Source organism: Phacochoerus africanus, chromosome 12, assembly GCF_016906955.1.
Source record: "Phacochoerus africanus isolate WHEZ1 chromosome 12, ROS_Pafr_v1, whole genome shotgun sequence".
Taxonomy (NCBI): domain Eukaryota; kingdom Metazoa; phylum Chordata; class Mammalia; order Artiodactyla; family Suidae; genus Phacochoerus; species Phacochoerus africanus.
The window spans coordinates 70891866-71033915 of NC_062555.1; the positions used below are offsets into that span (position 1 = coordinate 70891866).

The 142050-nt window shown below is 44.6% G+C and overlaps 7 protein-coding genes across 16 annotated transcripts in view; 6 read left to right on the forward strand and 1 right to left on the reverse strand.

Moving 5' to 3' along the window:
• LOC125112809 (prostaglandin F synthase 1) overlaps positions 1-8499 on the forward strand; it is a 14296-nt gene extending 5797 nt beyond the window's left edge. Inside the window, exons 6-9 of the mRNA XM_047755230.1 lie at positions 3293-3402; positions 4302-4467; positions 6326-6408; positions 8198-8499. Of these exons, the coding sequence (XP_047611186.1) occupies positions 3293-3402; positions 4302-4467; positions 6326-6408; positions 8198-8228 (390 nt within the window). The 3' untranslated portion in view covers positions 8229-8499. The remainder of the gene's footprint in view (positions 1-3292; positions 3403-4301; positions 4468-6325; positions 6409-8197) is intronic.
• Positions 8500-29479: 20980 nt separating this feature from the next.
• LOC125112810 (dihydrodiol dehydrogenase 3-like) lies at positions 29480-30532 on the forward strand. Its single transcript, XM_047755231.1, has 2 exons — positions 29480-29760; positions 30186-30532. Exons 1-2 carry the CDS (start codon positions 29752-29754, stop codon positions 30456-30458), a joined length of 282 nt encoding a protein of 93 aa, XP_047611187.1. The 5' UTR covers positions 29480-29751; the 3' UTR covers positions 30459-30532.
• On the forward strand, positions 30200-57018 carry LOC125112808 (prostaglandin F synthase 1-like). Of its 2 annotated transcripts, none has more exons than XM_047755229.1 (10): positions 30200-30308; positions 42828-42993; positions 45023-45190; positions 46547-46663; positions 48247-48324; positions 48752-48874; positions 50695-50804; positions 52430-52595; positions 55030-55112; positions 55603-57018. In XM_047755229.1, the coding sequence occupies exons 2-10, from the start codon at positions 42910-42912 to the stop codon at positions 55643-55645; spliced, it is 972 nt and encodes a 323-aa protein (XP_047611185.1). In that variant the 5' UTR covers positions 30200-30308; positions 42828-42909; the 3' UTR covers positions 55646-57018. The 2 variants fall into 2 exon arrangements, with proteins under 2 accessions (XP_047611185.1, XP_047611184.1); XM_047755228.1 differs by lacking the exon at positions 30200-30308 and adding an exon at positions 32891-33353.
• Positions 57019-61648: 4630 nt separating this feature from the next.
• On the forward strand, positions 61649-90527 carry LOC125112880 (dihydrodiol dehydrogenase 3-like). Of its 7 annotated transcripts, none has more exons than XM_047755346.1 (11): positions 63276-63432; positions 73076-73277; positions 74965-75107; positions 77273-77440; positions 79024-79140; positions 79999-80076; positions 81006-81128; positions 84926-85035; positions 85968-86133; positions 86716-86795; positions 90292-90527. In XM_047755346.1, exons 3-11 carry the CDS (start codon positions 75018-75020, stop codon positions 90332-90334), a joined length of 975 nt encoding a protein of 324 aa, XP_047611302.1. In that variant the 5' UTR covers positions 63276-63432; positions 73076-73277; positions 74965-75017; the 3' UTR covers positions 90335-90527. The 7 variants fall into 7 exon arrangements, 6 of the variants coding, with proteins under 6 accessions (XP_047611300.1, XP_047611302.1, XP_047611298.1 ...); XM_047755342.1 differs by having other exon boundaries at positions 63279-63439; XM_047755344.1 differs by lacking the exons at positions 63276-63432; positions 73076-73277 and adding an exon at positions 61649-62206.
• Positions 90528-92568: 2041 nt separating this feature from the next.
• AKR1E2 (aldo-keto reductase family 1 member E2) lies at positions 92569-105884 on the reverse strand. 3 transcript variants are annotated; one of them, XR_007131246.1, is made up of 10 exons: positions 105741-105884; positions 102942-103109; positions 101351-101467; positions 100631-100708; positions 98724-98846; positions 96830-96927; positions 94691-94763; positions 94321-94404; positions 93175-93349; positions 92569-93000 (listed from the first exon to the last, which is right to left on the reverse strand). XR_007131246.1 is itself a non-coding variant. In XM_047755178.1 (10 exons), the coding sequence occupies exons 1-10, from the start codon at positions 105777-105779 to the stop codon at positions 92958-92960; spliced, it is 906 nt and encodes a 301-aa protein (XP_047611134.1). In that variant the 5' UTR covers positions 105780-105883; the 3' UTR covers positions 92569-92957. The 3 variants fall into 3 exon arrangements, 1 of the variants encoding a protein (XP_047611134.1); XR_007131245.1 differs by having other exon boundaries at positions 93120-93349; XM_047755178.1 differs by having other exon boundaries at positions 93267-93349; positions 105741-105883.
• A 114-nt stretch (positions 105885-105998) lies between these two features.
• Positions 105999-111117, forward strand: LOC125112799 (uncharacterized). The gene is made up of 2 exons (XM_047755218.1): positions 105999-106211; positions 108137-111117. Exon 2 carries the CDS (start codon positions 109278-109280, stop codon positions 110118-110120), a length of 843 nt encoding a protein of 280 aa, XP_047611174.1. The 5' UTR covers positions 105999-106211; positions 108137-109277; the 3' UTR covers positions 110121-111117.
• A 6231-nt stretch (positions 111118-117348) lies between these two features.
• On the forward strand, positions 117349-118135 carry LOC125112875 (malignant T-cell-amplified sequence 1). The gene has a single exon (XM_047755329.1). The coding sequence runs from the start codon at positions 117452-117454 to the stop codon at positions 117995-117997; it is 546 nt and encodes a 181-aa protein (XP_047611285.1). The 5' UTR covers positions 117349-117451; the 3' UTR covers positions 117998-118135.
• The last annotated feature ends 23915 nt before the right edge of the window (positions 118136-142050 follow it).

Below are 142050 nucleotides of genomic sequence, written 5' to 3' on the forward strand. Positions count from 1 at the left end.
AATCCTCAGTCTTGGCATCTCTGTTTTTGGGAGTCTTCAATAGGAAGCCTAGTACAGAAAAATTTGCTAGAAACTGTGAATGGTGTTCACTTGTGGGATGAAGTTAAAAGCTCCTAGTGATGCTAACAGTACATGTGTCAGGAGCATAACAGCAGTAGTTCAGGAACATTTACCGAAAGGTAGAGCAGACCCTGTGATTTATTCAGACTTAGTCTGGTTCTCTCGTCGATTTCCAGCATATTATTAATTGTTTAAATACATTTTCTGTGCCTGTTTCTGGGCTCTTACATTTCTGTTCTATTTTTACTTTATTGTGGTGAGACCCCTTAACATGAGATCTATCTACTTAAACAAAAATTTCAGTATCCCATCCAGTCTAAGTCCACACTATAGGTATGGTGATGCAGAGCTAATCTCTCGAATTTATTCACGTTGTATAATTGAGACTTTACACTCATGACTAGCAACTCCTGATTTGCCCTCCTTCCTGCCCCTGGCAAGCACCACTCTGGTGTTTGGGTCTATGAGTCTGACCAATTTATATATGTCCTATAATGGATGCTATGTAATATTTGTCCTTTTGGGAAGGTCTTACTTCACATGACATAGTGTCTTCAGGGTACAACTTGGAGCCATGGAGAAAGAATCTTTTATAGAAAGTTTAGTTTAGGTGTTCTTGCCGTGGTGCACTGGGTTAAAAATCTGACTGCAGCAGCTCAGGTCTGTGCAGTGGTGCAAGTTTGATCCCTGGCCCGGCACAGTGGATTAAAGGGTCCAGCATTGCTGCAGCTGCTTTTTAGGTAATAGCTGTGGCTTGCATTCAGTCCCTAGCCTGGGAACTTCTACATGCTGGGGATGCAGCCATAAAAAAAATATATATATATGAAATATATATAATATTATATATAGTATGTATAATATAAATAATATATCATATGTATAATATATAATCTGTGTAATATTTTCAATTATAAAAGTTAAGAAATTAACATGATTCTGCATTACTTTTGGCACAACATTTTTATTGTGAAAAATATCAGATACTAGAACTTTTAAGAATGAACAGAGAACACTTACATTTTACCTCTTATGTGTAAAATTTTTCACACTTTGCCATGTTGCTATATACATACATGTATGCATATATATGTGTTACATGTATATTTGTGTATTATGTTTATATGTGTAATGAATGTGTGTGTGTTGTATATTTGTATTATTTTGCTGACCTGGATCTAATTGTATTCATATGTCATGGTGAGCCAGGTTTCTCAAGCTCTTTTCTTCCTTTTTTTAGAACCCCATACACTGCAGGAATTCCCATGGCATGTGGAGGTTCCCAGGGTAGGGGTCGAACTGGAACTGCAGCTGCCAGCCTACACCACAGCCACAGCAACATTAGATCTGAGCCACATCTGTGACCTATGATCCACAGGTCATAGCAACGCAGGATCCTTAACCCACCGAGCAAGGCCAGGGATTGAACCTGTGTCCTCATGGATACTAGTTGGGTTCACAACCCCTTAAGCCACAGGGGGAAACTCCTCTCAAGCTCTTTTACCATAGAATGTTTGCTGAACCGTTATTTTCCCCTGATATCCAGACAAGTTTATTACCAATACACTGGCTTTATCCGATTGTCACTGTGTGATGTTAATTAACTTGTTTCTCCGTCCCAGGTGATGTGAATTAGTAGTTAGAGCTAGAGTCCTTCCACGTTAAGGTTAAACGTTCTGACAAGAAAATACCCTTTCCAGGCTTCACCCCCCAAATGACACTCCAGTGGGAAGCACGTAATGACAAGCTGTCCTGTGATGCGTGATGTTACTTTCGTTCCTCTGGATCAACTGGTGGTGGCCAGATTTTTCTTTTGGAAATGTGTGTTTTCCCTGTTGAAATTAGTTATCTGTTGGGTGGTTACTGTGGTCAGGGGAGGTCAGATTCTCCCCAAGTTTTCACATAATGGTTGACAATCCATCAATGATTTTTACCTGAATTACTTATTTCATTGGGAAGCTTTTCATTGATTTTCAATTTTATTTTTTTATCTTTTGTCTTTTTAGGGCCACACCCATGGCATATGGAGGGTCCCAGGCTAGGGGTCGAATCAGAGTTGTAGCTGCTGGCCTGCACCACAGCCACAGCAATGCGGGATCCGAGCCACGTCTGCGACCTACACCACAGCTCATGGCAATGGCGGGTCCTTAACCCACTGAGTGAGGTCAGGGATTGAACCTGTAACCTCATGGTTACTAGTCAGGTTTGTTAACCACTGAACCACAACAGGAACTCTGATTCTCAATTTTAAACACTCTTAAATCTTCTTACCTGATACTTTAATGTAAAAATAAAATTCCCTGGTTAAGTCAGGATAAAATACAATTATTCCTATAAGAGGATAAAATCTAAACTCCTTCCCTTTAATCATCAGTTTCCAAGAAAGGATTTGTTGTAATCACCACCACCAGCGGAGGCAGATATGTTTGTTCTTTCTCTCTCTCTTCGCTAGAGACTTGAAGATCTTTATTTACTCTGTATATTGCATTTGCCTTTACTCACTGTTCCCTTCGATGCTCAAATCTACCCGAATGTCACCAGTGGGATCCCCATCCAGCTGGTTCTTTTGTCCTGTAAACATCCCTTCATGATTCTTGGTGAAATTTCTTGCTTTCTGGGACAGTTTGATGCCCAAGTCTCTCGGTTGCTTTCCTGTTCCAGATCTGGAATTGGGCCAGTCCCCTGGTCGTGTTCAGCAGTATTGAGTGACCAGGATGTGGTCCTGAGAGATGCTTGTTCTCAGGAACGTCATGAATTTTTACCTTTCAGGGGACAGAGATATAAAATTTATATTTTAAAAGAAATGATTGCTCATGTTGATGTTGGCAGTTGTGATATTTGATGTGATACAGTTTTTTCTTTATATATATATATATATATATATATATATATATATAGTGAGAGTCCTTTGCTGCACCCACGGCATATGGAGATTCCCAGGCTAGGTATCAAATTGGAGCTGCAGCTACCAGCCTACGATGCTATAACCACAGCAATACCAGATACCAGCCACATCTGCGACCTACACCACAGCTCATGGCAATGCCACATCCTTAACCCACTGATCAGGGCCAGGATTTGAACCCATGTCCTCATGGATACTAGTCAAGTTCATTACCACTGAACCACGACGGGAACTCCAACCTACATATTTTTAAAACTTTTAGCCTTTCTTCATCATATTAATATGGTCTTTTGATATGATCTGACACTTTTCTGTGTTGGCATTCTACAGGTGGAATGTCATCCTTACCTCAACCAGAGAAAGCTGTTGGATTTCTGCAAGTCAAAAGATATCATTCTAGTTGCCTACTCTGCTCTGGGATCCCAAAGAGTAAAAGGATGGTAATAAACTTGAACGAAGACAACGGGGAGCTTAGCTTAAACTCAATTTTTATGAGATACTTTCTATCATACTGTATTCAGTACTCTGGAGATAACTCTCAAGTGGTTTGGGGGAGGTGGGTGGAAAGAATCCTTCTCTTTGGTCTTCCCATCATCCAGCCAATTTTTTACATCGTATATGTCTTCAGGTATATAAATTTTAATGCAAGTGTCTGCATTAAAATCTACACATCGTCCCCTAGTTGAGAACAAAGACGTAAGCATAAGTCATGGTTTACTTATTTATTAACTAATAAACACATTTCTAAAAAGAGACTCTCCCAGCCTCATTAGCTTAGATCTAAAATCATGATAATAATACGTAACTCCCAGGTCTATCACAACTGAAAAAAATGACAATTTGAACCATTTAAAAATATCTATCAAAGTAGTGCATGTTGTAAGTAATGATGAAACAGATACTTCTCATTTGAGGATTTCATGAGAAAATACCTGAGAAAATGTTAAAATTAAAAAAAAAAAATCCCCAGTCTTTTCCTTCTCTTTCTCCTTTCATGCACTTGTCCTTACTTTGGGGCTATGACTGGAGAAGAGAAAAGACAGAAAACCATGACTGTGGAAGCACTGGACTCAACCAAAGCTGCATCCAAATGGCCTGGGGAGCTTGGGCAACACAGACTGTGAGAGGCCACACCTGTGTTTCTGATTTACTTTGTCTTTAGTTCAGCCATGGAGTTAGCATTTCTAACAAGGTCCAAGATGACATGGAGGCTGCTGGTCCATGAGAGATAATTTGGGAAGCATTGGTCTAGAGTGGACCTGCTTGTTCTATTTGGGGAGCCTCCTAGCAAACTGAACACTCAGTTTTGGGTCTTCACCATTCCTGAATTTCCTTCCAGGATGAACCTAAACCACCCAATTCTCTTGGAAGACCCAGTTCTTGGTGCCATTGCCAAAAAGCACAAGCAAACCCCAGCCCTGATTGCCCTTCGTTACCAGCTGCAGCGTGGAGTTGTGGTCCTGGCCAAGAGTTACAATAAGAAGCGGATCAAAGAAAACCTGCAGGTGACGAGTGGGGCTGGGAGAACAGGGCTCTTAAGTACTATCCTTCATGGGAGTCCTTCTTTGCACAGCAGCTCTCAGAATTGTCTTTGGTCCAAGATGAGTTATCTGTTATTTCCCATGCACGTATGCCTTGTGTATACTCCTAATGGTTTTCTCCTCCTACTGTGGCATCAGGAGAGGCAGCATGGCTGGATAGGATTAAGATTGGACAGAAAATAGAGCTTTTAATTCCAGCATTACACTTGCCATTTATTCTGTCACCCTGGGCAAATGGCATCCCATTTTCTTCATTCTCAAATGAGGAAATTGGTTTATGTGATTTTGTTAGTCTGTTTTGGCTGCTATAAAAAACCCCCACCACAGATTGGGTGGCTTAGAGACACCTGAGAGGTATTCCTCACACTTCTAAAAGCTGGAAGTCTGACATCAGGCTGACTGACAAGGTGAGGGCTGTCTCCAAGCTCACAGACGTCTCCCCGTGTCTTAACATGGGAGAAGGGGCAACAGAACTCTCTCAAGTTTTTTCTGAATGTGGTATTGGTTCAGTCTCATTCATGAGAGCACCTCATCATGACCTAATCGCTGCTCAAAGGCTCAACTTTCTGTTCCCATAACAGTGGGGCCAGGTTTCCAACATGTGAGTTTTGGGGGCACACACATAAAAGGAGTGAGCTTAAACCTCCTAATTCTTTTTTTTGCATTTCCCTGAATAATAACATCATTTCATTTTCATACATTTAATCTCCTTGACTTCCTGCCCTTGTGAAGTCCATGTTCAAGTCTTTGCCACCTTTATTAGGCTGTCTGGCTTCTCAGTTATGCAGACCGTCATTATACTGTTAGGCAAGGCTGTACAGCAAACGCTCCCTAATAATGCAGGTTTAATCCAATGGTCTTTAATGTAGCTCATGATTCTGTGGTTTGACAATTAGCCTGCACTCCACTAAGCTGCTCTGTTCTTGGATGGATTTCAGGTATTGGCAGTTCCGAGCGGCAGGCAGTTCTGCTTTAGCAGGTGGATTAGACTGTTGTCAGAGGAGCCTACACTCTTTTCCATAGAGTTGTTCATATGTCATTGGCTGGTCTGTGGCAACTCACTTGGTCTTCATCTCAGCAGGTGGTATGATCCCAAGGCAGTGAGTGGGAAAAAAATTCTTTTCATGTCTAGACTCGGAACTGACTCAGCACTTCTGGCAAATTCATTGTCCAATGAACTGCAAATCCCTGAAACTAAGGATGTCTTGGCTGCTTTTGACTAGCAGTTCTTTTGTATAAAAATTTGTATCATTTTGTCAACTTCCAGAAAAGAATACATGTTTAAGTCTTTGGTTCATATTACAGGAAATACTAGGTCACTTTGGAGAAAACTGGTTTCTTTATACAACTGAGATTCCCATTCCATGATTATAATATGAATTTAAATTGTTTAGGTGTTCTTTACTATGTTAAACATGTTTTATAACTTTCTCCACAAAGGCGTGAAGGGGGTGGTGGGTAGGAAAAATCTGTCTAATGTTTGGTTAAACGCAGGTATTAAGTCCAGATTGTCCAACTGTCCCTTACATGGAAAAAAAGGATATTCCTGTTTTCTCTCTAAAGCAATTCCCTTAGAAAGCTTTGGGATTGATGCACAGTAAGTCTTTCTTTTGTGGCTTGGAGCAGAGAAGGAGAGAGTGTGGGAGAGGAGAGGTAGAGATCTCAGCAGAGGAGTTCCCAGGCTTATGCACCTGGACGCTGAGGACAAGCAAGGCTGCCCTGCGCCCTCTTCCTGCCCCCATCCACCTGGAAAGTCCCCCAGGTCCGGGGGTGGGGGCAGCTCCTTGGGGAGGGTTTAATATGATTCTTCCCTTCCTTCCAGGTTTTTGACTTTGAATTGCCTCCAGAAGATATGAAAACAATTGATGGCCTCAACCAAAATTCAAGATACTGTGATTTTTCATAGTAAGTGACTTGTCCATTGTTTCCCATGGTCGTTTCCCACAGCATGTAAGTCAGCAGAGGAGCTAGGCTTCCCTAACCAGGAAGGCAGTCCTGATCTGCAGTGTAGGCGTAAAGCAGGGGCTTCCTGCAGCCCTCAGACCAGAGGCTTCCTCCAGGGCTCAGTCTCTGACCCAACAGGATTGTGAGCAAGCCCAGGACAACCACAAGGGACTCACCAAAGTTCCCATCACGGTGAGGTCACTACTTTACACCCTCATCTCTGTGTCTGGTGTCCTTCCTGTCAGGGTCAACAGTCCCATTAGACACAGAAGGTGCAGAGCCTGCAGTCCACTGTTCTTTCGGGACCTATGAAAACGTTTCACTTTTAGTTCTTTTTAAAATCAGGAGAAAAAAAGGTCATATTGTTTGTGACTATATCATAATGGATCCAGCCTGGATTACATTCATTTTCATCCTAACTCAATGTAAAATGCAGCATCTGTGTTTTTCATGGAGGAGGGGTCCATGAAGGCCAATGAGCACGGGTGCTGTGAAGTCACAGGGTGGCCCTGCTTCCACCCCCTCCCCTCGTGAGTCTGGTGTCTTTTCTCCTTAATGGGCATTTCTTTTCTGAGACACCATCCATTTCTGCTGAGTTTATCTATTCATGCTCTTATTTCATTCTTACAAGGTAAGGATAATTTCCTTATACTTGTGATCTCAGCAAACCAGATTATAACCGACTGTCCAGGGAGTGACTGCCGTGTGCTCAGCAGGGCACACCCAGATACGGTTCTCCGGATCTCTGGTTTCTCGAGTCAAGACATACCCCTGTGTTCCCTTTGTCCATCAGGAGATCCTGCCTCTTTGACGCTGACGTCCTCCCAAACCTTGTATTCCATGTCCAGTTATTGCAGGCGATGTCATTCCTGAAAAGAAAGAACACTAACCAAACTGAGAGAAGTCTGGAAGGGAGTTTAGAGTGAAGGGAACACAAGTTAGTACTAAATGAAGAGTTAATTTTGACTGAAAGCTCTTACAACTCTCCTTCTTGTTTGTAAAGCTGCATCATGATTCTGAGAAAAGACATGATAAATGGAAAAAAGGGAGAGCTTCTTCTCCTTTCTTAATGAAGTTATGTTCTCCTTCACTAGGCTGTGAGAGCCTAGACTTACCTTTGTGAGCTGATGCCAACAGCCCAGCACTTGGCATATGGAACAGCTCAGAACAGCACTCTTTAATGGATTGAATGGAAAAGGACAAATTTAGAAAGAAAAATAAGAACATGGAAGAAAAAAGAAAACAACATTAATATGAATTCATGAATAACACGGGTTACCATAAGTTATAAATGAAGAAAACGGTCCCCACATTTTGTAGGTGTACATGATCTCTCCACTGTAGACCAGAAGTCCCTTCACAGAGACACTCTGTAGTTTTCCTTGAACAGATACATGAAAAAGCAGGCACTCCCTTAATCGTGGTCACTCTCATCCTTTAGGCTCCAAAGTTCCAGTTGGGGCTGGAATGACCTCCAGCTTTAGCCACAGCTATTGCACCCTCTTATAAATTGTAGTATGAGTCAAAGGACCTGCTGCTGTGGAGTTCCTGTTGCACATGCCTGCAGGAATTAAGCATGCGGGTGCAGTTTGCACTGCAGCAGGTGACTGCATGTATGCATATTCGGACAAAAGGAGGGGTGTGTTTGTCAGTTCAGAGTTTTAGCCCATCCTGACTGCATCCACAGGGTAATGTTCATTTTGGCAATGTAACAGACTTCATACAATTCATATCCTTCCTTCTTTCCCAGTGCCATTGGCCACCCTGATTATCCATATTGACCCCGAGTTACTCATCATGCATTCTACCAGAACATCATGCTTCCAGGGCTGTGAAGAGGATTTCTGTACTTGATGGAGGTGTTTAAAAGAAGTGTCTGCACTTCTGAAAGCTTGCCTTTCCTTTAAAAAAAAATGTATGACATAGTAAAGGCTTCAGATAAGTATGCTTGTCTTTCCTGATAATACAAGAATACATACAAAGGACAAAAAAGTTTAGAGAATAAAAGGCAAAGAATAGAAAATAAAGCTAACCTATGATTAATCCCTTTAATAAAACTTGGCTTTAATGCATTTTCCCTTCTTGATGAAAAATTAACCGGTTGATCTATTAAAGAAATGGAAAATTTTACTCGAGAGAAAGTTGAAGATTATTACCCACAAAGAGCATCTCAGAAAGCTCTGAGAACTGTTTTGCCTGTTAGAAGTCAAGGCACATCTATATGTATTCTGAGACAGTCTGTACATACAATGTCATAGTATTGACAGTTTATATAATCCAGGTATAAAGAGGTAGGAGGAGAAGACTGCAAATTGACCATTGGATTTGCAAATAACCTTCACAAGGTCAAGGACCGTTTTGATAGTGGGGTGAAGGCAAAAGCCTGAATAGAGTGGGTTCAAGGAAGGGTGAGAAGAGGGGAATGGGAGGTAGAATGTACACAGCTTTCAGAGCCCTTGCTCTAATGAGGACCACAGAACTGGTCAGCCGTTGAAGAAGAAATTGGAATCGCGTGAAGCTGTTCTACGATGGGGGAAGTAAGAGCACGCTTCTGTGCTCTGAGGAACAGTCTAGCAGAGGGAGGAAAATCTGTGATGTAGGAGGCGGGAGGGGGAATGGCTGGAACCGCGTCCAGGTCCGTATTAGTTTCCTGCTGCTGCTACAACAAATTACCACAAACTTGGTGGCTTGAAACGACACAGATTTATCACCTTACACTCCTAGAAATCGGAAGTTCAAAGTCATGTTCAATGGGCTAAAATCAAAGTGCCCGCAGGTAGGCATTCCTCCTTGAGGTTGTAGGTCAAAATTCACTTCACTGCCTTTTCCAGCTTCTAGAGAACATCTTTCATTTTCATCTTGGGGACTCTCCTGCCATCTTCAAGTCCAGCTTGTGCCATCTTCATAGCTCTCATCTAAGATTCCTGTCTTCCCATGTCCTCTTTGACTGTAACCCTCTCAGGTCCCACTGGGAAGGATTTGTGATTGCATTAGCCCTACCCAGATAATCCAGGAAAACCCCCATCTCCCCTCTACAAAATCCCTTAGACCATGCAAACTGAATTCACAGATTTAGGAATGTGGGTGTGGAGATCTTGGGGACCATTATTCAGTCTGCTACACTGTCTTTGTGGTTAATTTGGGCAAGGAAGATCTAGGCCCCTCATTTTTCTTTGTTTCTTTTCTTTTCTTTTTTTTTTTTTGGTCGCACTCGTGGCATGTGGAAGTTCCCAAGCCAGCGGTTGAACACGAGCCACAGCAGTCACAGTCACAACGGGTCCTTAATCTGCGAGGCCACCAAGGAACTCCCCCTCATCTTTCTAACAGGAATAATTATATCACCAGGATCCAAGTCCTAAAATTCTAGACTTTCATCTCAGATATCAAGCGAAAGCCATATTAATAAGGAAAAATTCTTTTAAGTCTGATATTTTTGACTTTACTACGTTACTCTCTTTTTGGAACGCTCTCCTTATGCCCTCAGTTTATAACTCCTTCCCAAGACATGCTGACAGCAGCCTTGGTCATGGAGACAACCCAGGCACCTCAGTTTTTTTGAGGTTGTCAACTCCTGCGAGGTTCTTCTACCTGAACGAACCTAGGTACCGACTCCAGGTTTACCACTTACACGGCTTCATCTGTGAAATCCTAACTTGAACACATTCCACATTGAGTAATTCTCTTGCACTGAGGTTTCTGCTATACCTCGATTCATCAACTTCTGGATTCATCAAGAATTGGAGACAATGAGTCTCTCCTTTTTCCATCATCTAGGTTCCATAGACATTTCCACATTCGGATTAGGTTAAGTAGTAGGCTGAACTGACGTTTATCAGACTCCACTCATTCTCTCCACATTATTCCTTCAAACGGATTTGCTGGTGGTGAGGCCTCCTGGCTCTTGCACTTTTTAGTCTGCTCTTGTGCCCTCAAGCAGGACAAATGTCTCTGCCACCAAGACAATTGCTCTGCTTCTATGCGGTGGATCCTTTGATCTAAAGCTAGACCCCACACCACCAGAGACTCAGAGTCATGTGCTTTGTTGTAAAGCATCGTTAGCACCGTGTTTTCAAAGCTCATGAAGCGGTTTTAAGTGTGTCTGAGGTTGCGAACCTCTCATCTAAAGACCATGATGGTCTCACTATGGCTTCGGTGTCAAGGTGTTTGCCTTCCGGACACCTATTTTTCTCCCAATGATCTGTTTAGATTCTTCATGTGAATTCCATTTCTCTTGTCATGTAATTGCCTTGGGAAGTGGACTGTGTCCAGTCCTGGCCAGTGACCCTTGGAGGAACTGTGGTGGTGTGGTGGGGGTGTGGTTTTTTTTTTTTTGACCCCATTTTTTTATTACTCAAAAGAATTTATCACATCTGTAGTTATATAATGATCATAACAATCCAATTTTGTGGGATTTCCATCCCATAATTCAAGCACATCCCCCCACCCCCCAAACTGTCTCCTCTGGAGACCTTAAGTTTTTCAATGTCTGTGAGTCAGCATCTGTTCTGCAAAGAAGTTCCATCTGTCCTTTTTTCAAATTCCACATGTCAGTGAAAGCATTTGATGTTGGTGTCTCATTGTATGGCTGACTTCACTTAGTATAATTTCTAGGTCCATCTATGTTGCTAAAAATGCTGGCATTTCATTCATTTTAATGGCTGAGTAATATTCCATTGTGTACATGTACCACCTCTTCTTGATCCGCTCCTCCGTCGATGGACATTTAGGTTGTTTACATGTCTTGGCTATTGCGAATAGTGCTGCAATAAACATTGGAGTACATGTGTCTTTGCGAGTCGTGGTTTTCTCTGGATAGATGCTCAGAAGTGGGATTGCTGGATCGAATTATTTTTAGTTTTCTGAGGAATATCCATACTGCTTTTCCACAGTGGTTGCACTAATTTACAATCCCACCAACAGTGTAATAGGGTTCCTTTTTCTCCACACCCTCTCCAGCACTTATTGTTTGTAGACTTTTTGATGGTGGCCATTCTGGCTGGTGTCAGGTGATACCTCGTAGTGGTTTTGATGTGCATTTCTCTAATAATGAGTGGTGGTGAACATCTTTTCATGCGTTTTTTGGCCATCTGCATGTCTTTTTTGGAGAACTGTCTGTTTAGCTCTTCTGCCCATTTTTTGATGGGGTTGTTTGTTTTTTTTTGGTATGGAACTGCAGAAGGTGTTTATAAATTTTGGAGATGAATCCCTTGTCAGTTGATTCACTTGAGAAGATTTTCTCCCATTCTGTGAGTTGTCTTTTCATTTTGTTTAGGGTTTCCTTTGCTGTGCAGAAACTTTTAAGTTTTATTAGGTCCCATTTGTTTATTTTTGTTTTTATTGTCAATACTCTAAAAGGTTGATCTGAGAAGATGTTGCTGTTGTTTATGTCAGAGAGTATTTGGCCTATGTTTTCCAGTAAGAGTTTTATAGTGTCTGGTATTATATCTAGGTCTTTAATCCATTTGGAGTTTATTTTTGTGTATGGTGTTAGGGAGTGTTCTAATTTCATTCTTTTCCATGTGGCTGTCCGGTTTTCCCAGCACCACTTGTTGAGCAAGCTGTCCTTTCTCCATTGTATATTCTTGCCTCCTTTGTCATAGAAGAGTTGGCTGCAGGTGCACGGGTTGAATTCTGGGCTTTCTATCCTGTTCCACTGATCTAAATTTCTGTCTTTGTGCCAGGGCCATACGGTTTTGATGACTGTTGCTTTGTAGTATAGTCTGAAGTCCGGGAGCCTGATTCTTCCAGCTCCATTTTTCTTTTTCAGGATGTCTTTGGCTATTCTGGGTCTTTTGTGCCTCCAAACAAACTTTAAAACATTTTGTTCCAGTTCTGTGAAAAATGTCCTTGGTAATTTGATAGGGATTGCATTGAATCTGTAGATTGCCTTAGGTAGTATAGTCATTTTGATAATATTAACTCTTCCAATCCATGAGCATAGTATATCTTTCCATCTATTTGTGTCATCTTTGATTTCTTTCATCAGTGTCTTATAGTTCTCAGAGTACAGGTCTTTTGTCTCTTTAGGTACGTTTACTCCTAGGTATTTTATTCTTTTGGATGCGATGGTAAATGGGATTGCTTCCCTAATCTTTTTCTGCTCTTTCATTGTTAGTGTATAGAAATGCTATCAATTTCTGTGTATTAATTTTGTATCCTGCAACTTTGCCAAATTCATGGATGAGCTCCAACAGTTTTCTGGTAGAGTCTTTAGGATTCTCTAGGTATAGTATCATGTCATCTGCAAATAGTGATAGTTTTACTTCTTCCTTTCCAGTTTGGATTCCTTTTATTTCTTTTACTTCTGATTGCCATGGCTAGGACCTCCAAAACTATGTTGAAGTGTAGTGGCAAGAGCGGACATCCTTGTCTTGTTCCTGATCTCAGCAGGAATTCTTTCAGCTTTTCACCATTGAGAATGATGTTCCCTGTGGGTTTGTCAAATATGGCCTTTATTATGTTGAGGTAGGTTCCCTCTATGCCCACTTTCTGAAGGGTTTTTATCAGAAATGGGTGTTGGATTTTGTCAAAGGCTTTTTCCTTGTCTATTGAGAGGATCATTTGGTTTTTATTCTTCAGTTTGTTAATGTGTTGTATTACACTGATGGATTTCCTGATATCAAAGAACACTTGCATCCCTGGAATAAATCTCACTTGATCATGATGTACAATCTTTTTAATGTATTGTTGGATGCGGTTTGCTAGTATTTTGTTGAGGATTTTTGCATTGATGTTCATCAATGAAATAGGCCTGTAGTCTTTTTTTTTTTTTTTTCTGGTATCTTTGTTTGGTTTTGGTATCAGGGTGAAGGTCGCCTCATAGAATGAGTTTGGGAGTATCCCTTCCTCTGCAATTTTTTGAAATAGTTTCAGAAGGAGAGGTGTTAGCTCTTCTCTAAATGTTTGATAGAATTCGCCTGTGAAGCCATCTGGTCCTGGACTTTTGTTTGTTAGAAATTTTTTAATCACAGTTTCAATTCAGTTCTTGTGATTGGTCAATTCATCTTTTCTATTTCATCTTGGTTTAGTCTTGGAAGATCGTACTTTTCTAAGAATTTGTCCATTTCTTTTGGGTTTTCTGTTTTATTGGTGTGTAGTTGCACATAGTAGTCTCTTACGATCCTTTGTATTTCTGTGATGTCTGTTGTTACTTCTCCTTTTTATTTCTAATTTTATTGATTTGAGTCCTCTCTCTTTTTTTCTTGATAAGTCTGGCTAAGGGTTTATCAATTTTGTTGATCTTTTCAAAGAACTAGCTTTTCATTTCATTGATCTTTTCTATGGGTTTCTTTGTTTCTATTTAATTGATTTCTGCTCTGATCTTTATGGTCTATTTCCTTCTACTCACTTTAGGTCTTGTCTGTTCTTCTCTCTTGAGCTGCTTTAGATGTAAATTTAGCTTGTTTATTTGCACTTTTTCTTATTTCCTGAGGTGGGCTTGTATTGCTATAAACTTTCCTCTTAGAACAACTTTTGCTGCATCCCATAGGTTTTGGAGTGTCATATCTTCATTGTCATTTGCTGCCAGGTATTTTTTAATTTCCTCTCTGATTTCTTCAGTGATCCATTGGTTGTTTAGTAGCATGTTGTTTAGTCCCCACGTGTTTGTGTTTTTTGCAGTTTTTTTTCTTGTTGTTGATTTCCAGTTGTACAGTGTTGTGGTTGGAAAAGATGCTTGATATGATTTCAATTTTCTTAAAGTTACTGAGGTTGGATTTGTACCCCGGGATGTTATCAGTCTTAGAGACTGTTCCATGTGCACTTGAGAAGAATGTGTACTCTGTTGCTTTTGCATGGAATGTCCTATAAATATCTATTAAGTCCATGTAGTTTAATGCATCATTCAGGGCCTGTGTTTCCTTATTGATTTTCTGTCTGGTTGATCTGTCCATTGCTGTAAGTGGGGTGTTAAAGTCCCCCACTATGATTGTGTTATTGTCGATTTCTCCTTTTAAGGTTGTAAGCAGTTGCCTTATATATTGTGGTAAACCTATGTTGGGTGCATAGATATTTAAATTTTTTTTATCTTCTTCTTGGATTGATCCTTTGATCATTATGTAATGACCTTCTTTGTCCCTTAAAATAGTCTTCATTTTAAAGTCTATTTTGTCTGATATGAGTATTGCTACTCCAGCTTTCTTTTGATCCCCATTTGCATGGAATATTTTCTTCCATTCTCTCACTTTCAATTTGTATGTGTCCCTAGAAGTGAAGTGGGTCTCTTGAAGACAGCATATATATGGGTCTTGTTTTTGTATCCATTCAGCCAGTCTATGTCTTTCTGGTTGGGGTGTTTAGTCGATTAACATTTAAGGTAATTATTGATATGTATGTTCTTATTGCCATTTTATTAATTGCTTTGGATTTGCTTTTGTTTTTCTTTTTTCTTTCCTTCTTCTCTTGTTCTTTTCTGCCTAGAGAAGTTCCTTTAGTATTTGTTGTAAGGCTGGTTTAGTGTTGCTGAATTCTCTCAGCTTTTGCTTATCTGTGGTTTTGATTTCTCCTTCAAATCTGACTGAGAGCCTTGCTGGGTAGAGTAATCTTGGTTGGAGGTTTTTTCCTTTCATCACGTGAAGTATATCATGCCACTCTCTTCTGGCCTGCAGAGTTTCTGCTGAAAAATCTGCCAATAACCTTATTGGGGTTCCCTTGTATGTTATTTGTTTCTTTTCCATAGCTGCTTTCAAGATTTTCTCTTTGTCTTTAATTTTGGTCAGTTTGATTAGTATGTGTCTCGGGGTGTTCCTCCTTGGGTTTATTTTATATGGTACTCGTGCTTCCTGGATTTGAGTGAGTGGTTCCTTTCCCATGTGAGGCAAGTTTTCGGCTATTATCTCTTGGAATATTTTTTCTGTCCCCTTCTCCCTCTCTTCTCCTTCTGGCACCCCTATAATATGGATGTTAGTGCATTTAACATTGTCCCAGAATTCTCTGAGACTCTCTTCATTTGTTTTCAATCTTTTTTCTCTTTTCAGTTCTGCATCCATAATTTCCACCAATCTGTCCTCCATCCCACTTATTTGTTCTTCTGCCTCCTGTATTCTGCTATTAGCTGCTTCTGGTGAATTTTTTATTTCAGTTATTGTATTTTGCATCTCTTCTTGTTTAAGTTTTATATCTTGTATCTCTTTGCTCAGTGTTTCCTGTAAGTTATCCATCTTTGCCTCCAGTTTATTTCCAATATCTTGCATTATCTTCAGCATCAACAGTCTAAAGTCCTTTTCCTGGAGGCTGAGAATCTCCTCATGGCTTAGCTGATTTTCTGGGGGTTTGTTGTTTCTCCCTCATCTGAGTTATAGTCCTCTGTCTTTTCATTATTGTAGGTTTTTGGTGTGGTGACCACCTTTTAAGAGATAATAGAATTGTAGCCTCTCTTACTTCTGGTGTATGCCCCCCATGTGGCTGAAGTCAGTATGGGGGCTTGCTGTAGGCTTCCTGATGGGAGGGGCTGATGCCTACCCACTGGTAGGTGGAGCTGATTCTAATCCCTCTGGTGGGTGGGGCTTAGTCTCTGGATGGGATTAGAGGCAGCTGTGTGCCTGAGGGGTCTTTAGGTAGCCTGTTTCCTGAGGGGCGGGGCTGTGATCCCACCTGGATTGTTGTTTGCCCTGGGGCTTCTTCAGCAGCTGACTGATGGGTGGGGCCAGATTTTCCCAAAAAGGCCACCTCCAGAGAAAGGCACAGCTGCTGAATATTCCCAAGAGCTTTGTCTTCAATGTCCTTCCCTCACAACAAGCCACATTCACCCCTGCTTTCCCAGGATGTCCTCCAAGAACTGCAGTCAGGTTTGACCCAGATGTCTATGGAGACTTTGCTTTGCCCTGTGACCCAGTGCATGTGTGCCTTTTAAGAATGGGGTCTCTGTTTCCCCCAGTCCCGTGGAACTCCTGCGCACAAGCCCCACTGGCCTTCAATGCCAGATGCTTCAGGGGCTCTTTCTCCCAGTGCTAGATCCCCACACGTGAGAGTTTGATGTGGGGGCTCAGAGCTCTCACTCCTGTAGGTGAGTCAAAGTTAATAATTGTCTCTTTATAACTCCCCTATGCTTTGCACCTAGCCAGTTAGTTTCCAGTCTGTAGAGCTTCCTACCCAGGAGGTATGGGGTTGTTTATATCGTGAAATCACCCCTCCTACCTCTTGATGTGTCCTCCTTTTTTTCTTCTGGAGTAGGGTATCTTTTTTAAGGTTTCTGGTCCATTTGGGTGAAGATTGCTCAGCCTTTAGTTGTGAATTTTGTTGTTCTCAGGAGAGAAGTTGAGCTCCAGTCCTTCTATCCCACCAGCTCAATCCCTTCTCCTGGGGGGTGTGGCTTTAAGAATGTTTTCCTCATGGCTTATTTCCCTCTCTTCTGCTTTCCCTCACTCATAAAGCAGGCGGCCCCTCTCCTTGGACTGACCCATGTGTAGCCGTGCGGTGTGTGATTGCTGTGCTATCACCACCCGCCCCAGGGATGATGCCAGTACACACAGAAGGAAGAGCAAGTGGTCAGAGGCGGTCTGGCGCCCCCTAGAGGTCGCCCAGGGCTTGCTTGACCTCTGGGCGTCAGGCTGCCTAGGTAACATTCCCGTGGGGATTAAGCCAGTTTTGAGATAGGTTTTCTCTACTTGGTTGTTTTTATTCCTCAACTTTAGAACTGAAACCACTGTCAAAGTTAATAATTGTCTCTTTATAACTCCCCTATGCTTTGCACCTAGCCAGGAGTTTCAAAATCTGAGAAAACAGCTGAGTCCCCCCTGAAATCATTACTCTGAGAGACTCTAAAGGATTGATGGTAGTATTGAGTGATGTGAAAGGAAAAAATGATGCAAAAAAAAAATCAGCAGCTTTCTCCTTCACTCTTCTTTAGGCCACATTGAAGACATCTTTTATTATTCAAAAGAACCCATTACATGCATGAGGGTAGTGGATTATACTTAAAATTCCATGGGTTGTAAGTTTCATTAAACGCTATAATTAAGTTTTGTTAATGCAGGCAGATAGCTAGATATGAGCAGAGAAAAGGGGGTTGCTGGGGCCTGGTGACAGGAAACCATACACTTTGTGGCAACAGAGGTCCTAGAGGTAGGCAGAAATAGGAGAGGAAAGGCAGGAATCTCTGGCATTTAAATGTAAGCTTTTGCTCATTATACCCTCTTTACAAGAAAATTAGCCTTGCAGATAAGCAATACCCATCATGTATTGACAGCACAACTCTTGTGATTAATGTTCAATCCCTCCTCCCCTTGGGAAGGTGGACTGGAATGAAAATCTGGGAGCATGACCCCCAAACCACTCCCTCCTCAGTGACTATCCGCCCGTTCATTTTCACACCGCATAAACCACCTTGCCAACGCAACTCAGACAGCTGTTCCCCAAGCCGCCCTGCTCCCTTCCGAGAGTGTACGTTCACTTACCAAGTCCTCCTTCCTTGTCTTGACCTCCCTGTCTTGACTCTGAATTCTTCGTGTGATGAAGCAAGAGCCTGCTCCCTGGGAACAACCTCATAAAGAGCTCTGTCCTTTGCCTCAACCTCCTCCCAGGGCAACAACACGGCCTCCTTTCCTCTCTATGCCCTACTCCCTTTCTCATCCCGCCCCCCAGGCAGCCCCACCTTCTCCTCCTCCTTCCAAAGCAAAGCCATCCTGACCACTGGTCAGCACTTCCCCCACCATAAACCTCTGCCAAGCTCAAGTGCAGTCTAGTCTTGTTTAGGCAGAACAGAGTGTCACCCCACTCCCACCAGGGAGAATTCACAAAGCAAAAAATGCCACTTCCCAGAGACAAATACTACTGCCCACAGAACTTTAGTTTATTTTTTAAAAAACCATGTCAAGGAGTTCCCTCTGTGGCTCAGCCAGGGACAAACCCAACACAGTGTCCTTGAGGTTTCGGGTTTTGATCCCTGGCCTTGCTCAGTGGGTTAATGACACAGCATTGCTCCAGGCTGTTCCATGTGTCCCAGATACAGCTCAGATCTGGTGCTTCTGTGGCTGTGGTGTAGGCTGGAAGCTGCAGCTCTGATTCGACCCCTAGCCTGGGAACTTCCACAGGCCTCAGGGGCGGCAGTTAAAAAACAAATAAACAAGAAATGTGTCAGGAGACATGTTTCTCCAATCTTTTCTTAGCCTCTCTGTTTCTATTTTCTTTGCTGAAACCTCCATCTTGTCCTGCTTTACTTTACCCCATATTCCTGCTTGAAAAACAGTTGCAGTGCTGGTAAATGACTTAAGCTTAAGAACAAAGAGCTAAAGGCATACGTTATTCACGTGGTCAGCTGAATGAGGACACAACGCATTGGTCTAGGCACGCCAGACCTGCGCAGATAGGCACGCCATTTGCACAGCATGATATGGCCTATGAAAATCAGAAGAAAAGGAGCCCCAAGGCCCCAGGGGGTTTATGAGGGGACATTAGCGGGATATGAATCAGCAAGCAGAACGAGGCGCAAACCTAGGCGTGCAGGGTTGCCGAGATAGGCACACTGTCTGCAGAAGCACAATGGTGATCCTCTAGCTGCTCTGCACAGACAGCTGACGCCAGGCTTCCTCAGTGCTAAGGACTGTTGCATGCCTAAAGGTCAGAGTAAATGCTTAACCAGCCGCCAGCTACGTGACTTGTGAAATAAGAAAAAAAAAAAAAAGAACTCTATCTTGCACCTACAACCCCATCCTCACTTGGTGTCATCCTAAAGAGCACAATAAAACCAGTGAGGTTTCTTGAGTCGGCGCACTTGGCCCATAAGACCTTCAGTCCCCTGGTTCCCACCTTTAAGATAGATGTCTCCGTGTCTTGCTTTATGTTCACCTTTTCTTAAGTTTCCCAGCACCCTTTCTTCAGCCCTCACCTGCTCACCTGGTCTTGGCACAAACAAACAGACAAAAAAACCGTATCAATACACCCCTGGCTGAACAAACATTTGTTGTTCTCTGTACATAGACAAGTCTCTTCCAGGAAACAAGTGAGGATAAATAAAAGCAACTTTTTATTTGTGAGAGAGAAGAATGTTCATTTGTAATTCCTCTCTCGCTTCCCTCCCTCTCACGCCCCCTTTGCACTCCTGAATTCTTACCGCCTCCCTTCTCTCTTCCCCACACACCTCTCTTTCTCCTTCGCCTGCAGGATTGGGAAATTCAGAGATCTCTTACGTAAGGTTTTCTTGTTCAGCCCGACTATAAGCCACTGGGGAAAGCTAGAATCCCTAACTCCATTAACTCAGGCTGGGCAAGAAAAAGCCGCTATGGACCAGCCAGTTTCCTTGCGAACCCTGGGAGGTGGAGGATACTAATAGGTCCCTGGATTAACGTGGAATGTCCAGGCTGGGCTCCATGGTACATATTCTACCCTGCACAACTGAGCCAGCCCCAGGGTCCCTGAAGGAGCAGCACACATGGGATTCAGGGCCCTGGAGCCTTCCCTCCAACTGTCTGGACCCAGTGAAGGCAGATGTTATTACGTTTCCCACACTTTTCCTTCATGCTTTGAATCTGCCAGAGGCACGCTCCTTACTCCATCCCTCAGAGCTTCCGAAAGTCCTCGATGTTCCTCCTGTTCCCTCTCTGCTCAAGCGGGACCAACATGTGGCTTGATGACTGATCACGTGGTCACAGTATATGGAAGGCAAGCTTCCAGACTGGAGACGAAATAGCAGGTGTGCATGTGACCAAGGCCCTGGCTTGCTGGAGGAGTCCTCAGCGGTGGTGAGCATGGTTCTCTCCTATCCCAGTAAACCTTCATCCGTCTCCTCCAGGTCAAGCCCACCCCGAGGTCAAATCCACAAATGGGTATTTTTACGAACAGGGAGCCATGGTCAACTCTCTCTTTGTTTTCTCCTAGGAGTCTGAATTTTTCTAGAAGGTTCAGAAGTGAGTTGAATGTGGCTGTTCAGCAGACTGGCCCTTAGGAAAACCCGCGTTTAAATAATGAGTAACGAATAACAGCTCACAGGCACATTTGACTACCATCATTTATCTTCCTCCTGAATTCAGATTGTTTTCTAACAGTCTTTGGATTTATGTCTGAACAAATACTAGTGTCTCCCAAGTGGCCCACACGGACATGGTAGAATGTGCCACAGTCTCTACGTGAACAGTCCACACATAGGAATGGAAATACATCCTTTAAAACATTACACCAAACTCTCTGGTGCTTTCTCTCTCCATCCGTCAGGAAGGACCCCTTCTGTTTCTTATGTTACTCCACGTTTCGGATGAGAACTCCATTGGTAAGTTTCCTAAGATCTCTCCTGCCTGATGAGTCATGTATCCTTCTCTGCTTTCAAGATGTCTCTTATCCTGTTTTGAACAATTTGAACACAGTGAATCCAAATGAGAATATCTTTGGCTTGATTCTACCTGTGGTTCTTTGGGTTTCTCGGATTTGTTGATGCATGTCTTATATACAGATCCTACGATCTTTTGGGGTCTGTTCATAAATGCTCATTTTTCTTCTTGTGCCTTAAGTGACAGTTTCTGTAAGTTTTGATATTATTATTTTATTCGTGTATCATTTACCTGCTCTCTTCTAATTCTTTGTCATACTTTTCCTTCAATAGCCTCGGCGCGTATGATACAGTTGTTTCAAGACGCTTTGTCTATCGAGTCCAACGCCTGCTCTTGTTTAGGAAAAGTTTTCTGCCAACTTTTTTCATCTTTTAATGGATAATGTTTCCCTTTTTTCTTTTTAAACCTTGTATGTGTGTGTATAATGGGCACTTGAAACAGCAGCTAACTAACACCAACCACTCTTTTCAGGCTTGTTCTGTGGAATTACCATCCTTCCCTGACTAGGTAGGCGTGCCCCTAGGCATGGGATCAGCCGAATATTAAAGATGTACTTAGTTATTTTCTGGGCGTGCACCTTCCCTGGCCTCTGTGTGGCGTTTTCATTCCTTAGGACACATGGATGCCTTCACACCCTCCCAGTACCCACCCCAGTTCTACTCGGGGTTTTATATGACCTATTCTATCTCTCAACCCTTAATCTCTTGTCCCTGGCATGTGTGCGTATATAGTGCCCCCGCAGCTGGCATGAGCCATTCCAGCTCATGGCTCAATACACATGCCCTTCAGCTGAAGCTTCGTGTTAGGTGAAACAGATGCCAGTCTTTTAGGCAGCCCCAAAATAGGCTGGAAGTTTTCCAGTTAGGTTTTTCTGTGGCTAATTTCATGTGAGGGAGGTAAAGGGGAGCTGGGATGATGTCCTTACAGATCAAGACTGCGTGCACCAGGCAGATGTAGGACGCTGGCGAGTAAAAACCCCAATGAAATTTCCTACCTGTCTGTTCTGGATTCTTCCTAATTGTGTGTTCACTTTGTGGCTGTAGATTTTTGTTTGACTGTTTGCCAGAGCACCGCTGAGGTTTTTCAGCTAGTTTTCTCCCCCTCATGTTTCTAAGGGAGAACTCAGCACTTCCTATGTCACCGCTTTGCTGACATCGGTCTACAGGTTAAATTTTAACTGGTTACATAATATTCCATCGTATTTATGCATCATAATTTCCCAAACTCTTCCCAAATTTATTGTAATTGAAGTTACTTAAAGGTTTTCTTTCATAAACAACTGTGAGAAATGTTCTAAAGAATTTAAAATATCATTGCGTGGTTTTGTTCGTAGTTACATCACGATAGCTTTCTAAAAGTTATATAACAGAGTGAAAGATAGATACTCTAAAATTCTGTTTGGATACTGCTTTTAATATCCAAAAGCTGTTACTAATTAATCCCCAACAAGCCCTTGACAGGATATCTTTTCTTGGTATACTTTTCTGAATTTCACCCTTCTCAGACCTGGATATTCTTATTAAAAAGCAAAAAAAGAAGAAATAAGATTTTTCACCGCTGAACATGTCAAAAGACAATTTTCTTCTGATCTGAAGTTTTAGTTCTTTATTAAAAGTTAACATTTTTGGAAGTTCTCTTTGTGGCTCAGTGGTAATGAGTCTGACTAGTATCCATGAAGACGTGGGTTCAATCCCTGGCCTCACTCAGTGGGTTAAGGACCCAGCATGGCTGTGAGCTGTGGTGTAGACTGGCAACTGTGGCTCTTGTTCATCCCCAACCTGGGAATTTCCATGTGCTGCAGGTGTGGCCCTAAAAAGAAAAGAAAAAAGAAAAAAAAGATAAAAGTTAACATTTTGAAAAATTCTCAATTGTCATTTCTCTAAAGCGTGTGTGGTTTTGTGTGTGTAGTGTAGTCAAAGATAGTTGTTTTTCAAATGATATATGATCAAGAATGGGATTCATGATTAGGAAAACAAAATCTAATATAGAGCACAAATGAATCTTTCCACAGAAAAGAAAATCATGGACTTGGAGAAGAGACTTGTGGTTGCTGGGGGTGGGGAGGGAGGGGAAGAGGGAGGGAGCAGGATGGATGGGGTGCTTTGGGTTAATAGATGCAGACAATGGCCTTTGGAATGGATTAGCAATGAGATTCTGCTGTGTAGCACTGGGATCTATGTCTGGTCACTTATGATGGAGCATGATAATGTGAGAAAAAAGAATGTATACATGTATGTGTAACTGGGTCACCATGTTGTAGAGTAGAAAATTGACAGAACATTGCAAACCAGCTATAATGAAAAAAATCATATATATATATATATATATATATATACACACACACACACACATATATGTATAGACATAGAGTGGCAGATTGGATTAAAAAAACAAGAGCCTACAATATGCTGTGTACAAGAGACTCAAATTAGAGCAAAGGACACATATAAATTGAAAGTCAGGGGATGGAAAAAGATACTTGATACCAATGGAAAAGACAGGAAAGCAGGAGTTGCAATACTCATATCAGACAAAGAGACTTTAAAACAAAGGCCACAAAGAAAGACAAATAAGGACACTATGAAATGATAAAAGGATCTATACAAGAAGAGGATGTTATAATCATCAATATATATGCCCCTGATATAGGAGCACCCAGATACATACAACAAATACTAACAGACATAAAGGAGAAATTGATGGAAATACAATAATGGTAGGAGACCTTAACACCCTACTCACATCGATGGACAGATCCTCTGGACAGAAAATGAATAAGGCAATAGAGACCCTAAATGATGCAGTAGAAAAGTTAGCTTAGTTGACATTTTTGGGACATTACATCCCAAAAAATCAGAATATACATTCTTTTCAAGTGCACATGGAACATTCTCAAGGATTGACCACATACTGGGGCACAAAAGTAACCTCAACAAATTTCAGAGTGTAGAAATTACTTCAAGTATCTTCACTGACCACAATGGCATGAAACTAGAAATCAACCACAGGAAAAGACATGAGAAAAAACTGACTACCTGGAGACAAAAAACATGATACTAAAAAGCCCAATAGGTCAATCCCAATAGGAAATCCAAAAGGAAATTAAAAAATACCTCGAGACAAGTGATAATGAAAACAACCATTCAAAATATATGGGATGCCGCAAAAGCAGTGCTTAGAAGGAAGCTCATAGTGACATAGGTCTTCTTTAAAAAAGAGGAACAATCTCAAATCAACAACTTAACTTACCACCTAAAAGAATTAGAAAAAGAAGAACAACAAACAAAGCCCAAAGTCAGCAGAAGGAAGGAAATCATAAGCTTCAGGGAGGAAATGAATAAAACAGAGGTTCAAAAAAAAAATAGAAAAAAAAATCAATAAAACCAAGAGCTGGTTCTTTGACAGGGTAAACAAAACAGACAAATATCTGGCCAGACTCACCAAGAAGAGGAGATGAAGAACTCAAATAAACAAAATAAGAAATGAAAAAGGAGAAATTTCAATGGATACTGCAGAAATACAAAAACAAAACAAAACCAGAAAAGAATATTATGAACAATTACACGCCAACAAATTTGACATTTTAGAAGAAATGGAAAACTTTCTAAGGCATTTAGCCCCCCCAAAATGAATCAAGAAGAAATAGATCATTTGAACAGACTGATCATTAGAAATGAAATTAAATATGTAACAGAAACTCTTCCTACAAAGAAAAGTCCAGGACCAGATGGCATCACAGGTGAATTCTACCAAACATACAAAGAGGAACTTATACCCATCCTTCTTAAACTTCTCCAAAATGCTGAAGAAGAAGAAATACTACCAAAGACATTCTATGAAGCCACAATCCCCTAGTACCAAACTAGACAAAGATACACCAAAAAAGGAAATTATAGGCCAATATCTTCCATGAATAGAGGTGCACAAATTCTCAACAAAAATTTAGTCAACTGAATCCAACAACATATAAAAAAGATCGTACACCACGATCGAGTGGGATTCATCCCAGTTCACAAGCATGCAACATACACAAATCAATCAACGTCATCCACCACATTAACATAAGAAAACTCAAAAACCACATGATCACCTCAATAGATGCAGAAAAAGCACTCGACAAAATCCAACATCTATTCATGATAAAAACTCTTACCAAAGTGGGTATTGAGGGAACATATCTTGACACAATAAAAGCCATTTACAACAAACCCACAGCCAATATATATATTCAATGGATAAAAGCTGAAAACTTTCCTGCTAAAATCTGGAACAAGACAAGGATGCCCACTCTTACTGCTTTTTTTCAAGATAGTATTGGAAGTCCTAACCACAGCAATCGAACAAACAAAAGAAATAAAAGGCATCCAAATTGGAAGAGAAGAACTAAAATTGTCACTCTCTGTAGATAACATGATGTCATATATTGAAAACCCTAAGGACTCCACACAAGAACTACTCACACTGATCAAAGAATCCAGCAAAGTAGCAAGATACAAGATTAACATTCAGAAATCAGTTGCATTTCTGTATACTAAAAATTAAGTATTAGAAAAGGAATATAAAAATACAATACCTTTTAAAATCACACCCCACAAAATTAAAAACCTGGGAATAAACCTAAGGAAGCGAAAGACTTATACAAAATATTTATCGAGGAAATTAAAGAGGATTCCAAGAAATGGGAAGATATCCCATGTTCCTGGATTGGAAGAATTAATATCATTAAAATGGCCATACTATCCAAAGCAATCTATAGATTCAATGCAATCCCTATCAAATGACCCATGACATTTTTCACAGAACTAGAACAAATAATCCAAAAATGTATGTGGATCCACAAAAGACAGAGAATTGCCAAAGAAATCCTGAGGAACAAAAACCAAGCAGGAGGCAAAACTCTCCCAGACTTCAGGCAATATGACAAAGCCACAGTCATCAAGACAGTGTGGTACTGGTACCAAAACAGACAGACAGACCAATGGAACAGAATAGAGAACAAGAAATAATCCCAGACACCCATGGTCAACTAATCTTTGACAAAGGAGGCAAGAATATAAAATGGGAAAAAGACAGTCTTTTCAGCAAGCGGTGCTGGGTAAAGTGGACAGCTGTATGTGAATCAATGAAACTAGAACACACCCTCATGCCATGCACAAAAACAAATTCAAAATGTCTTAAAGACTTAAATATAAGACAAGATACCCTCAAACTCCTAGAAGAGAACATAGGCAAAACCTTCTCTGACATCAACCGTACAAATGTTCTCTTAGGCCAATTCCCCAAGGGAACAGAAATAAAAACAAAAATAAACAAATGGGTTAGGGTTAGGGCCAATCCCCCAAGGCAACAGAAATAAAAACAAAAATAAACAAATGGGACCTAATCAAACTGAAAATCTTTTGCACAGCAAAGAAAACCATAAAAAAAAGCCAATGGGATAGGAGAAACTAGTTTCAAATGATGCAACTGACGAGGGCTTGATCTCTAAAATATACAAACAACCTATACAACACAACAACCCAATTGAAAAATGGGCAGAAGATGTGAATATACATTTCTCCAAAGAAAATATACAGATGGCCTATAGGCACATAGGCCAACTTTGACAATTATTTGAGAAATGCAAATCAAAGCTACATTGAGGAGTTCCCGTCGTGGCGCAGTGGTTAACGAATCCGACTAGGAACCATGAGGTTGCGGGTTCGGTCCCTGCCCTTGCTCAGTGGGTTAGGGATCCGGCGTTGCCGTGAGCTGTGGTGTAGGTTGCAGACGCAGCTCGGATCCCGCGTTGCTGTGGCTCTGGTGTAGGCCGGTGGCTACGGCTCCGATTCAACCCCTAGCCTGGGGACCTCCATATGCCGCGGGAGCAGCCCAAGAAATAGCAACAACAACAACAACAACAATAGCAACAACAAAAGACAAAAAAAAAAAAGCTGCATTGAGGTAACACCTCACACCAGTCAGAATGCCCATCATTAACAAGTCAACAAATAACAAATGATGGAGAAGGTGTGGAGAAAAGGGAACCCTCCTCCAGTGTTGGTGAGAATGTAAATTGGTACAACCATTATGGAAAACAGTTTGGAGGTACCTCAGAAAATGAAATATAAACTACCACACAACCCAGCAATCTCACTTCTGGGCATATAACTGTCCTTGAAAAAGGTACATGCACTCCTATGTTCACTGCAGCACTATTCACTATAGTCAAGACATGGAAACAACCTACATGTCCATCAACAGATGAATGAATTAAGAAGATGTGGTACATATACATGATGGAATACTACTCAGCCATAAAAAACAAAATAATTTCATTTGCAGCAACATGAATGGAACTAGAGACTCTCATACCAAGAGAAGTAATTCAGAAAGACAAATACTGTATGTAATGATATCACTTAAATTTTAAATGTGGATGTCAAGGGAGAGAGGGAGGGAGTGGGTTAGACAAGGAATTGGGGGTTAATGGATGCAAACTATTGCATTTGGAGTGGATAAGCAATGAGATCCTGCTGTATAGCATAGGGAACTATATCTAGTCACTTATGATGGAACATGATGGAGGATAATGTGAGAAAAAAATATGCATACATATATACATATACATATATGCATGACTGGGTTACTTTGCTGGACAGCAGAATTTGACAGGACAATCTAAATCACCTATGATGGAAAAAATAAAAACCTAAAAATTTAGTATGATGGATTTTTAATCATTGATTTGTTCAAATTTTACATTTATAGTAAATTTGCTTCACTCTTCTGAGATTCAGACTGGAGCACTGTGATTTAGCATAGACTAATAAATCAGACAGAACTGTGATCAGATTACGTTTCCTTATCATCTGTATGAGTTTCTAAAATTTGATCACATTCTGAATCTTAGTTCTAACTTCTGTCAGTAAGAGAGAGTAATAGGAGAAGCACTTTGTGTATTATACAAGATCTAGACAAAGTGATTTGAATTATTTTCTGCACATATTAGTATGTTCAAAACACTCTTCCTACAGTTATGTAAAGAAGTAGACAAAAATCATTCCTATAGGATTGGTTCTTTGATATCATTAGGTTATATTTGTAAAATAATTGTAAGTTCTATCAGGTATAACGTTGATGAGGTGCATGATAATTGTTTGACAATGCTTTTCATCTCTTGGGTCATTTCCTTCCATTGTGAATGATGCATTGATGATAAATTCAATCACATAATAAAGTTTTCATGGGTAGGTTAGATCAAAATTAAAAAAGGAAAGGAGTGCTTATCCCCCATGGTCATCAGTTTCTAACCAGTAAAATTGTCTAATTATTAGGTGAAACAAAAGAAACCAAACAGGGAATTTCCACTGTGACTCAGTGGGTTAAGAACTTGACTAGTACCTGTGAGGATGTGAGTTTGATCCCTGGCCTTTCTCAGTGGGTTAAGGAGCTGGCGTTGCCGTGAGCTGTGGTATAGGTTGCAGACACAGCTTGGATCCATGTTGCTGTGGTGTTGGCTCCAGTGACCCTGAGCCTGGGAAATTCCATATGCCATGAGTGTGACCCTAAAAAGGAAACAGAGAGAGAGAGAGAGAGAGAGAGAGAGGAGAGAGAGAGAGAGAGAGGGAAACAAAATTGATGAAAAGTACTAGTTAAACATACTTCCCTCTTTCTGCAGCTTTGGGCCCCTTTCCTTTGACCACGGTTGGTCCAACCAGCCTTGGAAAAGTCACTGAAGAATCTTCAACTGGACTATGTCGATCTCTGTATTATTCATTTTCCAGTGACTCTGAAGGTTGGCAATCCGTGTGATCCACACTTATTTTATTCTTGTGTCAGAACATCTGTCGACTGGGATGGATGTTTGAATTAACATTTTTTTAAAGAGGAATGTCAGGACATTTAGAGAAGAATCATCAAAATAATAATTTCTGGTATTCTTTTGATTGCGTTTTTGAATGTTTCTTTCCTTTCCATGACTCCTAGAAAAAGGTTCTACAATTCCACATTCTCTGCTCAAAAACTTGAGGCAATAACAACAGGCATGTTCAGCACGTGGTCCTGATTATGACGCCCGAAACTCTCGGTGTTTCACAAGCACAGACTTTGGTGCAGCCGTGCTGAGCAGTGAAACGGACATGGACCTGGCGTGTTCATCACAGTTGGTGGTGCCCTCTCTGGGTGGGCTAAGCCTAGCAGCCTTTACAGGGACTTGGGGCACACGGCCCACCCTGTTGGCTGGCTTCACAATGAGTTTTGTAGGCTACACTTGGGCATTAACAGCGGTGTTGTGTAGAACTCGTGATTTCAGGTCACAGAAATCTACTCAGGTTCTCCTATGCCAATAGCTCTTTGGATGATGTAAATAGGAATCCCAGCCATGGACAGATTTAAGGATTTGGAGTACTATGCAGAAAAATTTCCCTTTCCCCTACCCCTTATCATGACATTACTCTTGGCTTGCTTTATTTTTCTCTCCACATTTTCCTTTGGTGGCAAACATGGCCTTGGGCAGCTCAAGGTTCATGAATATTTGAGAGCACCTCTGGATTGTCCACATTCCATATTAACCTGAAGAAAGCCTTGCTAGTTCATATGTCTGCACTTGGGCTATCAGATCTTCCGAGGGAACAGGAACTCTGATTATCTAGCCAAGGTCAATATTTATGCCAGTAAGAAGTCATAACTTCCTGTTGTTCTTAGCAGCATAGAGGCATATTGCAAGAGGAAAATATATAGGGCAGAAAAAAATTTCACATGTGCCACTGACAGTCTCCATTAGGATGTATGAAGACTGTATTTATCAAAACACATAATAAATGTAAGAAATTAGAGGAAGCCTGACTCCTAAAGACATTCCTTACAACTCCACAGGCAATGTTGCAACACCTACATCATGGGGATTTCATGTGCTGTTTCCAGATGTGCCTGGTAACCTGGCTAAACATGGAGAAATTATTTTGTGATATCCCTAAAATGACTGCTACTCCTTCAGCCATGGAAGGAATTTTTTCCGACAGATGAAAACGGAAAAGCACTATTTCACACAGTGGATTTCTGTCACATGTGGGAGGTGAGTCCATGGAGGAGAGAGTCCGGGGGGAGCCAGGAGAGGGGGAAATCCTTCACTTCTTCCATCTTTGAGAATGGGCTATGGACTGTTGGATGCGGCAAGTCGTGAACTTCAGAAGGACTGTTACGCCGCAGTGGTGTGGAGGAAATGATTGCTGACATGTTTCTAGAGAAGAGCAGGGAAGAACTTGGGACAACGAAGATACACGTCTCTTTCCTTCCATGTGCTGAATCCTGTCGTGGGCTTTTCCAAGAAGACATTAATTCTCGTTCTCTTGTCATGACCTCCTTCTCCTGTTCGGGTTGTTATTTTTTTCTTTTTGATAATCAATGCTACTTCTCAACAGGTGACCCCTATTTCTCCCTGCGTTTATTTTTGGTCTATAGCCCATTACAAATGATTGATCAGCACACCTTCCTCCCCAGGCCTTGGAGAAGTGTAAGGACGCAGGACTGACCAAGTCCATCGGCGTGTCCAACTTTAACCACCAACAGCTGGAGAAGATCCTGAACAAGCCAGGGCTCAAGTACAAGCCCGTCTGCAACCAGGTGAGCAATCTCAGTCTCCTCCCCTCCCTGTTCTGCATGACCTTCTTCTCGAACTACAGCCAGACGTCTGTTTGTCCTCCCCACCCCTTCATCCCACCTTTGTGGGACGTGGGATTCTGGGGAGCAGAGTCTCGGTCTAGAAGGGTGTGAGCAGAACCCACGCTGGGATCTCTGCTGGATAAAGTCTTGGTGGAAAAGCTGGGGAGGCTTCCAGGTGCTGAACTGTGGGAATTTAGGGCAGGTCAAGGGGCTGCAGGAGGGTTTGAATAGCTCCCCAGCACTTAGAGCTGAGGAGGCATTTCCCTGAGCTGTAAAGGATGGCCAGAAATTAGATGGTGAAAGAGATTTGGGGGAACTGTGTACAGGAAGGAAGGTTATGAAAACATGGAGGGGGAAGTAAAGAGAGAGAAAAATTAGCTGATACAGGTGTTAAGGGTTTGTGTGGGTTTGGATGCCTGAATCCTCAGTCTTGGCATCTCTGTTTTGGGGGTGGTCTTCAATGGGAAACCTAGTACAGAAAAAAAATTCTGGAGCCTATGAAAGTCATCCAGGTGAGAGAAATGAACTTAATGCATTGTGGTGACATTAACATGGGATGAAATATTCACTCTGGAATGTTTAGCTGGAATTAGAGCAGACCTTGTGGTTTACTCAGTCTTGGTTTGGTTCTCCTATTGGCTTCTACCATTAATTTAACTGTTTAAACACACTTTTGTCTGTCTGGTTGTGCGCTGTTACATTTTTTGTTGTTGTTGCATTTTTACTTTATTGTGTTGAGAACGCTTAACATGGGATATATCCACTTGAGAACTTATAAAGTATACAATGCAATGCTGTATAATAAATAAATATTGTCAACTATTAAGAACAATGTTGTATAGCAGATATCTAGAATTTATTTATCTTGCATAATTGACACTTTACACTCGTGATAGCAACTCCTGATTTTTCTCTCCACCCAGCCCCTGGAAAGTACCTTTCCATTCTTTGATTCTATGAGTTTGACTAATTTAGTCAAATAGCTGGTGTCATGTAGTATATTTCCTTCTGCAACTATGTTTGTATAAAATAATGTCCTTAAGTTACATCTTGGAGTCAAGGAGAAAGAGCCTTTTATGTAAAAATGTAGCTTACAGGATTCAAGAATATTCATATTTTTTTCAATTATGAGTTGAAAATTAATGTGATTCTAGCATTAATTTTGCCCCTATGTTTTTATTGCGAGAAATTTCAGATATTAGAAACGTTAAGAGTATAAGAAAGAGCATCCGCCTTTCCCTCTTATTTGCAAAATTTTTCCAATTTTGCCACAATGTCACATGCATATGTCTGTATATATAAATGTAATAGTTTGCTGACCTGAATCTGATAGTGACTCACATTTTGCTTTGAGCCGCATAGCTTGGGCTCTTTTAATCTAGAATGTTCACGCAACCATTATTTCCCCACAATATCCAGACAGGCTTTTGACAAATGTACTGGATTTATGAGATTGTCATTGGGTGCTGTCAATTAACTTGTTTCTCTAGCCTCCATTTATGTAAATTAGTAGTTAGATCTGAATGCCTTCCACATTAAGCTTAAACATTTTGGCGAGGAAATGGTCTTTGCAGGCTGTGCCCCTTGAATTGCGCACCAGTAGGACACATGAAAAGACAGGTGGTCCAGCTGTGAGTGATGTTACTTTCAGTCCCCTGGTAAAGCTAGTGGTGGCCAGAGCTTTCCTTTGGAAACGTGTGTTTTCACTGTTGAAATTACCTGGTCATTTGTTGGGTGGTAATTGTCCAAGGGGGAAGTTAGAGTCTCCCCAAATTTTCACCTAGTGATTGAGAATCCATCAATGACTTTCACCTGAATTAGTTATTTCATTGGAAAGTTTTTCAATAATTTTCAATTTTAAACACGCTTAAATCTTCTTACCTGATACTTTAATGTAAAAATAAAATTCCCTGGTTAAGTCAGGATAAAATACAATTATTCCTATAAGAGGATAAAATCTAAACTCCTTCCCTTTAATCATCAGTTTCCAAGAAAGGATTTGTTGTAATCACCACCACCAGCGGAGGCAGATATGTTTGTTCTTTCTCTCTCTCTTCGCTAGAGACTTGAAGATCTTTATTTACTCTGTATATTGCATTTGCCTTTACTCACTGTTCCCTTCGATGCTCAAATCTACCTGAATGTCACCAGTGGGATCCCCATCCAGCTGGTTCTTTTGTCCTGTAAACATCCCTTCATGATTCTTGGTGAAATTTCTTGCTTTCTGGGACAGTTTGATACCCAAGTCTCTCGGTTGCTTTCCTGTTCCAGATCTGGAATTGGGCCAGTCCCCTGGTCGTGTTCAGCAGTATTGAGTGACCAGGATGTGGTCCTGAGAGATGCTTGTTCTCAGGAACGTCATGAATTTTTACCTTTCAGGGGACAGAGATATAAAATTTATATTTTAAAAGAAATGATTGCTCATGTTGATGTTGGCAGTTGTAATTTGATGTGACACAGTTTTCTCTTTAGCATATATATTTTAAAAACCTTTCAGCCTTTTTTCATCCTATTAATATTGCCTTTTCATACAATCGGACACTTTTCTGTGTTGGCATTCTACAGGTGGAATGTCATCCTTCCCTCCACCAGAGCAAGCGGCTGGATTTCTGAAAACTGAAATAAATGAGACTTGTTCTCCTTGCCTATTCTGCTCTGGGGTTTATGAGGGGTCATTAGCAGGATATGCATTAGCACGGAGAACCGAGGTGCAAACATCTTTAGTATAGAACATCTTTACTATACTATAGTAAATGTCTTTACTATAGAAGGACTTCATAATGTATACAAAACTGCTCAGATTCTCAAAAAAAGCATCCAAAGAGCTTTTTGTTTGTTTGTTTTTTGATTAATGTGCACTCCAACATCTGCTGGGTGTTCATGCAATCCGTCTTCAATGAGAACAACTTCCCCATATCCTGGAGCAAGTACACCTACTGTTGTCAGTCTGATAGCTGGAAAAATCTTCCCTATACAATGCACATGAATTTCCAACTACAAATTCAGGTGAGTAAGAAGAAAACACAGTTATTTGTTTTTCTTGGAATCAGTTTATTTGGAGTTATTTCAAATTTAACCTTTCTTGAAAAATGGTAGCCAAAGAGCCTACCCTATTTTAGATACCAAACCAGAACACTGGCGGTTCCTCTGATCCCCAGGGACTGATTCTTCAGAGACATCCATTGTCCCAAGACTTTGGTCCCTTTGGGTCCAGCTGATCTGCATGACTGTCAGCCAGAGGGAAAAGAGATGGCTACTGCCTCGAGATCTCAAAGTCTAAATGTCAATCAAGAAAGGAAATGAATGAAAAAGCCTTAGCATAGTCATCTGTAAGAGCAGATGGATGGATGACAGGTTGTACATGGGCTGGGAGAAGTGACCCTGCATCAGAAGATGTTTCTTATTCTCCAGACCATAGGGATTTTCTCTCAGACAGTATCTAAGGTCTCACATCATAGAACAATTCTGGCCTTCACAACAGGAAGAGATATCAAGGACTGCTGCTCAAAAGTACAGAAATTCAGTGTCATTTATCTTATTATTTGGTCACAAACTCTCAAAGTTTCTTCCAATCAAATCTTTGTTCATCACCTCTAAAAAATGTGATGTTTTTTCTGTCTTGGAAGAGCCATGACCTCAGGGACACTGTCTAAAGTACATAACAAGGCTAGTAAGATACAAGTGAGACAGGATACTCACTGTCCAGCCAACAGCAGATTTAATGTCACATCTTTGCAACATAATAATAAAAGAGGTGCCAGTTTCATGTACCCCAGAACTTATTTGGGACAGAAATAGAATGTTCTACCGAAAATAAGGAGAAAAAGAAACTTCAGTATTCTTTCTTTTCAGAAATTAATTAAAATAAAAACCATGGTCCCTTCCAAAGTATGGAAAACTGATTGGGCTTTGGTCTGCGAAGGAGTAGAGAACAAAATAGAAATAGTTTTAATCAGAGACACCCTTGAGGGGAAGTGTAGAGTTGGTAGTAGAAACAGCACCAATTCTACTAACCGATGTTCTGAGTGATTACCATTTACCAGGCAGCCCTCTCAATGAATTAATCATCTTATGAAGTATGTTTGACCATTAGCTCATTTTACAGATAAAGAAACCAACATAGGTCATTGACTTGTCCAAGGCCACATTGAAGTTAAGCAATTTTTTTTTTCATCTTCACTCATGGCATATGGAAGTTCCCAGGCCAGGGATCAAATCCGAGACACAGCTGCAACCTATACCACAGCTGCGGCAGTGCCAGCCCCTTATCCCACTGCACCACAGTGGAGCACCTTAAATGATTATTTTTAATTCTCATTTTGTAAAACTCAAGAGTAACTGTCTTACACAGGTGTTTGCACACTTTCCTCTCCTTTCCTACTTCCCTCTTCTGTCCTTGCTCTGACAATCGAGTGGGTAAGGTGGGTAATTTATTGGTGGCAAGGAGAACATTAGCAGAAATCTTATTGCATTACATTGGCACTTTATGGAAAATGGATAACTAACTGGAAGAAGGAAGACTGCCAGAGCTCTGACTTTCCAACTCTTCCCAAGGGCATCTCACGGGTAAGCTTTGCCCATCTGCTCCAGGAGCACACCTGGATTCACACTGCATGTGAGCAAGATATGCTTCATGTTTTACACATGTGCTGTCATGCCGTGTGTAGTGCCATTCTTTTCCCAATGGATTACCGGCGCCAACATGAAATGACTCTATTGAGAGACACCAGGCTAGAAGTTCTAAGGATAAGTCCATGGCCAGCAAGGAAGTTATCCAGAATTAGGTGGCTCCAGTGACAACTTCACACTGAGGACAGTCAGGATGTGCCCATATTATCAGTACAGAAGCCACAGATTGATGTAACGGAGATCAAGAATACTGGTTGATATGCCACAGTCTGACTTTACTTTGTGCTCTCTGATTATGGATGTTACTTGAATTTCACCTGATGACTTTTTCCCCTTGGTCAGCCCTCAATCCTTTGCCCTGTGCACCACTGAAATCACTCATTTGAATGGCAGGTGTTTGATCAGAATTTGGGGGAATTTTTATATCCAGACACTCAAGAACAATGACAGTGTTGTAGCAGTTTGGGGTTATCTAATTGTCTCTTTCTAAAGAATGTAACATCCCCTGATGTAATGGGCTGTTTTCTAAACTTTGCCCTGTTTTAACCATTGGCTCAGTCATAGTGCATTCTGTCAAGAATCATGAAGAATGTAAGATTTTTAACATGGAGTTCCCACTGTGGGTCAGTGGGTTAAGAATCCAACTGCACTAGCTTGGGTCACTGTGGAGGAATGGGTTCAGTCCCCAGCCTGGCACAGTGGGTTAAAGTATCTGATTGTTGCCATGGCTGCATCTTGGGTTGCAGCTGCAGCTGCAGCTCAGATTCAATTCCTGGTCCAGAAATTTCCATATGCTGCTGATGTGGCCATTTAAAAGAAAAAGATTTTTAATGTAATTTGTGAGCTAACCAGTTAGCTTGCTCTGGGTTCATGGAGGCTGGTATAGGAAGGACAGGTAATTACTCAGAACAATTGATGCAGGCAAAGTAAGTATTATCTTCACATTTGTTGACACATAACTGACATGTAACATTGTGTAGACTTAAGTTTTACAATGTGATGATTGATGTAGGTATATATTGTGAAAATGTTCACCACAAGATTCATAGTACTAGTGTCTTGAGTCCCCATTGCTAAAGACTGAGGTCCAGGGGCCCAGGTCATAGGTGAACATGCAGTGGGTTGTTACAGGAGAAAAACTTGAAGCTTTCGGACCCTGGATGAATTATAGAGCACGCTACACTTCCCTGCCCGCCCTTTCTCTGGCACTTCTCTCCTTCTCAGGTGTACAGCAATGCAAGAAAATGTGTAGAATTATCTCCCAAGAGGTGCTTAGCTACTTTTCACAGCTAAAAACTCCTGATTTTATTTAGAGACTTATCCTCCCCCAGACAGTAAACTCAAGACATTTTTTATTATAGTATAGTTGATTCACAATGTTTCAATTTCTGTTGCAAGCAAAATAATACAATCACACAGTTCCCTGTGCTATACAGTAGGGCCCCATTGCCCATCCATTCCAAATATAACAGTTTGCTTTCTTTGAAAAAGATTCTTTTCTTGTCTGCATTGTTTATTGATAAAACCATGCCTGGCACATAAAGGATTTTCGATTATGTTTTCCTGAATGAATCAATGAATGAATTGCAAAATATGCAAGAACAAATAAAAATGCCAAGACATAGCTTCAGAAATTAAATAAATTAATATGATGTACTACTTACAACAAGCAAAATGTAATACTGGATTTTTTAAAATAATATTTGATAACTTCAGAAAATACTTATATTAAATAAAAAAGAAAGTGTACAGTTTGTATATTGAAGATTACTTTGATTTGTAGGTAAACACACACATATTTCTTTGTATCACTGCGATTTTCAACATCAATTTCTTTTCCTTTTCAGAATACAGGTCTTTCATGTCTTTGGTTAAATTGATTCCTAGATATCTTGGGGATGCAGTGGTAAATGGGATAGTTTTCTTGAATTGTCTTTCAAGTCATTTATTGTTGGTGTATAGAAATGCAGCGGATTTAAGTAGATTAATTTTGTATCCTGCAACTTTGCTGAATTTCTTTATTTGTTCTAATAGTTTCTTGGTGGAGTCTTCAGTGATTTTTATGCATTGTATCATGTCCTTTGAAAATAGTGGCAGTTTTACGTCTTCCCTTCCTACTTGGGTGTCTTTCATTTCCCTTTATTACCTGATTACTGTGGCTAGGACTTCTAATACTCTGTTCAGTAGAACTGGTGAGAGTGGGCATCCTTGTCTTGTTCTTCATCTAAGAGAAAAAGCTTTCATTTTCACCTTGACGATGACGTTGGCCGTGGGTTTGTTGTAAATGGCCTTTATTATGTTAAGGAATACCAACTTTGTTGAGTTTTTTTTTTTGTCATGAACGCATGTTGAATTCATCCAATAGATTTTCTGCATCTATTGAGATGACTGCGATTTTTATCCTTCATTTTGTTAATACAGTGTATCACATTGATTGATTTGTGATATTGAACCATCTGCTCCCCTGGAAAAAGTCCCACTTGATTATGATGTATGATCCTTGTATGTGTTGTTGAACTTGGTTTGCTAATATTTTGTTGAAGGTTTTTCATGTACATTAATCAGGGATATTGGCCTGTAATTGTCTTTTTTTGGTAGTGTCTTTGTCTATTTTTGATATCATGGTAATGCTGAACTTGTAGAATAAGTTTAAAAGTGTTCTGCCTCTTCAATTTTTTAAAATAGTTTGAGAAGGATATGCATTATTTCTTGTTTGTATGCTTGGTAGAATTCCCCTGTAAAGCCAGTCCTGGACTTTTGTTTGCTGGAAGTTTTTGGTTACCAATTCAATTTCACTACCAGTGTTTGGTCTGTTTTCACATTGTCTACCTTCCTTATTCAGTCTTTGTAGTTTTAAAAAATATACTTCTAGAAATGTACGCATTTTCTCTAGGCTGTTCAGTTTGTTGGCATATTCATAGTGTGCCCTTATGATCTGTTCATAGTATTCCTTTATGATTTTTTTTCACTTGTCATTTCTCCTCTTTCATTTCTTATTTGTTTATTTGGGTTCTTTTTCTTTTTCTTTTCTTTTCTTTTTTTTTTTTTCTTAATAAGCCTGGCTAAAGACTTATCAATATTATTTACCTTAAAAAAGAGCTCTTGGTTTCATTGATAGTTTTCCTGTTGTTTTTTTCAGTTTCCATTTTATTTATTTCCACTCTAGTCTTTATTATTTCCTTCCTTCTGCTGCTTTGAGGTTTTGTTCTTTATTTCCTAATTCTTTTAAACAATAGATTATGTTGTTTATTTGAGATTTTTCTTGTTTCTTAAGGAGGAACTATATTGTAATAAACCTCCTTCTTAGAATTGCCTTTGCTGCATCCCCTAGATTTTGGAAAGTTGTGTTTCTAAGTTCATTTGTCTCAAGGTATTTTCTGATTGTCTTTTTGATTTCTTAATGGACCCATTGTTTTTTATTTAAAGTAACATATTATTTACATGTATGTGTAACTGGGTCACCATGCTGTATAGTATAAAACTGACAGAGCATTGTAAACCAGCTATAATGGAAAAAATCGTTATATAAAAATTAATTAAGACATAAAAAGGTAACATTATTGAATCTCCACAATTTGTGTTTTCCCCATTTTTGTTGCTGTAACTGACGTCTAGTTTCATACCATGGTTGTTGAAAAACTGCCTGATATAACTGCTATCCTATTAGATATGCTGCGACTTTTTTTGTCTGTGGCCTAGCATGTGATCTGTCCTGGATAATGGTCCATACGTCCTTGAAAAGAATATATAGGACTTCCGTTGTGGTGCACAACGTAACTACTCCCCATTACTTCTACAGTGGCTGCAGCTTGATCCCTAGCTCAGGAGCTTCCATATGCCACAGGTATGGCCACATGTTTGAAACAAACAAACAAAAAAACTTATTTGCTTAAGAGCACTCTCTCCATACTGATCGTCTGCCCAGATTTTGTGTCCATTGATGTTAAGTGGGATGTTAACGTCTCCTACTATTATTGTGTTATTGTTAATCTCACCCTTCATGTCTACTATTATCTGCTTTATGTATGTAGTTACTCTTATATTAGGGGCATACACGTTAACCAATGTTATTCCCTTTGTGTATTGACTCCTTTGTCATTACATATTGCGATATAATTGTTACAGAATTGTTTTAAAGTTTATTTTGTCTGATATGAGAATTTCTGTCCCCTTTTCCTGTCATTTCTATCTGCATGAAATATCTTTTCCATCCTTTCACTGTCAGTCTTTGTGCGTCTTTACCTCTGAAGTGAACTATTTGAAATTAGTCTTTTTTTTTTTTTTTATCTTGGATCTTTATACCATTGGCTTTTAAAGTGATTATTGCCAGGATTATACTAATTGCCATTTTGTTATTCATTGTTTCTCTCTTGATGCCTTTAAAATTCTCTAAGTTTTGCCATTTAAATTATGATGTGTCTTCGATTTTATCTTGTTTGGGAGTCTGTGCTTCCTGGACCTAAATATCCTTTCCCACCTTCAGATTCAGGAAATTTTTAGCTGTAATTTTATCAAATACATTTTCTGCCCTTTATTTTTTTATTCTCCTTCTAGGATGCTTATAACATGAGTATTAGTATGGCTGATATTGTCCCAGAGGACCAATGTACTTTTCTCCTTTAAAAAATGTGTTTTCCTTCTTCATTGTTCTCATAGGATGATTTCCACAATTGTATCTCCCAGATCACTTACACGTTCTTCGGCATCACCTAGTCTGCTGTTAATTCCTTGTAGTGTGTTTTTCATCCTAGTTATTGTATTCTTCAGTTCAGACTGATTTTTTAAAATATTTTCTGCTTAATTGTTAAAATTCTTCTACATGCATCTCTTCTTTTCCCTGATGCAGTTAGCATTCTTATTACTAATGCTTTGAACTCTATATCTGGTAAATTGTTTGCATCTGTATCTTCAGTTGTCATTTCAGGCAATTTTTCTTATTTTTTCATTTAAAACACATTCCTTTGTCTTCTCATTTTGCTTAGCTTTCTGTGTCTCTATGAAATTAGGTGAAAGTTACCTGTCCCCATCTTGAAGGGGCTTCCTTGTGTGGAAGCCCCTTCTATGCAGTCTGTGTGTTCCCAAGGGCTTTGGTGGGACAGATGGATCTGATGTGAGCATGGGTAATGTCTTTCCCCAGATAGTGTAGGCAGCCATCACCTTGTGGGAGATGGATCTAGGAGGGTAGAGCCAGGGCCAGCTACAAGCCAGGGCTTTGTCTATGCTCAGTGGCTGTCACCACCCTATTGGGGGTCAAGGAAGTTCTCAAGGTGCTGGAGCAGAAGCCCTGAAAGTTGGACTTAAACTAATCACGTTCCCTTTAATGGTGGCCCCTTCTCCCTACATCACTGGAACATTTGCCCAAGAGGGGAGCAGTGATGGAGGAAGATGTATTAGAGCAGGCACTCGGTGTGGGCTGAAGTGCACACTGGTGCAGTCCTGGCTTACCTGTCAGAGCTCCAGAACACTTGTGATCTGCCACTCCTACCAATGCCAGTAATGGCCTCCCTTGCTCTGTTCAGATGTTATGCTGGTCTGGACCGGCTCTGTCTCCACAACTGCTGCCTCTCCCCAGCACTGGCAGCCCTTGTCCTAGTAGGAGCTGCCCTGGAGCCATAGGCACCCAAGTGGGCATTTGGCCTGGGCTATCGTCCACTTTGGGGCTGTCACAAGAGAGTGACCAGAGTCCTGGGTGGTTTCAAGCTGCTTCCTCTACATTCTTCCTAGAGGTAAGCAAGCATGCACGTACTTCTCAAGAGCAGAGTCTATGTTTCTGAAACTTCTCTTCCACTGGTTTTCAAACCAGCTAGAGGACTTGACTTCCCAGTGTTGGATCCCAGGCTGGGGTGCCCAGAGTGTGGTTGATCTACTCCCTAAGATAATTTTTTTTTCAAATTCATTGTGTACTAAGTTTAATACCTGTGATTATTCAGTAAGAGTTTCTGCCAAGTTATTTCCTTCCTATCATGGACCAGGTTTTCTTTCTTTCTTTCTTTCTTTTTTTTCTTTCTTTTCTTTTCTTGTTTATGATGTGCTGTGTGTGTTTGTAACTGGACAAATACCCACTCTTTGCAGATGTGTCCCATGTCATGACTGTCCCTCAATAACTAGGTCAGCATGCTCCTAGTCTTGAGAGAGCCCACCATCAAAGCTAAAGGGCTACACAGTGGTTTTCTGAGCCTACATCTTAGCTGGCTTGTATGTGGCATTTTCATACTTCTGAATACATGGCTGTGTTTTGACTGTCTTAATATACCCCCAATCCATACGCCAGTTCTACTCAGGGTTGGTTTTTTTTTTTTGTCTTTTTCACCTTTTAGGGCTGCATCTGCACCATGTGGAGGTTTCCAGGCTAGGGATAATCAGAGCTGTAGCTGCCAGCCTACACCAGAGCCACAGCAATGCCAGATCAGAGCCAAGTCTGTGACTTACACCACAGCTCACGGCAATGCCGGATCCTCAACCTGCTGAGCAAGGCCAGGGGTGAAACCTGCAACCTCATGGTTCCTAGCTAGATTTGATTCCACTGCGCCATGTCAGGAAATCCTACTCAGGGTTTTATACCCTTAATCCCCTGACCCTGGCATGTGTGCATATATAGTCCCCCTGCACTTGTATTGAAACATTCCAGGCTCATGGCTCAATACAGCTGCCCTTCAGTTTAAGCTTAGAGTCAAGGAAAACGAACACAAGTTCAGACAGCTGCCGAGTAGGTTGGAACATTGCAAATAAGGTTTTCTGTGATCACCCTGATTTTAGGGAGGTAACTGGGAGTTGAGCTGCTGCCCCTTACAGATCAAGGTTGCTCTGCACCAGACAGGAGGAGGGTACAGGTGAGTAAAAGCACAGTGAAATGCCCTCCACTCTATTCTGGATTGTTCCTTACTGGATGTTCACTTGGTTGCTGTAGATTTTTTTGTTGTTGTTGTTGTCTTCCAAATCACCTATGAGATTTTTCAGCTGGTTACTCTTTTGGTTATTCTGGGAGAATTCAGCACTTCTTAGCTTACCATTTCACTGACTCAGTTTGCATGTTAAATTTTAATTGGCTTCACAATATTCCACTGTATCAATGTGCCATGATATCTCTAACTCCTCCCAAATTTATTATAATTTAACTTGTTTACAGGTTTTTCTTTCATGAATTATGTGGAACAAGATAAATTCTATAAAATATTTATCATTTACATCATGATAATTTTCATAGGACATATGACTATGTAAAATGTATAAAAATCTAAAAGTCTTTTTGCAAACTGCACTTGATATCCCAAAGCTGTTTTTAGTTAACCTCCAATAAGCACTTTGACAGAAGGCCTATATTTGATATAGTTTTCAGGATTTCACCCCTGTCAGGGTTGTAAACAAAATAATTTTGCTGATGGGAAAGATAAAAAGGGCAATTTATTTTTATTTGAAGGGTTAAATCTGTATCAAGTACTAACATATTGAAAAATGCTTATTCATCACTTGAAATTGTTTTGTGTGTTCATGTGCTGTAAAGCAGTTTTCAAGATTTTCAATTGACATTTGACCAAGATTGGGCTTCGTAACTAGAAAAACAAAAAAGAACAGTATGTGGAGGTTTCTAACCTAACATGATGGTCAATAATTGTTGAGCAAGTCTCATGCAATAACTCGTAAGTGGATACAGAATTGTCAGTTCACTTCTTAAACTATGAGGTAATATTTTGCAAGAAATTAACAATTGATTTATTATTACACAATACACAACGTTATTCCGATTAAAAAAACAAACAAATATGTTAATTGGCTTCACTTTTATCTTACTCCACGGGTACTGCCTGAACCTTGCTCCTCCTACACGATGTCTGCTAACATTGGACGGTGCAGTTGGGTGGTTCCCTTCCAACCATTTATAACCTGAAGGCAGAAGGAAAAAACAGAATGTGCTTCATCAGAGAAGCAACAAACAATGGATCCCAAAAGCCAGTGCCTGGAGCTTAATGACGGTCACCTCATTCCTGTACTGGGATTTGGCACGTATGCACCTGAAGAGGTAACGGTCATGGTCTTGGGGGTGAGGGCTCAGAAGTAAATGGATGTAACATGAGTGGCAGCTGAACGAGGCTGACAATTCAGTGAGGTCCTGTGTGACTGTGAGGAGGCCCACTTCGTTCTCATAACCAGGCTAGAACCATTCTCAGGACAGGGAGAACGATTTCAGTCTTCACTCTGCATAAGAGTCTGATCATACAGTTATCTGTAAGTTATTCTGGGCTCCCCTCCAGTTTACATGTCTTTCCCAGCTTGGCAGATCGGATGTAACTCAGCTGTCAAGAGCACCAACCAACTGTTGGCTGCTCTGCTTTGAGGGAGATGGCAATGGAGCGGTTTCTTTGTGAATATCAGCAATTCAAGGACTTTGTCTCCCTTCTCAAAAGGGAGACATGCCCCAGAGAAGCATTTGAGGTAAATGTTTCCGAAGATGAGTTGAATGACATCTCATAAATAATGGGAGAGAATTGCTTTTCTGCTGTGGGACACCTGCTGCGTGCCAGGCAAGGAACACCCCACCTGCGTTTTGCCTCACACTTCTGTTTCTGCTTGCAGACTCCTTCCCATATTAAATCATTTGTAGGGATAAGCTGCAATCTCACAGGGTAAGGTTTTGTTTCATTGGCTTTGTAATTTTTGTTTTCAAAGTATAGTCTTTGGTGCTTGGGCATAAGAGGGAGTAAAATGTACAAGTCTCTAGCCTGGAAGCTACAAAATTTGCTGTCCATCTCGTCTTTAGAGCATTCAATTGTATGACAAGGGACTGGTCCTTAAACTCTGAGTCTCCCTTTTCTCATATACAGAACAGAAGGAAATATTCAGAGACATTTTGGAGAGAGAAGACAGGGCTTGTTCACTTTGTAGAGCAGAGTTGGATTGAAGGGATGGAAAGGTCCAGAATATCACTGAAGCTCACGGGTATTCCTTCCTTGGGAGGCGTCCAAATGCCTGTACATTTAAGGGAAACCATGACTAGACCCAACAGAACAGTTAGACCAAGTATCTCCTTCCCTGAAAAAGAAAAGGCTCTGTATTCTCTAAAGTGGAGCATTTTAAGACATAAAAAATCAGTTAATCCTGCCATTTTCAACAACACAGAGGAAAATGGAGAACATTGAACTAAGGGAAATAAGCCAGACACAGAAGGACAAACACTGCATGATCTATTAATAGGCATAACCTAAAATATCAAACTCTTAGAGCGGAGAATGGAGACGTGGTAGTGAGAAACAGGAAAAGTTTGGGGAAAATGGAAAGATGTTGGTCAAGGGTACAAACCTGCAGTTATTAAGATAAGCTTTTGAGACCTAATATTCAGCATGATGACTAGAGTTAATAATACTGGGTGAATGCTGAGATTTGCTAAGAAAATTTTCTTAAGTGGGATTTGCCAAGAGAATAGACCTTAAGTGTTCTTGAGACTTGCCAAGAGAATAGACCTTAAGTGTTCTTGAGACTTGCCAAGAGAATAGATGTTGAGTGTTCTACCACCATCGGTAGCTATGAGAGGTGATGGGTGTACTGATAACCTTGATGGTGGGAAGCATTTCTCGGGGGAGACATAGAGGAAAACGTCACATGTAAACTGAACAGATGCAGTTTTATTTGGTGTAGTGTGTGTGACGACACTGGCAGAGAGCAGAATCTGAGATGCCTTCTTCTGATTCCTTGATGCTTTGGACTATGAACCTTAAGTTTTGTTTGTTTCCCTTCAAGTATCTCACACACCCATGACTACAACTTTATTTTGAGTCTTCTGGGTTCTTCCAGCAAAGCACTGCACCTAGAGGTGACCTTGGGTACCTCTGATGTCAGCAATCAACCAGTGATTTCTGGGGATGGATGGGGCTCTGGGATGGCCAACTTTAGTTACTTACCAGGAAAGACAGGGGAACCTTTTGTGAGTTTATCACCCACATGCAGAACTCACCTAAGGCATGAAGACCATCTGATTGAGAAAGATCAAAGTTGTGCCTTAGCAACCTCTTAATCATGTGGATATCCAACTACTACCTTTGTGGTTTATGTAGGTTCCTAAGAGTGAAGCTCTGGAGGCCACCAAATATGCCATAGAAGTTGGGTTCCGTCATATCGATGGTGCTTATTTATACAAAAATGAAGAGCAGGTTGGACAGGCCATTCGAAGCAAGATTGCAGATGGCACTGTGAAGAGAGAAGACATATTCTACACGTCAAAGGTGGGGGTGTGGGTGTGTGTGTGTGTGTGCACACGTGTGAAATGAGATTGTGAGCAGTTGACATGTAATAGGACCAGTAGACGATTAGTGGCCTGTACTTACCATTTAGTCACACATATTTTTATTGTAAGTTTAGTATTCTATTATCCCCCCAAAAACAGACGATGATAACTTTTTCTTTTTTGCTGCATCCAAATTTGATTGATGGATTGATTTTACATTTATTTATTTATTTTTATTGTTATGTCCCCAACACAATTTTTTTCCCCACTGTACAGCCTGGGGACCCAGTTACACATACATGTATACATACTTTTTTCTCCCACTTTCATGCTCCAATGTAAGTATGTAGACATATTTCTCAGTGCTACACAGCAGGATCTCATTGTTAATCCATTCCAAAAGCAATAGTTTGCATCCATTTATCCCAAGCTCCCAATCCATCCCACTCCCTCCCCCTCCCCCTGGGCAGAAGTGCAAATGAAAAATACCATGAGATACCACCTCACACCAGTCAGAATGGCAATCAGTAATAAGTCCACAAATAACAAGTGTTGGAGGGGATGTGGAAAAAAGGGAACCCTCCTGCACTGTTGGTGGAAATATAATCTGGTACAACCAATATGGAGAACAGTATGGAGGTGCCTTAGAAATCTAGACATAGAATTACCATATGACCCAGCAGTCCCACTCTTGGGCATATATCTGGACCAATTTTATTTTTAAATCCAGTCACTTTACTTCTCTGAGCCCAGAGCAGAACAATCTGACTTCGCATGGGTGAATGAATCCAACAGAACTAGGATCAGCTGATAGATTTCCTTTTCAACTGCGTAACTTTCTAAAATTTCTTCACCTTCTGAATCTCATTTATCACCTGCATCAGAAAGAGAGGGCACACTATGTGAGGCACTTTGTGTGTTACACAAGATCTAGACAAAACGTCTTGAATTATGCCCTGCGGGTATTAATAGGTTCAAAGCAAGTTTCCTACTGTTATGCAAAATGCTAATGAATCCTGAGGGCGCTGACTCTTCGACAGAAGTAGAGTGCGTTTGTGAGCTGCTTTTAAACCCTGTCCTACATGATGCAGATGATCGGCTTGGGAGTTATCCGGTAGCACTTTTTATCTCTGGGGTCGTGTGCTTCCATTGTGAATGAGGTACCCATGACGAATTCAATCAAAGAATAAAGTTCACACGGGTAGGTTCGATCCAAACAGGAGGAAAAGGAGTATTTTCTCTCCATGGTCATCCATTTCTAGCCAGTACACGTGTCTCATTACTAAGTGAGACAAGACAGACAGATTTCCCTGCAGTATTAACTTCACAGAGCTTCCCGTCTCAACCTCTGCAGCTTTGGGCCACTTTCCTTCGACCAGAGTTGGTCCGACCAGCCTTGGAAAAGTCCCTGAAGAATCTCCAACTGGACTATGTGGATCTCTACATCATTCATTTTCCAGTGGCTCTGAAGGTTGGCAATCCGTGTGACCACATCTGTCTTATTTCTCGTGTCAGAAAGTCTATCAGCTCGTGCGGATCATTGAAAGAAGAATTTCTTAGGAGGATTTGGGGATGATTGCACTAGAGGATAATTCTCAATGTGGTGATTTCTGATTATCTTTTCACTGAGGTTTTCTTTGAACGCCCAACTTCCTTTCCATGCCTCCAAGAGAAAAGATTTCAACCATCTTACACCCCCTGCCTCAAAAATTTAAGGAAATAAGAGTTGGCATGTTCAGCACACAGTCCTGATTACGACGCCTGAGTCTCTTGGTAACTTCCTAAACACAGTGTTTGTTGCAACAGTGGTGAACAGTGATACTGCCTTACACTTGAACATGATGAGTTTATCTCCTCTCTGACTCTTTCAAGTTGAGGTGCTCTGTCTAGGTGAATCTAAACCTAGCAGCCTTCACAGTGACCTGGGAGACCTTGCCTAGAAGTTTGGTACCTTCAAAATGCCATTTGTAGACTACACTTGGGCGTTAACAGCAGTGTTGTGTAGAACTCTTGATTTGAAATTATAGATATCTACTCAGGCTGTCCTTGCAAAAGAACTCCTTGGGTTATTTGAATAGGAAGTCCCAGTCATGGATCGTCCCTATTCCATATTAACCTGAAGAGTCCTGCTGCTTCATATGTCTGCCCCTGCCCTATCAGATGTTTGGAGGGAACAAGTGCTCTGATTATCTAGCTGAGGTCAAGACTGCAATTTTTATGCCAGGAATAAGTCATAACTTACTGCTACTCCTAGCGCAGTTGAGGTGTTTTGCAAGAGGAAAATTGTGTAGGGCAGAAAAACTCACATAAGCCACTGATAATGCCCTTTAGAATGTAGGAAAACTGCGTTTCTATTTCTTTTTTTAAAAATTATGTTTATTTTTACTTTATTTATTTATTTATTTATTTATTTATTTATTTATTTATCTTTATGCCTTTTCTAGGGCCGCTCCGGTGGCACATGGAGTTCCCAGGCTAGGGGTCTAATCGCTGTGGCCACCAGCCTATGCCAGAGCCACAGCAACGTGGGATACGAGCTGCGTATGTGACCTACACCACAGCTCGCGGCAATGCCGGATCCCCAACCACCTGAGCAAGGCCACGATCGAACCCGCAACCTCCTGGTTCCTACTCAGATTCGTTAACCACTGTGCCACAATGAGAACTCCGTGTTTCTTGAAATATATGATATGTGTTAGCAATGAGAGGACGTCCTCTGGAAATAAGTCCATGTAACTGATTGCCCTTCCCCATTCAATGGAGGCATTTCAAAAGAGGCAAATGTAGAGGACAGACCAAAATTTCACTGTTTGTTCCCTTTAGGATCTAGGAAAGTTCTACTTACTGAAACATAGAGTAAGTGTAAGAGATTAGAGGGCACAGAAATCCTAGCACATTCCTTACAATTCCACGTGCCAATCACTTTGCAAACCTCAGTATCAAGAATGTTGCAGTAGGAAGGTTTACTGTCCTTGTCTTGGAAGTGCCTGGCAGCCTGGCTAATTATAGAAAAGCTATTTTGTGACATCTCTAAATGGACTGCTTCTGTTGCAGCCAGGGGATGAGCTTCTTCCAAGAGATGAAAATGGAAAAATAATAATGGACACGGTGGATTTCTGCCATACGTGGGAGGTAAGTCCATGGAGGAGAGAGTACAGGAGAGGAGGTCAAGAGGGGGGAAATCCTTCATTTCTTCCATCTTTGAGAATGGGCTATAGACCAAGAGCAATTCACAAACTTCAGAGGGACTATCGTGCTGCAGTGGCGTGGAGGAAATCAGAACTGAAATGGCTATGGAGAGGAATGGAGGAGAATAATTTGGGACAATGAAGATAGGCATCTCCTCCCTTCGATGTGTTATATACTGTCTTGGGTTGTTCTACCGAGGGGACAGTGATACTTATTCTTGTGTGCTAACGTTCTTCCCCTGTTTGATTTATCACTATTTTCTTTTTGATAATCAATGCTACTTCTCAACAGGTGACCCCTATTTCTCCCTGCGTTTATTTTTGGTCTATAGCCCATTACAAATGATTGATCAGCACACCTTCCTCCCCAGGCCTTGGAGAAGTGTAAGGACGCAGGACTGACCAAGTCCATCGGCGTGTCCAACTTTAACCACCAACAGCTGGAGAAGATCCTGAACAAGCCAGGGCTCAAGTACAAGCCCGTCTGCAACCAGGTGAGCAATCTCAGTCTCCTCCCCTCCCTGTTCTGCATGACCTTCTTCTCGTACTACAGCCAGACGTCTGTTTGTCCTCCCCACCCCTTCATCCCACCTTTGTGGGACGTGGGATTCTGGGGAGCAGAGTCTCAGTCTAGAAGGGTGTGAGCAGAACCCACGCTGGGATCTCTGCTGGATAAAGTCTTGGTGGAAAAGCTGGGGAGGCTTCCAGGTGCTGAACTGTGTGTGGGAATTTAGGGCAGGTCAAGGGGCTGCAGGAGGGTTTGAATAGCTCCCCAGCACTTAGAGCTGAGGAGGCATTTCCCTGAGCTGTAAAGGATGGCCAGAAATTAGATGGTGAAAGAGATTTGGGAAAACTGTGTACAGGAAGGAAGGTTATGAAAACATGGAGGGGGAAGTAAAGAGAGAGAAAAATTAGCTGATACAGGTGTTAAGGGATTGTGTGGGTTTGGATGCCTGAATCCTCAGTCTTGGCATCTCTGTTTTTGGGAGTCTTCAATAGGAAGCCTAGTACAGAAAAATTTGCTAGAAACTGAATGGTGTTCACCTGTGGGATGAAGTTAACATCTTATGAGGATCCTAACAGTACCTGAAGCAGTAACTCTGGAACAGTTGGCTGAGATTAGAGCTGACCTTGTGATTTCCTCAGTCTTGGTCTGGACAAGTTGTCCAACTGCCAGTGACGTTACTTTTGTTCTCCTGATAAAGCTTGTGACAGCTAGATATTTGGTTTGGAAAGCTGTGTCTTCCATGTTGAAATTACCTACCCAACTTTGGATAGTAACTGTCATCAGGGTAATCAGGTTCTCCTCAAATTTTCACATAATGGTTGATGATCCATCAGTGACTTTCACCTGTGGTAGTTATTTCATTGGGATGTTTTTCAATGATACTCAAATTTTAATCTTCTTACCTGACACTTTATTTTAAAAGTAAAATCCCTTCATGAAGCCAGGGTAAAATAAACTATTCCCATGAGCCAGGGTAAAATCTTTACTCTTTCCCATTAATTGTCAGATTTTGAGAAGGAATTTATTGTAATAATTGCCACTAGCGGAGCTGATTTTTTAAAAATCTTTTCAGGGCTGCACCTGAGGCATATGGAGGTTCCCAGGCTAGGGGTCAAGTGGAGCTGTAGCTTCTGATCTACAGCACAGCTGCAGCAATGTAGGATCTGAGTCACATCTGCGACCTGCACCACAGCTCATGGCAATGCCGGGTTCTTAACCCACTTAACAGGTCCAAGGATCAAACCTGTGTCCACATGGATGCTAGTCAGATTCGTTTCTGTTGCGCCACAAGGGGAACTCTGAGGCAAATATTTTTATTCTTTCTACCTCATCACTATGGAGTCATGGGTTTTTATTTACTCTACGTGTTATAATCGCCTTAAGTCATTATTCCACTTGATGCTCAAATATACCAAAATGTCACCAACTGGATTCCCATCAAACTCGTTCTTTCAGTCCTCAGACATCTTTCCCCCATATTTCTGTGAGCAAAGTCTTGCTTTTTGCAAAATGTGATGTCCAAGACTCAAGCAGTTCTTTTCCTGCCCAGATCTGGAATTGGGCACAGCACCTAGCAATGAATTTAATAATCAAGATCTGGTTCCTAGAGTTGCCTGCTCTTTGGGATGTCATGATCTATATTTACCATTTCAGAAGAAATATAACATTTATGTTTAACCATTATGCAGAGTTGACATTTCCAATTCAAATTGAATGTTAAACATTTTTAAGCTTTCTTTTTATAATTTTTTTACCCATATTAATATTTTATATAATCTGACACTTTTCTCTGTTGGTATTCTACAGGTGGAATGTCATCCTTATTTCAACCAGAGCAAGCTGCTGGATTTCTGCAAGTCAAACGACATTGTTTTGGTTGCCTATGCTGCCCTGGGATCCCAGCGATTAAAAGGATGGTAATGAAATGGAAAGAAGACAACAAGGAGTTTACTTAATATTCATTTTTAAGCTAATTTTTAAATGAAATATTTTTTATCATACTATACTCAGGACCCCAGAGTTAACTCTCAACTGGGATGAGGGAAAGGGGGGAGGGGGTAGAATGGAAAGAATCCTTCTCCTTTATCTTCTCATCACCCGGATAATTTTTTTTATATTAGATGTGTCTTGTTGTAGGTTAACAACAAGTATCTGCATTAAAATTCTGTATATGATGCCCCGATCGAGACCAAAGACTTAAGCTCACATCCTGATTTACTTACCTATTAACCACTGAACACATTTCTGTAAATAGACTCACTAAGTGTCCCCTCCCTTATGTGTAAAATCAGGATGACAATGTGTAAGTCTCAGGTCTATCATGATAAAAAAAATTCAATTTGAATCATTTTTTTAAACATCTATAAAAGTATTATACACCATGAGTAATGATGAAATGAATAGTTCTCATTCTGAAACTACTCAGTTTTCATAAATACAAGGGAAAAGTTAAACTAAAAAAAAATCTCCGTCTGAATGTCAATTGGTACAACCACTCTAAAAAACAGTATGGAGGGCCCTCAGAAAACATAAAATAGAACTATTGTTATGATGCAGCCATCCCACCCCTGGGCACATATCCAGACAAAACTGCAATTCAAAAATATACGTGCACCCCTATGTTCATAGCAGCACTCTTTACACTGGCCAAGACATTGAAACAATGTAAATGTCCATTGACGGGTGAATGGAGTAAGAAGCTGTGGGCCATGTATGAAATGTAATGCTACTCAGCCATGCAAAACAACACAACAATGCCATTTGCAGCAACATGGAGGCAACTAGAGAAAGACATAGGGTATGATATCACTTATATGTCGAATCCAAAAACATAGCACAAAAGAACCTATTTCGAAAACAGAAACAGACTCATAGACATGGAGAACAGACTTGCAGTTGCCAAGGGGAAGGGAGAAGGGAGTGGGATGGACAGGGAGTTTGGGGTTAGTAGATGCCAACTATGACATGTAGAATGGACAAGAAAAGAGGTCGTGCTGTAGAGCACAGGGAACTATACACATCTCTTGGGACAGATAAGGATGGAAGATAATAATATGACAAAAAAAATGTCTCTCTCTCTGACTGGGTCACTTTGCTGTATAGCAGAACCTGGCACAGCACAATAAGTCAACTACACATTAATTTTACAAATCCCGGTCTTTTTCATCTCCTTCTCCTTTCATACTTTTATACTCACTTTGGGGCTGTGATTAGAGAAAAAAAAACATCCCCTGAGAAGCAAAAGTGAAATGGTGACTATGGAAGCACTGAACCAAGCTCAAGCTGCATCCAAATGGCCTGGGGAGCTTGGGAAACACAGATTGTGAGGTGCCACACCTGCATTTCTGATTCACTTTGTCTTCAGTTCAGCCATGGAATTAGCATTTCTAACAAGGTCCAAGATGACACTGAAGCTCCTGGACCATGGAAGATAATTTGAGAATGACTGGTCGAGAGTGGTCCGGCTTGATCCACTTGGGAAGCCTCCTAGCAAACTGGACACTCAGTCTCAGCTCTTCAGCATTTCTGCATTTCCTTCCAGGGTGAACCTAAACCACCCAGTTCTCTTGGAAGACCCAGTTCTTCATGCCATTGCCAAAAAGCACAAGCAAACCTCAGCCGTAATTGCTCTTCGCTACCAGCTGCAGCGTGGAGTTGTGGTCCTGGCCAAGAGTTACAATAAGAAGCGGATCAAAGAAAACCTGCAGGTGATGAGTGGGGCTGGGGGAACAGGGCTCTTAAGTACTATCCTTCATGGGAGTCCTTCTTTGCACAGCAGCTCTCAGCCCTGTCTATGGGCCAAGATGAGCTGCGTGTGATTTCCCATGCATGTATGCGCTATGTCCATTCCTAATGGTTTTCTGCCCCTCCTGGGGCAGCAGGAGAGACAGCATGGCTGGATAGGATCAAGCTTGGATGGAAAAGAGCTTTCAGTTCTATCGTTACAGTTGCAATTTTTTCTATCACCCTGGGCAAATGCCGTCTCGTTTTTCTTCATTCTCAATTGAAGACACTGGATTGTGGGATTTTCCTAGGCCATCTGGCTGCTATTAAAAAAAATCCAACATTTGGTGGATCAGATAAAAGTGAAATTTGTCTCTCACAGGTCTGCTATCGGGGTGAGTGTGTGGTTGGGTGAGGGCTCTCTTTCAGGTCCCAGACATCTATTTGAGTCTTAGCGGGGAGAAGGGGCAATGGAGCTCTCTCAAGTCTCTAACATGATGTATGATAGCCTTGCAATCTGACTCATGAAGGCACGACCCTCGGGACTTAATCACTGCTCAACGGCCCCACTTTCTAACCCCATCCCAAGAGGGGGTGAGGTTTTCAGCATGTGAGCTTTGAGGGCACATGCATTATAGCAGTGATGTTCATAAAACCATTGATCATGGTTTAATTGTCCTTTCCCCCGAATGCTTACAGCGTTTTATGTTCATACACCCAATCTCCTTGACGTTCTGCCCTTGCAAAGTTCCTGTTCAAGAGTTTGTCCACTCTTATTAGGTTGTCTGGCTTTTGATTTTTGTGTAGGAGACTGTTATTTTATTATTACAATGATTGGTGTCCCCAGTTTCAGGGTTTAATACAGAGATCACTACAATACAGGTAATGATTCTGTGGCTTGACAATTCGCCTGCCCTAAGCTAAGCTGGTCTGTTCTTGGCTGGGCTCTCATGTGTTTGCAGTTAACTGCAGAGCGGCAGGCAGCTCTGCTGTAGCAGGTGGATTAGGCTGTTGTCAGAGGAGCCTGCACTCTTTTCCCTAGAGTCGTTCATATGACACTGGCTAGACTGTGATAAGTCACCTGGTCTTTGTCTCAGCAGGTTGTATGAGCCCAAGGCAGTGAGTGGGAAAAATCCTCTTCATGTCTTGACTCAGAACTGCCTCACCACTTTTTGGCAAGTTTCATTGTTCAATGCAAGTTAAAGTTCAGTCCAACTCCAAGGGCAGAAAAGTATTACCCTGAAAAATCGTTTTTGTCTCTCCGTTCAAATCTGGGTCTGTAATCCACCTAGAATTCATAATATAGTATGACATGAAAATATATGTGTGTGTGTGTGTGTGTGTGTGTGTGTGTGTGCAAATTGACTTCTAAATGTCCGTATTTTCCCACAGACTGTCCTTGCCAGGTATGTCATACGTCAGAAGTCCGTAGGTACATCTGTGGCCTCTGTCTTCTATTTCACCATTTACTATCTGGACTGTTCTATTGCAGTGGAAAACAAGTCTTGCTGTCCAGAAGGGTAGGCTTTTCTTCTCTGAGGATGTCTTCGCATACCCTGGTTTCTCTCCAGATCATATAAGATGCCTTTGCTCCTCTTGACTAGCTGTTTTCTACATTAAATTTAGTTTCACTTTACCAAATTCAAGAAAAGAATAAATGTTTAAGTCTTTGCTCATATGGTATGGAATTGCTAGATCACTTTGGAGAAAACTAATTTCTTTATAAAATTGAAATTTCCATTCCGTGATGATGACATGAGCTTGTCATTATTTGGATGCTCTTTAAAATATTAAATATATTTCTTAACTTTCTACAGAAAGGCATTTTCATAAACGTCGTTGTTATATTTATATTTATTCAAAGATGATAGTAAGTCTGATGTCAGATTCTTATTTAGGCTTTCCTGGGGGTGGGGGAGTGGTTATCCTTCCAGCACTTGATAAGCTCAAAACTCTGTCATAATTTAGTGGGTGTTGGAAAAGGAAAAACACAGTCCAATGTTCGGGCAAGTGCATACTTGTTGTGCAGACTAGTCCAACTGTCACTTTGTTGGAAAAAGAGGATTGTTGTTTCTTTGTTTTCTGTCACATGAAATTCACTTGGAAAGTTTTGAGATTGATACTTTGCAAGGTGTGTGTGCGTGTGCGTGTGTGTGCGTGTGCGTGCATACTCGCATGTTTGTGTGCATGTGCGTGCATGTGTGTGTGTGTGACGTGGAGCAGAGAAGGAGAGGGTGTGGAAAGGAGAGTGTGGAATCCAGCAGAAGAGTTCCCAGGCTTATGCACCTGGACGCTGAGGACAGGCAAGGCTGCCCTGCACCCGCTTCCTGCCCCCATCCACCTGGAAAGTGTCCCAGGTCTGGGAACGGGGGAAGCTCCTTGGGGGAGAGTTTAATGTGTTTCTTCCCTTCCTTCCAGGTTTTTGACTTTGAATTGACCACAGAAGACATGAAAGCAATTGATGGCCTCAACAGAAATATGCGATATTATCTTGCACCCTAGTAAGTTACCTGTCCATTGTGTCTCGGGGGTTGGTTTCTGTAGCGCGCTGGTTAGCTGAGGAGCTAAGCTTCCCTGACCAGGAAGACAGTTGTGATTTCATGTTAGGGGTAAACCAGGGGCTGCCTGTAGACCTCAGACAACAGGGTTCCTCCAGGGCTTAGTCTCTAAACAAACAGAACTGTGAGTGGACCCAGGAGGGCCTATTAGGAAAATCACCAATGCGCACATCATGCTGAATTCACTACATTACACCTCAGCCAAGCGAAATATCATCGTGGTGTTTCTATTGCATGCGACTGTGGGAATTGGACATGAAGGGGCGGTTTGCACAGGGACTGGGGGCTGCCTACATGTGGGTCAGGCTAGAAGGTGAGACATGTCTGGACACTGAGAATTCTAGCCCATCCCATGGATTGCACCCACAGAGAAACTCGCTCTTGGACAGTGTGACGCAGAGTCATGAAATTAATATCTCCCCTTCTCTTTCAGTGGTGCTGATCACCCTGAGTATCCATTTACTGAAGAATTTTGACTGAGAACTATTCATCATGGTTCACCAATATCAGAATGTATTGATTCTAGGGGTGTGCAAAGAATTCCTGTACTTGATGGAGGTGATTCAAAGCAATGTCTCACATTTTAGGCTTCTTGCATTTCTTAAATGAAATAATAAAGACTTCAGAATTGGGATGGTTTGGAGGGGGATCAAAAGGCAGAGTAGGAGGACCTCGAACTCGTCTCCATTGGTAGGAACATTAAAAATACCTCTGCATGTAGAGAAGGTGCCACTGCAAACAACTGAAGAGTAGCTTCATGGCTCTTCCACAGCCAAGGCAATAAAGAAAGAACCTCACAGAGTCTCACAGGTGGCAGGAGAATGGATCTAGTCAGGACCCACTCCCCTTGCAGGTGACCTGACAAAGAGAAGTGTATACAAGCTCTGGGATCCCCCTCAATGAGCAAGGGGCTCAAGACCCATATTAGGCACCAGAGCTCTGGGCATCAGCCCTGGGCAGATGAGCCCCCTTGGCTGTTTTGAAAACTGGTGGGGCTTTAAGAATCCAAGGCTCCTGTCTTCAAGAGCACATGCAAGACTTGATTGCTCTTGGCCCCAACACAGAAGAAGTTGACTGAATACTGCTTGATGTTGTAGCCCACCGGCCAGGACCACCTCAGTGCCTTCCTGGGCCTGCACAAGGCTCCTGCTCCATCCCCTTCTGCTCTGGCCCTCATGCCCCACGAAGGTGTTAGACTGCCATCACACACACGGGGGAAAGTGGAGCCAACTCAGAAGTTTGTCTCTACTCCTAGGGCCCCAGCACAACTCCCCCACAGGGCAGCAATTGCCGTGATGCCTGGCAGAAGCCTCAGCCCACACCCGACCCTGGCCATAGTCCCTCTGACTCCAGCCCTATCTCCTTCCAAGTCTGTAGCTGCCAGCTCACCTGGGGAGAAGATGTGGCACATGATCACTTTAGATCCAGTTCTCCCAGCAAGGCCACAGGTCATAGGCAGCCCACACAGAGATGCTTCCACACAAGGACATAGGTACCTGTTTGCCTAATATCTTAGACCAAAATAACAGACCAAACAAATCAGAAGAAAAACACATGTGTTCCAAATGAAAAACAAGATAAAATGTCAAGGACAATCCCAATTAACCAGATAAATAACTTCCCTGATAAAGAACTCCAGCCAAGTAAGAAGTCTGCTCACTGAACGTGGGGAAAGAATAGAGGAGCACGGTGAGAGCTGCAAGTCCCAATCAGAGCTGAAATATACAGCAACTGTAATAAAAGTACACTGGAAGGACTGAACAAGAGGTTCGGTGATACAGAAGAATGCACGAGCAGCAGTGAAGACGGAGTAGTGGAATCGATCAGAAGAGAAATAAAGATTAATATATATATATATATATTTTTTGGAGTTCTTGTCGTGGCTCAGTGGTTTACAATTTGAGTAGCATCCATGAGGACGTGGGTTTAATCCCTTGACTCGCTAACTGGGTGAAGGATCTGGCATTGCTGTGAGCTGTCGTATAGGTCACAGACACGGCTCGGATCTGGCATTTCTATGGCTGTGGCGTGGGCCGATGGCTGCAGCTCCGATTCCACTCCTAGCCTGGGAACTTCCAGACCCTGAGGGCGCAACCTTTAAAAAAAATAGAAAGAAAATGGATAATTCTTTTTTTCATGAGAATAGTTTAAGGAACCTCTGGGATAACATCAAGTGCACTAACATTTGCATGATAAAGGTCCTAGGAAGAGAAGAAAGGGAGAAAGAGGCAGAAAAACTATTTGATGAAATTATGGTAGAAAACTTCCCACATTTGAGAAGGGAAAAGGTATCAAGGTGCAGGTAGCACTGAGGGTCCCAAACAAGATGACACCAAAGAAGCCCACACCAGGACTTAACATTAAATTGTCAGAAGTTAAAGATAAAGACAGAATTTCAAAAGCAGCAGAAGAAAAACAGAGTCACATACAAGGCGACCTCCACAGGCAACCAGCTGATATTCAGAAGAAATACTGAAGGCCAGAACGAGTGGCGTGATGTATTTAAAATGTCGAAAGGGACAACCTATGGCCCCCGACATTCTATGCAGCAAGACTTTCATTCAGAATTGAAGGGAAACTGAAGGGTTTCCCGGACAAGGAAAAACCGAGTTTCTCACCACTACGCTGACTTGCGAGAAATGTTTGTGTCTCCATGAAGTGAAAAAGAAAAAAGACGGTATCAAGAAATGAGAAAACACAGCAAGGAAATAATGGGACCCGTAAAGTCAACTACGCGGTGAAGGTGTTGCATCCACCACCCGAGTGAACCAGTAGGAATGTGAAAAGACTCGACGCAGTAGCTGAGGCATAGCCGTGACGATGCGAATGACGACATCTGACACGCAAACGGTTGGGAGTCAGCCTCTGCTCCTGTGATGCGATGGTCAGGTTTCCCTCTATGTCAGTTCCCGTTTGCGTTATAGATGTAGGTGCTCTGACGTCATGTGCATACATGTTCACCCATGTTCTGTCTTCCTCTAGTGTTGATCCCTTTGTGGTTATGTAATGCCCTACTTTATCTTTTGTCATGGGTTTTGTTTATGGGTATTGCTGACACGTGTCCAGCCAGCACCCTTTTCTTGTCCTTTCCACTTGCAATAAATATCTTTCTCCATCTCCCACTTTCAGGCGAAGTGTGTCTTTATCTATGAGGCGAGTCTGTCGTGACACAGCAAAAAGAGGGGTCTCTTTTCAAAAAAATCAAATGAGGCTCCCCATGCCTTTGGCTTGGCGCTTTTAATCCATGGGCATTTAAAGCATTGTTGGTAGGGATGTGCTTATTGCCATCTGGCTAGTGTTTTCTGGTTGTTTTGGTTGTTCTTCTCTGTTGCGTGCTTCGTTTGAAAGTTTCTGTCCTTGTGGTTTGATAATATTCTTTAGCATTATGGTTGTGTCTCTTTCTTTTTCTGGGCTAATTGTAGGTTTTTGATTTATGGTTCCTATGAGGTCCATATATGTTAACATATATCTACGTGTTTTGAACGGATAGTCATTTAGGTTCAAAACATTTTAAAAGATCTGCACGGTTATCACCCTCCCCCACGTTTTGTGTTTTTGATGTGATATTGTGTGTCTTCGTGTTTATCCCTCAAGTGTTCCTCACAGTTACAATTGCTTTTAGAAGATCTGTCTTTTTTTTTTTTATTTATTTTTTATTTATTTTTTTGTCTTTGTTGTTGTTGTTGCTATTTCTTGGGCCGCTCCCACGACATATGGAGGTTCCCAGGCTAGGGGTTGAATCGGAGCCGTAGCCACCGGCCTACACCAGAGCCACAGCAACGCGGGATCCAAGCCACGTCTGCAACCTACACCACAGCTCACGGCAACGCCGGATCCTTAACCCCCTGAGCGAAGGCAGGGACCGAACCCGCAACCTCATGGTTCCTAGTCGGATTCGTTAACCACTGCGCCACGACGGGAACTCCCAGAAGATCTGTCTTTTAATCTTCTTACTAGTCTAGGAAGTGGCAGATGCACAATTTTGACTATGTATCCAGTAATTTCCACTTCACTAGTGGGATTTTTTCTTTTCTATACATTCTTGCTTCTTCTTCTACTTGTTTTCAACTCATTTTCTCTCTTTCTTCTCCTTCAAGGACCCTTGTCGTGCAAATGTTCTTATGCTTGATGTTGTCTCAGGGGTCTATTCAACCATTTTTTCTTTTGTGTCTATTTTTGCTGATATGCTTGGGAGAGTGTTGTCATTCTGTCCTCCAGATTGCTGATGCATTCTTTATCACCCAGTGTGCTGTACATTTCTCCTGGTGTGCTTTTCGTTCCCATTACTTCATTCTTCAGATTTGACTGGTTATCAAAGAAATCTTTTCTAGTTCACTGTTTAAACACATCCATGTATTTATTCTTTTCACCAGTTCAGTTTGCATTCTTATTACTTAGGCTTTGAATTCTCTATCTGGTAAATTCATTTTCTCCATTTCATTAGCTGGTTTCAGCATCTTTTTTTTTCTTGTTCTTTCGTTTGGAGCAAATTCATCTAGGTCTCATTTTGCTGAACTTTCTCTGTCTCTGCGAAATTAGGTGAAACCCATATGTATACACTCATATTTCTGAATGTGGCAAAGTGTCTGTTTTTGGCTCTTTGTGTAATTTTTTGTTATTTATAATTCAGAGAAAGATAATACTTGTCCTTGAAATTTGACTTAAAATAAGCTTTCAATGAAATATTTTGGAAGAATCGTATCAATGATACATATTGACACATAATTCTGGAAACTTGGATATTTTATATTCAGAAGGAAACAGGAGTTTAGGATATCAGAAAAAGACCAAACAATTTCAGGGCATACATGAACCCAAGATACTTCCGGAAAAGTGAAAACAAGGGAATTAAAATTGTCTAAGTGTATAAAATGCCCAATTGTGGTGTCTCAATAATGCTTAAAGCAAAATTAAATTTGAAATTCTATGTGTGATTTTTAAATGAATCATTCATAGTTTGTGTGGTTAAACAAGATTATGAAATTTTTTCCGTCAGACAGAGAAGTCTGTTGTGGCAAGAATTTGTATGTAATAAAGTCATGATCCACAAAAAAAAAAAAAAAGAGAGAGAGAGAGAAAGAGAAAGAAATTAGGTGAGAGAGTTAACTCTCCTTTTCTTGAAGGGGTGTCCTTGTGTGGGAGTGTCCCTGTGCATTTTGGGTGTGCCCAGTCATCTCGCTGGGAGAGCTGGATCTCATGTGAGCATGGATCACACATCATTCCCCAAGATGTGCTGGCAGCTGTTACCTAGGTGGGGAATGTGGCTGGAGAAGGAGCCAAAGCCAAGTGTGAGCCCGAGCAGTCACTATGCTCAGTAGCCATCACCGTTCTCGTGGGGGTGGGGATGGGGTAGGGGTGGGTCCCAAGGTGCTCGAGCAGAAGTCCTGAGGTTCTGGTCCAAGCTGGTTCTGTACCCTCTAAGATTGCAGTCACCCTTGTCCTGGCATTGGTGCCTTCACCCCAGAGGGGAGCAGTGCTGGAGCAAGAGGAGCCAGAGTGGGCACCTGACGCAGGTGGGGCACACTCCGTGGTGGTGCTGGCACACCATTCATTGCCCCAACCCACTGCTCATCTGTTGCCTCCACAAGCACCCGTACTGGCTCAGAGGCAGTGATGACTCTGTCCCCACAGGTGCACACTCTGCTCAGCAATGGCAGCCCTTGCCCTAGGGGGAGCTGAGCCAGACCTAGAGATACCAGAGCAGACACACGGCATGGGCCAGAGTTGGCTGGGGTGGCCAACAGGAAGCAGGCCGGAGTTCTGGGTGGTTTCAATCTGTCTCCTCCACCTTGTTCCCTGGAGGAAGCAGGCATGTGCATGGTCTTCAAGAGCAGAGTCTAGGATTTCACAGCCCTCCTTCCAGTCCCACTGGCTTTCACACCAGCTACCACCTCGACTTCCCAGGGTTGGGCCCCAGGCTGGGGTGCCCAGTATGTGCTTGGAACCGCTCAGGGTCCACGGAGGATCTCCAAGCTCCTAGAATCCCCCCTCTTCTGTGTCCACCCTAGAGGGGCAGGCCGTGATCCGTTTGCTCCTCTTCCCTTCCCACCCAGTCTGTGTGGACACTTCTTAACAGGCCTGGCTGTTAGGAACCTTCCTGCTAGTTGCCAGTGTGTTTTCAGTGATAATTGCTTCACAGGCAGATGTAATGTTGATGTGTTTTTGGGGGGATGAGTTCAGCATCCTCTTACTTTGCCATTTTCATCTTCTCCCTAAGACAGCTGGCGTCAGACTCATTGTGTCCTCAGTTTGTACCTCTGTTTATTCAGGAACTGCTTCTGCCAGTTAATGTTCTTCCTTTTATGGAGCACATTTTCCTCTCCTTCCCTCCCTCCCTCCTTCTTCCCTCTCTCCTTCCCTTCCTCCCTACCTCCCTCTCTTGTTCTTTCTCTCATCCTCCCTTCCTCCCTTTCTCTCTCTCTCTTTCTGCCTCTCTTTCTCTCTTCCCTTCTTCCCTTCTGTCTTTCTTTCTTTCCACAATTCTATGTGTGTTTGTAACTGGGCGAATACCCACCTTTACAGACTTGTCCCATGTCATGACTGTCCCTCAATATCTAGGTCAGCATGCTCCTAGTCTTGGGAGAACCCACCATGCAAGCTAAAGGGCTATGCAGTGGTTTTCTGAGTCTACATCTTGCCTGGCCTGTGTGTGGCATTTTCATACTTCTGAATCCATGGCTGCTTTTTGAATGCCTTAATATGCCCCTAATCCATACCCCAGCCCTACTCAGGGCTTTACATAATCTATTCTATGTCTCTACCTTTAAACCCTTGACCCTGGCGTGTGTGCATGTATAGTCCCTTTGTATCGAAACATTCCAGCTCATGGCTCAATTCAGCTGCCCTTCTCTTGAAGCTTAGAGTTAAGAAGAACAAACACCGGTTCAGACGGTGGCCAGTTAAAAAGAACAAACACCAGTTGCAACATTGCAAATAAGATTTTCTGTGATCACCCCGATTTTAGGGAGGTACCGGGAGCTGAGCTGCTGCCCCTTACAGATCAAGGCTTCGCTGCACCCAGTGGGAGGAGGCTGTGGGTGAGTAAAAGCACAGTGAAATGTCCTCCACTCTGTTCTGGATTTTTCCTTATTGCGTGTTCACCTGGTTGCTCTAGATTTTTGTTCAGCTGTCTTCCAAATTACCTATGAGGTTTTTCACCCCATTACTGTTGTTTTTTCCTCTTCTGTGTCCACGGGAGACACAGAAGAGGAAAAAAACTTGCTAGCTCACCATTTCACTGCTGACTTTACAAGTTAAATTATAATTGGCTTCACAACATTGCATTGTATCACTGTGCCATGATTTCCCCGTTCCTCCCAAACTTATTATAATTTAACTAGTTTACAGATTTTTCTTTTATGCACAATGCTGAGAAAGATAATAAATTATGCAAAATACTTCTCATTTGGGGTTTTATATAATGAGATTTTTCTAAAAATTATATACTGGTCAAAGAGTATAAATACTCTAACATTCTGTTTGCAAATTGCACATGATATCCAGAAACTATTTTTAATTAATTTTCAGTAAGCACTTTGACAGAATTTTTTTTTTTTTATTATTACCCTTTTCAGGCTTATACCCCTGTCAGGATATTTATGCCAAAGGAAAAGTTAAAAAGGCAAATTTTCTTTCAATTTGAAATATTTCTTTATTAAAGTTTAACAATTTGAAAATTGCTAATTAATCTTTCATTTAAATTGTGCATTTGTTTGTGTGTGTGGTATAATATAGCTAAATGTTTCCAAGTCCCTTGATCAAGAAGAAAAAAACAAAAAAGATTGGAAATGGAAATGGAAAAAAACAAAAAAGATTAGTATGTGCAGTTTTCTAGTCTCATAAATGGTCAACATTCTCTTGTAATAATTTATTTAATGTTGAGTGGATCCAAACTTTAAAATTTATTCATTAAAAATGTGAGTTAAACTTTTGCAAGGGATTAATGATTTATTTGTATTATATAACAATTTACTTAGGACTACGCTGATAAAAGTACAAACAAGTTAATTGGTTTCAGTTATATTTTTACTCCATGGAAGCTGCTTTAACCTTTTGCCTCCTATAACCCATTTTCTATGAGCTGTACAGTGCAGTTGGGGTATTAACTTCCTACCATTTATAACCTTTAAAGGCAAAAGGAAAATATACAGAGTCTGCTTCCTCAGAGGAGCAACAGTCCATGGATCCCCAAAGCCAGTGTCTGGAGCTTAATGATGGTCACCTCCTTCCTGTACCATGATTTAGCACCTTTGTACCTGAAGAGGTAACAGGTGTGGTCTTGGGGTTGAGGGTTCAGAAGCAAATGGATGTAACATGAGTGGAAGCCCACTTGGGTTGTCAATTCATTGAATTCCTGTGTGACTCTGGGAGGTGCTCTTGTTTCTCGTAACCAGGAGGAACCATTCCTCATGATGGAGGTGGGAGTTGGGTGGGAAGTATTCAGTACTCAGCCTTTACTCTGCACTGGGGTCTGATCACGTAGTTACCTTCAGGTTATTCTGGGCTGCCCCCAGTTTCTATCACTTTCCCAGCTTGGCAGAAAAGATGAAGCTCGGCTACCAAGAGCGCCGACTGTCAGCCGCTTTGCTTTTTTTTTTTTTTTGGCCTTTTAGGGGCCACATTGGAGGCTCCTGGGCTAGGGGTCAATGGGTGCTGCAGCTGCCAGCCTACACCACAGCCACAGCAATGCTGCAACCAAGACCCACACCACGGTCCACAGCAATGCTGGATCCTTAACCCACTGAGCGAGGCCAGGGATAGAACCCACATCCTCGTGGGTACTAGTCAGGTTCATTTCTGCTGAGCCCCAAAGGGAACTCCCACTATGTGTGCAATTTACCTGTCAATTCAATACTATTCTAAAAATAATCTGTTATTTAAAATAAACAATGCATAGTTAGATTTTATTACTTCTCAGCTTATTACCTTTAATTTCCAAAAACAAAAAACAAAAAAAAAATCATTTTTTGGAGCATCTGCTAAAAGTCAGATTTTATGACTATCTCATGATACCACCCTTAAAGGATTTGATACTCTTGCAGCCAAGATGTCAGTGTGTCTTTTTTCTTTTTCTTTTTTTGGGCCATGCCAACAGCATGCAGAGGCTCCTGGGTCAGGGATCTAACCCCCACCATAGCAGTGATCTGAGCCACTGCAGTGACAAAGCTGGATCTTTAAGCCACTGCTCCACAAGAGAACTCCCAAGATGACAGGGAGACGTAATAGTTCTCAGGTCTGTGGAGGTGAACTGGCATGGAGTAGAAGGCCAAATTCTGGTAATCCCTACATCTTATGCATTCTGGTGAATTCATTGTAGCAGAATTGTATGGTAGTTTTATTCCTAATTTTTTTGAGCAGTTTCCACACTATTTTCGATAGTGGCTGCACCAATTTGCATTCTCATCAATGGTGTACGTATCCCCTTTTCTCCACATCCTCACAAATACTTGTTCTTTCTTGCCTTTTGATAATAGCCATTCTAATAGGTGTGACGTGATCTCTCATTGTAGTCTTGACTTTCATTTCCCTAATAATTAGTGATGCTGAACATCTTTTCATGTGCTTGTTGGCCGTTTGTATGTCTTCTTTGGAAAAATGCCTATTCAGATCCCCATTTTTAAATTTTGGTGGAGTCTTTGGGCTTCTTTATACGCAAAATTATGTCATCCACAAAGAGTAGTGTTTTGTTATTGTTGTTGAGTTGTATGAGTTCATATATTTTCTTCTCAGAATGATGACTTCCAAATATCTTCTAATATTCCATATCTTACCTTTTCATTTTGTTGGTAGTTGCCTTTGCTATGCAGAAGCTTTTCGTTTTGATGGAGTCCTATTTGTGTATTGTTGGTTTTGTTTCCCTTGCCTGAGGAGACAGATCCAGAAAAATACGGCTAAGATTGATGTCAAAGACCATGCTGCTTATGTTTTCTTCTGGGAATTTTATGGTTCCAAGTTTAATGTTCAAGTCTTTAATTCATCTTGAGTTGATTTTTGTGTATGGTGCGCAATAATATCTAGTTTCATCTTTATTTTCCTTGCATGTGGCTGTCCAGTTTTCTCAGAACCATTTATTGAACAAACTGTCCCTTCTCCATTGTATGTTCTTTGCTCCTTTGTTGTACATTGATTACGTGTGGGTTTATATCTGGGCTATCAATTCTGTTTCACTGATCTATATGAATGTTTTTCTGTCAATACTATGCTGTTCTGATTACTATAGCATTACAATATAGTTTTAAATCAGGGAGTGTGAGACCTCCAGCTTTGTTCTTTTTTCCTCAGAATTGCTTTGGCTAGTTGAGGTCTTTTGTAATCCCACATGCATTTAAGAATTGGTTGTTCTATTTCTGTGAAAAATGTCCCTGGGTGTTTTGATAGTGATTTCATTGACTCTCTAGATTGCTGTAAGTAATATGGACATTTTAATGATGTTAATTCTTCTGACTCATGAGCATTAAATATCTTTCCACTTATTTGTGTCTTCTTCATTTCTTTCAATTTCCAATTATTTCTCATAGTTTTCAGTGTACAAGTATTTCATCTTCTTGGTTAAGTTTGTCCCTAGGTATGTAATTCTTTATTGTTGCAATTGTAAATAACGATTTACTTAATTTATCTTTCTTCTACCTCATTTGTAGCATGTTAGATTTTCGTATGTTGATTTCATACCTGACAATTTCACTGTATTTGCTTATCATTTCTAATAGTTTTTGGTGGAGTCTTTGGGCTTCTTTACATGTAAAATTATGTCATCCACAAATAGTAATGGTTTTACTTCTTCCTTTGCAGTGAAATGCCTTTTGCTTCTTTTCCTTGCCTAATAGATGTGATTAGGACTTTCAATATGATGTTGAATGAAAGTGGTAAAAATGGGCATCCTTGCCTTTTTCCTAATTTTAGAGGGATAGCCTTCATTTTTTTCACCATTGAGTATGTTTTTTTGCTGTGGGTTTGTCACATATGGCCTTTACTATGTTCAAGTACATTCCTTTTATACCCATTTTATTGAGAGTTTTTACTATAAATCAGTTTTGAATCTTGTCCCATGCTTATTCTGCATGGAGTGAGATGATCGTATGGTTTTTATCATTCATATCACACAGTGAATCACATTGTTTGATTTGAAAATACTGAATCATCTTTGCATCCTTGGAGTAAATCTCACTTGATCATGGTATATGATCCTCTTAATGAATTGTATTCAGTTTGCTAATATTCTGCAGAGGATTTTTTTCATCTATGTTCAACAAAGATATTGGCCTGTATTCTGTGTGTGTGTGTGTTTGTCTGGTTTGGTATCAGGATAATTTTGGCCTCATAAAATTAGTTAGGAACTGTTCCCTCCTCCTCAATTTTTTAGTAAGATTTTGAGAAAGATAGATTTTAATATTCTTTATATGTTTAGTAGATTTCACTTTTATTTCATGGGAAGTTTTGATTACTATTTCAGTCTCTTTACTAGTGATCGGTTTATTTAGATTTTCTATTTCTCCATGAGTCATTCATGGAAGGATGCATGATTCTAAGAATTTGTCCATCTCGGAGTTCCTGTCATGGAGCAGTAGTTAATGAATCCGACTGGGAGCCATGGGGTTGTGGGTTCGGTCCCTGGCCTTGCTCAGTGGGTTGGGGATCCATCATTGCCGTGAGCCATGGTGTGGGTCACAGACTGTGTTGCGTGGCTGTGTTGATGCGGCTCTGGTGTAGGCCGGCAGCTACAGCTCTGATTAGACCACTGGCCTGGGAACCGCCATATGCCGTGGGAAGTGGCCCTAGAAAAAGGCAAAAAGACAAAAAGACAAACAAACAAACAAAAAAAAGAATTTGTCCATCTCTTTTAGGTTGTCCAATTTGTGGGCATATCTGCTCATGATATTCTCTTATAATCCTTTATTTTTCTGTTATCTATTGTTATTTTTCATCTTATTTCCCTGATTTGATTTATCAGAGACTTACCTCTTTTTTTCTTAGTCTAGTTAAAGTTTTGCCAATTTAGTTTATCTTTGAAAAGAACTAGCTCTTAGTTATTGATGTTTTTATTGCCTGTATTTTTGTCTATATTTTTTATATTTTGTATTTTATAAATATATTTTATATTTTTATTGTTTATATTTCATTTATGTCAGCTCCGGTTTTTATTTTCTTCCTTTTTCTGACTTTGGGCCTCATTTATCCTTGTTTTTTAGTTCCTTTCAGTGTAAGTTTAGATTGTTTATTTAAGATAGTTTTTTTGTTTCTTGAGGTAGATCTGCATTGCCATAAACTCCCCTCCTAGTACCACTTTGCACATCCCATATATTGTGGTACATTGCATTTTTATTTTCCTTTGTCTTTAGGTAATTTTTTTGGTCTTTTTTTGCCTTTTCTAGGGCTCCTCCCACAACATACGGGGGTTCCCAGGCTAGTGGTCTAATCAGAGCTGTAGCCACCAGACTATGCCAGAGCCACAGCAACGCAGGACCCAAGCTGTGTCTGTGACCTACACCACAGCTCATGGCAATGCCGGATCCTTAACCTGAGCGAGGCCAGGTATGAACCCTCAACCTCATGGTTCCCAGTTGGATTTGTTAACCACTGAGCCACAACAGGAACTCCTTCAGGTAATTTTTAATTTCCCCTTTGGTTTCTTCATTGAACCAGTAGTTGTTTGGTAGCACATTGTTCAGTCTCCACATATATGTGAGTTTTCTAGCTTTCTCATTGTAGTTGATTTCTAGTTTCAAGCCATTGTCATCAGAAAAGATGCTTGATATGATTTCAGCCTTCTTAAATTTATTGAAACTTGTTTTGTGTCCCAACATATGATCTGTCTTTGAGAAAGTTCCATGTGCACTTGAGAAGAATGTGTATTCTGCAGCATTTGGATGGAATGTTCTGTACAAATATATCAAATCCATCTGATCTTATATTTCATAGAAGGCCTTTGTTTCCAGGTTGACTTCCACCAAGATGATCCATTGACATAAGCTAGGTGTTAAAGTCTCCTACTATCATTGTGTTGCTCTCAATTCCTCCTTTTAGGTATGTTAATAATTACCTTATCTATTTTGGTGCTCCTATGTTGGGTATCTGGCTCTATTTGCTTAGAGTATCATCTTTCATCCCTTCACTTTTAGCCTTTTTTTATTTTTAGAGCTGTGGTGAGTCTCCTTAAGGCAGCGTACAGCCATCCAGCCACTCTGCGTCTTTCTTTTGGTAAATTCAATTCATTTACATTTAGAGTGATTATTGATAGATGAGGACTTATTATTGTTATTTTGTCTTCTGTTTTGCTGTTATTGTTGGTGGTGTTGCTCTGTATCTCCATTATTTCTTTTTCCTGTGTTTCTGTCTGCCATTCTGGTTTGGTGGTTTTATATAGTGTTTTTCTCAGTTTCCTTTTTTAATGTTTCACGTTATCTGCTCTTGGTTTATGTTTTGTGGTTGACATGAGTTGTATATAGAATATCTCATAGATAAAATAGGCCTTTTTCTGCTGGTAGCATCTTATTTTCATTTGCCTATATGAGTTCTGTTACTTTCCTCTTCCCTTTTATGATTTTTGTTGCCTCAAATTATCCCTTTTTATGTTGTGAGTTTGTTACCAAATAGAAGTAGCTGTAGTTATTTTTTTCTGCTTTTTTCTTTTTAACCTTCATGCTACAATATTTTTGTTTGTTTTTATTTTATTTATTTGTTTACTTACTTATTTATTTATTTTTGCTTGTTAGGGCTGCACCCATGGCATATGGATTTTCCCAAGCCAGGATGTAGAATCAGAGCTACAGCTGTTAGCCTACACCACAGTTCATGGCAACACTGGATCTCCAAGCCTCTGAGTGAGGCTGGGAATCGAACCTGCATCCTCATGGATGCTAGTCAGATTTGTTTCTGCTGCACCACAAGCAGAATGCCAAGTGGTTTTTTTTTTTTTAACTTATTCTGATATAGAATTTCAACTTTCTGATTCTGTATTTATCATCTTACTCAAAATTTTGACTTTGTGTTTCTGGTAGGAGAGCTCCTTTTGACATTTCTTATAAGCAAGGTCTAATGTTGATGAATTTCCTCAGCTATTGTTTGTCTGGGAAACTATTTGTCTTCAGATATAAATAACAACTTTGTTGGGTAAAGTTTCTTTTTGGTGGGTGGGGGAGTCACATCTGCAGTATATGGAAGTTTCCAGGCTAGGGGTCAAATCAGAGCCACGGCTGCTGGCCACGGCCACAGCAACACAAGATCTGAGTCATGTCTGTGACCTACACCAGAGCTCACGGCAATGCCAGATCCCAGACCCACTGAGGGAGGCCAGGGATCAAACTCACATCCTCATGGATTCTAATTGGATTTGTTTCTGCTGCACCACAGTAGGAACTCCCTGGGTAGAGTATTCTTGACTGACAGTGTTTGTCTTTCAGCATTTTGAGAATGTCATTCCACTCTGCCTTCCCCCATCCCCAACCTATTGAGTTTCTTCTGAGAAATGATAGCCTAATGGGGGTTCCTTTGTAGGTTTCTATCCATTGTTTCCTAGCTGTTTAAAAAAATTCATTTTTTGTCACAGACTTCTGACAGCTTTAATATAATGTGTTTTGGAGAAGGTCTTTTTCAAATATAGTATGGACTGATTCATTGGTTTCCCAACTTATCTTCCTGGCATCTCAGTGAGTCCAACAGCCCTACATTCCAAGCTACCACATACACTGTCAGGTATGCAGAGGGAAGGAAGAAGAGTGAAGATGGGAGGGATTTTCAGAGGACTTGCTCCCCTTAGTGGTTGAGGATGAAAATTTAACAAATGAGGTAACATTTTTCTCACTGTTCCCACACTTGATTCATATCATGGTATCTATAGTTTTAATTCTGTAAATGACAGCCTAAATTTATCCATCTTAAGAGAGTCAATATTCTCCAACAGAATATTTTATCTGGGTAAACTCTGCATTTCAAGATCAGACTCAGATCTGTTCCTGAAAGAGATTCATAGCTGAGTTTTCACATTTTGAGAAGGGTTAGTGTTTGCCATGAGGAACATCAGAGATAATTTCATTTCCTTTCTCTGTATTTAAAAATGTATTGACCATTTCCTCTTTGATCATAATACATAATTTTGTGTATGACTTTCATTGTGGCATAGGAGAGAGGTTTAAAAACAAGATGCAGGAGTTCTTATTGTGGCTCAGCAGTAAGGAGCCTGACTAGTAACCATGAGGATGAGGGTTCAATCCCTTGCCACACTTACTGGGTTAAGGATCTGGTGTTGCCATGGGCTGGGTTGCAGACATGGCTTGGATCCATTGTTGCTGCGGCTGTGGCTGTGGCCGTGGCCAGCAGCTCCAGCTCTGATTAGACACCCAGACTGGGAACTTCCATATGCCACACCTGCCATCCTTAAAACAGAAAGATGTAGTGCCAATCAGCACTGACTTGTAAGTTTTACAAACAAAAATCAAGGGCAAATGAGCATATAAATATCCTCCCAGTGTCCACTGGGCAACTGCCTCAGCTTTTACCTCTGCTTTTTCACCTAAGAAGTTGCTTATCCCAGATATCCACTTAAGAGATAATCACCAAAGTCTTTACATGGAGAAAATAATTCTCCGATGTCAGGAATTCTCCCTTTCTTGGTTTGGGGCCATTCCAAGTAACTCAGTACATACTTCATGGTCTTTTAAGTGATTATATTGAGTGTTTTATCCTTTGCTGTCTCTTAACTTGATATTACTTACCAAATTAATTTTATTTGCATAAATAAAATGATAAATAATTTGTAATAAATACATAAATTATCATGCATTTGCTTTTTTGTTGAATTTTTTTCTTTTTGCTTAGATCCCCATGCTCTTCTCCCCCTTCACTCACTTCAGCAACACTTCACAATAATGGATGTTAATGGCTTAATGTGTACTTCCTGTATTTTCTCCAAGCTTGTAGAATATATTCCTATGCATAAATGTATGTGTGTTATATACACATTATATAGCATATGGAAAGTATTTGTCATGTTTTCACAAAATTTTATCCTGTATTCAGCACCTGGAAATTCCCCCAAGTGCATCAGCATGGCAAATACCACATAGAGTGAAGTCACTATAATTATTCACTGATTTTCTTTTTCTTTTTTTTTTTTTTTAGGGCTGCACCTGCAGCATATGGAGGTTCTCAGGCTAGGAGTCCAATCAGAGCTGTAGCTGCTGGCCACGCCACAGCCACAGCAACGCAGGATCCGAGCCGCATTTGCAACCTACACCACAGCTCACAGCAATGCCGGATCCTCAACCCACTGAGCAAGGCCAGGGATCGAACCTGCGTCCTAATGGATGCCAGTCGGGGTCGTTAACCACTGAGCCACTACGGGAACTCCTATTCACTGATTTTCTTATGGGTGAATGTTCCATTGGTTCTTGGTGTTGCCACTAAATTATGTAAAATATCCTTATACATGTGCATTACACAGGAACTTTTGTTTCTGGGAATGAGGATTATGAGTTAAAAGGTATATGTCATTTTAGTTCCAAGAGTTGTTGTCAAGGCACTTTTCAAATTTAATTTCATCTATCTACCTACAGTACATAAAATCACTTTCTTTCTTTCTTTCTTTCTTTTTCCTTTTAGGTCCGCACCCATGGCATATGGAGGTTCCCAGGCTAGAAGTCGAATTGGAGCTGTAGCTGCCAGCCTTCACCACAGCCACAGTACCACAGGATCCGAGCTGTGTCTGCAGCCTACACTACAGCTCGTGGCAATGCCGGGTCCTTAACCCACTGAGGGAGGCCAGGGATTGAACCTGCAACCTCACGGTTCCTCGTCAAATTCGTTTCCACTGCGCCACAATGGAAACTCCAATAACATCACTTTCTGATCCACACGTCTACCCACATTAGAGACTATACTTGTTTCAGTTTTTCCAGTAGATGACTATAAACTGGAACCTCTTCGTTACTTTGATTTCCCTAATGACTGGTGATTTACTTTTACTTTGCTCTGGCCATTTGGACTGTATGATTCTTTGCAATCTATCTTCAGAGTCATAGTCAATATTTTATAAATTACTTGTCTTTTTCTTGTCAATTTTAAGAGCTCTCTTAAGTTATACATATCAGCTCTTTTACGTCGTTTATTAATATTTTCCAAATTTATCATTTTCCTATTAGCTTTGTTAATAGTAAATTTTGTCATGCAAAAGTTTTTATTTTTATATAGTCAAATATGTTTATTTCTTCTTTACTAGCATTTGATTTTTCTGGTTTATTTAACAAGATCTTCTCTCACTCAAGATGGTGTCTTGGAGTTTTTTGTAAATATTTTTCTCCTCATTTTTCACACTTTATATCACTTCTGTATCTGGAATTTATTTATAATTCATCCTTGAACAACACAGGTTTGAACATGTGTGGCCAAATGGCTTTCTTAAAAATAAATATGTACTACACTACTAATCTGTGGTTGGCTGAATCCACAGAGGCAGAACTGCGGATATGAAAAGGCGACGGAAATTATATGTGGATCTTCGACTGCTTGGGTGGGCACCCCCAACCCCTGCACAGTTTGAGGTCAACTGTGTGCACACAAATACAGACGAGTCAGTAAAAGAAAATACCAGAATATACTAGAGACGTTTGTCCAGATGCAAGACAAGTACACTAAAAATATTAGAATATACTAGAGAGATTAGCCGCTAATGCTCTGGTATCAATGGCAAACAACCTCTAGTATATTCTAGCATTTTCTTTTACTAGAATCTCTTGTATTTTTTAATATATTTGCATCCTACGGCACACTTTTATTAGGGTTAGTTAATTCTAAATTATGTACATTTTCACAGTAAAACATCTTTTATCAGATTTTAATTAAATTATCTCAGTATTTTGCAACACAAAAATTAACGAGGTTTTTTTGGAAAATTAATTTGATTTCTATCTTATCAGGTCTTAAAATAAAACAATGCCTCCAAAGATAAATCCCAATAATTTATAGAGGGCCTTCAGGGAAAATGGCAGAAGTGGAAGTGTTCTGAATCCACCTCTCTACCTAGACTTCAGTTGTGTTGGAGGAATCTTTCTGAAGTACATGTTTTGGAACTCTGGAATCTATTTGAAAGCTTGTCACATCCAGGGAAAAGCTTGGCTAGTAAGTTGCAGTTAATGTTGGTCAACGAAAACCTTCAGGGTGATAGCATCTTCCCATTACCCCATCCTAGGTTCCGGTGTAGTTTGTTGGAGCCACTGTGAGCAAGAAGGAGCTTGTCTTCCACATGTCAGTGTTCTATGTTCTTATGGTAGTTTGCAGCTTCTGATTGCTGAAATGCAATTAGAGGCTGCTGCCATTGTGTCATGCCCTACAAGCTAAAGTGGCTTCTGGGGCTTTTAAAGAAGCCGTTGATGCTTTGAGGGAGCATTCAAAAAATGCCGTCATCTAAGGCACTCACTTTTTAGAGGAGGTAGTGTCAGTTTATGGCTGAGCTGTACAAAACAAGGCAGTGATATTATGAAGTGGTTTATCCAAATTTTCAATAAAGCCCTATATCAAAAACTCCAGGTGACATCACAATCAATAGTGAAAGACTGAAAGCTTTCCTCCTAACTGGGAATGAGATGGGATGCCCATTTTCATCACTGCTGTGCAACACTGTACTGGACATTCTAGCCAGAGCCATTAGACAAGAAAGAGAAGGAATTCCCGTTGTGGCACAACAGAAATGAATCTAACTAGTATCCATGAGGATGCTGGTTCGATTCCTGACCTTGCTCAGTGGGTGGGAGATCTGGTGTTGCCGTGAGCTGTGGTGTAGGTCACAGACACAGCTCAGATCCCAAGTTGCTGTGGCTGTGGCGCAGGCTGTCAGCTGTAGCTCTGATTCGACCCCTAGCTTAGAGAGTTACATATGCCATGGATGCTGCCCTAAAAAAAAAAGAGAGAGAGAGACAGAGAGAGAGAAAGAAAGGAAAAGAAAAAGAAATAAAAGGCATCCAGTTTGAAAAGGAAGAAATATACTATCTCTGATCACAGATGACATGACTTAACACATAAAATCCCAGAGTTCACAAGAAAACTACTAAGGCTAATAAATAAATTTGGCAGCATTGCAGGTACAAGATAAACACACAAAAATGTGTTGTGTTTCTATACCTCTGCACAGAACAATTAAAAAGAAATTAACAGGTACATCGTTATGTTCATGACGACAAAACTGCTTTGGGTCTAGATAGTGGCAACGGTTCTACAGCCTTGCGACTGTACTTAGTGCCACTGGGTCACGTGTTTATGGGTAGTTAAAAGGATAATATTACGTTATGCATATACTTAACACAACTAAAAGGAAATAGTCATTAGGAAGGTAATTTAGATATTGTGATGATGTCTACTAATTATGTAGAGCAGAGATCCACAAGCTAAGTCTACCGGCCCAGCTCACCACTTGGTTTTCTATAGCCCATGAGCTAAAAATGGCTTATACATTTTTCTAATGGCTGAAAAACCCCAAAGATAAATAATATTTCATGCCATATAAAAGTTAGGTGAACTTTGACTTTAGGTATTCATAAATAAAGGGTTTTTTTTGAGCAAAAAATTAGCCAACTTTGCCAAATTTGGTTGACTGATTTATTCTCAGTAGAGTCCTAGTAAGTTTGTCTCTCTGAAAATGATTCAAATATAAGCCATCACTCATCAAACTGACCTCTTTTCTACGGTAAAACTTTACTTTCTATATACTTTTTTAAATGTATACTTTAAAGGGAATGATTTTAGGGTATGTGAACTGTACCTCTTTAAAAGTGTTAAAAATAACAACTGTACGACTTTCTTCCCTCTGCAGGCTTCTCTCAACAAAGAGGAAAATCGGTGTTTGTTTACCCAGAAGAGTGAGAGATGATGAGTCAAATGAGACACTTTTCTTTAAAGATGAATGATGGACACACCATACCTGTGCTGGGATTGGGCACTTCGGCTCCTTCTCAGGTATCATGAGGCTTCTGAAGATGGAGGCATAGCAGACGTGGGTCCTGAGCAGCACCAGTCACGGTGGGAATTGGGCATTCAGATGGACCCCACTTTCTTACTTTGTAACATGCTTCTCTCCAGGTTGGGTCGCTCTGTGCACGAAGCCAGTGCTTTTCACACTTTAATAGGCATAAAAATATCGGAGGATCTAGTCTAAAATGCAGCCCGGGGGGGCTCTACTCACAAGGGTTCTGATCCAAGTAGATCTTGGATAAGACTTCACATTTCTGATGAGCTGCTGAGGGATTCTGGGGCTGCTTGTCCAAGGATCACGCTTGAAGTGGCACTCAGTCAAGGGGATGGAAGTGTGCCATCCCTCGACGATGCGGGGGGCAGGGTACCTCTGTTTCTGCCAGTCTCGTCTCCTGCCCAGCGGTAGCCTTTTCACGGTAGCCAGAACAAAGGCAGTCCAGTTGTCGTCATTACCACCCATCAGAGACGTGGGCGCATCTTGCTCGTGAGGCAGTTCCTCTGTAATCTCTAATGTCCAGGTTGTCCCTGTCCACCATCACTTGCAGGATATCCAGAGAAATCATGGGGACAGAGGGACCTGGGGAAAGAGAGACAAGCTTAGTCTCAGAGGAAGTTGTGGTGGTCTGAGGCGAAAATAGTCTCTTAGAGGTCAGGCAGTTAATACTGGGCTATGGGAGAGCCCCATGATATTTGGAAATTCTCTCTCTGTTTGGAAAACTGAACTTCATGCTTTATTCCCCAACATGAGAACCACACGATAGGTGGTGCTGTGGTCTGTGGCTATGACACTGGCAAGAAGTGTTGCTTTTATATCAACTTGGCTCTTTAATCGGTGGATGGTGAATTCATTTCCATGGGACTAGATAACTCACCAGGAGTTGCAAATTAAAAAATACACCCAAAAGTTCCTGTTCTGTGGCTCAGTGGGTTAAGAACATGATATAATGTCCCTGAGCATGTGGGTTTGACCCCTGGACTTGCTCAGTGGGTTAAGGATCCAATGTTGCTGCAGGCTGTGGCATAGGTCAGGAATGTGGCTTGGATCTGGTCTGGCTGTGGCAGTGGTGTATTCTTCAGCTGCAGTTCCAATTCCACCCCTAACTTGGGAGCTTCCAAATGCTGCAGGTGCAACCCTAAAAAGAAAAAAACACAAAACTATACACTCGAGACATTTTAATCAAACAGAAAAAAAGATTGTATGTGTAACTGGGTCACCATGCTGTATAGTCGAAAATTGACAGAACACTGTAAACCAACTATAATGAAAAAAAATAAAAATGAAAAAAGAGACATTTCAATTACTGAGTGAAGTAGAGAGGGTATAATGGAGAGGCAAAATTATAGATAACTTCAAAAGTCCAGCCTGGTGGGCCAGCAGAACAGTGAGCAGCTGAGAAAATTAACAAAGTTGTGGAGGAGAAAGTGTCAGCCAAAGACTTAGCAACCAAAAAGGAATTAATTATGAGATCTTTAAGTGAAAAAAGAAGCTTTTTAAATATTTTTGTTCTTCCTCAAATGTCGTTTGAAGTGTTTCTCCAAGTTTACATTGGTAGGTCACTAATTTATTATATCTAAAGTTACATCTTCGTTGCATTGATAGTTTTTAGTACTGGATTTCTGGATTGGAAGCAGTTTAGTAATGACTTATAGAGGGAATTAGTTTAAAAAGATAAATCTATAGGCCACATAGGTAGTATAAATTCAGAAATAGAGATTTAAACATAGTGACCTGCTGAGACCAGTTCATGGGCTCAAAAAAATTCAATTGTAAGCATCTTTTCCCAACATCAGTATGGTGGGAGTATTTTTACCATAGAAATTGGCAAATACTACAAATCAGGACTCCTTTTCCTTAGAGTCAGTTGTGAAACCTTTATCACTGGTTGTATGCCAGTGTTAAGTTTTGTCACCACTGGCATTAGCCTTTACAGATACAGAGTTTCCTGGTGGTGCAGTGGGTTAAGGATCCAATGCTGCAGCTTATGTGGCGCAGGTTTGATCCCTGGCCTGAGAACTTCTGGATGCCGTGGGTGTGGCCAAAACAATCAAACAAACAAAAACCACAGTAGGTTCTATTGAGTCACTCTGCTTATGGAATTGGTCATCTGTTCCTGAATCAAGTAGGTCTTTATTTTTTTATGCTCTTCTAGGTTCCTAAGAGTGAGACAGAAATGGCCATCAAGAGAGCAATTAACATAGGCTACCGCCATATTGACTCAGCTCATTTGTACCAAAATGAAGAGGAAATTGGGAGAGCCATTCAGATGAAAATTGCAGATGGCACTGTGAAGAGAGATGACATATTCTACACTACGAAGGTGCTGTGCATAGCTGCACATGTATCTGTAGGAAGCTCACCGTTAGCTGAATGGTTTCTTGGCGGATTTCTCTTCTCCTTGGCTTAATTTTCATTCACTCTCAGACCTTGAGAAGGCTTCTTTGGAACAGCTGGCCAGGAATGTGGGTTCTGTAGTCAGACTTCTTATCTTTGAATCTAGGTTCTGCCGCTTCCTAAATGTGTGACCTTGAGCAAACAAGGTCCATACCTTAGTTTCCCAAGGTGTAAAACGAAGAGGAATATTTTCCTCACAGGATTTTCATGAGTATTACTTCAAAAGGTACATGTAGCGCCTTTGAAAATAGTGTGTCTTAAATGCTCAAAAATACTAGTTATCATTATTATTATATGTTTCAAAACTCAGGGAGGGATTTGGCTTTACCAACTCTGTTATACTCAAGTTTTGGTGAAGTGACTTAATATTTTTTAGCTATAGCAATTTAATCAGAAAGCATAGGCTTTTGGAAACTACAATCAAATTTTAATTCTTTAATAGTCCGTATATTTGATTTTGTGAAATTTCTTAACCAAAAAGTCTTTTGAACCCTTTGAGCCTTAGTCCTTCTATCTCAACCTATTGTGTTAATAGATATTTATTTCTCTTTCCTATGAGTTAAAAAAAAATACTATGGAACTGATGTGAGGATAACGTTCACGTTTGTACAAGTATCTCTCATGTGTTTTTAAAACTTTCAAACCATTTTCTACTAATACTCCTTACATCCACTGATACACATGCAAAACAAATAAAAGAACTTTGTGTTTAGGTCAGATTGGAAAGGGAACCTGAGAGGAATTTGTTCCGGCATGTTCACCGAGCTGACTCCTGTTAGAAAAATGTATTCAAATTGGAGATAAAGTAGCCCAAGAGAAAAGAGTTGCTGTCCGTGGTAGCGAACCCTGTATAGGTCTTTGAATTGGGTGTTTGTTCCTTCTCGCTCCAGAATATGAATCTCTCCACACGACTGGGTTTACATGAGATGTTGCTACAGCACTAGCCCTCCCAGCATTCATCCTTTAATCCTCTTTTCATAGGACCCTCTTGTTTCCTAACCTTCAGTAATTTTGATGGATTTTCCTTAAATTCTCACTTTTAAAAATACTTCCCCCCTCAAAAAAAAGTTCCTGCTGGGCCTAACTTTCTTTCCTGCTGGGCAAACCTAATTATCTAATATGGCCAAGATAGGATTTCCTGAATCTCCGTCACTTGAGGTTCTTGTTGAAAATGCAGTTTTCTGACCCAGTCTCCAAAGACTGTGATTTTTGATGTTTAAGGGAGAACCCAGGTATAAATGGTGCCCCAGGAAACCAAATAATTCTTTTATATCCTGAGTTTTGAGAATGTCTGTTTAAGACCATATTTTTATTTTCTACTGTGCTGTGTGAATTCATTAAGAAAATAACTTATGATGATAAGGAATCCCGAACTTCACAGCATGGCGTACCACTTCTCAATGGCCATGAGCTGTTTTTGGTTGTTGTTGTTTATTAGCCATTGTATTACTCTCTCCTAAAGATTCTTCAATAAATAACCCTCCTCCGCTTCTGTTTCTACCCCAGCAGGTGTGGGGCACCTTTTTCCGTCCAGAATTGGTCCAAACTAATCTGGAAAGGTCGCTGAAGAAACTTCAGATGAGCTATGTGGATCTTTATCTACTTCATCACCCAGAAGCTTTGCAGGTGCGTTTAAGCTGTTTTACTTTGCTTATCAATGTAAACATTAGCATCTAAATACAAAGAGGACGTAGTTCAATACACTAAATCATGGCCCTCAAAGAAGTACATACTAGAATGATACTTCACACACTGTCCTACGGATTGTCAGGTGTCCTTACTTTCTGATATCACCATATGAAACTTTAGTAAGGGATAATAAAATCTCATGAAAGAGGAGAAAAGAAGATATAGTCTCTGAAAATGAGAAGAAAAGTATGTCATACTAATATTCTCCCTTTTTTTCCCCATCCCAGTTCACAAGTGTAGTCCCAGGCTGACAAAGATTTACTGGCTTCAATGTCTTTGCCTCGATCTTGTGGACAACTGTCTATACTTTCAAGGTTCTGTGCTCTTGATTTTCAACTTCATGCCCACTGGTGTCTGGGGAACGTCCCACTGGGGAGGCCAGTGAAGGCACAGAAAGGTTAATGAGGAGACCCAGCCCTTGAGATGCTGGCAAGGCGCTCTCTCATACGACCACCTGCAGGTGGAAAGCAGGCGTGGGAGAGACTCATTCCACGGGGTTCAGGGACCAAGGATCCCATTCAGTCCTGGCACCACTCTGGGCTCTCACTAGGATGGGGTCTTGGGTGTCTCCAGGTGTCCTTGACACCAACATATTTATTAAAGCTTTCGCAGTTAAAAGCATTTCTAGGGCATGTACTTTTTCAGCGCACGTCCTTTCCCTTTAGCCCAACCTTACAACGCCTTTCAAGAATCAGGATAGATTGTTTCCTTAGCCTCAAGGTCTGCAGACTCCAAACGGTCTGGCTAAGGGCAGACACAGCTTGATACAACTGCTTCTCCTTTCCTTTATTCCAGGCTGGGGAGGACTTTTTCCCAAAGGACGCCCATGGAAACATCATTTTTGACACAGTGGATCTCTGTACCACGTGGGAGGTAAGTGCCGCTCCAAAGAGGCTGTGTCTCTGCACCTTGAGGGAGAGGGGACCGTCAAGGGACTTAGGAAGTGTGGATGTGGCCCAGTCCTGCCCGCCATGTGGTCTTAGGCAAGTCCCCAAATGCCCCTCTGCCTCGGTTTTGTATTCCATTTAGTAACTAAGTAGTCGAGTGCCTTTGATGTACCCAGTGGTGAGTATTTCTAAGCACTCAGGCTACGTCCATGAGCAAAACCAAGGTCTCTGGCTCCAGAGATGCTGTTGGGGAGCAGGTGCAGCGATATAGGAGAGAAAAGCCAATTTAAGGACCTGAGAGGGCCAGGGTGGGTTTGGGGCACAGAGAGGCAACTAAAAACAGAATGGGGAGGGCACGTGTCTTGGAGAAGGTGGCACTTGACCGAAGACTTGCAGGAAATGAGGAGATCACTGATGTGGGTCTCTGGAGGAAGTGTGATTCAGGCATCAAGAAGGCCAAGCAAAGACCTTCAGGTAGGAGAGAGCCCCCCATGCTCAAAAACAGCAAGGAGGCGGGGGCGTATGTGTGGCTGGAACAGAGTAAGTTTGGTGGACAATAACAGGAAACGAGGTCAGAGAGAAGACACGGAGCCAGTGGTCAGGGAGATCGGCTCAACCACTTCCTGTTTCCAGGTGGCACCTGACTCCACTTCCTGCTCTCCTGCTCTGCTGTGGTTCAATCAAATTTTTCTAGCCCTGTGTATGTATTTTTTTTTCTTATTCTATCTCCTTAGCCATTTAAAAAACTATTTAATTTTTCGTTGTCCTCCTAGTGGCCAATTCCTGTCTTCTTCATTGACACTTGCATCTTTAATGATTTTCTCTCCTGCTCTGTCTATCTCTTTCCAGACCCCACTCACATGCTACCACTTATTACTCTTCTCTAGCCAATGACACAGATTTCTTCCTCCCCAGGCCATGGAGAAGTGCAAGAACGAGGGACTGACCAAGTCCATCGGTGTGTCCAACTTTAACTGCAAGCAGCTGGAGAGGATCTTGAACAAGCCGGGGCTCAAGTACAAGCCCGTCTGCAACCAGGTGAGCCCCATCAGCTGCCCCTCTTCTTCCTCCTCTGCAGCTTATTCTTTGCTCATTTCGACAAAGTCACCTATGGCACTCCCCTGTAATGACTTTTGGACGTGAGCGGCTTCAAGAGAATAAAATACATTTTAAGTTACTGAAGATCGTTCTAAAGACTGTGCCACTTTATTTCTATTCTTTTATTTGTTTTTGTTCCCTTGTCACTTTATAAATAAAAAATCTAAGGGTCAGGTTGAAGTATAATCGACTAGGTGTTTCAGTGCTTGGTCTTGGAAATGCAGAGCTGGCAAACGACTGACTTTCTCATTTCACAAAAGGTCAGTAAAGTTGGAACACTCGTGGGTCAGAGAAAATGGGTAATCCACCTTTAACTCTTTGGAGTTCTGTGTCATGCGATAACACTGAGACTCTTGATGGTACAAAATCGCTCCGCAACAATGCCGATGCGCTTAATGCCATTGAGGGGACCCTTAAAAAAGATGGTAAATGTATGTTGTATCTATTTTACCACCGTAAAAAAATTAGAAGTTAAAAAAATTTAAGAAATCGGCTAGATAAGATAAACTCACTTACTAGGCCCGAGCCACTCTACATCCTAGAGAGTGGAAAGGCTGATCGTTTCCCCACCTTTACATGAAAAATACAAACAGGAGTTCCAGCGTTGTTTATTTTATGTCCTTTGGGAAGGTTGTCTCCACTTTAGAGATCACGAATTGGAGAGAGGAAATAAAATTTTTTTTAATTTTTATAAAATGTTAATAATTTTGTGACACGTTAACTAGACTTACTGTGATGATCCTTTCACAGTATAAATGCTGAATCATCATATGGTACAGATAAAACGAATGCAATGCTATGTGTCAAGAATACCTAAGGAAAAGGATCAAACCAAACTACATTGTAAGGAACTACATCAATCTATGATAATACGACATAGAGTTTTGGGTTTTACTAAATCAATACATTGACATCTCATGTTTAAAATCTAGGTTAGACATCCCGTTGTGGCTCTGCGGGTTCAGAGCCTGACATAATGTCCACGAGACCACGGGTTAGACCCCTGGCCTCGCCCAGTGGGGTGAGGATCTGGTGTTGTACAAACTGAGGCGTACGTCTCAGACGCAGCTCGGATCTGGTGTTGCTGTGGCTGTGGCATAGGCTGGTGGCTACAGCTCTGATTCAACCCCTAGCACAGGGATTTCCATATGCGCAGTTGCAGCCCTAAAGATAAATTTAAAAAAAATCTACTATTTAAAAATTTTTTAATTGCTGTTTAAATTTTAAAAATGTATACCTCTAAAAGTCTACTTTCCACTTACAGTTAATTTAAAACATGGGGCTATATTCTCCATGTTGCACACATGCGTGAGCCTGTCTTACACCCGAGTGTTTGAACTGTTGGGCAAACTGGCTTTGACTGGACTACTGACGAAGAGTTAGGGGAGAGCTGGACATTGCCTTGAACTCTAAGGCGTGAATGGACTTTGGCCAAGTGGACCCCGAGCAATTTAAAAATGAGCGGAAGGTCTGAATAGATACTTCAACAAAGATGTACAGGCACCCCTCCTTTTATTGCGTTTTGAAGATAGTGTATCTTTCACAAATGGAAGGTGTGTGGGGACCCCGTGTCAAGCAAGTCTGTCAGCACCATTTTCCCAACAGCTCACTTGGCGTCGCATTCTGTTAACTCTTAATATTTCAAACATTACTATTATTATATTTGTTATGAAGACCTCTGATCAAGGATCTTTGATGTTTGCTTTGGCACTTTTTAGCAATGAAGCCTTTTTGAATTAAGGTATGTGCATTTTTCAGACATACGCCTTTGCACACTTAATGGACTACAGTGCTGTGTAAGCATAACTTTTTATGTTTGCTGGGAAACTTTTATTGTGCTATTTGTTGCAATGGCTTGGAACTGAATCTGCAATATCTCCAAGGTTTGTCTGAATAGGTAGCAAATACATATATGAACAAATGATATCATACCTCATTAGAGATATGCAAATTAAGCTCGAAATGAGATAGCAGTTCCCTCTTATCTGCAGGATAAGACACACACCCCACCCCAGTGGAAGCCTGAAATCATGGATAGTACTGAATGCTGTATAGACTTTTTTCCTATACCTCCATGCCTATGATAAAGTTTAATTTATAACTAAGCACAGCAAAAGGACATTTGAATGGCCAGCATCACCAGTCTTGTGCTTTGGGGACATTATTAAATAAATTAAAGGTCACTTGAACACCAGCACTGCGATAGATACCACAGCAGCTGATCTAATAACTGACCTGGCTACTAAGTGATTGATGTGTTGGTAGCACATAGAGTGTGGACATACGGGACAAAGGGATGGCTCCTGTCCCACCCGGCCTGCAGCAGGACAGCCCCAGACTTCAGCACGCCACTCAGCACAGTGCAAAATGTAAAGCTTACGAATTCTTTAGTTCTGGAACTTTCCCTCTATTGTATTTGGACCATGGTTGACTGTGGGCACTGAATCCAGAGAGAGAGACCATAGATAAGGGGGAATCACTCTCCTGCCACACACCTGTTAGTAGGGTCCCAAACACTGACCACACCAAATGCTGGTGGGGACCTGGAGCAGCAGAGCCCTCACCCATGGCTGATGGCGATGCAACACGGTGCGGCTGCTTTGGAGGGCAGTTTAGCCACCCCTTACAAAACTAAGCAGACTCTGGAGTTCCCTCACGGTGCAGGGGGTTAAGGTCTGGCATTGTCACAGCTGTGGCGCAGGTCACTGCTGTGGTGCAGGTTTGATCCCTGCCTGGGAACTTCTGCCTGCTGCAGGTGTGGCCAAAACCAAAACTAAATGGAAGCGGACATCCTCTTACCGTGTGATCCAACACCGTTCCCCTTGGTACTTTCCCAAGTGAGCCGAAAACTTATGTCTACACACAAACCTGAACACGGAGGTTTATAGCAGCTTTGTTCATAATTGCCAAGATGTCCTTCAATGGGAGAGTGGAGAAACAAACTCTGGGACACCCTTTCAATGTAATATCATTTAGCAATTAAAAAAACGAGCTATCAAGCCACAAAAAGACATGGGGGAAACTTAAATGTATGCTGTTAAGCGAAAGAAGCCTCTCTGAAAAGGCTGCATACTGTATGATCCCAACTCTATGACATTCTGGAAAAGGCAGACCGTGGAGACAGTAATGTGATCAGTGGTTGCCCAGGGTTCAAATGGACGATGGAGCGATGGTTGGGTGGGACACAGGGGGTTCTTAGGGCAGTGTAACAATTATTCAGTTGGACAGTGTAAGGAAAGAAACGTGCCATTCATCTGTTAAAACTTACAGAATTCACAACGCAAACTCTGGGTTTGACTTAATAATAATCCATCAATATTGAGTCTTCAGTTTTAACAAAGGTAACCTACTAATGTGAGATGATAATAATGGGGAAATTGGGGAGGGAATGAAATGAAATATGGAAACTATATGTTTTGTTCAGGTTTTTTCTGTAAACCCAAAACCGCTTCGAAAGAAAGAGAGGAAGGAAGGAAGAGAGGAAGGAAGGAAGAGAGAAAAGGAAAGATCAGTGGTTGACAAGAGTGCGTGGGGAGAATGGGTAAAGCACAGGAGTTTTGAGAGAGGAAAACGATCCTGTGTGATGCACCACAGGCACAGCTGTGAATGGTGGTCGTGTGCTGGCCCGTGTTGCTGGTATTTCTAAATTTTTATGATACCATCAATGTTCCTTGTAAGTTTTGGTGTTAGTGGTCCTGCTGGTCCTACACTCCATTCTTCTGCTTGGCAATCTACAGGTGGAGTGTCACCCTTACTTAAACCAGAGCAAACTCCTGGAATTCTGCCGTTCCCATGACATTCTCCTTGTTGCATATGCTACTTTGGGGTCTGATGCAAGGAAGAAATGGTAATGAGCCCTATAAAGGTATTCTGCTCTTAGATGCTGTGCCTTCTGAGCCATCTCTCCATGTCTGGGGGAAATTACGGATAGTCATCAGGAGCCACCCACCTTTGCAAACCCTTTACCGACCCTACGTGGTGAGGACTCAAGAAAACTATACTGAATAATAAAGTGACTGATTAAAATGTTCATCCACTTCAAAAGCTTTGGCTTTAAAGAGCGACAAGGTGATTTTTTGGCGTTTCCCAGATTAGGGGTCAAATCAGAGCTATAGCCACCAGTGTACACCACAGCCACAGCAATGCGGGATCTGAGTCGCGTCTATAACCTACACCACAGCTCACAGCAACACCAGATCCTTAATCCACTGATCAAGGCCAGAGATTGAACCTGTATCCTCATAGATGCTAGTCAGATTCGTTTCTGCTGAGCCACGGCGGGAACTCTATAACAAGGTGATTCTAAGCCATGACGCTGACACTTAGCAGTTGAGGAATATGAGACAAGGAACAGTATCTCTAAGTTTTAGTTTCTTTATCTTTTCAAGAGGAATATAGATGTGTGCCTCTTCGCACTTCAGGACAAAACTGAGACAATTAGTAGAAAGCGTTTTTTGAAATAGTAAATTTTATGAAGTTCTTGATTATTTATTATAATGGTGGTTATTGGGTCTTTGGATAACAATTTTGTCTTCTTGACTTAATCTTTTACTACGTTTTTTAGAAATGTTTAAAAGATGAAAAATTGCCCGATTTTCCCTTCCCACCTTACTTTCCCTTGTCTTCTTTGGATTTACCAAAAGAAGCAAAAGTGATACTGAGACATCCAGAGGATGAGGAGGAAGCTCTAGAGACTCACCCCCTCTAGCCTGCGTGAACGTCCCCCAGGTAGGCTGGATATACAGCCTCAGACCTATAGCTTCTCTGCCTCCCTCCCAGGGTGATCAAGAACAAACCAAGTCTCCTGCAGGATCCAGTACTCAATGCCATTGCTGAAAAGCACAGGCGAACTCCAGCCCAGGTTGCCCTGCGCTACCAGCTGCAGCGGGGGGTGGTGGCCCTGGCCAAGAGCTTCAATGAGAAGAGGATGAAAGAGAACTTCCAGGTACACGACAGGGTTGTGGGCAGCAGGGGGCTGACAAAGGCGCATTTCCCCCGGCGTGTGTTATTTGGGGGTCTCTCAAGGCGTATTTAGGCAAAGCCTGTCTCCCTGTATACCCTACACATATTTGTGCTGTATCTAACTCCTCTTTCCTCCACCTCCTGCAAGGGAGGGGCGTGCATGGTGGTTGGGAAGAACAGTCAACAGAGGGTCAGGTTTGAGTCTCAATCCTGGTCTTCCCTCCACAGTGTGACCCTGAGTAAATCACCCCGTGGCTTCTTCAGCTGAAAAATGGACGCATTAGCTGAGAGGGGATCTGAGCTCCCCAAACTCTAGGATTCCTTTGCTACAACCACAGTCACCCAGTTAAAGCCTCTGAGGGTGACCTGAACTGCCAATCTCAACTCTGAATGGACAAATTCCCAAGACTTTTGCCAGGGGTTGAACCCCAGGTTCATAATAACTGTCTCATGAAACATAAATTCCTACATAAATTTGTGTGTCTGCACCTGTGTGGGTGTGCGTGGAGGGGGAGGGAGATGTGCAGTGATCATCTCTAGGAAATTGATCTTCCATGTCTGATAGGTTTTTGAATTCGAGTTGACCCCAGAGGATATGGGAAGTCTGGACGGCCTAAACAGAAACATGTGCTATTTGCAAGATCTGTAAGTAGCTGGTTCCACTTTGGTTGCTAGGCAGCAAGAGAATGAAGGAATTCCATTTATTCTGGTCCACAAAGGGCAGAGTCTTCTCTCACTTCTTTTAGGGAAGTGGTTGGGAAAAAATTTTCCTTCAAGCCTCCATGCCCTTTTTATTCCACGCCTCTGTCCTTTCTCTGCTTAAATCCCCACATCAAACACAATGACATTCTGTGCACGTACCTTTCTTTCTTTCTTTTCTTTTCTTTTCTTTTCTTTTTTTTTTTCTGCACAGCAGCATATGGATCCCCGAGCCAGGGATCAAATCCCAGCTGCAGCTGCAGCCTATGCCACATCTGTGGCAACACCAGATCCTTAAACCACTGTGCCATGGGCCACAGCGGGAACTCCCTTTGCACATACTTTCAACTCTCTTCTCTCTCTTTGTCTTACTCATTGTTCTAAGTGAAATCCTGTTCTCTGCCTAAGTCATCTGTTTTTCCCTCGCCGCAAGATTATTCCTAGAGGTTTTCAAACATTCTTTCATCTTCAAAAAAGTCCTCTCTTGAACTGACTTCATCTGCAGCTACCAGCCCCTGCATTTCTCCTTTCAGAGCCAAACTTCTTGAAGAGGGTCCACATTTGCTGCCCTCCGTTCCCTCTTCCCTTTCTCTTCTGAGCCACACGCATCAGACGTTTCGCCCTCCTCTTTGCAAGGTCAGCCACAGCCTCCCGCTTGGCCCAGTGGCGATTCTCATCCATCTTCTTTAAGCCAGTGGGTCCCCTCTCCTCCTGGACATGCTCTCTCAGCTTTGGCTTCTTTACAGCGGATCTGGTTGCCCCACTGCCCTCCCCGTTCCTCCTCATGGTCTTTGCAGGTGTCTCTTCATCAGCTTGACCTCTTAACTTCGGGTGGAGTCTCAGTCCGGCCTCTTCTCTTTTCCAAACACATCCTCATCCTTGCTACTTCCTCTAGCCCCTTGCCCTAAACACTGTGTGAATACTGACTCCCAAAATCATATCCAGCTCACACCTGGAACCCTGGACCACGATTTGTACAGCCATTTCCTGTACTCCACACTAACTCACCAAGTGCACAGCTGAGCTCATGACGGAACCTGCACCCCAGCCCCCAGCCCCCAGCCCACCTACCAAACACGCTTGTGTCAAATTCTTCCTGATAAGGAAACTGGCTGCTGTTTATCTCTCTGCTCTCTCATCTCCGCCCGTAGTCGCCAGAGTGAACCAGGTAAAACGTAGGTCTGGTCAGGACTCCTCTTCTGGTGTCTGGTATCTCCTCTTCATGCCTTCTGTAAAGGCCAAAGTCCTTACAAAACCTACAGAGGCCAGCAGGACACTCCCTCCGTCTCTGCCTCCACGTCCTGCTACTCTGCCCGTTCTGACTCCAGCGCAGCCTAATGGCCTCCTTGTTCTTCCTCACATGCGTGGGCCCATCTCAGGGCCTTTGCACTGCCCGTTCCCTCTGCCCACCGTGCCCTGCCTCCGGATCCTGCGTGGTCTCTCCTTTATCTCCTTCAGTCTTAACACAGGTGCCAACTCAAAGACACCATCTCTGTCACTTCATCTAAAAATGCAGCCCAGAGAGTTCCTAGTGTGGCTCATCAGATTAAGAACCTGACATAACGTTCATGAAGTTTCGGGTTCGATCCCTGGCCTCGCTCAGTGGGTTAAGGATCTGGCATTGTCGTGAGCTGTGGTGTAGGTCGCAGATGCAGCTTGGAGCTGCAGCTCTGATTTGACCCCTAGCCTGGGAACTTCTATATGCTGCAGGTTCGGCCCTAAAAAGAAAGAAAGAAAAATTAAAAAAAAAAAAAAAACGCATCCAGGACAGCCCTTCCTTTCCCTCCATCCTGCGGTGCTTTCTCTTGGCACACCACGTTAGCACTCCGTACGGTTTCTAACCTCGTTTGTTTACTTTCTGTTCACCACAGAACGTTAGAGTCCTAGGACCGGATTTTTAAAGAACCACCCTCTCCCTGAGTAATTAGAAAACATTGGTTGAGTGAATAATAAAATAATAGGAAAGAGTAAGGGGCAGTGAGGAAGCAGGTAGTCATTTTAAACAAATGATATCAGTGATTTTAATCAATAATAATTATCCAGTGATGGAGTGCTTTCTATCTCAAAAATGATCACTTGATATAGTCGTATATAAAGATGGATATAGAGCGCTCACCTCCCTTTTGCTAAAGTGGAAACTCTCTCCATCTCTAGACCTAATACATAAGTTTTCACCCCGTAAAGGCATAGATAAATTATTGCTGAGTGCTTGAAAGAAACGGAACAACAGAGATATTTTTGTCGCCTTCCTCATCCACGCCTTGAAATAGTTCACTGTGTGTATTTAAACTGCATTGGCAGTGTTTTGAAAGAGGCAGAATTCATTTCTGCCCTCTTGGGAGTTTATAATATCAACACAAATAGTTTATCTCCTTAAGTTATAGAATAATATACCTACACAAGTGAAATACATTGGGTTATTCTTGAGTGTCCAAGTGCATGTAAGAATATTTTCTACAGTGAGATCATTACACTGTACTGCAGTTGTACATGGTTGCGATAAAACAAATTGGGTTTGTACTTGTCCAAAAGCTGATTTTCTTTTCTTTCCTTTTTTTTTGTCTTTTGTCTTTTGTCTTTTTTGTTGTTGTTGTTGCTATTTCTTGGGCCGCTCCCACGGCATATGGAGGTTCCCAGGCTAGGGGTTGAATCAGAGCTGTAGCCACCGGCCTACGCCAGAGCCACAGCAACGCGGGATCCAAGCCGCGTCTGCAACCTACACCACAGCTCACGGCAACGCCGGATCGTTAACCCACTGAGCAAGGGCAGGGACCGAACCCGCAACCTCATGGTTCCTAGTCGGATTCGTTAACCACTGTGCCACGACGGGAACTCCCTTTTTTTTTTTTTTTTTTTTTTTTAAGCCGCACCCACAGCATATGGAAGTTCCCGGGCCAGAAGCTGCAGCTACCGGCCTACGCCATAGCAATGCCAGATCCCGGCCATATCTTCAAACTACACCACAGCTCATGGCAACACCGGATCCTTAACCTACTGAGTGAGGCCAGGGATCGAACTCTCATCCTCATGGATACCAGTCAGCTTTGTTACTGCTGAGCCATAACGGGAGCTCCTACATTAATTTTCATGCTTAAACCCATTTAAAAGATATCTCTCTCGGAGTTCCCGTTGTGGCACAGTGGTTAACGAATCCAACTGGGAACCATGAGGTTGCGGGTTGGGTCCCTGCCCTTGCTCAGTGGGTTAAGGATCTGGCGTTGCCGTGAGCTGTGGTGTAGGTCGCAGACGCGGCTCGGATCCTGTGTTGCTGTGGCTCTGGCATAGGCCGGCGGCTGCAGCTCCGATTGGACCCTGGCCTGGGAACCTCCATATGCTGCAGAAGCGGCCCAAAGAAATAGCAAAAAGACAAAAAAAAAAAATATATATATATCTTTAGCCAGCCCAGAAAATGACTTGACTGATACTCTGCTTTATCTTTTAGATTTTCTGGTCATACAGATGATGCTTCTTACGGCGATGATTAAGAGCAGTGTCCGGGGTTGCCCAGATTTTGGTTCATGCCGGGGGACATCTCGAGGGTGAGAAAGTAACCGCTTCATTCCCTGTCACTTAGCCTGACGTCGCGATATGGCTGGAGTCCTTCGATCAAGAAATAAAAGTCTCCAAACCCAGTCTTTCTCGCCCAAAGTAAATAAAGATACATTTGGAACAATCTAACTTACTGCTGCCTTGGCTTTTTCGTTTCACTTTTGTCTTATTTTCTCCCCCATGTAACTGAGGTTGAAATGCTGACATCGCCGGAAGTGCCTGCCTGGGAAAAAGCTCACCAGGGTGTATTTTCCGAACTGCCCAAGTCCAGCTTCTCACCTGTCTGTAGTTCTTGTGGTATGTTTTCCTCTTTTATCCTGTGAACTTACCACATCCACACTTTTATCACACTTTTAAAGGGATCTATGGCTTTGAGTTCCCGCTGTGGCTCAGTGGGTTAAGAATCCAACTAGTATCCATGAGGATGCGGGTTCAATCCCTGTCGGCAGCTGCAGCTCTGGTTCGACCCCTGGCCCTGGGAACCTCCATATGCTGCAGGTGCAGCCCTAAAAAGACAAAAAAATAAAATAAAAATTATGATAAAACAGACAACAGATACCCACTACAAGACGACTGAGATATTAGAATTACCTGACCAAGAGTTTAAAGTGGCCATCATGGAAATGCTTCGACAAGCCCTTATAAACATACTGGGGACAAATGATAAAGTACAAAGTTTCAACAAAGAAATAGACTCCTGGGAGAAGAAAGGGAAGACATAAAGAAAAACCACACGGAAATTTTGGGGCTGAAAAATGCAATAATAAAAATTAAAAACCCAGTGGAGAGGCTCAACGGATTTGAAAGAACAGAGGAAATAATCAGTGTTCTGGAAGATAAAGGAACGTAAGTGCACACGCACTGCAAGTCTGGGACAGCGTCAACTGGCTTAGCGGGTCGGATCAGTGTCGGTACCTTGGCTGGGACACGGTGCTGTCCCTCTGCAGGACGGTGACACTGTGGGAACACTGAGCGGAGCGGACCCAGGGCCTGTTTCAACCGCACGGGAGTCGACAATTATGTCGCGAGAAAGGTGTACTCTGGAAAGAGAAGTTGGAAGATGGGGACCAGCTCCACCCGGCCTCCTCCGTCTTGGATGCCTTTCTGAGGCCTGTCAAGAGTCTGGATGGGGCTCTAGCCTCAGCCCGCACCCCATGTATGGTGTCATCAGAGAGGAAATTCTGCCCAGAGCACACACTGGAGGAAGAAGGAACCAAAACAGGACGGGTTTAGTCTGGATGGTGAAAACCAGTGGCTGATTGTTAGAAACTCCGTGCCAGTCCTGGGCTTTGGCACCGCTTTTACCAAATGGTAAGATGATTGAGAACTGGGAGGATGAGAGGTCAAAAGACCAGGTGAATCCTAGGGGGGAAACAATCCTTTCTGGAAACTGTTTTTATTTCTTTCTTTATTTTGTCTTTTTAGGGCCACACCCTCGGCATATGGAGGTTCCCAGGCTAGGGGTCAAATCAGAGGTGTAGCCACCCACCTACACCACAGCCACAGCAACACCAGATCCGAGCTGTGTCTGCGACCTCCACCACAGCTCACGGCAATGCCGGATCCTTAACCCACTGAGCAAGGCCAGGGATCGAACCTGCCAACCTCATGGTTCCTAGTTGGATTTGTTTCCGCTGCGCCACGACGGGAACTTCTGGAAACCGTTTTTAAATTCAAATTTCAATCTCCCCGCATAATTGCAAATGAGTAACCATAAATACAACTTTTCTTGGAAACCCTGTTTGTTCCTAAACTTTAATGCTTAAAGGTTCAAATGCCATCAATTAATGTGCATATTTGTAAGGACTTGAATATAATACCAAGCTGCCTCCGGGGAGAGCTATATAAACTCACAGTCCCACCCAAAGCTACCGAAAGGGCTATTTATAGAAAAAGTCACATGGGTTCAAGAGCGTTTGGTTTTCATTGTTTTGTTTTGCTGCTTTGAGTGGGGAGATTGGAAAAGCCCTGTCAATTTGATTTTTTTCTATTATTGTTAATTTGCTTATTAGTTTCCCCAGGTTCAAATCCTGGCTTCAACCTTCACAACCGTGGAGTCTTTGGAAATCACCCGCCCTCCACACGCCTGTCTTCTTAAAGAGCACCCAGCTCCTAGGGGGATTCTGCAGAGTCAATGCCTGGTGCACAGTAAGGAATCAACAACTGCGAGTTACTGCGTTCTTCCAGTATCATTGTTTAATTGGGAATCTATCATTTTGTTAATGTTTATAAGAACTGTTTTTGTAGCAGAGAGAGATTAGCTATGCAATAGATAATCAAATATTTCCATAACACACTTTTTTAAAATGTGACCTTATGAGCCATCAAACATCCTTGTGGGAGAGTACAGGCCAGGCGGCAGGTTTGTGAGAAGCCCGTCACACCGTGTGCCCCACGGAGCCTTAAGACTTTAAGGGGTTCACAGCTCACTCTCTCCAAGCTTCCCCTCCGATGGCAGACCTCACTCAGTTCTCCAGATGTCTCCGGAACCTTCCACTCCGCTCAAGCTGTGGCCCCCGCCCCTGGCAGAGGTGAGGCTTTGCCTGGCCCAGCAGGGTCTCAGTACTCTGCTTTGAAGGGATAATCCTTGTGGTTTTCAGCTCTGAAAAACAGAAAAACAGTCAAAACAGAGAACGATTACTGTTTTTAAGAGAAACTTTTAAAACATAGTTATCCATTTTTAAACTCCCTAGTGTAGAGTGAATTAGTCTTATGTTTCACCTCGAAAGTGGCCCTTCTGGGGAGGACAGGATCCTGAGAAGAAGGTTTGAGTCACCTGGGTGCACATAAGAGACGCCCCTGCAGGAAACAGCCCTGCCCTGGACATCGCTGCGCCCCCTTGGAAGGAGGAAAAGGAGCCGTATTTACATGGGGAAGGCGGACAAACGCAGATTCCTGTCCAGGCCGAGGAGGTCAGTCATATCCTGCTCTGATAATTCAAAGTCAAACACCTGGAACCAAAAGGAAACAGTCACAGGAGATTCAGGTCAGTGGGCATTTGGTAGAGGGACCTGTGACCTGTGACAACCTGTGACAACCTGTGACACCAGGACCTTCCCCTGAACATGGGCCTCAGCCCCAAAAGGCACGTGGGCTCTGCCCACCTCAGGCTGTGGGGGGACGGCAGCCTGCAAGTGTAAAGGGACATTCCAGGACAGAATCTTCCCACCCCCCACCCCCCCCCAAAAAAAACCCCCCAAGAAACAGAAAACAAAAATATTTCTTCCACACCCACCATCTACGGAGTCTCTTGGGCCCAGGACCATTAACGCTTGCAGTGTCCCTGCGCAGGGTAACTGCGGTCTGTTCCCGCTAAGGCCATCCCCACTCTGTCCCCGAGGGCCACGCCCTCGCCACAGGAGGAAATGGCCACCCGGGAGAGGGGACCCCGAACCCAGCTGAGAAGCGGGAAGGGGGAGAGGGCGGGGGGGGGGGGAGCGGCGAGTCCACTCAGAGGGGACAGAGCACGGGCCAGCCTCTGCCCACGGGGGTCCTGCACCCCGAAGTCTAGTAGAAATCAGAGACTCAGCGCCAACCAAAGTTCTGCCTGGAGGGAGAGCTGGGGCCCGGGGTACTCTGCGTGCAGGGGAGCGAGTGAACATCTCTGGACCCGGGCAGCCAGGGCAGGGCATTAACGGGGCGGCCCTGGGGGCGGGGGGCGGGCTTCTGGCTGCCCGCACCCCTGCAGCCCATCTCTTCTGCGCTTCCCTTTCAACCTAGTTCACAGGATCCCAGGCGGCAACAAGGGCCTGTCTCGCTCCTGGGGCCTCATCCTGCCCCCTCCCCAGTGGCGGCGTCGAAGTGTCAGAGTCACAGAGGGAGGGGCTTCCGGCTCCGGTGGGGCCCCCCACCCTCGTCCTGCTCTGCCCCAGAGCTGACACGTGACCCCAAACCCTCCAAAGGGACAGGAGGAGACACTTGCCTGGAAATTCTCAAGAATCCGCTTTGGGTTGACAGATTTGGGAATCACTATCACATTCCTCTGGATCTGAAACCGGATCAAAATCTGCAGGGGAAAAAAAAAAAAATCTAAATCAGCGGGGACTGCTGGAGGCAGAGCTCAGCGTTCTCCCTCCGGTGCCCGCGCTACTGCGCAGGGCAAGCGCCAAAGCCAGGGGACGGCAGGAGCTTCACTCCAAGCTCTTTCACTGCAAAGCCTTTTAGGAACCAAACCGGCGTTTTCAGAGCTGTTCCAGCGGGAGAAGCTCAGAGGACCTGCCTTAAGGAGAACTCACTAAGGCGGTCCAGCCCCCAAACCGGGACATCAGGGCCGGGACCAGCGCCCCGCCTACCTGGGCTGCAGACTTCCCGTGCTTCTGCGCGATAGTCTGGATCACGGGGTCCTCCATCAGGGGCACCCCCTCACTAGGGAGAAGAGCACAGGGCGGTGGCTATGAGAGCAGCTGTCAGAAAAAACCAAGCCTTTCTCCAAACAGGAGATCTGGATGTACTTTGTGTGGTCGCAACACCTGCTCAGCGTCATACATGTAAACGACTCAGAGGAGCGGCCAGAGAAGCCGCTGCGAAGGTTTCAGTGGAGACAGTGACACGCAGCTTTTCAGGTGTATTTGGTGCTTTTGCTCGAGAAGCGGGCGGCAGCGCCGGCACATAGGAGGCAGCGAGTCCGCCAGGCTTTGGCCCCTCTGACCATTTAAAGACCCTCTGACCTCTTTACTCTTATTGGAAGACACTGAATCACAGATGAGCCTTGATAAATAATTGTTGGTGACGGTAATTTCAGAAATACCAAAGAAGAAGTTGAGATCGTGAAACAGTGCACAGTGTGAAGATGGTGACCACGCTCTGTCCCTGAGCCTCTGTCCAGCAGGGGTCAGGGCTCAGGCCCTCAGCGCGCTGGAGACCATGTTCCAGGGAAGGTCGCGTAAGCAGCTACTATGTTTCAAGCACCACGCTAGAAACAGCCATCACAGTGGACGAAGCAGCCCTTTCATTTTGCCATGAGCCCGGGGTTCCAGCTGGCCCCCTTCCTGGCATCCCTCCCCCCCGCCAAAGGTTCCACTGCCCCAAGCTCGGCTGCAGAGTCTGACCTGGCCTTCTAGGAACGCCCCTGCAACTACCAAGTTCAAATACACATGCCCCATCTCACATAGGAAACACACGGGTAATAACCAAGTAATTTCAGCCTCTCTGGGCCCTTAACACATCCCAGCCACTGAGACTCAGGAGTTAGATGTGGTCCTTGGAGCCTTGACATGTGGGAGAGAGCGAGAAGAAAATAAGGACAAGGTAGTGTGACAAGGCTGTGGACCAACATCAAACATCAGGAGGGCTTCCTGGAGGAGGTGATGCTGAATTGAGCCTTGCATTAGAAGTTGGAGTTAACCAGATTTCAGAAAAAAGATAACGAGATTTCTAGGTAAAGAGAACACTGTAAACAAAGGCACGGAGACGAGAAGGAACATGTTTTGTCCAGGATCGCAAGGAAGTTCAGATGATCCGTGCAAAGTGTTTGCAGGAAGAAATGATGCTAGGAAGAGGCAGAGACCAGACCAGCAGGGACTCGCAGGCTGCGTCAAGAATTGAGGGACTTTTGTGAGTTCCCGTCGTGGTGCAGTGGTTAATGAATCCAACGGGGAACCATGAGGTTGTGGGTTCCCTCCCTGGCCTTGCTCAGTGTTAAGGATCCGGTGTTGCCGTGAGCTGTGGTGTAGGTCGCAGATGTGGCTTGGATCCCGCGTTGCTGTGGCTCTGGTGTAGGCCGGAGGCTACAGCTCCGATTTGACCCCTAGCCTGGGAACCCCCATATGCCGCGGGAGCGGCCCCAGAAAAGGCAAACAGACAAAAAAAAAAAAAAAGAATTGGGGGATGTTTAAACAAGAAAGGGACACTATTGTACGGGGATGGCTCCTCGCTGAGACCGTGTGGACAGGGGTGGGAGCTGGGCAGGTCTGGTCTAGCTCTTGCTTCTACCGCCTGAGGCTCCTTACTTCGCTAGGGCAGACAGAGCAGAGATCAGAGACAGATCCCGAGCTCTGTGGCAGAGAATCAGTGGGTCTTGCCGATGGATCGGCCCAGAGGGATCAGAAAGGGTGACTTCCAGGTTTTTGGTCTGAGGGGCCGAGGGGGTGGTGGCCCCGTGGCTGCCGTGGAGCAGAGGACACGGTGCAGGTTCTGGGAGATGACACGGGGCGCTTGGATTCTGTGGGATGGAGGCGTCTGTGAGGCAGCCCGTTCAAGGCCCAGGAGTGCATCTGTACGGGTCAAGAGTCAGCAAGCTGGTCACTCCCAGCTGGGGCGTCCCTCGACGTGGGCCCCTCCTGAGTCCATGTGCCCAGAGCGCACATGGGGCCTGGGGTCACTTCACACCCTGCCCACGCCCTCCGCAAACCCTCTGCTAACTATCCCAGTTACACGGGAGGGTGCAGCTATTTCCGGCTGGGCCTCGATCTCGACCCCTGGCCCATTCCTACCTGGAGCCACCAAGGGGCCGGTAAGCAGTCACGGACACGTTTCTGGATTGGCAGAAACTGATCAGCTTCTTCTGCGTAAGGTATGGGTGGCACTCGATCTACAAAGGGGAAGACCAAGGACACTGACCAACAGTCCTCTGAAGGGAGGCCCTGCCTTCCTGCCTTGCCTCTGCCACTGATGGGCTGGGGGCCCCCCTGGAGGGCCTGCGCCTGTGAAGTAGAGGTGCTGTACTGTGGTCCCCGAGAGGCCAGCCCGCCGTGAACACCTGCATCAGGACCACTCGAGCATCAGCTGCTCCGGGGGGCCCTTCCCCATCACTTTGGGTAGGAACCACGGCCCTCCCACCCCCTGTGACACGTGGGTATCACTGGTGACATCTTACATATCTTGTACTTTCTGCTCCTGTCTATCTGCGGCAGCTAGGATGTAAGCGCCAGAGGCAGGGATTCAGGTCTGATTTTGTTTTGTTCACAGATGTCTCCTCAGCATCTAGAACAAGCTGGACATTCAGAAGGGGCTCAATAAATATCTTTTGAGGAAATGAGTGACGCTGGGATTCACAGGGGACAGACACCTGTCCCTTGGCCCAGTGGACATTCTGAGAAGCTGGAGAGCAGACCCCTGCCCCCTCCGCACTGGGTCTTGTACGACCCAGGCCAGGAAGGGACCTGATGGATGCTCCCTTCCAGAGCATCAGAGACAACCAGGAACCCCCTCGAAAGGGAAGCCTCCGGCTCCCTGAAAACCTGGGGGGCGTCCCGGGGCGGGGGGGTCCACAACCCTGTGTAGGAGACAGACCCTCCAGCTTCCAGAGCTGGACAGTGTTCTGTTTCTTGCTCTGGCTGCTGGTGAGTGAGCGTGCTTGCTGGTGGGAACGCGCAGGGCCTTGCCTTTCAAGACCCACATGCTTCTCTGTGTCTGTTGCCCCTGATGAAAGGGCTTATTCAGAGAAAAGAGTAGGACCTGATGGTCTATTCTGTATTCCTTCGAGGACAGAATGGACACCGCGCTGTGTTCCCACGGGGGCGCCACAGAGAGGACGGGTGACCTGAGGCCACACGTGGCTGTGAAGGAGTCTAATGGGCGCCACGCGGAGGGAAAGGAGCCGGACACAACTGAGCATGCGGGGTACCGCGTGGTTCCCAGAAAGCTCTGAAGCGAATTGATGCTGTGGCCATCAGAAGAGCCGCTGCCCTTTGTGGGGGTGGGGGGAGAACAGGAGGGGGCTTCTGGGGGGCTGGTCAAGTTTGTTTCCTGACCCGGATGCTGGTCAGAGCTGAGCTCAGCTTATGGGGATGTTTCAAGCTCTCTTGTCACGGGTGCGCTTTTTTGTATGCACCTAACACTTTAACCAAAGGTTTAACACAAAGTGCTGCAAAGCAATGCTCTTTCTGTGGGTGAAGCCAGCCAGCGCAGAGGACACAATATACCCCTCCCACACACATCGTGTCTCTGTTGTACGTCTCAGCGGCACCCGTGAATCTGGGCTGAGGGCCCGTCATTTGTCCCCGCCTTCCAGGTGGCGATCTGCACAGCCAGAGAGTGGAGGGGTCCCTGTGCTTTTCCAGGAAACCCACCCGCCTTTCAGCCGCATCCCTAAGGAGGGATCAGGGCCTCTGGGGCCCTGGCCACTTCTAACGCCCCTGGAGGTTTGCCTGCTGCTGCAGGTGGGAAGCCAAGCCCACCCGGGGCCCTTCCCCCTCTCACCAGCCCACCTTTACAGGAGGTCCCCTGCCTCCTCGCCTTCTCCGGCTGACCCCTCCGCCGGCCACGATTCTGACAGCCACTGGGGGAAATGCCTACTTCATGCTCCACGCTTCCTCCCGGGGCCTCGTGGAAGAAACGGCTTTTCCGCCTCCACTGTCACAGCCTCTAAGCCGGTCCCCTGCTCACCTGGTTGGTCACTGGCTTGACCCTCAGGTTGGGTTTATTCAGGAGTCTCTCCAGCTGCTCGTGGTTGAAGTTGGACACCCCGATGGCTCTCACCAGGCCTTCGATGACCAGGTCCTCCATGGCCTAAAGGGAAGACAGACCCTCGGGGCGTCTGGGCCCGGTCGGCCCCGCTGATCGTCCGCACGGCATGTGAAACCCTGGCCTCTGTGTGACAATATTTCCCTGATGCTTCATCAGCGCCGCTGCACTCGGGCCTGCTCCCAGCCCATCACTACGTAGCTGGGGTCTTGGGCACACTGGGTGACCCCACCCAGCCGCAGTCTCCTCACCTGCAAACTGGGGACAACCGTGTCCACACCACAGGGTTGTCTTAGGGTTATGCCAACAAGTGCACACAAGTGCCCGGCTAAGGGCTGGCATCCGCAAACCCAGCACAGTGCAGACACTGTTATTCCCGCTACTGCGAATTCTTCTGGTCTGCCTGGCATCTGCGGGGGTGTCCACCGCCGCCTTCACCTGCCCCCTCCCCTGGCTTCTGCCTGGATTGCAGTCTTTTCAGCACCACGCTGTGTCCACAGCTCCTAGTCCACTGCCATTTAATACTTCCAGGAGCTCCAGGGCTGTTCATTGACCAGCCAGCCGGACAGGCCCTCAGCCTCAGAAAGAGCGAGGCCTGGTGCCGGGAGCCGTCAGCGATGAGTCCTGAGCGGCCACAGGCTGGTGACCAGAGGCTGTGTGCACCTGTGATCCCTGAAGTCCCCGGGACCCTCACTCAGCCACACAAACAGCCTTGAGGAGGGCAGGGCAGTGCACGGGATGGGCCCCACATTGGCCCTGAAGCCCCGACACCTCAGGGGAGCTCTGACTCACCCTTTAAGTGAAAGGGAGGAGAAGAGGGCCTGGCCCAACCCCTCCCGTCTCTTCCCCACAATCTCACACGAGGGGTTCCTGAACCCCATCTTCCTGAACTCAGCATGTCCCAGCATGAACCTGCCACGTGCTCGCCTCCAACCCCCCACATGCCCCCCATGGGTGTGCAGGATCTCACCCACCTGCTCATGCTCACCAGGCTCGAAGCTGTAGCTGTGTCAGCAAGACCCACCCCCCGGCCCTGCGCTCCTTTCAGACTGTCCCGCCCTCCCCTGCACCTCCCCACTCCCCCTGACTCCCAGGCTCCCCGTCTGCCTCGGCCTGGTCACTCTTCCTCTGGACTCTGGCTCAAGGCGGGAACCCTTCCCCCAGCCTCGCCCCAAATGTCCCCAGCTGCCAGAGCTGCTGTTCTGAGCCGCTCACAGAGTGAAAGGGACCCACGCCACAGCAGCAGTGGCTGTCACCAGCGGGTAAAGAAGCGGGCCTTCAAATTGTCCTCCTTATACTTTTTGTAAGGTCTATACTTTTTATCCTTTTTTTTTGTTGTTGTCTCTTTTTTTTTAGGGCCACACCCGTGGCATATGGAGGTTCCCAGGTCAGGGGTAAAATCTGAGCCACAGCCGCTGGCCTACACCACAGCCACAGCCACGCCAGATCTGAGCCGCATCTGCGACCTCCACCACAGCTCACGGGAACGCCAGGTCCCCACCCCACTGAGCAAGGCCAGGGATCAAACCCGCAACCTCATCATTCCTAAGTCAGATTTGTTTCTGCTGCGCCACAATGGGAACTCCCAACTTTTCATGTTTTCTATAATGGTCATGTAATGTTTTTACTCAAAAAAAAAAAAAAAAAAAAAAGGAGAATAAAGGCGAATTCTGAATTAGTTATCCCTAAAGTAAATGTTTCAGAGAGATGAGCCACGCTGAGGTCCCCAGCCAGATGTCCGTCCCCAGGCCGCAGGCAGCCCCAGGCCGCGTGGCTTCAAATCCAGAGACCGTCGGCAGGATGGAGGGGCGGGGAGAGGCTCAGCTTACCTCCCACGTGTCCAGGAAATCCGTGTTGCTGGCGACAATCATGCCACTGCGGTCCACAGGCAAGTCCACCTCCCCCGGCTGTGAGAACCAGAAGAAAAGGAGCTCACCGTGACCACTGGAGGGGCCAGCGGAGGGAGGCCAGGGAAGGACACTGGACCAGGGGTCAGGAAGCCTGGATGTGACTCCCACGGGCGGCTGCCCTTCTCTAGCCTCCACCTCTGCAAGACCGAGGGCTGGGGTCTCTTAAGATGCATGGTGGGCAAAGCCCCCACCAGCCTTGAGGTTCACTGCCCTCACCCCCCCACAGGGTAGGAATGGAAGACCCTGAATCCCGGCCCATTGTCAGGACACCGTTCGGCAATTTCGGGCGCAGAATGGGGAAAGGGGGCCTGTCTTCCCTCCTGCGCCACCTGAGAGCTCAGCCCCCCAGGTCCAGCGTTAGCATCTCCCCTTCTTTGCCAAGAATCCCCGTCGTGGTGAGACATAAGGAAGAGAGAATCAGTACAGGGCTGCCCGTGCAGAGCGAGGCCTTGGAAGTGGTAAAACCTAAAGTCGGCACTCAGAGCCGTTGCAGCTGCTGATCCGGCCGCTGCCTCAAGCCACAGGGTGGCTGTGCTGGAGGTAAGTGGCCCCCACGTGCCCTGGCTCTTCCATTGCCCAGTGCGACGTGATCAGGGAGCAGGGGCTGCCCACGGGTGTCTCCCGGCTCCTGTGCGGTACCTTGAAGCCCATGGGCCAGTGTATGAGGTACAGGTCCAGGTACTCCAGCTTCAAGGCCTTCAGGCTCCTGGTGCAGGCCGACTTCACCAGGGACTTCTTATGGCAGGTGCACCAGAGCTACAGGGAGGGGACGGAAGCAGTGACACACATGCCCACAGCCTGGCTCATGTTAACACACCTCGCCTGATCCCACAAACCCAGGGTCTGGAGGGCACATGACATCCAAGACCCGATGGCAATAAAGACAACAGGGCAGGGGCGCTACCCTCAGACGGTTCCAGGACACCCCCGGGAGGGAACGGCAAGGGGGGGCCCCTTCTGCCTGATGCCCGCTGGAGGACCTGGACGACACTGGGAAGCACTTTACAGGGGGGCTGTCTGGTTCTTTGGGACCCAAAGCAAAACCAAACCCCCAAAATGCCCACAGGCAGAAAAGATTTGAGGAAAAAAAGTCAGAAGAATTTCTATCTTGTGTTTCCCACTTAAAGAGAATTCATATTAAAGGTTCTCTACCATCACGCGGGCTCATAAACATGCAGGTTAAACTGAGTAAGTTTAGATATTTCCATCCATACCCTCTGCTAGGTAGAAAATTTGTAATTTCTTTTTGTCAGCATTGTTTCCCTCGGAAGCTAATCTGAAGGCTCCATCACAGCAAGAGAAAAAACAAAAAACAAAAAACAAAAATAAGTAAAAGAAAGAGGATTGAAAGATACAAAAACAAACCACAGTGTATTAAAAAGAGAGAGAGGAAAACTGGAACTACATGCATCACACCGTCAGCAACAGTACTCTCTCGATGGTATTTACATGATTTATTTTTTTAAGTTATATTTCCGTGACTTCCAAATTTCGAGGATAGAGATGACACTTCCACGGCTGGCTCTGATCCACTCAGAGCCACCTGTCACCAACTTAGGGGCGAGCCTGCGAAAGACCCGTTAAGAGACCCACGTAACGATCAGGAGATCAGCCAAGTTCACCCCGAGGCCTCTTCCTGAGCAACGCTCCAAGCTGGCTTTAGACAGCACGGATGAAGCACCGAGAGTAACTCAGAGTGACCCAGAAGAGCAAATCCACTACTGAAGCAACCCTACATCCTGCCAATTATGGAAACGGAGGCCTGGAAATCACTCAGGACACGTCAGATCCCCAGTCTCATCTTTTTGTCTTTTTACGGCCCCACCCACAGCATATGGAAAGTCTTCAGCTAGGGGTCCAGTCGGAGTTCCAGCTGCTGGCCTACACCACAGTCAGAGCCACACCGGATCCAAGTCACATCTTTGACCTGTGCCTTCGATCACAGCCCTGGGTGATCCTTAACCCACTGATAGAGGCCAGGGATTGAACCCGTATCCTCCCAGAGGCTATGCTGGGTTCTTAACCCGCTGAGCCACCATGGGAACTCCTGAAATATCTGTAAAAGCTCTACATGTATTCTTGAAGCAGTACTCACGGACATCCGCATTCAAGCAGGGATGGAGTCAACCTCTGCTAGGAGGAGACCGGAAAGGCCCCCACGTGCCGAGCCCACCCCCTCTCGGCCCAGCCCAGGGGTGCTCTGCGCCCTGCCCTCTCGCGGGGGTCCTACCTTGCTGACAATGAACAGGTCCTCCCGTCTCACCACGCCCTCGTCCACCTTGGACTGGATCCCCACTCCGACCTCCTTCTCATTGTGGTACAGGTAGGCGCAGTCCAAGTGTCGATAGCCCGCGTCAATGGCCACTTTCACCGCCTCTGTCACCTCCCCCGGAGCGGCCTACAGAATGAATGAAGCAGAAGTAATCCGCCAACACTCGGGAGAGCCCGGCCCAGGCCTGCCCCTCTCCCGCTAGAACAATGCAGCATCAGCAGTACCTGCAAAAGGACGCTACTGCCTCCGTACAGGAATCCATCGTAAAATTAGGGAGTGTCGTTCGGAAAGAAGTCACAGATTATCTACGTTCAAATTCCTTTACTTACGTGGGGATGTGCTACATTTGCAGTCATTTTAGTGCCTGTAAATAACTGAGCTAGATGCTGTGCTTCCAGGATGGACAAAGGAATAAATGGATTTAGGATGAACAATGACCATGAGTGAGATGCAAGGAGGTATAGACTCACCCCCTCCCCACAAAGCCCGTCAGCCCAGAGGTAAAGCTAGACAGGTGCGCACAAAGGTAATCCATCACACGGAGCACCTGCCAGAACCCAAAGGAACAGAGTGTGGACGTGTGGGAAAGGAGGCTCCCTGAAACAGGGTTGCTCAAGCAGGCGAGGGGCCTGGAACTCAGGGAAGAGGCACGGGACGGGGCGCGGGATCACTGCACCCAACGTTCCCAGAGGGCTTCGCAGCTCACAAGGCGCTTTCTCACGTGAACGTCACATGACCCCACAAGATGCACCAGTACAAGGATCTTCACGTAACAAGAACATGGTCAGAGTGGCTGAGCGCTAATGAACCCAGTGTCCATCTCGAGTTAGAGGGACCACCGAGAAATTACAAGGGAAGAGAAAATGAAAATAAGAATGAATATCAACAATCGGTAGGGAACATCGACAAGGCCAGAGGTTAGTCCTTTGAAACCCCTTAATAAAGGAGACAAACTTTTTTTTGGGGGGGGGTGCACACCCAAGGCATATGGAAGTTCCCCAGGCCAGGGAGGGAATCCTAGCTGCGTTTGCGACCTACAACACTGCAGCTGCAGAAACGCTAGATCCTTAACCCACTGCACCAGGCTGGGGATCAAACCTGCAACACCACAGAGACAACGCTGGATTTAACCTGATGCCAACCCACAGCAGGAATTCCCAAGGAGACAAACTTTTGACAAGACTGAGAAGACTGATTTTTTTAAATGACGTGAAAGAACATCCAATGCTTTCACTGACATGTGGAATCTGAAAAAAGGACAGACGGAACTTCTTTGCAGAACAGATGCTGACTCACAGACATTGAAAAACTTATGGTCTCTGGAGGAGACAGTTTGGGGGGTGGGGGGATGTGCCTGGACTGTGGGATGGAAATCCTGTGAAATCAGATTGTTATGATCATTAGACAACTACAGATGTGATCAATTCATTCGAGTAATAAAAAAATGGAAGAAGAAAAAAAAATGACATGAAAGAAAAGCAGTACATATAGATTTAAAAAAAGAGAGAGAGATTTAACATCTAAGAACCTGGGAGTTCCTGTTGTGGCTCAGTGGGTTAAGGACCCGATGTTGTCTCTGTGAGGATGCTGGTTTGATCCCTGGTCTTGTTCAGTGGGTTAAGTATTTGGTGCTGTCCCAAGCAGCTATGGCGTAGCCCAGCTGCAGCTCTGATCTGACCCCTAGGCTGGGAACTTCCATACGTCTCAGGTGCGGCTGTAAAAAGAAAGAAATAAAATAAAATATAAGAAACTATTATCAATGACTAGAATGAAATGGAAAAATTCCTAGAAAAACGTAAGAAGTAAAGTTCTATAATTGAACTGAACTGTCCTGTAATTATTTTTAAAATGAAGCAATTAAATACAACACACACATAGCTGCAAAAAAAAATTACAGGTTAGAATTCACCCCACTTTATAACAAAATTCTTCCAACAAAAGGAAAAGAGGAAATAATTCCAATTCATTCTGCCAAACTGCGATGAATTAAACCACATTTCTGACCTCTACGAGTTGATAAGTGAATAGAAGAAATAATTTGAATAATATTTTAACGAGCAAGGGTTGTTCATTCTAATTCCTACCCATCCAATAACTTCCTATGTGACTTCTTAAATGAGTATCTTTTTATCAAAACCTAAGGGGTTTTCTGCATTTTTTTTTTAAAGCAAATAGGAAAGCCTTTTTAGTTAGTGCTGTGTCTAAAGTCCTGACAGCAATTAGAAAGTCCAAAGTCGAGAAAAAGGTCCAGTGCCTCTGCTATCAGGTTTTCACACCCGGAAGAAGGCAAAGTTTCAAAGTTTCTTTTCAAAATTAAGTTGGCGATGACAGCGTTTCCTTGTCTTTTTGAGACAGACATTTCCCCATCTCCCGGTTGTCTGCTGCTCTGATCTGCCGGGTAACTGCCAATCTTCCTGCCCAAATTCAAGCTGGACAACCTTTTCTTCTGGACTTTCCCAGACATTATTTCTGAATAATTATGATTGGGACTCAATATGAAATACCATAAGGACAACCCTCATTTTCAGAAAATCTGCTACCTAAATATTCCATCTTTCAAACACAGCAAGAGCCCCCCCCCGGGGGGGGGGCAGGTGCGGGCGACCAGCTGGTCCTGTGGAGGCTGCGGCAGGCGTCTCCTCCGAGGTGTCCAGAAGGGTGCCCCCACCCCAGGTGGCCCCGCAGGTGCCCCCCCCCCCCACGTCAGCGCGCGCCAAGGAAAGGCGCCGCCCCTCCCGGACGGCGAGGCTGCCTCACCTTCCAGGTGCCCAGGCCCAGGACAGGTATCTTCTCCATTGTTCAGATCAGGTCTGGGGCTGCCGCGCGACTCCAGAGGGACGCCACCTAAGGGGACAGCCAGTTTAGGGGGCGGCACCGTGGCGGACACAGGTGGCCTGATTGGCTGACTGGCGGAGGTGGCTGGTTAGTGGGCGGGGCACTCAGGCAGTGGCCACGCCCGCAAGCGCAGAGGCCGCTGGTTGGGCGTCGGGGAGTGGTTGTGCGCACGCGCCGGCGCCGGCGCGGGACATCGGGACCTCGGCAGGAGCCGACCCAGCGCCCGTCTTCTAGCAACACTCCAGCGGCTCTCTGCTTCCGGACTTGAAGATGCCGGCTGCTGAGCAGGGATCCGGAGGTTCCCAGGGTCGTCTGGGCCAGGCCAGTCCCAGGGCAGCGGGAAGAGGACAGGATCTGGGGCCTTGTGTCCACCAATGAGTGCCTTGGAGGAGGGTAAGCCCCCGATAGTCCTACTCCCCTGGCGACACTCCTACTCCACCCTCCCAAGAGACAGGAGGGAAGGCCTGCTTCCTCCTCCACAAATTGATGTGTTGGGTCGGACCCCAAGAGTCTCACAGGCTCGTAGAAGAGTTTGTTGGCCTGGGTTCTCCATTGGTGACTTGCCAAAATAAATACATGCAGGATGCGAGGTCCCCTGACACCCCCACCCCTGGAGCCCACAGGGACCTCACTGACTTGATGACCCTGCAAGGATGTGTTTTAATTTCTGTTTCCTGCCCGGCGCCGCAGTGCTGGCGCTGACCAGCAGAGGGCGGTTGTGCCCATTGCCGTCAACGGAGTAACTGGCTCTGGGAAGGACACCCAGGGTTATTCTGGGTGTCCCTCGGCCTCCTACCCAGCATGCACCTCTTATTATTAGCCTCCACCTCCACGGTATGAGCTGCTCGGAGGGTGGAAGGGGCCCTGAGATCCTTTCATTATTCATTAATCAATTGTGCTCTCAGCACTCACCCCGAGTTGGGGGTCTTGTGAAGTCTGTGGGCGGGGCTGAAAGGCCCCACGTGGTCCCTGCCCCGCCCAGGAACTCAGAGACCCTGCAGGGAGGTGGACCAAAGCAGAAAAGCAAATCCATGTGAAAGAGGAGAGCACGTGCTCTAGGGAAATAAATTGGGAGCGGGAAAGAGGGCCAGGAGCTCCTGGTGACCAGAAAGACCGGAGGCGCCAGCCCTGGGCACATCTGCCAGCGGCGTGGGGCCCAGAGGTGCAGAGGAGAATTTGGCCCGGGAAGGAGGTAGGACAAGAGGCGGCCTGGGTGACTAGAGCCCGCGCGGGGAGGAGGAAGGGGAGAGGGCAGGGTCAGATCCTCAGCCTGAAAGGAAGTACTAGCAAGTCTGGTGCCCTGTGACAGCATCATGCTGACTTAGTGGCTTTCAAGAACAAGCATTACAAGAATAAGCATCTCAGTTTCTGTGACCAGGCTCCAGGCTCTGCTCAGCTGGGAGCCTCTGCCTCTTGGTCTCCAGGGCACTGGGCCCTGCTCCCAAAGCCGCCCGCCCCCCGCTTGCCCACATGTTATTTGCAGGGTTCAGGTTGCCTGGAGGTCAGTTGCTGAGCCCTCTCTTGGTTCTTTGCAATGGTGGGCAGGGGGTACTCAGGACAGAGCAAGCAAGACAGGGTCACTGACTTTCTGTATGTCCTCTGAGGTGAGAGCCCATTACCTTTGTCCTATTCTGTTGGTTAGAAGCCAGTGTCTAAGTTGAACCCGCCCTCTGGGGGAGGGATTACACGTGCCTGCGAACCCAGACACAGAGGGCCGCTTAGGGGAGCAAGATAAGGCCCTTGGGGGCCTGATTCTAAATGTGGGGGGTCCTTGGAGAGTTTCATGCGAGAGAAGCCTCCCCAAGGGACAAACTAGGACACGAGGCCAAGAGGGGAGGTGTCTCTCACGAGATCACGGCAGAACCGACGCCTGTTTTGAGTTGAGTGCCAGCTACATTCCCATCCCTCCCCGGTTTGTAACCTTCCATCTCTGAGTTTGTACATGGGTCACATGTGACGTCCCCCCTGGGGTCTCGTGGTCTTGACTCTTACAGGCCTAATGACGCCCGGAAGCAGATGCGAGTGAGGTCCTCACTGCGCAGACCCCGCGTGTTGGGGGTGGGCAGCAGGCTGTGGGGCTTCAGGCCGGGGCCTTGCCCTCGAGCGGCCCGGGTCTCAATGGCAAGGAGTCGGGCTCCTCCCTCCCTCTGCCTCCACCAATCGGCTCCTCCCTGGCCAGTTGCAAAACTGCTTTTCATATATTTGGGGGAAAATTCTTTATATATTGCTCTGACTTCACATAATGGCCATGAGTATTTTTTCACTTTCTTGCTGTTAACATACATTATTTCACTCACCCCCCCCCCCCCCGACCCCAGGCCCTGGTCCACCCCAGCATGAAGACAGGTCACCCCTGAGCTGGATGCGACATGCAGGGAGGCGCTGGAGAAGCTGGTGGAGGGCCTGGGGCCTGCCTGCCAGAGCAGAGGCTCCTCTGCCCCACCTCTGTCTACCTGCTGAAATGTCGCCGGCACTCGGAAGGTCCTGGGCCTGCTGGGGAGAAGGGGGGCGCTTTTCCCCTCTGCGGCACAGCCGTGTGTCTTTGGAATTCCCGTCACCTCTCTGTTCCTGGGTTTGCTCCTGTGGAAACGGGGGTGCTACAAGGTCCAAACTCAGAGGCATCCTGCCAGGACTGAGTGGCGTGAGGCACCAGGAGCACCGAGCCTGTGTCCAGCTCTGGAGAGGACGTAGCCGTTCTTAGATGCCCTGTGCTTCAAGCCTCACTTGCCCTGTGACCTCGGGTGAGGCTCTTCCACTTGTAAAGGAGCTTTCACACTCTGTCTGGGGACAGTGTTCCTGTCCCGGCTGCGGCCAGAGTGGGGATCCCTGGGGATGAGGGGCTCCAGGTCGACGCAGGCATCTGAGAAGCTGCATGGCAGCAACAGTATAGAGCACCTGCCGTGCACAGGCGCTTGCCAGGCACTTCGCTGAGCTCAGTGGACAGAGGAGACAAAACCCTTGCCCCCTCCAAGGGGGGCTTCCATTCAGGTCTGGAGTCCGCCAGTCCCCCTGGACGCCATGGCAGGTAGTGGACACATAGGAGGCTCTCCTGACCTCCCCTGGGGTGGGGGTCCCCTCTGCCCTTGCTGTCAGGAGGACAGGCCCTGGGGACAACTGAAGAAGTGAGCAGGCAATGAGAGAGGGCCCCCTCTGCACGGTGGTGACATTTGGGGGCCGAGGGAGGTGCTGGACAGAACCCTGGCTCCCTAACGTCCTGCGGTTCCTGCTAGAGCACTGAGGCGGGGGAGGGGGAGCTTCTGCAGGAGGAAAGGAGTTGGGGGGCTGTGGTCCCAGGCCCCAGGGAGCAGAGGGGAGGCTGGGGGCTCAGAGCTGCCTGAGAATCCATCCCCTTTGCAGCCCCGCCCTGCCTGCCCCCTCCCCAATCTGAGGGCCCACCCAGGACGAAGGGCTGCACCTCTGCCTCGGAGCCCAGCTGCCTGTGGAGAGCTACTGTGTGCCATGAGCAGAGCAGGCGCAGCCTTCCCTGCCCACCTGGCACCGAGGGTCTGGGGTGGAAGGGGTGGACAGAGGGGTGGCCAGGCCTCCCTGGAGGAGGTCAGGTGGTCAGAGCCTCCTGCCGTGGACCTTCTCTGTGGCCTCTGCCTGGCAGCCGAGTGGGGTGGGGGGATGGCCTCTGGGTGGCAGGGGGAAGCAGGAGCCCAGCCCCCACAGGGGCCAGTTGAAGGAAAAGCCAGACTCCAACTCTGCTGCCCACCCTCCACCCCCAGCACCGTCTCCCCCTTCCTGGGCCCCAGGCTGGACCAGTTGCCCATGGGCTTGTCACCCTTCAAGCAGCTGATGGCTTATGAGCAGCGCAGGCGCTGCGAGGCCCAGACCTGGAGCCCCAGGCCCACCTCCTCCTCCTTGCATGGGAGGACCAGGAGCCCAGGGAGGCAGAGCCAAGCCTGGGGCGAGGAAGCACTTGGGACCGGGTGGAGAAGGAGGGTCCCTACTAGGCCACTCGGGGAGGAGCCCACAGGGGCTGCCGTAGGGGAAGGAGCAAAGACCGGAACACCCATCGCCCGGCAGACTGCCTCTCCTGGGCCCTTGGGCGCAAGAGCTGACTCGGCTGCTGACTGCAGACCCCGGTCAACTCCAGAGAGTCCCAGCCGGCCCAGAGCTAGAGCCAAGGGCCCAGCCCATTCCTGGGCAGCTTCTGAGCTGGGGCTGCTTCCACAGCTACCCCCGGAGGGTTGGGCCCCTGCATCCTCTGCTGAATCCTCTGCTGCATTTCTGCGCCCCGCCCCCCACAAGGAGCTGGGGCCACACCCAGCGCCTCCCCAGCACCAGAGCTATATTTAATGTTAACATTTTGTGCATTAAAATTCAGATTCAATAAAATATAACCTTGTAATGACTAAATTGTGCGGTTCAGAGGCATTAAGAGCCCCATATGCTGTGCACCCGGCACCCTGTCCACTTGCAGCCTCTCTTCCTCTCCCCAAAAGGAAGGAAGGCTGGTCCCCAAGGCAGCCACTCCCTCCTCCTCCCAGCCCCGAGCCCTCGGCAGCGGCTCCTGTATCTTTTTCCGTGGCTTTACCTCGACTGGATTATTTCTATAAATGAAACGATGTAACATGTGGCTTTTTGCATCTGTTTCACATATTTTAAGTGGGGACTGATTAATTGTGCCTTTTGCCTGTATTTAAAATAGCACTTTATGATTTAAAAAGGAAATCCCAGTGAAGGCGGAAGCCTCTACAGCAGATGTGTTCAGAATCCCGGGGTGGAAACTGCTGTTGTAGGTGTCGTAGGAGGCCAGGAGCCATAAGGCAAAGGGTGGCTGTGGTGTCCAACAAGGAAAACGCCACCAATGGAAAGACCACGCGCGGGGGGCGGGGGGGGGGGAAGGGAGGGGGCGACCGGACAGATAGCCTTGCTTGGGACGGTGCCACCTGCTGCCGGGGCACAGGCTCTGAAGTCAGACAGACGCAGTGACCAGGGAAGCCTCAGTTTGCGCCTCCGTGAAGTGGGGCAGCAGCGGCCTCCTCTGGTGACGTGAAGACGGGTTCAGTGAGACTGCGCCGGGGGTGCCTGCACCTGCCAGGACCTCAGCCGCTCCCCGCTCCATGATGAGGACCCTACACAGGGCCGCCAGGAGAGGGCGCCCTCCCTCGGGAGGCACATTCTAGGCCAAGGGCGCCCTGTGAACCAGTGTAGCTGTCCCTCGGGTGCGACCAGAGGTGCCCGAGGACGAGACCCCGGAAGAAAGCAGTGTGTGGGGCGCTGCGCAGGACCTGTGCCTACTCCACTGCCCCCTGCCCTGTTGGCTGGTGCTTAATAAAAGTCTCAGAGTCTAGTAGTGTCTCTCCTCCAACTTGCTGCTTCACGGCCATCCTATTCTTGGCCCTTGTATTTCTGCACACATTTTGACATGAGCGCGGCAGCTTCCCAGCCTCAGCCCCAAGCGGTGAGCAGCGGCAGCTTCCGCACCAGAGCTCCCTCCCCGCCCGGGGGGACAATTTTTTTTTTCCCAAAAGTTCTGTTTCTGTTTCATATACTTGATGATTTATTAGACTTTATATTTTAAAATTTACATAGAGAAAAGGTACCTTTTAATCATCTTAGGTGGTTTTCCAGGAATGCTCCTCTGCTCTCTGCTCCATTCATTTCGCTCTAATCCCTATGATTTCCTCCCTTCTCTAACTCTGGGCTCACTTGCCTCCTCTTTTTCTGGCTCACCAAGTCCTCTCCCAGGCAGCCCTGGCACCGGCAGGCACAGAGAGCCTGGGTGGTGGGAAGGCAAGCACAAGCCAGAGGAGACCCAGCTGCCTGGGCATTTTCTGCCCCACCTGGAGCCCAGGCTACTCTCGGATTCCACTTGCACCTGAAATGCTCTTGCTGTTGAGAATATATGTCATGTCACACGTGAGAAATGAGTGGTCTATGGCTTGACTTCCCACTCACAGCCTGGGGCGCCCTGTGCTCTCTGGTCCAAGCTCCAACTCCGTTTTGCTGAGTTGCGCTGCCGTGGTCACGCAGCCCTGCCCATTACCACTGCTGTCCTCGGAGAACTTCCCTCCTGTCTTCTGGGGCGGGTCCCTGCCACCTGTGCCACAGGCACCCCAGAGCACCACTCCTGCACGGCTCTGACCACTGCACGGCCAGCCCTCCATGCAGCCACAAGGCACCCATCGAAGAGCCAGGGCCAGAGGCAGCTCCAAGTCCACAGACCATAGGACCCTGAGTCCCGGGAACGTTACATGCAGCCTGGCTCCGAAGTGGAGACCAACATGAGCTTTGCCCTTGAGTCCTCTGATGGCCAAGGACAGATGCCAAGCCCGACTCTGCAGCACCCCTGCAGCCCCTCCCAGGGCTCCCCAATCCTTACCCACAAAAGGAACCAAGAAGCCCCTAAAGCTGCACCCTATTACAGGGCACCCTGAAGAGTGCAGGGCTGCTGCTGACCTTGCCATGCACTGCCCCCCCCCGACTCTTCTGGGGGTCGAGCTCCTCAGTCTCCCCAGTCCACAGCCTCAGCTCAGCTTCCAGCAGCACCTCCTTCCCAGCACGGCTGCCTGCAATGGCTACACAGCCCCAAGCCCCCAGTCTCAGGGGCTGCAGGCACAGCTCCAGCAGGCAGGAGGCCTGGTGGACAAGAGCTAATGGACAAGAGCACCCTGGTAATCCAGGCGGTGGGGTTGTCCCCTAGGTCCCCTCACTCAGACATCTCTGGGCGCAGACCCCTCCTGAGCAGGCACCACAGCCCTCGGAGGGCACAGGCAGTCTCCTCCTTCCCTTGGGTAGATGACACACCACTTAAGCTCTCCCCACGCCAATGCTGCGGCTGAGAAGACTACCCAGATTGCACCTTCCCGCTCCCAACCTGCAGTGGCCCCGATCCTAGCTGGGCATCAGAGCCCTGTGATCTGGCCCAGAGGACCTCCGCCGTGGGCACCCCTCTCCCTCACTCAGCCCCCCAGAGCTTTCCTCACCCAGGGACCCTGCCAAGCCCTTGCCTCCTCCTCATGTGCCCCCATCCACAGGGACTCACCTCCAGGGTTGGGCTCAGGGGCCGCTTCTTGGGCTCCTGTGCACAGCATGGCCTCTGAGGGGACTTCTCAGTTTGACTGGGCTTGGTCACTGAGACCTGAGTGACCCCAAGCACTAGAGCCAAGTGGCTCGTCTATAGAACAGGGGGAATGCCCTGAGTGCCTGGGAGGGGCTCCCTAAGACCGGGAATCACCCCCACAGCCTTGAGTCCTCACTGTGGGGCCACCTCTGGGGGCCCCTCCAGCCCCTTACACCAGCCAGGACGCGGCTGGACCTCCAGCGTGTCCCAGGGTCCTGCCAGGGAAGGGGGGGGGCGCTGTGGAGGAGGGAGTGGGAACTGCCAACTCGTGTCTTCTGCCACCTCCAGGTCCCCTACTCAGCCCTGCACTGAGCTGGCCCTGGGAGGGGTCTGGGGACCAGGACAGCAGGATGTGTGTGTGGGGGGGTGTTTTCCGTGACTTTCATGTCCCAGGGCTCCGGCCAGCCTGACTGAAGTGAGGTGGCCCGTGGGTCTCAGAGCCTGGACCGCTGGGGACGTGCAGTAACGACAGAGTGGGAGCCGTTGGCACACTGAGCATGCATACAGTGAAGGGGGGGGGGGGTCCTGGGCCTGCACCATCTGTGGGCCCGAGTGTCAGCCCGTGGGTGGACTTGGATGTGAGGCCGGCTGCCTTGCACTGAGTCAGCACGTGGGAAAGAGGCTCCTGCTTCACCCACCCTAGCGTCAGGCTACCAACCCATGTCCACACTGAGTGAGGCTGACGTGTCCTGTGTTAAGGCCAGGAGAGTCAGGGACCAGCCCAGGGCCCAAGAGGTGAGCAGAGTCCAAAGGAGAAGGCAGGTTTCAGTACCCACAGGCCACAGCTCAACCCTCCTGGGGGCTCTGCTTTGAGAATGAGAACCCCTGATATCCTGGCTGGCCCGCTGCCCACCCCTCCCATGCAGGGCCCTTTGTCCGGGGGTCCCCAGCCCACCCCACCCCCGCACAGGTGTGGGGACTCTGCCTCATGTTCTGCCCATCCACCTATACGCTCAGTACACAGAGCACATTTTTGGAGTATATGAGCAGCTTAGCAGTGTTAACCTGTGGAATGGAGCAATGAGGTAGATGACATAATTAAAACATTTTGGATGTTGTTGAGATTATTTTTACAGTACACATAACTTTTTTAATTTTTAAAAATAGTTCATACATTAAAGCAAGGTGAGAAAAGCATTTTAAATATTTCTTTCAGGAGTTCCCATCGTGGCTCAGTGGAAATGAATCTGACTAGCATCCATGAGGACACAGGTTTGATCCCTGGCCTCACTCAGTGGGTTAAGGATCCCACGTTCCCATGAGCTGTGGTGTAGGTTGCAGATGTGGCTTGGATCTGGCATTGCTGTGACTGTGGTGTAGGCCAATGCCACCCCTAGCTTGGGAACCTCTATATGCTGTGGGTATGGCCCTAAAAAGATTAAAAAAAAAATCAAAAGGCCAAAAATGTAGGGCTGAATCTTGTTTTAGTAGACATCATTTTAGAATTACATTATTGCAGATTACTTATTATAGATAATTGTTATTTACAAATTATAAATCAAGTAGGTTACTATTTAGAATATGCTTTACCTGAAATTGGGAAATATCTGGTGACTCTGTAGAGACAGTTTTATTTATTTAGGAAATACAATTGAGGAAGAAAGTTACCTATTAGTTGAGAATATTCCTTCTAATAGAGAGCTTCAATTTTGGTGACTGTACATAGACTTCACCGTTGGGTTATCCTGCCCTCTGGTGGTCATTTCTCAAAATGCAGACAAAGCTGTATTAAGGCCAACTCTCTGAAACTATTAAAATAACCCAGGTATGGGAATTACACTGGCAATTTGGAGGTTTGAGAAACCTGAGAATCGTTCTCAGTTGGCTTTTTCATTTTTGTAACACAATCATGTCTCGATTACACATTCCCTTGACATTACTGACATAAAATTGAATTCCAGAATCTCTTGACCATTTGATTTAGTGAATTATCCAAAGCTATGGTAATTTTCTGTAAAATTTTTACATATATAGAATAATCTTAGATCTTTTAACTACTGAATAAAGGGTACTTTGCAAATTATCAGTCTAAAGTATACTTACCCTGTTTCCAACTGTTAGGTAAGTCCTTTATATACTATATTTTTTACTCCTTATAACTACCCCATACAACTTGTGAAGTATACAGTGTATTATTCCGATTTCATGGGGAAATAAAGTGGTACCAGGGGGCTGATAAAACTTAGGAGGTAGTACTCCCCAGGCCAGAAAGGCTGAGTTTTGTGCCATAATGTCCCTTCTTCTTTTAAAAACCCATACTGTTAATTAATTTTTAATTCACTTTATTTAATCAGAATATGTGGTAATGTTTTAACATACTAGTGTGTTTAAAGCAACATCTGTGTATCATATTTTTTCATTTGCTAATGCATACCAGCCTCAAAGACCTAGGTTCTTCTGTAAAGTTTAAGAACTAGGCCCTATGATTTTAAAGAAGGTCTACAAAGAGGTTTTTCTTTTCTTTTTTAATTTTATGGCTGCACCGGTGGCATATGGAAGTTCCTGGGCCAGGGACGGACTCTGAAGCACAGCTGTGGGCAACGCTGGATCCTTTGACACACTGTGCCAGGCGGAGATCAAACCCCGATCTCCGATCTCCACCCGAGGCACTGCAGTTGGATTCTTAACCCACGGCGCCACAGCAGGAACTCTGTTTTTTTCATTTTTTTAACTAAAGAATTTAGAAGGAAAACTAGCACTCCCTGTCCCTTTTCAAGGTGGACAGCAAACAGATGCTTGTGGGCTAAGAAAAAGTACAACCTGAGGAAGGGTCACAAGGTACAGAATTAAGAGCATGATTTCAGATAAGAATAATCAGCTTCAAAGAGATTTTTCGTTGCTATAGAACTCCAGGCTAAACTTTTTCAGGGTCCTTTGCCTAAAACAGCTTCACTTAAAAAATCCCTTGGGCATTCTTCATAGCAGGCAGGTCTAGGTCAGATCATTTCTGATTCAGCTGTCAGGCATCTACAGACAGGTCAGTCATGCCTATTTCTCCCCTGAATTTCTGTATCTGCTTTATGCTGGCCCTGTGTATAACTCCACACACAGAAACAAGGGGACAACCCTCAATAACAAAGGACAGACAAATAGCCTATAAGAGATAAATACATAAAATCCATATATAATGGAGAAGGTTAGCTGCTTATAAAATAACCAGAATGTCTGGAAATGTGACTCATCACAGGATTTGGAGGCAAAACACAGACTCAGCTCAAACGTGGGGCCAGCGGTACTGTGGCCTATGCAAAGAGTGTATTAAAATATTCACGTAACTCTTTAGATGTTACTGTAATAATAACAGCTATGACAACTATTTAAAACCTATTTGTTATAAGTATTACTTCAAGCAATTCTCACCCCAACCCACAGGAGATGGGTATTCTTGTTAACCACACACTCATGATGAATAAACTAAGACACAGATTAAGCTCAATAACTCCCACCATTTCAGTCTAGTAAGTGATGGAGCAGCAGTCCTTCCCGGGCTGTAGGGTCAGCACGCAGAACCACCCGACCACACTGCCTCATTAAGATGGTCTACTCAGAGCTCGCGCTGTGGTGCACCAGCAGCTGCGGCTCAGATTCATTCCATCCCTGGCTCAGGAACTTCCATCTGCAACGGATGAGGCCGAAGAAGAAGAAGGAAAATATATATAATTGTTGTCACTGCTGGGCACAGGTTCTGATCCCTGGCTAGGGAACTTCCGGACGCCCCAGACAAGGCCAAAAAAAGAATCCAAAGCTGGTAGAACTGAAAAGGGAAAGAAATGCACAGTCATGGAGATTTCAATATGCTGCTCAGTAACTGTACAGAACGAGTGCACGGATAATCAGTTAAGAACAGAAAAACCCTGGACCCAAACAAAGCAGGCTGCCCATTCTTTTCAGCAGCACTTGCATTCACCAAGAGCCCGTCTTCCAGGCCATAAAGTGAGTTTGGGTATCTTTTAAAGGACTGAAATCCCACAACACGTGCACGCCTCCTGGCCACGAAGCCTCTCCTCTCCCGGGCAGGAGGGCCGAATTCGGCAGGTGACAGGCAGCAAGCGTTTGCAAGTTTACCAACCTGCACCAAACAGGTCGGTAACTTCAGAGGGCGTGAGAGACCGTGGACGAGGAACGAACCGGCCTCGACTCCTGGCAGGGACCGCGCGGAGGAGGAGGGCTCATCCGTGGAGACGCGCCCCCAGGTCTCGGGCGTGGGTACATGGACGGAGGGCGATTCGACTCCCCCACAATGAAAGTCCGGCCCCCTCCACGCTGCCCTTCCCGCCGCAAGAACCACGGGTCCCTCTCGGCGTCCTCCTCAAGTCCCGCCCCTTCACCTGCCCGCTGCGCACGGGTGTCAGCCGACCCCTAACAGCCCGCAGGCGCGCCGCCGGGTCCCCAGGGCGGAAGTGGAGTTCACGGGAAGCCGTAAAGCGCAGCCTCTTCCGGTGGACGACAGCCGCGCACGACAGCCGCTCTGACCGTCCCTGCTGGCCGTCTGCCGTGAGCGTCTCCGCCGGTCTCGGTACTTCGTTTTTCTCCCCGAGCGTCGCCTTTTTCACCTTGGATCATGTTCAAGAAGTTCGATGAGAAAGAGAATGTGTCCAACTGCATCCAGTTGAAAACTTCCGTCATTAAGGGTATTAAGAACCAGCTGATAGAGCAGTTCCCAGGTATCGAGCCGTGGCTGAATCAAATCATGCCCAAGAAGGATCCGGTCAAAATAGTGCGGTGCCACGAGCACATAGAGATCCTCACGGTGAACGGAGAGTTACTGTTTTTCAGACAAAGAGAAGGGCCCTTCTATCCGACGCTGAGGCTGCTCCACAAATACCCCTTCATCCTGCCCCGCCAGCAGGTCGATAAGGGAGCCATCAAGTTCGTGCTCAGCGGGGCCAATATCATGTGTCCAGGCTTGACCTCTCCCGGGGCCAAGCTCTACCCCGCCGCCGTGGATACGGTGGTGGCGATCATGGCCGAAGGAAAGCAGCACGCCCTGTGTGTCGGAGTCATGAAGATGTCCGCGGAAGAAATCGAGAAGGTCAACAAGGGAATCGGGATTGAAAACATCCACTATTTAAATGACGGGCTGTGGCACATGAAGACGTACAAGTGAGCCTCGGGAGAAGTGCGCCTGCGCTCCACGTGGACCTCGTGCGGGCGCTGTGTTTGTGCGATGGCGCGAAGGCAGCACCTCGGGTTAGCAGTTCCACAGACGCTAAAGAAGAGGGCGGGAGTAAAGCTTTGGAACGAATCCTTGTGTCTGTGTATGTGTCACGGTGTGTGTGTGTGTGCCTGTGTGAGTGTGTATGCCTGTGGGTTTCTGTGTGTGTGTTTACGGAGGGGTGACCAGTTGAGATGGACTGTCTTGTCTAAACAGCTATCCTTTCAAGCAGGTAAAGTATCGTAGAAAAACATTTCAACGTCAGGAGCGTGCACTTAGTTAAACAGACCTGAGTGAGTGAAACGTTGAGAAGAAAATGAGTGGAGAGAGCCCCAAACGACTCTCTACGACCGTTTAAGGGATGAGTGCTAGAAACCAAACCAGTAAAGAGTGTACAGCAGGCATGACTGCTTGTCCACCCAACAAACACAGCCTGCTCCCGCCTTGCCTGCAGAATTCTGTCCGCCCCTTTGCTTCATGACTGGAAAGTGCTGCTTGGTCCAGGCCTCTCAATGTGGTCTCTTTCTGATTCCTAAAGGAATCAGGGGGGCAGGGGCCTAAGGCCAAGCAGGATCTTCTCTATTTAGCAACCCATGGAAAATGAGAAACCCATGGTTTTGTCATTTTTAGATGGATGTATGACTTGTGTTACCAGGGGCTGCTAATAGAAAGATGCTTGGGGAGCAAGTCTCCCTACTTTATTATTATTATTATTATTATTATTGTCTTTTTAGGGCTGCTCCCTCGGCATATGGAGGTTCCCAGGCTAGGGGGTCTAATCAGAGCTGTAGCCACCAGCCTACACCACAGCTCACAACAACTCAGGATCCAAGCTGTGTCTGCGACCTACACCACAGCTCATGGCAACGCAGGATTCTTGACCCCCTGAGCGAGGCCAGGGATCAGACCCAAAACCTCATGGTTCCTAGTTGGAGTTGTTATCCATGGAGCCGAGCCATGATGGGAACTCCCAAGTCTCCCTACTTTAGATGGGCATTGGAGTGTATGATTTTGCTCTGGCCAAACACACCCACACACCCTCAATAAACACAAAGTCTGAACCGTGGTAAAATTGAAAATGGAAAGCAATAGTGCTCTTGATAGTTTATGAACGTACCATTAATCAACTATGCCGATTCTATATACTGGGGCCTCTTAAGCAATGTGACTAAATGCTATGAGACAATAAAATTGTCTTCATTTTTACTGGCATTTTCTGAAATGTAAAGCTGAAAATAGCTCAGTTTTTATAGTCTGGCGTCACAGATGCCTAACTGAAAAAATATCTTACGTGGGGATAAAATAGTTCAGCCCAACGTTCATCAGTGACTTTCACATGCAGCTCATGAAGTTTCAGTGAAGTTCCTATGAAGGTGAGATAAATGCAGTAGGTTTGGGGGGAGGTGAATGGGGAGTGAGAGAGTTTACGCCTCATGTTATTACTTAGAGCGTTTGGGGAGTTAAAAGGGGGGGAAAGGGGAATGTTGTCAAGATACTTAGTTTTGGAGTTTACATTATTTTGCCGTTATTTTTATTGTTTTGGCTTTTTTTTTTTCCTTTCTTGGTAAGGCCTGTTTGCTAGTGGGCTAAGTACATTTATATGCTGAGGGGAAAGATTCCCTAAGAGGGAAGACTTGCTGGGGATCTAATCAGCAGAGTGGGGAAGCAGGAAGGAGTGGCTCCCAAAGGAGGGTAGGGAATTGTCCTCTGTCCCTGGAAACCCACACATTCGGATTATCTCCTTCCACGGCGGGGTTGTTGCGTAACAACCTTTAAACACTCCTCTTCGAAACGCTATTTTTTTCTTTAAAGGATTAGGGCCTTTGCCCCTACGAATCCTCCACCCCAATCAACAGCATTAACTCAGCATTGCTGGGTGCCTGTGGAGGGTCTCTGCATTTCTCATGATAATACCCTGGAGCACCAGTGACTGACCAATGTCAGATCCTCAACCCACTGCACTGGGCCTGGGATCGAACCTGCACAGCTGCGGAGAAAACTCTGGATGCTTCATCCACTGTGCCAGAGCAAGAACTCCCTCTCCTTCCCTGTTATTCATTCCCGGTTCACCTGGTCTTGTTGGATGCTGTTGTAATCCTCCCAAACCACTCAGAATTGAAAGCGTGTGTACACACTGAGACACAGGTGGAGATGAAGAGTTCTATGAACTTCCTGGAATGTCATACAAAATTTGGTGTGTGTGTGCACAGACAACTTTGTTTGTTCAAGTGTCCTCTCCAGTGATGAGGTGTTTAAGGTGATCTGTGAGTGAACAAGGTATTGAGAACAATTAAAGTGGAAGAGGAGCACCTCACCTTCCTCTTGGCTAATGCCAGCACCTAGTTCCGCGATGAGGGTGCTGGCCAACAAGACAGAAATTATAGTCACATCTCACCTCAAGAATCTATCACTCCAGTGCTTCCGCAGACATTACTGGGTACTTTGGGGCCTAAAGTAAGACTAGGAGCAGGAGTTAGGGACAGAAAGAGAAATGTAACGCTACCTTAACTGTTTTCCAGGAGTTTGGTCTTGGTAGAAAGGCAAACTTAGATCATTTCACTTGCATGTGTGTGTATAAAACCTATGAGTGGTAAATATATGAACACGTACTACAATATAGTATGAAAGGATAAGGAAATGTCTCTGCCTAGAGAATCCAAGAGGCTTTCTGAACGAGAGGCTCTCTGAGTGGAGACAGAGAAAAATGATGAAGAATGTGTTCCTAAGGAATATGGTGAGAAATTACATAGAAGAAATAGCATAAGTGAAGCAGTAGGTCAGAAATCAAAGGGATTTGGCCTTTGTGGGCCCTGATTTCCCAGGAGAGGTGAGAGGAGGTGAAAGGAGAGTCTTGTAGACATGCCTTTGTATGTACTAAAGAATTGATACACTTACAGTTGGAATGTGCCTGAAAAGGCTGCTGAGACAGAAAGAGACAAAGAGATGTGAAAACGTTGTATTTTGGATGGAAGGTGGGGAGGAGGATGGGTTCAGGTGGGGGTAAGACTGGAGAAAGTAACTAATGCGAGATTGCAGGTGTTTCAGGCAAAGGCTGACGGCAATGACTAAAAGGATTTGAATTATTCTAAAAATATTTGCAGAGATTTTCCTAGGAAGTAAAATGAATTATCAGGTCACTTAAAAAGAAATGGAAGGGAGTTCCCGTGGTGGCACAGCGGAAATGAATTCGACTAGGAACCATGAGGTTGCGGGTTCGATCCCTGGCCTCGCTCAGTGGGTTAAGGATCCGGTGTTGCTGTGAGCAGTGGTATAGATGTGGCTTGGATCCCAAGTTGCTGTGGCTATGGTGTAGGCCGGCAGCTATAGCTCCGATTAGACCCCTAGCCTGGGAACATCCATATGCCATGGGTTTGGCCCTAAAAAGACAGAAAAAAAAAAAAAAAGAAAAAAAAGAAAAAAGAAATGGAAGGAGTTCCTGATGTGCTGCAGCAGAAGTGAATCTGATTGGTATCCATGAGGATGCAGGTTTGATCCCCGGCCTCGATCACTGGGTTGGGGATCTGGCGTTGCTGTGAGCTGTGGAGTAGGTCGCAGATGTGGCTCGGATCCTGTGTTGCTGTGGCTGTGGTGTAGACTGGCATCTGCAGCTCCAATTGGATCCCTAGCCCGGGAGCTTCCATATGCCAAGGGTGTGGCTCTAAAAAAGAAAAGAAAAGAAAAAAGATAACTACAATAGTTATATATCTAGTAAAATAATGATTTAAATGTGTAGTTAAACATTCTTCAAACAAGGAAAACTCCAGACCCAGAAAGTTTCACTAGTAAATTTTACCAAAACTTTCAGGAAGAAATGATTTTAAGACTTTGCAAAATTTCTTCTACAATAAAGAAGTTTAGGGGACACTTTCCAACTCATTTTATGAGGCCCACAGTGCTGGAAAATCCAAATCAAAGATATAGCAAACAACAACAAAAAAGCCTACAGACTAATTTCCTTCTGAATATAAACACAAGTACTGTTAAAAAATATAAGCAAATGGAACCCAGCAATATGTAAAAATGGCAAAATGTGGGGTTTATTCTGGAAATGGAAGGCCGGTTTAATATTCAGAAATCAATGTAATTTGCCATAAAAATAGATTAAAGAAGGAAAAGCATACGGTCATTATCTGCGGAAAATATATTTGACATAGTTCAATTTTATTCACTCAGTAAAAGAAATCTACTTCAACCTGATGAAATAGATCTATAAAATACCTACAGCTCACATATTATTTATTAGCAAAAGTCTAAAAGCGCTCTTCCAAAAGTCAGGACTGGGACAGTGATGATGTTCCCATAACTACTTCTATCGGCCATTCTGGGTAGTGCCAGTGGAAGACAAAAAAATAAAAGGCGTACAGCCTGCAAATGAAAAGTGAAACTCCCTATTCACAGCTTAATCCACTAAGCAGAAAATCCCAAAGGAATGTACAGAATAAGCTACTAGAACAAACACATGAATAATACAGCAAATCAATATTTAAAAAGCAATGAACAATTGTTGAAATTTAAAAAGAGACCATTTTCAGTAGCACCATAAAACATGAAGTACTTAAGTTTCGATCTAACGGTGTGGGCCTGATCTGTATGTCAAAACCACAAAACACTTACGAGTGAAACACTGAAAGGAAGCTTTCGAAAACACAGAGGTTTGATCTGTTCAGAAAAGAGGAAACTGAATAGGTGGTCAGGCCAATTCTCCCCAAATCAATATAGAAACTTAGCACAATCTGAGTCAAAATCACGTGGGATTTTCCATAAGAATTGGCAAGATATTTCTAAAACTTTAATGGCAATTCGAAGGAACTGAATAGCCCAAACCATTCTGGAAAAGGAGAGAAAAATTTGGAGGGCTGACAATTCCAGGCTCCAAACCTTCTGGTAAGTTTTCAGTAGACAGTGTGTTATCAGCTAAAGGATGGACTCATGAATCAGAGGAACTGAGAAGAACACAGAAATGGACCTGCTAAATATTGCAAATTGATTTTCTGCAAAGTAGCAAAGGTAATTTCATCCAAGAATAGTCTCAATAGATGGTTCTGGGGGCATCCATGCACAAGAACAGTGATCTTTGGCCTACACTTTGAAATATATGCACGAGTTAACTCAAAATGCATCTTAGACCTAAATGCTACAACGCATCAAATGTCAGGAGTTCCTGTGTGGTCAGTGGGTTAAGAACCCAACATAGTGTCCATGAGGATGCAGGTTCAATCCCTGGCTTCTCTTGGTGGGTCAAGGATTCAGCATTGCCACCAGCTGCAGCACAGCTCACAGATGAGGCTTGATTCTGGTGTTGCTGTGGCTGTGGCGTAGGCCGGCACCTGCAGCTCCAATTGGACCCCCAGCCTGGGAACTCCCATGGGCTGCAGGTGCGGCCCTCAATAGAAAAGGAATTCTAGAGGTAAACAAAGGAGGAAAACGTTGTGACCTTGAGTTTAGGAGAGATTTCTTGGATGGAACACCAAGAGAACCACCCTTCAATGAAGAAGCAGAATTAACTGAAACGATGAACTCCTGAGTTTCTTCTGAAAGGCACTGTTAAGGAAAAGACAAGCCATAAACTAAGAGAAACTTATATAGAAACATATTTAGTAAGTCTTTAGAATTCAGAATATAGAACTGTTTTCAAAATCTAGTGGTGAAAGAGCAGAAGCAAGTAAAAAACGAGGCAAAAGATTTGAACAGACACTTCACCAAATAAGATATACGAATAGCAAACAAGCACATGAAAAAATGCTCAAGATCTTTAAGGATGAGAGAAATTCAAATTAAACCACAACGAATCACCACGACATAGGAACAACAACAATAAAAACCAGAACTGAGGCGTTCCCATCGTGGCTCAGTGGTTAACGAATCCAACTAGGAACCATGAGATCAAACCATGCGGGTTTGATCCTTGGCCTTGCTCAGTGAGTTAAAGATCTGGCGTTGCCGTGAGCTGTGGTGTAGGTTGCAGGCGCGGCTCGGATCCTGCGTTGCTGTGGCTGTGGCCTAGGCCGGTGGCTACAGCTCAGATTCAACCCCTAGCCTGGGTTCCCAGACCTCCATATGCAGTGGGAGCGGCCCAAGAAATGGCAAAAAGACTAAAAAAAAAAAAACAAAAAAAACCCCAGAACTGAGCAAATGAAACTCTCATCCACACTGCTGCTTGGGAATGCAAATCGTTCCTTCTGGGTGTATTTGTAACTCCCCAAACTTGAAACACATAAAGGGACATTCTTAGCATTGTCACAGTTACCCACTATTAATCTTTAGTTTACTAGGGATCCCTTAACAATAAACACATAACAAATAATGACCGAAAAGGATTTTGAACATTATAAACTGAGGTTATCAGATTCCGAGGATTAACAATAATGAACATGTTGGCACATTTTTTTTCCACCTCTGCCCCATCTCATCCTTTTAAAAATCAAAATTTATGTTAATCCAGGTACTTGATTCCTTCAGCACAACCTCACGTGATAAACTCCAGGAAAACTTTAAAACACTTACAAAGAGCATGATTGCAGTTCTTGCGTGCTCTTTCAGCAGAGCTAAATTCAGCACATGATTATTTTCTTTAAAAATTCAGTTGGCTCAACATATTTTCAAAGGAGGAAATTCCGAGGCTTTGAAAAACACATCTGTGTTACAGAGAACGTATTTTCTAAGCAGGAAAAGTCTATCTGACTCTGCAAAATATCACATTTTCAATCGCATGTTTTGGAGTTATCTCTGTCCAAAGGCTTGTTTTTCCCCTTCAGTCTGAATGATTTAGAAATGTGAGCAAGTCATGGTTGTGTCAGAAGCTTAGCCAAACAATCGTGAAAACTGAACGCGAAATTCAATGATTTTCTTAGAGCAACATTTTCTCAGTCCTTTTTAAAGTAAGCCCTGCGTTTGCAGGGTGTGGAGGATTTGAGCTGAAGATGACCGTGTCTTTTCAAACAGGAAGTGAGAGCTTCTGCCAGGGCTCCTTAAAGATACACTTGATAATTATTGTTAGATCATAAGATGAAAGAGGCAGGAGGGCCAAGACTTCCAGCGAGTTCTATTGACCAACAGACAGGCCAGGAGCGCTGAGGGAGAACGCAGCCTCCCCGCTGCTTTGGGAGCAGTTAGTTATATAGGAAATGGGGTAGTTTCTATTTCTAGCCCAGCTTTGTTCTTGGGCTAAGTCAGTATTCAAGGGTTAGGGGGAGCCAATCTCTTAGGAAGGTGGATAGTGGTTTAGGGGTGGGGGGAAGTTGTAAAGAAACATCCCGTGACAGGTGACTTTAGCTGGTCTCCAAGGCAGCCCACGGGTGGGGGAGGGATCAGCCTTCTAGATTGTAAGTCTGATTAGAGTTTGGGTGTCGCCCAGCAAGTCAGGTCCGATGGTCCCCCCTAAGAATTATGTCTCTATTTTTTTGAGGTCAAAGGATAATTGGTCTTTTTACATATGTATTGATCTCTGTATCTCATTAAAAATCCACAATAATGTGAAAAGGAATAAAAACATTGGGTGAATGTTAAGGGCATTTTATGCTAAGTGAGGCTCATTCTTAAAACCATTGCCGATTCTCAGGCCAAAAAGAGCTGTGATTTGTTTGTTGCTGTTTGTTGGTTACGCTGGGCTTTTTTGTTTGTTTGTTTATCCTATTAAGCTTCCAAGTTGTACTAGATGACATCTGAGAAGCTGCACTAAGATTTTGAATATCACTCTTTTAATTACAGGTAAAGCACCATTTCGGGGTTTTTGTTGCTTCTGTTGAAATTTAGTTAGCGTACAATTACTCTGGTTAAAGGATGCTGTTTTGCACTATTTGTAGCTGGAGATGCAGGAGAACTCCCTGAGCTATGGCTACTTCCGCACAGGATTGGAGGTAATTAACTCTCTGTGGCTGCTACTACCATTGGCTCTATCTTTCTTTTCCTGGTGGCTCTTCTCCCAAACCTGTACAGCCCTCCCTCTGCAGCCTCCCCCTTCGCCATAAACCCTTAAAAATAACCATAATATAAGAACACCCATCTGAGATAGGATTATAACCTCCTTTGGGGGCTAACAACTTGAGGCATTGAAAGGCTGGGCTAATTACCCCAAGTCACAGAGCCCGTGAGTGATGGAGATGGGATTGGGTCTCAGACCATCTGACTCCAGAATCTGGGTGCCGGTCTGTACAAGACACCTCCAAGTGATTCATCATGAAACCTCACCCCAGAGATGTGCACGAGCTGCTGTGAGTTTCCCGTTACTGAAAAAAAAAAAAAATGTTAGGGCGTCTTAATTTTCCTTGACAAGAGCTAGCACATCCCACTCCAATCCAGCCAAAATGCTTCCCTGTCACAGAGTTTTTGTGAACATTTTGGAGTCTAGCTTTGGTTCAATTTTTTTCTTTTCTTTTCTTTCTTTCTTTTTTTTTTTTTTTTTTTGTTGCTGCACCTGTGGCATGTGGAAGTTCCCAGGCCAGGAATCGAATCCACGCTCCAGCAGCAACCCAAGCTGCTGCAGTGCTGATGCTGATCCTTAACCAGTTGTGCCACCAAGGAACTGCCATCAAATTATTCTTTTGTCTTGAGTTTGCTCTTCCTGCTTGGCCTAATTACATGACCATTTTTCTTCAGAACTTAATGAAGGATCAGTATTTCCTCCATTCCATCTCCCTAGTATTCCTCTCACCAAAAATCACATCTTCTGACGTCTTAAGAGCATGTTATCCCACTGATTTCAAGGAATCAAATAAAAGCTCCATGGATTGTCATCTACCAGCAAAAACACAGTGCTGGGTGTGTTCAGAACTGTAAGCTGGTATGAAACAGGGTTCTTGCACTTGGTGAATTCATACATATGGAATTATATTATAATATATATAATTATATATATATATATATATATGGAATCAACATATAAGTGTGAATTTTTTTTTCCTGTCTTTTAGGACCACACCGTGTCATATGGAGGTTCCCAGGCTAGGGGTCAAATCAGAGCTACAGCTGCCGGCCTACACCACAGCTGCAGCAATGCAGGATCCAAGCCATGTCTGCAGCCTACACCACAGCTCATGGCAACAACAGATCCTTAACCCACTGAGCGAGGCCAGGGATCGAACCCGCAACCTCATGGTTCCTAGTTGTGCCACGACGGGAACTCTGTAAGTGTGAATTTTTAAAAATAGTTTTTTAAAACCACAACTGTGAATGCTGAGATGCTGCCAAAGGAGCTGGCCCTACAGACATGAATTAGGACGACAGTATCCATAAAGGCACGAAGAAGAGCAATAACTCGTGTCTGACCCGTGCAGGAGGCTTCATGGAGGCGAGAGATGAAGCTGTAAAAATAAATCTCGCATTCCTTTGGGGCCAAAGTGGAATCTAGGAATGGAAAGGGTGGATTAAAGCCACATAGACGGTGCTTTGCGTTCTCAGTGACTGCGCTCACCTCACGTTCTCAGACTGGGCTCTGATAGGGACGGAGTCGGCACAGGTGGCTGGGGATGTCCCAGTAAAGGGTCGCAGCGAGAGACGGAAACCTAGGGGATGTTGGGAGGTCACAGTAAGTTAGTAAATTGCCCCCAAAGCCATCAGCACAAGGCAGCCTTGCCCGACTAGACCAGTGGAGGCATGAGAATTGCCTCAGGTGGTTGGGTGGGGGGTGGGATGAGGCCTGGATTCAGATTCAGACCAAGGGCGGGAGTTTGAGGACTGCCCTTTTGCTGATTTGAATACACACCTTACCAGATACCAAGGAGGAGCTGCTACTCCCAGAAAGGAAGAGGTGGGCCTTTCCCATCCCCACTCCCCTTGGATGATAAAACCCTAGCCCACAAGATCCTGGGGCAGAGCTTCCATGCCTGCCCACTTGCATCTCTCAGAAGCGTCCAATCCTAATAAATCTATTTCTTGCCTATCACTTTGTCTCTCACTGAATCCTTCTGCGAGGAGACATGAAGAACCTGAACCTCAGTGAGCGATTCTAATTTAAAACCATGGGTTCGAGTCCTAACCTGGGTTTAGGCTGGGTTCCAGAACAGTCTGTGTTCTGGCTAGGTTCAGGCTGTTAGTGCTATCAGTTTCCCTTTTGAACCTAGCAAGGGAACCATTATTTTGGAAATATTGTGCAAGGGAGACTAGACGAGGAAAATCCCAGTGCTGTAAATATAGAGGACTGAGAGTTATATACCTGTTTTGTGTGTGTGTGTGTGTGTGTGTGTGTGTGTGTGTGTGTGTGAGAGAGAGAGAGAGAGAAAGCACATTCAATTTTGTAGGAGCAAGATATTTGGGGGTTGAAAGGGCCAACTCTACCTGGGCTTTTCCCTACACAATCCTCAACTAATTAGCAGTTCGATAGACAATCAAGTCTGGTGGTGCCTGGAAATGAAACGCTCAGCAGAGCCAAGCTCTGCTCTACGCATCCCTGGCAGGTGAGAAGAGGAGTGTGGCAGAGAGGCAATTATGACACTGACAGGGGGTAAGGCCTGGGGGTCAGGAAGCCACACCTGTCTTCAAACTGCAGGGTAGGGAAGGTTTGGGCAGGTGCAAGTGGGGGAAAAGCCACTGAGGCCAAGGGAAGCGTGTAAGCAAAGGTTTGAGGTTGAGAGCCAAAGCCCAGGAAACACGGAGAGTGACGTCTTTCACATGGGCTGGTCCTGGAGCAGCAGCAGGGATGCTGGAGAGAAACTGGCTCCCCATCAGAGAGGCGGAGGCACCAGGCGCTCATCACAGGTTAAGCACCTCCTAAGAGACAGTATGAAGGAGCCCTCCATTGCAAGAACGGAGTTTCCAGGTATAATTTGGAGAGCGACTCTGTCATTTAGAAAATCATTTCCGAAGCATTTAACCTTTAAAAATTCTAAAGGTCATAGGCCAGACAGCATTCAAAAAAAACATGGTTTTGGACCATGCTTATAGATGCATGACGGATGGCTTTCCTTTCACGTGTCATGAGGCACTTTTAGGTTTAGAAAACTGGAAGGCATGCTGAACAAAATTCCAGTAAACAATCATTTACTCGTCTGGGTCTTTGAAGAAACAAAAGAGTACTCTCTTTAAAACTGCATTACGGCAGAAGCTGTCTTTTCTGCAAAGAGGTGTCTGGATTGTCTGAGTGTGTAAACATTCCATTCCTGGTATAACCAAGTCTCATTCATTCCAATAACATCTTTTTAAATGATTGCGTACATATATTCATCAAATGCTGTCATGGGCCCTCTTAGGATACTTTGATTAAAAGTAGTAGATGTGTCTGTGTTCTCCAGCTTTATGTGAATCCTCCGAACATATATAATACCCCCACTCAACTGTAATTTTCTTTCTAGTTAAAAATATTTGTTGGATACATAGTTTCATATTAAGCTATGTGTGCTGTATGTTTAGGCTCTTGGGCCTCCTTAAAATAATATTTTCATAGTATTTGTAGTTAGCCAATCACCTGTAAAAATTTTGATCTACTAAGAAATGGCCTATTTCCTCCCCAAACGTCCTGTTCTCTCAAATTTCTTAGTGGACTTTAGACAGAATGGTTCCTTCCCTGTGACATTATTAACCCCTTTCCAGCCGGTTTCAAGAGTCCTGGTTTCGGAATCCCTCTGTGGCACAGCAGGTTAATGATATGGTGTTGTCCCTGCAATGGATGTGCCCCCCCCCCCCCAAAAAAAAGGAGAGAGAGAGAGTGTACTGGTTTCTCAAAAGTAGCTGTAAGGTAGAAAGGTTGAGTTTAAACCCATTTATGAATTCTATTCACTTATTTGGAGCACACCGCACTCCAAGTTCTCTGAATGCCTTTTTTTACTCCATGTAACCAAACATGTGAAACTACCTGAAATGCAGTCTGTGAAGTAGGATGAGCTCGTGGTCCATAAAAAGGCTCAAACATGGAGCAAGCTTGAAGCTCTGATTATGTGTGGACCTGTGGTACATATAGTAAGACGCAATCACTAACTTTAAGAGGTTCCTGTTTAGTTGAATGTCTGCACACACACTCATAACACTGAAATGTCATTGAGATGCTGAATTTATGGTACAGACTAGTTAATTGAGAGTTGTCTAGAATAAAAAAATTCATGAAGTTCATGGAATGCTTGGCATAGGATAAACTCTCAGTGATAATATTTCCAGTTAATGGTTAAAAAAAAAAAGTCTGTGTGTTGGGCGTGTGTGTATTTTGGCTCCATAGTCATGAACCGAGAGAAACATCGGAATGAGGACTTTCCAGTGCTATTGTTGCAGCAGTTAAGACAAGAAAGGAACTTCCCATCACATCATGGAACAAAAGGGACAGGATTAAGGGTTTACTTATATGGTGCCAAATCCATAAGGTTCATTCGGATTGTATGTGTTGGCAAAAAAGGAAACGGACAAGAAGAACTAGTGATGGGAACTGAGGAGCTTCTCTGTGGTTGCGTCACCATAGCAACAGTAACCTGGATGCACGGTGGTGATGACTGCTCACTTGGGGTCAGAGGTTAGGATCAAAGATGCAGGCCTTGGACAGAGCTTTGCGATGCTGGAGGCGTCCTGGTTTTAGCAGGATGGGTAAAAGCTCACAGAATAGCTCATTCTTGCTTGGGAGCAGAGCAACCCGCCAACTGCAGGGGCAGCTCTTCCTTGTTTCCATGGCTCCTGCGGGTTTATTTCAGCTCTGAACAGGAATTTGGAGATCACGTTACTGACACGAATATGAATTTCTAGTAAAGGTAAGCCATCAATCCAGGTTAACCTGTCTGACGTTGGCTGGAGGCCCAAGGCCAGGCTATCGGGACAGAGGCAAGGAGAGTGATTTGACACAGTGCGTGACATTCACGTAATAAGCTAGAAAGGTCAATTGCTGCTTGAGGTAAACATTTAGTTTCCTGAGTAAATGTTACGGCCCCAGCTCCTCCTGGCTGCGTGCCATTCAAGCACTTGTCTAAAGGACGGAAGTACACCTCGGAGGTCGCCTTCCTTCCTAATCCGTAGTTGTATTTGACTACAAAACCGTTTAATCCACCAGCTCATTGTAATCACCAAAACAGAGACCATATAAGACATTTCCTTTGTTATAAAAATAAAACAAAACCAAACACTTCTCTGTGTCTTAGATTCCTTTGAATATTAATGCATAAAAGCTCAGATTAAATTAATCCCAGCTGTCACAGTCACACTTGGCAAGTGAATCATAAAATAGGTTCCTCTTTATGTGACAAGTTGTCCTTGACAGCAAATTAAAATTTTAATAAGGGTTTCTAAAATGCACATGCATATCTACATGCATACTCTCCTTTATTGGGAGCGCAATGTCAAAATGCAAATTATTTGCTTTGTTTTTTAGAAATTGTGAATTTTAAAGAACATCGTCCAGATCTTCCCATCTGATGGTTTCAAACCCTCTAAACACTTGAATACATTTCACTTACCTACAAAATAATTGTTTTGGGACTCTTGTCAGAATTGTTGGATGATGCGGTTTTTTTTTAACCACATAAAAATTATATATTAATTGATGATACAAATATCAATGATATAATTCCCACCTCTTACTTTCCCTTAGTAACAAGTGGCCTCTGAGGGCTAAGATGTAACATACAGAAGTCAGAGACCAATGAACAGAGGCAGATTCCTGGCAGCTCTGCAGACCAGGAGATGCAACTTCCAAGATGGGGAGAGGTTCATAAACTTAGCCAACAGACTTGTGGTTGCTAAGGGGGAGGGGGAGGGAGTGGGATGGATGGGGAGTTTGGGGTCAGTAGGTGCAAACATTTAGAATGGACAAACAAAAAGGTCCTATGCTACAGCACAGGGAACTATATCCAGTCTCCTGGGATAGACCACGATGGAAAGTAATTTTGAAAATGTTTATAAATGTATACGACTGAATCACTTTGCTGCACAGGAGAAATTGGCACAACATTGTAAATCAACTGTACTTTAATACAAAAATTAAAATTACAAAAAATGAGGAGAGGTTGGTAGAAAGATACATCAAGAAACAGATGGAGACTCTGAGCTATAAGCTTCAACTGACACATGAAGTGCTTGGGAATTATTGCCAAGCTCACATCAGGAAAAAATATGAACTAACTGAAAACAATCCGTGAGGTCTCTGGTCCGGGTAGGACTCCAGATGCTAGAGAGAAAAGTGAATCTGGAGAGTCAAAGCCAAGAGCTGCTCCCCTGGAACAGAAATCCCTGGATCCACAATCTCGATCCTATTCTCTCGGGTGGGAAGGAACACGGAGGCTTCGCAAACATGAAGCCCAGGACAATTCTGGCCTCTCGGCTTCCTGACACTGGCCAGACTTTGCATCTACTTGGGCAAGAGAGCTGGGCAATGTTTCAGTGATTAGAATGGCCAACTACGGAGCTCCTATCGGTGGTGCAGCGGAAACGAATTCCACCAGGAATCTGGAGGTTTGACCCCTGGCCTCGCCCAGTGGGTTAAGGATCCGGCGTTGCTGTGGCTGTGGTGTAGTCTGGCAGCTGAAGCTCCGATTGGACCCCTAGCCTGGGAACTTCCATATGCTGCGGTGCGGCTCTAACAACACAAAAAGGCCAAAATAAAAAACAAAAATGAAAAAATAGAATGGCCAACTACTGTCTGCATATCTGGGACAATTAAAAGCAGACTGAAAACTGTTCTCGGCCAGCCCAGTGCTCCTCCATTTTAGTATTCCCGTATCTTTATAGATTTTTAAATAAAATGTCATTTAAACATGGACTTTACGGATGAGAAACACGCAATACTTTCAGCATTGCTGTGTTTTATATAAGGTTAGGCTCTTTGTGGGCTCGTATTTTGATTTGCATTTTCCATAACGCTTCCTGCGACAGTGCCCTTGGCACCTGGCGACGAGGCCGGGTTGGACAGCCATCGATTCCGTCTCGGTGATGACCAGCTTTCTAAATGGAATACTTGGCAGCTGTGTCTTTGCCTCGAGAATGTTTGTGTGACCGGAACTCAATCGGAACATAAGCAATAATCCATACAAATAGGTGTGCCACTAAAGGTTTACGGAAAAGAATGTCTGGTTTAGTTTGAAACACTGAAATAGAATATAGCCGTTACTGAGAAGCGGTATTTATTAAAGGGTTTGAGGTCCCCATCGACGCTGGAATAAACTTCTGGGGTTGGAATCCTCTTGCTACCTCAGAGGCTGTGAGACTGGGGAAATCACTTCACCTCTGTACTCCTCAGTATTTTCATATGTAAATTTGAGACTATCATCATAATACCTTCCTTATTTAGTTCTCATGTGTTAATATGATAATATCCGCAAATCACTCCGAAAGGTGACTAATCCGCGCTCAGTTAGTATTTGCTGTTATTTCAAAACTTTCAAAAACAAAAGAGACAAAAAGATGAGTTGTAGATGTTTGCTATCCCTCCTTTTTGATCTCAAATAAAATAATGAAAAATAGGAGCTCCCGTTGTGGCTCCGCAGGTTAAGGACCAACATTGTCTCCATGAGGATGTGGGTTGGATCCTGGTCTCGCTCAGTGGGTTAAGGATGCAGTGTTGCCGTGAGCTGTGGTCTAGGTCACAGACTTGGCTCAGATCCTGAATTGCTGTGGCTGTGGTGTAGGCTGGCAGCTGCAGCTCCATTTGACCCCTCGCCTGGGAATCTCCATATGCCTCGGGTGTGGCCCTAAAAAGAAAAAAATAAGAAAAACTTTCTTTAGTCCTAAAAATTATACTGCCCTGGGGCTCATCATCCATGTTGTTAAAGCCAATTGAAGATAAAGTATTTGTGGAGTTCCCTTGTGGCTTGGGGGTTAGGCATCTGACGTGGTCAATTCTGTGGCTTGGGTCACTGCTGTGGTTCCATCCCTGGCCCTGGGATGTCCACATGCCATGGGAGCAGCAAATTCTGTGTGCACAGTAGAGCTGGCATATGATTGGATGTGACTCCATTCATTTTCTTGCTGGAGCCTAAAATATGCGGAATTGTAGGTTTTTAAAATTTTTCATCTGAGACAAATTTTTTTACCAGAGAAGAAAGATTCTCTCTTCTGCCCTTGGGCCATCTAAATAACGTTTTCGATTCTGTAGGAGTTGAGCAGGGGAGAAGGAAAGGGTTTCCCAAGGGAGCTTATAAACTTTAACTAAATTCCCTTAGTTTCCCCCTACTGCCTGTCCTCCCCTCTCTGCTGCGCCTGAACTCCCCAGGGTGGGATCTCTCTCTGGGCCGTTCCCTCCCGGGTGGGGAAGCTGCAGCCTTGGGGCTCTAGGGGCTGGGGAAGGGGGCCAGGTCGCCTAATCACTCTGTTTTCAAGCTGCTCCCCCTTGGAGTTTGGGACCCTTCACTCTCTCTCCTTGCTGCGCCCCTACTCCTGATTCTCCGTCCTCCCAGGCTCTTTAGCGAAGAAGCCACTCTGGATTTACCTTCTTCCATCCTAAGTCCATTTCCACGGCCCCTGCTTTCTCTTTTATTTTTTCCCCCGTCGCTTGCTTTTTAAGGCCATACCTGCAGCATGTGGACGTTCCCAGGCGAGGGGTCGAGTCGGAGCTGCAGCTGAGACCTACACCACAGCCCAGCCATGCGAGATCGGATCCGAATCTGCGACCTACACCACCGCTCATGGCAACACTGGGATTCTTAACCCACTGAGCAAGGCCAGGGATCAAACCCACACCCTCATAGACACTATGTTGGGTTCTTAACCTGATGAGGCACAGTGGGAACTCCTCCTTACTTTCTTTCAAGTATTTCTTAGTGTCTTTTGTCCACTGCTGTTTGTACGTCTTGTCTGCCATTTTAGTAGGACTTCCAGAAGGAGCAGACAGACCTTGGTGAGCCTGTGTATCTTCTACTACATTCGACTAGAATTCCTGCAGTTTCTTTGCTTAGTCTTGTTATGAAGCTTATTTCCAAATCCTCTGACAGCTATAGTGCATTATTTAGTAGAGTAGAACCCATGTTTTATGACTTTATCATTCATGCATAAGTAATGGAAACCTGAAAAGGCCTGAGGCTGAAAAACGTCTAATTATGAAATCCGAGAAGCTTATCATCGCTGGGGTAAATCCTCTGCTTACTCTGGAACGTGGTGACTTGGTGAGTTCAGTTTCACAGACTCAACGCGGAGTTGCCGTGGTACCCAGCCGTGCTGGTTGGCACGGGAGACTAGCCCAGATGCAGTCTCCTCATCTTGAGATGCGGTGCTTTCATTGAGAAATGGAAATCAGATAAATAAACAAGGCAGTCCCCCTGTGTGATGAGAGCATTTTAAACCTAATTTTTCAGAGTTAGAGTCTCAGCGATGAGATATAAGGCATTTGATTCCGGAAATCTGGGGTCGTTCGGCTGGCGGAAGGATGCATCAGCCTCTTCTCTACTCAGCTCTGCAGAGGAAATTCGGTGACAAGGACCCGAGCTGGCAAAGAATATCACCAACTATTAGTTCTTCCGGAGGGTATTCCACGCTTTGGGGAAAGCGGAATATTTCATTTGCAGTTTCTGGTGGACAGACCCGTCGCTGAGAGCCTGTGCTCTCCTGACATAAATAGATAACCTTTATTGTCAATTAACCTTCAGCGGGAATGAAGGCGGGACCCGGCTTCCCGGCATCACTTTGAGAAAGCACCGGTATTTTCCACCTGCCTCCCCTATATCAAGAGCTAGCATTGTTAGGTGGGGTGGGCAGATGTTCAGAGGATTTGATATTTCCTGGAAAGAAGAGGATTGAAACTCATACCCAACAGACAGAGTTACATGCAACTTGAACTTGAAAGGTACTGGCACAGACCCGCCCCAGAATCTCAGGGGAAGCGCCATCAATGCTCCCCCGGTGGCGATATGTCATGTAAAGTTTGCAAAAAGTGAGAGACCATTCTGGCATGTCTCCGCCTCTGCCACACTCCCTGTGCATGGCAGTGGACAGACCGTGGGAATGTGAGGCTCTGGCTAAGGGGAGGGTGAGGCAGGGTCTCACCAAGTTGCAGCTTAGTGAGAGATACTTACCAAATTCAGTCACTTTCTTGGGAGTTCCTGTTGTGGCTCAGCAGGTTGGGAACTGGACTAGTATCCCATGAGGATGCGGGTTCTATCCCTGGCCTCGCTCACTGGGATAAGGATCCAATGTGGCTGTGGGCTGTGGTGGAGATTGCAGACGTGACTTGGATCCTGCATTGCTACGGCTGCGGTGTAGGCCGGTAGCTGCAGCTCAGAGTCAGTCTTTAGACTGGGAACTTCCATATGCCGCAAGTGTGGCCCTAAAAAGAAAAATAAATAAATAAGTAAAATTAAAAAAAATTAAAAGAATAAAATTCAATCACTTTCTAACAATCCTATGTGGAAAGGGCTGCTAGGAGTATCTTTCTCGAGGATCTGAAACCCACTTTGTTCAAACGTGGTCATTCTGAGGGATGGGTCTCTGTCTGCCCTCTGGGCGGAGGACAGGATCACCAGGCAGCAGACACAGCTGGCCCAGTCGCATTTAATCCAGCCCCTGCTTTGTGATTCTCCTTCCCTGACTCTACTGAGGCCCCTCGCCCCCCCCCATCCCTCCCTCTCCCTTTAAACCAGTCACGCCTGAACTAATGGAGGCTGAGTTTGAGTTATATCAGACTCTCTTCTCTGCTGCAATGATGTGTAACTGACCAGGACCATCCCTGACGCTCGAACCAGTGTCCAGCTTTAGCCAAGTCCCAAGCTATCCAATCAGGCATCTTGCCGTCACAGACACGCAGGATTCCAGAGCGTATTCGTTTGCCCAGGCTGCTGGAACAGATGCCCACAGACGGACTGATTTCAACAGCACACACTGATTTCTCAGAGTTCTGGCGGTTGGGAGTCCAAGGTCAAGGTGTCCTTGGAGGCTGGTCCTCTTCTTAGATCTTCGCAGGTAGGATCAGCCTTATAAGGGCACTAATCCCACCACCAGGGCTCCACCCCCAGGAACTAATCACCTCCCAAAGGCCTGGGACCTGGAGACAGACACCTGCCATCTGCCTCTCCAGGGACTGAATCATGAGCCCCTGAAGCTGCCAACTCTCAACACCCCCTGAAAGGAGCTCAGGGTGGAGACCAAGAGTGAGGTGCTCTGGGCTTGGGAAAACCGGCAGAACAGGTCCTCAGGTGTGTATTTTCAGGGGAAGATGTTATGAGCCCAATTCTTGCATCTCCTCATATCCAAAAAAGCACTAAAATCCTTCATGGTGATGTCAGCTCCTCGTGACTAGCAGTGACCTTGGCGAGACCAGCAGCAAATGCCTGGAAAATGTGTGCCTGGCTGCATGGACCCCCCCCTTCACCAAAATCACATCTATGCTGCCCTTCCCCCCTGCCTCTTTGGAGCATTTTTTCAGAGCTCTCTGAAATGCCATCCCCGGGGCTCTAATCCTCATTTTGCTCCAAATAAAACTTAACCCTCGACTTTTAGGTTGTGCATATTTTGTAAGGTGACAGGCCCCAGCTCCTCAGGCCAGCACCCTGAGGATTCAGACTTCGATGTACGATTTTTCTGAAGACACGTTCGGTCCACACCATAGACCAATCCACACACACAGACAAGGTCCTGAGAACACCAGCGTCCCAGTGCCCAGTGGATCCAAAAGCAGCCTGATGACATGGTGACAGGATTTGCACTTCAAGACCACGTTTGGCTTGCTTTTGTGGATGCCGTAATTTTGGATCCTTTTTCTTTTTCTTTTTTTTTTTTTTTGGTCCTTTTGCATTTTTCTAGGGCCACTCTCAGGGCACATGGAGGTTCCCAGGCTAGGGGTCCAATCAGAGCTGCAGCTGGCGGCCTACACCACAGCCACAGCCATGCCAGATCCGAGGCGCCTCTGCGGCCTACACCACAGCTCACGGCCACTCAGGATCCTTAAGCCATTGAGTGAGGCAACCTCGTGGTTCCTCGTCAGATTCGTTTCCACTGTGTCACAACTGGAAGACCATAGATCTTTTTTCCTTTTTTTTTTTTTTCAGTGTTCTCAAATGTAATCTATGATAAAAAGTAAGGAGTTCCTTGGTGGCTCAGGTGGTTAAGGTACCCAGCATTGTCCCTGCTGTGGCTCGGGTTGCTGCTCTGATGCAGGTTCAATTCCTGGCCAGGGAACTTCCATATGCTACAGATGCAGCAAAAAAAAAAAAAAAAAAGTTAGTAGTTATTAATTCAGAGCATTTATGATTTGTCACTACACAAGAATACCAGAAATGCTCTAAAACCTTACAGCTCAAATGAGCAATAACCTTCACAAAGATTCCCTTAAATATGACAGGCATCATAAAAATCTACATGAAATGATCAACCCTGAGTGTAAGTGACAAGAACGGTGAATTTCTCAAAGCTTTCATAACAGGAGTTCCCGTTGTGGCTCAGTAGAAACAAACCTGACTAGTATCCATGAGGACGCAGGTTTGATTCCTGGCCTCGCTCAGTGGGTTAAGGATTCTGTTGCCGTGAGCTGTAGTGTAGGTTGCAGATACGGCTCGGATCTGGCGTTGCTGTGGCTGTGGTGTAGGCCGGTAGCTGTAGTTCTGATTCAACCCCCAGCCTGGGAACCTCCATATGCCGCAGGTGCAGCCCTAAAAAGACCAAAAAAAAAAAAAGAGCTGTCATAACAAAAATTTAAGTTCTGGCCTGCCTTGCTAGAGAAAGAAAACCTGAATTATGTTTTGGGGTTTTTTGTTTTTTAATATAAAAGTTTATGTTACAGGAGTTCCCGTCATGGCGCAGTGGTTAACGAATCCGACTAAGAACCGTGTGGTTGCGGGTTCGATCCCAGCCCTTGCTCAGTGGGTTAACGATCCGGCGTTGCCGTGAGATGTGGTGTAGGTTGCAGACGTGGCTCGGATCCAGCGTTGCTGTGGCTCTGGTGTAGGCCGATGGCTGCAGCTCCGATTCAACCCCTAGCCTGGGAACCTCCATATGCCGCTGGAGTGGCCCAAGAAATGGCAAAAAAAAAAAAAAGTTTATGTTACAAAATCATCACCCAATGAAGACATGCTCAAAGAGAATAGAATCAGAAATGCAGAGAGAGGAGTTCCCTGGTGGCTTAGCAGGTTTAGGACCCAGTGTCATCATGGCTGCAACTTGAGTCACTGCTGTATTTCGAGTTTGATCCCTAGTCCTTCCTGGCCAGGGAACTTCCTCATGCTGGGGGTGTGACCAAAAAAAAAAAAAAAGAAAAGAAATCCCCCCCCCACCAAAAAGAAATAGAAATGCAGGGTGAAACATTACAGAGGTATGCTGGGCAGCAAATTAATTTTTAAAAAATTCTAAATGTGATGCTTGTGGCATTTATTAGCTTTTTAACAATCTGTAATTTGTGGAGATGTCTATGCTGATTCCATTCATTTTTTCTGTATTTTTCCTTTTTCCTACTTAGGTTCCCCCCATCAGGTCAGCTTCAGAGCCCAGGCAACCTGGCTCCCCTTCTGCTTCGAAACGTTTTCTCTGGAGCTCAAGTAAACAAAAGCATGTCTGCTGAGCCGAGGGCTCAGAGGTAGGGGACAAGAGGACAGACCTAGAAAGGGGACGTTTGGGCCGGTGATCTGGCCCTTGCTCCTGGACCTTGGGTGTCCACCTGAATAAAAGATTCCAGAACGAGGGAGCCGAAACCAGGAGCCTGCGGGCTCCTGGGCACAGAAGCCTCTGTGTCCCCAATTTCGGTTTGTAGGGAATAAGCTTCAGCTTCTGTGACCTTCCCTGAGGGCGGGTGGAAGTTGTTGCTCATCTGGGAATGGAGGGGATGCAGAGACCACATTCAGGAGACAATAGTGCCGCCTTGGGGCAGGGACCTGGTTCCTCCTAAGGGAATATACAGAACAGTATCTGCCAAACTAAAGCCCCCAACAAAGGGAAGATGCTAACTACCCGTGAAGCCTCCTTCTTTCGGGAGAGAAGGGCGCGTCCTGATAATCTCAAGGACCCCCGGAACCAGTCCTGACACCAGCTTTGAAGAGGAATACCAGCTTGCGTCTACAAGGAGGCTAATCTGTAGCCCCCTCTTCCCCTCCCAAACGAGAAGACCACTCCTGGTCTCCCCCGAGAGGGCACCGCGTTTAGGGCATTAGCCTGGCAAGGCGATGAAGCTACCTACTCATTCCTCCTCCGCCCCAAGCTCTGTCTCTCCGTTTCTATTAGGCAGCGGTGGCCAGAGGCCGAGTTCTAGCGGCAGTCCTGCCCAGGCCTTCCAGGCTGGAGCCTGGCCACCTCTCCTGCAAGTGAGAGCCGGGAAAACGGCTCTGTGCACCTGCATCTGAAACCAAGAGCATGTCCTCATCGGGCCACTGCCCTGGGGGCCGCAGAGCCCATGGGACCCAGGAGGGAGGAGATGTGGGAAGAAGGTGCAGACGTGCAGTCCCTGGCCAGCCGAGAGCCAGGAGCAGGCGGGACCCAAAACAGAGAGCAGAGAGGACTTCTTATTTTTTTTTTTTTTTGATGGACTGGAGGAAGGTTTTTTAAGTTTATTTTTAGTTTGACATGTTCTTTTTTGTTTTATTATTATTATTTTATTAAAGTATAGTTGATTTACAATGTTTCATCAAGTTCTGTTGTACAGCAAAGTGACCCAATCACACACATTTCCCTGTTCTGTACGTTAGGGACCCACGGCCCATCCATTCCAAATGTAAGTTTTCATCCACCCCCCCTCCCCAAATGCCCATCCATCCCACTCCCTCCCCTTCTCCCCTTGGGAACCCCAAGTCTGCTCTTCTTGGCCATGATCTGTTTCTGTTTTTTGTGTTTGTATTTTTGTTTTTGTTTTTTGGAGCGGATCATCTGTGCCATATTGTAGATTCCATACGGTATTTGTCTTTCTCTTTCTGACTTGCTTTACTTAGAATGAGTCTCTAGATCCATCCATGTTGCTGAAAATGGCATTTGTTTGTCTTTTTTATGACTGAGTAATATTCCACCGTGTATATATACTGCATGTTCTTAATCTACTCATCTGTTGATAGACATTGAGGTTTTTTCCATGTCTTGGCTATTGTGAATAGTGCTGCTATGAACATAGGGGTGCGTGTATCTTTTTCAGTGAAACTTTTGTCCAGATATATGCCCAGCAGTGGAATTGCTGGATTATATGGTGGTTCTATGTTTAGTTTCCTGAGGTACCTCCATACTGTTTTCTAAAAGAATTGCAGTGCTCCCTGAGTGGACTCTGCCTGAGGTTTTGTGTTAAAAAAACCTATTTGTTGTTCCCCTTGTGGCTCAGCAGTAAAGAACCTGACTTGTATCCCTAAGGACGAGGTTCCATTCCTGGCCTCTCTCTGTGGATTAAGGATCTGGCGTTGCTGTGAGGTGTGGTGTAGGTTGCAGACATGGCTCAGATCTGGTCTTGCCGTGGCTGTGGCCTAGGCCGGCAGATGCAGCTCCCATTCGATTCCTAGCCCGGGAACTTCCATAGGCCCATATGCCATGGGAGCGGCCCTAAAAAACAAAACAAAAACCCCCCCTATTTGTTATTATATTTATTTTTAATTAAAATATGGTTCATTTACAATGTTGTACCAGCCTCTGCTGTACAGCGAAGTGGCCCAGGCACATATGTATACATACATACACATACATACACATACATATATACACATACACATACATATTCCCTTTCCTGTGTTGTTTTCCAGCATTAGTCAGGATAGGGTTCCTGTCCTGTACAGTAGGACCTCATTGCTCATCCATTCTACGTGTACTAGTTTTATCTGCTAACCGCAAACTCCTCCTCGCTCCCGGCTTCCCCCTGGCAACCGCAAGTCTGTTCTCTTATGTAAAAGAGCACTTTTTAGAGCCGTTTTAGGTTTACAACAAAATGGAGAGGAAGGTACAAATATTTCCCATATGCCCTCGGCTTCGCAAATGCCTAGCCGCCCCCGCCATCTACATCCCCAACCAGAACTGCCTTTTCTTTTAAACCAAAGATGAGCTTACATGGACATTTTTTTTCTTTTTAATTTACAAAGAAGAGAATAAAAACTAAGGCGATCAAAGCCTCAGGAGTGAATGGCCCACGTGCACGTCACCCCTCGTTTCACGTTCCTTTCTTCTCAGTGAAAAAGCTCATTTATCAGAAGCAAAACACAACCTTAATATCCGCGTGTGGCCGGAGA

Bases quoted from the DNA above. Each gene is read 5' to 3' on its own strand.
- LOC125112808 (XM_047755229.1), top strand. From the start codon at position 42,910: ATGGATCCCAAAAGCCAGTGCCTGGAGCTTAATGACGGTCACCTCATT. The intron at 45,191-46,546 runs GTGGGGGTGTGG...CAACCTCTGCAG, and splicing joins ACATATTCTACACGTCAAAG to CTTTGGGCCACTTTCCTTCG. The intron at 55,113-55,602 runs GTAAGTTACCTG...CTTCTCTTTCAG, and splicing joins CGATATTATCTTGCACCCTA to TGGTGCTGATCACCCTGAGT.
- LOC125112880 (XM_047755344.1), top strand. From the start codon at position 75,018: ATGATGAGTCAAATGAGACACTTTTCTTTAAAGATGAATGATGGACAC. The intron at 75,108-77,272 runs GTATCATGAGGC...ATGCTCTTCTAG, and splicing joins GCACTTCGGCTCCTTCTCAG to GTTCCTAAGAGTGAGACAGA. The intron at 77,441-79,023 runs GTGCTGTGCATA...CTACCCCAGCAG, and splicing joins ACATATTCTACACTACGAAG to GTGTGGGGCACCTTTTTCCG.
- AKR1E2 (XM_047755178.1), bottom strand. From the start codon at position 105,779: ATGGAGAAGATACCTGTCCTGGGCCTGGGCACCTGGAAG. The intron at 94,405-94,690 runs GTAGGCGGGGCG...TTTCCCCTGCAG, and splicing joins ACGGGAAGTCTGCAGCCCAG to ATTTTGATCCGGTTTCAGAT. The intron at 93,350-94,320 runs GCAAGTGTCTCC...TTTTGGTTCCAG, and splicing joins GGATTCTTGAGAATTTCCAG to GTGTTTGACTTTGAATTATC.
- LOC125112799 (XM_047755218.1), top strand. From the start codon at position 109,278: ATGAGCAGAGCAGGCGCAGCCTTCCCTGCCCACCTGGCACCGAGGGTC.
- LOC125112875 (XM_047755329.1), top strand. From the start codon at position 117,452: ATGTTCAAGAAGTTCGATGAGAAAGAGAATGTGTCCAACTGCATCCAG.